The following is a 144,179-nucleotide window of genomic DNA, read 5'->3' on the forward strand; positions in this document are numbered from 1 at the left end:
CCTGGGAACCAAGAGTAGGAGTGGGCTGATAAAGTTTGCGGATGACACCAAGTTGGGAGGTATTGCCAATTCGGAAAAGGATCGGGATATCCTCCAGGGAGATTTGGATGACCTTGTAAACTGGAGTATTAGTAACAGGATGAAATTCAATAGTGAGAAGTGTAAGGTTATGCATTTAGGGATGACTAACAAGAATTTTAGTTATAAGCTAGGGATGCACCAGTTGGAAGTAACGGAGGAGGAGAAGGACCTGGGAGTCCTGGTTGATCGTAGGATGACTATGAGTAGGCAATGTGATGTGGCCGTTAAAAAAGCTAATGCGATCTTGGGTTGCATTAGGCGAGGTATTTCTAGTAGGGATAAGGAAGTGCTAGTCCCGTTATATAAGGCGTTGGTGAGACCTCATTTGGAGTATTGTGTGCAGTTTTGGCCTCCCATGTTTAAGAAGGATGAATTAAAACTGGAACGGGTACAAAGAAGGGCCACTAGAATGATCCGAGGAATGGAAGGCCTGTCGTATGAAAGGAGACTTGAGGAGCTCGGTTTGTTTTCCTTAACCAAAAGAAGGATAAGGGGAGATATGATTGCACTCTTTAAATATATCAGAGGGATAAATACCAGGGAAGGAGAGGAATTATTTCAGCTCAGTGCTAATGTAGACACGAGGACGAACGGATATAAATTGTCAGTCAGGAAATTTAGGCTTGAAATTAGACGAAGGTTTCTAACCATCAGGGGAGTGCAATACTGGAACAGCCTACCGAGGGAAACAGTAGGGGCGAAGGACCTCCATGACTTTAAGATTAAGCTAGACAAGTTTATGGAGGAGATGGTATAATAGGATAACGGGCTTAGTCAATAGGTCAATTAAGTGCCACACTGGTAAATAGTACAATGGGTCAATGATATGATATTCTTAACCTTTTTCCAGAGGGTATGGCTGGAGAGTCTTGCCCGCATGCTCGGGGTTCAGCTGACCGCCATATTTGGGGTCGGGAAGGAATTTTCCTCCAGGGCAGATTGGCAGTGGCCCTGGAGGTTTTTCGCCTTCCTCCGAAGCATGGGGCAGGGGTCGCTTGCTAAAGGAGTGGGTAGATCGGCTTATGTGGCCTGCATCTTGCAGGAGGTCTGTCAGGAGTCTACCCTCACTTGAAACTGGGCGGTTTCAAAGTGAGGACCCGCATGTCTTCCCCCACCCCAAAATCCTAGGGTAGGTCTCCCCTTCGGCTGCCACCACCCGGTCAATTCCGTGGGCCGGGACACCCCTGTTTCCCCCCTTGGGAACACAGATCAATTCACAGAGGAGGAACCTCCCCCCTCCTCCCTCTCTCCAGCCTGCTCTGGAGACAGAGTTGCCTGGATTCAAACGCCTTGAATCTCACACACACAGGGAAGCAGCCCACTTCCCCCTCCCCTTCCCCTGAATTTCCCCAAGGGAAGGAATTAACCAAGTCCAAAGAAAAGAAAAGAATTTATTAAAGAATAAAAAGAAAAATACAGAATCTCTATGAATCCAAGCTGGACACTCATAGGGTATAACCTTATCAATCTCTGGAGAGAATCCCCTCTCCCCCTTTTCTCAGTACAAGCAATATCAGCAAACAGGAATAAAGCATTTCCTTTAGCAAACACACAATTGCAAATATAGAAATCAAATCATAAGACTAATTCGCCTTTCTAATTAATACTCACTATTAATTAGTAGAAACTACTCCAGGAGAACTTGGAGACATGACTGTCTTCTGTTAAAACCAAAACCAGTTCTCACCCAGACAAAGGCTTCCCTCCACAGAGATTTGAAAAAATCTTATCTCTGATTGGTCCTCTGGTCAGGTGGTCACCAGGTACTACATGTTAACCCTTTACAGGTAAAAGAGACCTTAACCCTTAACTATCTGTTTATGACACGCCCCCCAAATCGCCAACAGTGGGAACTACTGGTGGTGATTTCCTCCTAGCACTGTAACATAAACAGATAAACAAAACACATGCACTAGTACATATACTACTAAGTATGTCCAACAAGATATTTGACATTGAAGAACACTTTGTATGTATTTGAGCGGACATACTTGGCATTGTCCTTGCCCATCCCCTCCCAGTGGAAGGAATGTTTTTAACCTGTTTTTGCTTTGTTGACCCCAGAATGCCCCCTGGGATGTCAGGGCCCAAGCTTAAGAGCTTGTCCCAGTACTTAGTTGGAACTACCAACTGTCTTTGAGGATGCTGTCCACCAAAAAGAATGTGCTTATATAAAAGTTCTTGTTTTACAACAAACTGGAATTGGGTAGAAGAGCTGAGAGGCGGTGGGTTGCTTCGTGCCGCCGCCCAAGCTTTTTTAAGGCTGTTATCGGCTTCCTGCTCTGTCTGGAACTGTTCCCTTGAGGCGGGAGACACCAGTTCCTCTGGGAGCGATGTAGGTGATGAGGTTGTTTTTATTGACTGTGGACCGCTTTCCGCTGGTGCACAAGGTGATATTTTAGGCTCTGGCTGAGCCTCTTGGGTAGAGTTGTCTGCTGCTGGTTGCTTTTCCAGTTCCGGTCCTGGGACTGGATGTACTATGGCTGCTGTAGTTGTTGGCATGGGATCCGGTTCCACCACCTCTGTCTGGGTTTCTGGTAACACAGACAGGGTCCTGGTGGATGGCTCAGGAACAGGGATGGGAGTGCCTGCTTGTTTGGCCTGGCCGCAGGTGACCACTCCCCCACTCTTGGCCAGCTGCACATGGTTGGCCAAGTCTTTCCCCAATAGCATGGGGATGGAATAATTGTTATAGACAGCAAAAGTTCACTTTTCTGACCAGTCCTTGTACTGGTCTTCAGGGATGCTGTACCCATGGCAGGTCCTTTTAACCTTTTTGAAGAAGGCCTCAGTGTCCTCACCTGCCATGTAGGTGGGAAATTTCTTGGGATGGGGAACAGTGCCTTCTGGTGTTGGCCACACCCCTCTGCAGTCAGTGAATTTTATGTGTGGCTTGCTGGTGTTGCTTTTTGGTGCTGGCCACACCCCTTTGCAGTCAGGGAATTGGTTTCCCCAATTCCTAACCCTCTCTATTCCCGAGAGACTGAATAGAAAAGAAACAAAACCTTTTCATTTGCAAATGTGTAGTTGCTGTTTGCTGATATACTGAGAAGACCCAAAAAAACTGGTTTGTCCTGTTTCTAGCACTTGCTAAGTACCTCACAGTGGGGGTCCTTTCTAACAAGCCTCCTAGAAAAACTTGCACCTCTTTCCTAGCTGTTTTTAAGCAGACAGAAAGGAAAAAAAAGAGAAAAAAGAAAAGAAGAAGGAAAAAAATCCTTTTCTAACACAGCCTGTTAGAAACCTTATGCCTCAGCTAAACCCAGCTGATCCCCGCCCCAAACCTGTTTTTCCTGTTGGATGGGAATGTACTTTGTCGAGCACTTCCCCCCACCTCAGGAATCCTGAGTGGTACCTCGTATCACAATGGACGCAAGAGGGCTTTGTAACAGAAAGCCCTGCAAAAAACTGAAAATACTTCTAACCCTGAAACTGCCTCAGAGTGCCTCTGGTAGAAAAGCCTAGCCTCTCTCTCTGGGTCCGAAACACCACTGCCACCATGTCAGGAGTCTACCCTCACTTGAAACTGGGCGGTTTCAAAGTGAGGACCCGCATGTCTTCCCCCACCCCAAAATCCTAGGGTAGGTCTCCCCTTCGGCTGCCACCACCCGGTCAATTCCGTGGGCCGGGACACCCCTGTTTCCCCCCTTGGGAACACAGATCAATTCACAGAGGAGGAACCTCCCCCCTCCTCCCTCTCTCCAGCCTGCTCTGGAGACAGAGTTGCCTGGATTCAAACGCCTTGAATCTCACACACACAGGGAAGCAGCCCACTTCCCCCTCCCCTTCCCCTGAATTTCCCCAAGGGAAGGAATTAACCAAGTCCAAAGAAAAGAAAAGAATTTATTAAAGAATAAAAAGAAAAATACAGAATCTCTATGAATCCAAGCTGGACACTCATAGGGTATAACCTTATCAATCTCTGGAGAGAATCCCCTCTCCCCCTTTTCTCAGTACAAGCAATATCAGCAAACAGGAATAAAGCATTTCCTTTAGCAAACACACAATTGCAAATATAGAAATCAAATCATAAGACTAATTCGCCTTTCTAATTAATACTCACTATTAATTAGTAGAAACTACTCCAGGAGAACTTGGAGACATGACTGTCTTCTGTTAAAACCAAAACCAGTTCTCACCCAGACAAAGGCTTCCCTCCACAGAGATTTGAAAAAATCTTATCTCTGATTGGTCCTCTGGTCAGGTGGTCACCAGGTACTACATGTTAACCCTTTACAGGTAAAAGAGACCTTAACCCTTAACTATCTGTTTATGACAAGGTCAGACTAGATGATCATAATGGTCCCTTCTGATCTTGAATTCTATGATTCTATGATTCTATGACCTTACACATTTCCTTCAGTATCCTCAAAGGACAGCTCCAAAATTTGATAATCTATGAACGCTTATCACTACACTTATGAGAAACTATACCTGTTTTGCTATTACTGCCAACATATGTTTAATCAGTAAGCAGAATGATCAGAAAGTTCAACAATGACTCGAAAAGCAGACCTAGCAAAGGTAAAATTGCCACTCTGCGTAGACTGAAATTTAGAAATGTCAAAGCTTCCAAAAATGACATTTCCAAGAAATGCTGACTGAATTGCTCTATTCTTGTGCCTATTGCAGGAACAGAGAAGAGGTGGGGAGAACAAAAGTTGCTTGCTATCTTTATTCTGAGCCCTGCCAAAAATCTCTGGGTAAGTTAGAGCAACCTCAGGACCACTGGAACCAGAGAACAGACAGACTGCAATGAACTGCAGCCACAGCTTCTCACTATCCCCTCTGATCACCCTGACTCTCCCTGTAAAAACCAAGGGTCAGGAGGGAGTCACTTAGGGTGACCAGATGTTCTGATTTTATAGGGACAGTCCTGATTTTTGGGTCTTTTTCTTATATAGACCCCTATTAGCCCCCACCCACAATCCCAATTTTTCACACTTGCTGTCTGGTCACCCTAGAGTCACTCCACAAATTTTACACCAGCAGGGGACCCCCAGCAGCAATTCTTCCCCCCCCCCACAATTTATGGCTTCTTTAAAAAATTAAGCATGCTCCACTGAGTATCAAAATGGATGTACATGATACGTATGTAGCCCCACTTGATTTATACATTAGACACATTTCATGGCTTTTCTATTTTGCAAGTATAGCATAGGAAGGTAAGTTGGTTCTTAAAAGCATCATGCTATAATGGCATATCAGAGTCTCTCTGCTTGAACCAAGCAGCATGTACATTGTTCTGTCCTTCTTCCTCCTTTTAACTCCCTAGCTAACCTATTCCAGATCACCTGGCCAAAAGTACCATAACCTGATCTGTCACCATTACTTTGCCTAGTTGGTTTGCTTCAGCTATCTGTTCTAGGGAATATACAAATAGACTAACCAATTTAAATGCCATGTTACATGCTGAACAACTGGTTCATCTCAATCCTCTTCCCTAGGTTACCCTATATCTATAGACCAAATTAAGGTCTTTGTTCATCCAAAGCTTCTAGAAGGTGTTCATTTATTAAAGATATTTTAGTCCATAGTCTGCAGATACAACAGCTGACTTTGCTTCTCCTCCCTTATGTCACAGTCATCAGTAACAAAGGCTCTCCTTCCCCTATCGAAAACTGTTTTTACCTTGCTGGGAGAAGTAATTATCTCTGCCCCTCCCAAATTACAGGTTTTCATAGTTAAATATTTTATTTCTAGAGAAAAATAGCTACATAATTGCAAACGTTTGTCAGTCACAGTGCTACAGGCAACCATGTAGTTCCAAGGAGTTTCTATTCATAACCTTTATATACATATTTTATAAGTGTCTTAGTGTATATATTGTTACAGAAGCATCATCTCAATCCTGAAATGAGCCCCATCATCATCAGTGGGGAGCTCCCTGGGTTGAGGAGTCTGCCCACACAGAATTCATTGTGATTAATAATATGAAATTAGTAGTACATTCTCCTCCAGCTGAGTCCATATAGCTCCCACTGAAGGAATACATAATACCGCCAACTGCTGTAAATAAATTCAAATATCTTTTTGTGAACATAATGGATTTTTTTAAAAGTTACAATTCAACTGACTACACCTAAAACGTCAGAAAACCAGCCTCATCCACAATACAGTCAACATACATAGTACATTGTAAAGATACCACACTATTTTGAGTGCAAACACTCCCCCCAAAATAAGACACTCATGACCATACTTTCAGTATGGAAGTAAAGTCATATGTCTAATCAGTTACCTCCTTACTAACAAACAATATTCACACTACCACCAAATATACTTGAGATTTCACTGATGATCTCTAATTAGGCATACTATAAACTGAGAACAATTATGAAATGTAATGTCATAAATTATGTATGAGTCAAAATTTGATCGGTCCCCACAATTTTATTCAGCATCCTCATGGAAGACACTCAGATAAATATTTGTGAAGAAAAAGCAATGATCTCTTGTGTCTCTTCCCAACCTGTAGGAGAAATAGCTTGACAAGCGAGCTTGGTTTGTTTGGGTGGTGTGCAGTGTCTGTAAGGAAATTATTGAAGGAAAGCTAAGTAGAACTGAATTTTGCATTTATTAGCACTGTAGGAACACTTTCTACAGCAATTTCCCTAGTTTAGGTCCATCTTCTGTGAACGTTCTGCCCCCCTCATTGTTAGTCAACAGTTTCACAGTTCTCGTAAAACATAGCTGTAGTGGGAGGCCATGGTGGTGAAGGGAGGGATAATTCCTCTCATGTTAGCTATAACCAGTTCCATAGCAGGCTTAAAATATTAGGACATAGATCTTGAACTGTGTTCTGCATTCATTGGTGAGCCAGTGCAGGGGTGCAGCATTGATATGTTCATTGGGGCCTGTGTTGCTAAATAATTTTTGTATTTTGCATGAACTGAAGCTTTTTCACGGTTTGTGGCTTCATTCCTAGTTTTGAGTATAGCTGATCAAAACTCAGAATTTCTGTTTGTAATGGAGATTGCTCTACTCACCACTTGGCAGCACCTCCTCATGGGTCCCCTGGGCAATTAGCTCGGACACCTACTCTGACACCCCTTACTGTGGTTATACAGCCCATCATTCCCTTTCCTTACTCTGTGGCATCTCATGCACTGGGAGCTGCAGCACTTTCCTCTTCATGGCTTAGCCCTCCAGCTTAGTCACATAAAAGTTCTCCACCTTCCATGGTATCCAAATCTGCTTCGGTAGTGCTTCCAGCCATCCCCAAATGGGCTATTCCTACTGTGTCATTCCAGCAGCGACTAGTAGGGGAACCTGGGCCCGTCCTCTACATCAGGTTGAAGTCCATGGACCCTCAACACAGCAGCTCAGGGCTTTTACTCTCCCTACTACTCCTACCCACTTTTCCCCCTCCCCTCTTGTATCCAGGAGTAAGGCTGCAAGGAAGAAAACTCTGCAGTCAACCAACTCCCTCCTCAGCTGGACTTAATTGGCAGGCTGGTTTCCTCCAGTTGAAGCCTAAGGTTAATTGACCTAACTTACCCTCTCAAGCCTTGTATCACGTCACCCCTTCAAACTGTTCTACAGGAAATTCCAACATTTTGAAAACTAGACTTTCCAAAATTTCCCATGTAAAGCAAACACTGAGCAGGTCTCTTAAAAAAATCATTTTTTCCCCAAAATGAAATGGGTCAGCCAGCCCCACCCCCGACTCTGGGGAAGTCCCCTAATGTAGAACAGGGATCCTAGAAGCCCTGAAAGCCTTGGCTTTACCCAAGGCTACTAGGGCTGAAAGATTCCTGACTGCACAACGGGGAGCCTGGATGGCCTGAGAGGCCCATTTTTTATTGGGGTTTTTAGAGCCTCCGGGCTCCCTACAACTTAGTGGAAAGCCTTGGCAACTTGAGAGCCCTAGCTCTAGCCAGGAACCCTGCTTGTGTTTCCATGGAAATATGTGGCTACTGCACCATTTCCATGAAATGTTTCCATTCTGATTAACTGGTATTTTCTGATAAAACCAGTTTTGGAAAATTCCTGCCTAGCTCTAGTTATGAGCTGCAAAATAAATAAATAAATAAAATAAAATAAAATAAAATAAAAAAATCAATCTTTGATATCACAAATGAGTGGCCAGGTCTGTCAGAGGATGGAGCAGTTTCCTGACCAGTCACAGATAGAAGTGGGACTTTTCTGCCATTATAACTCTATGGGTGTACAACACTGAGGAATGAAGAAGGGCCCCAGTGCTGTAAACAAACTTACCAGTCTGGGAAGAGATACCTTGGAGAGTTGGGGCTGATGCTGACATTCAAAATACTTACCTCATTATCAGTATCAACTCAATGTTGCCTGTGTCAAGTTTTTCAAGTCATAACTTTCTGTTCTTAGCATCACTTAGAGAGTGAGAGCCTGTCAGGGAATGCAAAAGTTAATGTTCCTAATGTAATGTTAACTTGATCACATAATCTGCAGTATACCTTATATTCCTGAGCAGTTAAATACTTTTATATACTACATGTATTTAAAAAAATAGATTTCAGGTTGATGCTGCAAGAAATATAACTTGTGCATTTCCCAGATTTTTTTAAACTATCCAAACTTACTCCATATTTGTTTTTAATTTAAAAAAAAATTAAAATGGCAAAAAAGTCAGCTTTGCTTATTTAACTAGTAACAAAGAGATTTTTATTCTGATCTCCTTTATTCCAGTTTTATGCCTGTGTAACTCCATTAACTTCCCAGGAGTTCCTCCCAATTACTACAAGCATCAATGAGATTAAATTCAAGCCCCAAATTTTTAAGGGGAACAGGATAACAAAAGGCTGGGTTTCTATCTTTGGTGCTGCTGTTGTTGTTTAGCCCGATAGATTCTTCTGCAAAACAAATGCCACAAGGCAATAGCACATTGACTTACACTGCAACAGCTGTATCACCACCACTTAGGAAAAATAAAAAACCTAATTCTCCTCTTCCTACACCAGTCAGTCAGGAGTAACTCCACTAGAATCAGTGGTGAAACCGTATGTGTGAACAGAATCAGGCACATGGCATCCTGAATGTGTTTCAGCTGGATTTGGGCAGTAGTAGTAGCAAGGTATGGATGAGATTAGGTTCAGATTTAGTCAGGTTTGAGGTAGAATCTATGCAAGAGACTATGGCTTGGATTCTACCTAGCTGAAATTTCATGAAGTGTTCTTTCATCATTTTAGCCAAAGTGGTGGTGATCTTAGTAAGTCAGACCATTTAATGATGTTTTGCCATCTTTCATGGTGGAAGCTTCTCAGTATCAAACTAGAATCTTACCCATTCTACCAACTTGAGCAAAAACCTGAAGTGGCAACTTTTGAGATTTCAGCTGCATCCAACCCCAAATAGGCCTCTTCTGCTTTGGGATTTAATTGCAATCAAAACCATAAGTGTGTATTTGGATTTAGGGATTCAAATCAGTACTTTTATTGAAATAAACTGGACTTTGGATTCAAAAGCGCCATTTAAGTCCATTTCTCATTTGAATGAGAGACTTAAAATCTGCCTCATGTAATTAGTGTCAGCTGGAAGGCAGAATCCCCTGAACCCATTATGCTGTTCTGAGTGAATGTGCATTCTGGACTCACCAGTGATTAGATACCAGGGTGACAGGTGCTATTAGAAAAACCTAGATAAATTGGATACAGTTATGAACTTGGGTAAAATCTTGTTATGGTTTCAGTTAAAATGCCATTGAGATTAAAAGGAGTTCACAATGATCCATTAACATAACTATAAGCATAAGCCCCCACCTAAGACAGGGTGGGTGTGAACCTGCCAGGAGCTTTTGGCAGATTATTGGGTGGGATGGGAGGGTATCACACAAACACTGAAAACAGACAAGAATGGAGTGGGGCAGAGCCAAGCAAGAGCCTATAGGCACAGTATGATCCTGGGAAAAGCCAGGAAGATTGCTTTGGGGTCTGGTGTTGGCTAGAAAGTCTTTGGGGCTGTAAATTAAGAACTTCTCCTTTTGTTCTTGGTTCCTTCTATGTTCCAGAAACACAGGATTTTGTACATTCCTTATAAATAAAAAAGATTGCATCACAGAAAATACCAGACTCCATTACTTCCTACTTCCCACTGGAACAACCCCATGACCCCAAACTTTGACCAGCTGCTTAGGTTGAAAAGGAAGCAGAACTACCATAGATTAAATTGGTAGAGGATGGGGCTTCTTTAGGCTCTGTATGTTAGCAAATGCTTATTGAGCAAGCTGCGGCATTTTTCCCTTCACTCATAATTTTAAACATTCAGCTCCCCAACCCGTAAACCTAGCTCTCCTACCCTACTATACTGAAACTTCATATATCATTAGCAACTCCAATCCAAGAATATCAAGCACTTTGCAAACATTAATTAAGCTTTGACATCTGTAAAGTAGGCAGGCATTAGGATTCCAATTATACAGATGAGAAAACTGAGTCAGAGAGAGAGAGAGAGAGAGAATGTTACTGGGCCAAGTTACAATGCTGTTTATTCAGACTGCGCACTTGCAGGTAGAATTTCACTCTAACTCAATAGAACTAGGTTGAATTATTATATGTGCTGGCACTGGGAACTTTTTACATGATTTTTTAAGGGATGTTCATAATCACTTCCATGGACCATACTGTTCTAATTATGGGCTTTCATCCAAAGACTTTTTCTAACAATGCCAAACTAGATGACACTATTGCATTATGCACAAAGGTTGAGTTAGGAATAAAGCAGACCAAATGTATTTCAATTCTTATGTATAAGATTTGAACTCAGGTCTCCACAGCTGAAGTATCAGTATACAAAGGACTGCATTATATAGCAGCCCCCCCTCCAGAAAGTCTCTTTTTCCAGGTTGGTTTGATACCCCTGAGATGAACAGTTTTACAGTGTAGTATGCTTGCTATTGCAAACTAATTGAGTTTCAGTACCTTGAAGCTGAAATGGTGTTGATCCAATGATTTATTACTCAAAATATGTAGCCCACTGAGAGAATCAACAGGGAAACTGTACTTTTTAAATTAGTTTTTTAAGCTTATATAGATTGACAGTGGCAAAATTCTTTGGCCTTATCACTGATGGCAGGCGCAGTGTATTCTATTAACAAATTGAATGTTATTTTCAGAACAGGTGCTAGAGTGGCAGGTTGAGCCTCAGGCATCCAGTCACCTTCTCTGTTGTCCTATACTCCATCCTGCACATAACTGCAGAGGATGCTCCTTCAGTGTTGGATGTAAACAATTTCCTCTATTTGCTGTATACATATACATTATGCAATACCACAAGGGAGCTTTTTGAACTGAGAGATAAGCAGGAAAACCATTACGACTTCCCCCAGTTTTTTGATGTTCATGAACTATCTGGACTCTGCCTCTAAATCTCTTCATAGTATTGAATCAGTTTTGTTGAAACCAATTTTTAAAAGTTTAGGGTGAGATTTTCAAATCTGTCTAAGGGATTTGGATGCCCAGTTCCCAATAAAATTAACAGGAATTAGGTATTCAGTTTCCCTAGAAATATTTAAGAACCCCACCCTTTGAATTTGTTGTTTCAAGAAGGGCAGTTATTGAATTACATACACCCTTCTGATCTCCACTGAACTACCTTTCCACTCTTGAATTCATGAGGACCAAAAGCTTTTTGTTAATCCCTTCTCTTAAGGTGTTTCTTGCAGGAGTACTGTAACAGGATCTGCCAAACATCTATTCTCAGGGGTGTGGGGGGGAGTGAGGTGGGGGTAAGGATTGCAGGAATAGTGCCTCTGAGTTTTAACAACAAAGGTAGATGCCAAATTACACACATTTTTTTTGGGCAGAGAGCAAAATCCTACTTACAGATCTTAAATATCTTCTAGTATCAACCCCCCTCAAATTAGGTACAATTTCGTGGGGAGGGGCGGGGAAGGGGGAGAGAGATGGACTGGGAGATAAGATGAGGAAGTCTTGTCTCCTTCAGTTTACTTTTCAGTATCCTGTTTATGTCCTTTTCAATGTAACTGTATGAATAAAAAAGTTCTCAGTCCTGGTGTCTCCAGTTATTTGTAGTAAATATTTATATTATATTAGCATCTGAAGGGTACAAGCATGATTGGGAACCCATCATCTGGGACACCATACAAGACAGACCAGACAATTCCTTGGTTAGAGTTTGTTTTCAGCCCTAGGTTTGGAGAAGGCAGTTACTCTTCCTGGACAGAGAACCCTCTGCTTCCAATTAATATTGATTGATAAATGCAGCGAGATGGGATATTGGTTGGACGGACTGACAATTATTTTAAATATAAAACACTAACATACTGTACATTAATATGAATATTACTAAATCATATACACAGATATCTACACACACAGCTCTCATCCTCCCAGTCAAGCATTAGAATCACTCAATCTCTGGACTAAGTCCTCGTCTCTTATCTGCCACCAGAGAGGACTGTTTCTTTAAAATTAAAACCATAATATAGACTGTCAAATTAGTGAAGAGATGGGCAATGCACTACTACTGAAATACTATTCCATGATCTAAATAAAGAATGTTTCTAGGCAATGTGTCAGTCTTTCCCCCCCACACACACACTTTTCTGCCATTACTTCTACTTAGATTGCCATATACTAAACCAGGGGTAGGCAACCTATGGCACAGGTGCCAAAGGCGGCATGCAAGCTGATTTTCAGTGGCACTCACACTGCCCGGGTCCTGGCCATCAGTCCGAGGAGCTCTGCATTTTAATTTAATTTTAAGTGAAGCTTCTTAAACATTTTAAAAGCCTTATTTACTTTACATACAATAACAGTTTAGTTATATATTATAGACTTATAGAAAGAGACCTTCTAAAAACGTTAAAATGTATTACTGGCATGTGAAACCTTAAATTAGAGTTAATAAATGAAGATTCGGCACACCACTTCTGGAAGGTTGCCAACCCCTGGACTAAACCATTCTTCTCTCCCTCTGCTAGGCTATTCAAGTATTTCTGGGTAGTTATATTTCTCACTTTCCTTATGGATAGATTGCTGACCCCTTCCTCACATCTGAGTACTTACTTCGGTGACTAGTCAGACTGACTTCATATTGGCCTGCTATCATTATTTAGCCAAGGTATACATACTGGTATCTAGTTCTTTAAATTTGTTCTTATAAATCAGTCCCTGAACTAGTCTCTGAATTCTCTCCAATTTGTCAGCATCTTTCTACTCTTCAAATACATATTTCATCTAATGTCCACTTGCACCAGGTGGTGTTTATAGCTCTCTCAAGTTATCATCTGCTATATACAACTTTTTTTCATGTGAGACATGGCTGGTGTGTGTAAGGCTGTTTTAACTATTTGCTGCCTTTGCAGTAGTGGTGTGCCATAGCAATTACAACTACACATGTATGCCATCTGGTCAAGGACTGTCAGCAAAAAATGCTTCACAAATTATGTGTTATTGCTTTTTAAATAGCAGTTTTCAGTCCACATTAAGGATAAGTGTCTTACTAAATTCCAAATTCATACTCATTCCTCTAGTTTGTAAAGTGGATTGATGTTTTAATACAAAAATATTAGGAGCGGAACTTGAAGAGCAGCAGAAAAATGATCTGTTGGTTAAACTCAGGCTAACGTCTATAATGGTTTATTTAAATTTAACAGAACCAAGGTTGTTCATTCTGGGGCTCAGTTTTGCTTCTTCTGCTTTTCATGCATTTTTATGAGAATCACACTGAAAATCCTATAGTCTAGTTACTCCAGTATTAGAACATATGTCATGATATACATAGACAGAAAAGATTCTACCATCTGAAATTAGTGCAGTTTAAACTAAGGGCAATGTTTATCAATACATTACATGCTCAATCACCTTCATTTGTATGAAGATTTTTGGTCTTCAAGATAAACCATTCTGTCATGATTGTATTAATGAACCAGTAAAAAGAAAATACTGCATACCCACATAGCAACTGAGCAGAGTTTGTAAGGCACAATGTTGCACCAGTATAAGAACATCTTTCATCAGGGGATTTCAAAGCAGTTCTCAAATGTTAATTAAGCCTCAGAATACCACTGGGGGTAAGCATTGCTTACAGACTTGTAATCTGAGGCACGAAGATTCAGCAGTTTGCTCAAAGTAACACAAGAAGTCAGACAGTGGCAGAACCTGGTAACTTGAGAATCTTGGCACATATTCGCCTACTCTAAACCATATTCAGCTGCCAGAAGGAGAAAGTGTTTTGATGCAGATGTTCATTACTTGCAGCTGTTTGTTTGCACCTGGCATCTGAAGGACATGTCTGGTACAAGGTCCCATGCTCCTTGATATTACACAGATGGGAACTGAAATATAAAATAAATTCTCTTGCGTAAGTGCTGGCTTAACTCTGGCTAGCTCTCAGAGTTATTGTAGCTAAGTGGAAGTTCGCAGAGTCACTGTATCTGCACAAGTGAGTGTGGTTTGAGGAGGGGATGGGGCAATACACTCATCAATCTTTACAACTGCTTCATGGAAGTGTGCTATGAACTTTCATGATCACCAGTTTCTAGTCTCCACACATGAGTGATGGAGGCCAAGCATGTCCCTTAGCCCCCTGACCACCTCTATCCATTCACTGTGGATATGGAGCACTCTTAAGCACATGTTCTTGTTTAGCACTCAAGACTAAAAGCCTCCCAAAATATCTGGCCAGACAAAGGGTGAGAGGCTGCAATATGTTCCCAGTGTCAAGAGACCTATGCAGGACAAGAGAAGGCTTTGTCCTTAATTTCCCATGTATTTATTGATAGTGTGACAAAGTTCCTCCTCTACCTTGGTGGGTCCTGTGCTTATTGGCAGATTTGCTCACCTCAGTGATCTTCCCCTCTGGTGGAACCCACAGTCTGGGTCAACTCCTCCTGTGTCTGATCAGGAGTTGGGAGGTTTGGGGGGAACCCAGGCCCACCCTCTACTCCGGGTTCCAGCTCAGGGCCCTGTGGATTGCAGCTGTCTATAGTGCCTCCTGTAACAGCTGCATGATAGCTACAACTCCCTGGGCTATTTCTCCATGGCCTCCTCCAAACACCTTCTTTATCCTCACCACAGGACCTTCCTCCTGGTGTCTCATAATACTTGTACTCCTCACTCCTCCAGCAGCACACCCTCTCAGCTCCTTGCGCCTCTTGCTCCCAGCTCCTCACACGCACACCTCACTGACTAACTGGGAGGCTTTTAACTAGTTCCAGCCAGCCCTTGATTGGCTTCAGGTGTCCCAATCAATGTAGCTATCTCCACTGCCTTCTAGAAAGATCTTAATTGGCCCCAGGTGTCTTGATTAACCTGGAGCAACTGCCATTTGGTTACCATGGTACTAGGGATTTGTTTAGCCTAGGGCTAACATACCAGTTCCTCACTACTTTACTGTAGCCATCTGGCCTTGCCCCATCACAATAGATATTAGGGAAAAAATAAAAATAATTTTTAAGGGAGTCATATTGCTTACAAACGCTTATTCTCAAAATGTTACAGTCACTGAAAGGAAACACATTTTTTGGTGATTTTTCAAACAGTTCTACTGTTCCTAACCCTCCCCCAAGGAACATAAGAACAGCCATACTGGGTCATACCAAAGGGTCATCTAGCCCAGTAGCCTGTATCCTGACAGTGGCCAGTGCCAGGTGCCCCAGAAGGAATGAACAGAACAGGTAATCATCAAGTGATCCATCTCCTGTCCCCCTTTCCCAGCTTCTGGCAAACAGAGGCTAGGGACACCGTCCCTGCCCATCCTGGCTAATAGCCATTGATGAACCTATCCTCCATGAACTTATCTAGCTCTTTTTTGAACCCTATTATAGTCTGGTCCTTCACAACATCCTCTGGCAAAGAGTTCCACAAGTCGACTGTGCGTTCTGTGAAGAAATCCTTCCTTCTGTTTGGTTTAAGCCTGCTGCCTATTAATTTCATTTGGCGACCCCTAATTCTTGGGTTATGATTAAATAACACTTCCTTATATACTTTTTCCACATCAGTCATGATTTTATAGACCTCAATCATATCTTCCCTTAAACATCTCTTTTCCAAGCTGAAAAGTCCCTGTCTTATTAATGGATGTTTCTAGTTGTTGGCTCTTTATGGACTCAGCAAATCAGACTTATCTGGCAGCTAGTTTCATTTGCGCAAGTAATGTTTACATTAAACTGCTGTACTTTGGTCAATTGAGACAAATTCTTCCTTTTTCTTCAAACCTTAGCCTTATATCTCTATGCCCAGCCATGCAACCTTCCAGCTAAATCTTCCAGTGCAAGCTGACAATTCTACTTTTGACTAATATAAGAGTGTGTAATTTACCTGAAAGCCAAGAATAAACAGGACATACTTGATCATGAATAGAGTCCTAGATGGTAGCAACACAGAGCAATTACACAGCTGCATGAGGAATCATCATGTGGATCTCACCAGATTTCCAGCTGGCTGAGAGTGGTACTATTTTCTGAGAACCTTTGAAATATTTCTACCAAAAGACCACCAATCCTGGCAAACTCTGCTCTTTCTTCAAACTACAATTTGGAAACCTGCTCAGGTCAGCTGCTACCCCTGGACCCTGTGCACATCCCATACATTCAAGCAACTGTATTCTGAACAAGATTTTCAACGATGGCTCCTGTGGCCCAATAGTCAGAAGTGCCACTGGGTAAACACTCCATGGGAGTTAGGAGGAACTCAATGTGGTCAGCACCTTTGAAAATTAGAACATTTACTTCCCTCTTCATGCTCACTATCTTCACCTTAACTAACCACTAAGCCTCATCTCTGTGGAGTTGTTGTGGGGATTCTCTCATATCTATGAGCACTGTACATGTGTCCCCACAATAATCCTTAACCTACTGCCCTGAAGTCAATACACCATTGACATCAGTGGGAGAAGGACCGGGGCCATAGTGGACACCTCTTTGCACATTGACTTTCTGTAGCACTCTGCTGTATATTGTTTCCCTTTCCACAGTTTTACTGCAGCTCATCTGCTAGAATCTCAACATGGATTAGGATTGTCAAATTTCCCCCAAAGCCACATCTCTGACACAACAGCAAATTCTAACAGCCTCCCACACTGGAATGGCATTGTCTGGAACCATCAGATAACATTATATAATGTTCCGGATGTATTGAACTTAGATAGTTAACAAATGTTGTAGCTCTTAATAAACATAAGAGATGCGGATAGGAAAAAATGAGGTAATGGTGAGAGGAAGGGGAGCATGAATAAATCAGGAGAAAATGCCTTCAGATCTCTTTGGTAGTGGAGAAGTGAGATTTTGTTCCAGAATTTTTTTTTAAGCCATTTCTTTAACCATGCCAATTAAAGACCAATATTTTGAGTGCATAGTATAACAAAAATGAAATGGTATATTTAAGTACTTTGTTAGTTTTCCTTCCCCCTGTCTCCACACTTGAACTTTATAGTTTTACTATTTCTGATGTTGAACATCAGAAAATGGCATCATTCAGCATATGGCTGCTTGGCCTTGTCTGCATTATTTGTTATAGACAGGAATTTTCTATGTAATTGTAAATCACTCCTATACACAAATGAGGTGAAGAGAAATCACAATCTTATCCTAGACTTACATCAGCTGTGATGTTGAGTGCACAATTATATTTCTTTTTTAGCTTCAACAGGCACAATCTAGGGAGACAGAAGGAATGGACTTGGACTCAAGGTATCTGGGTGCTATTCCCCATTCTGCCACTAGCTGACTTGCTCTAGACAAGTCACTTCCCTTCTCTGTGCTGCTGCTTAACATGGAAGCTCTTCACAGAAGGGACTGCCTCTTCTGTGTTTGTACAGTGCCTGGTACGAAGGGAGTCCTATCTCAGTTGAGGTCTCTATGCACTAATGAAAATCATGAATTTAGTTACCACAATTCAAGTCAACATATTCCAACATTCACCACACTATGGTATCTGAGAAAGAAGTTCTTTTTCATTCAGTGTATAGAAAAAAAAAAACACTTGGTGTCTCCGATCCCAGAGTGTGGGAGTTCTTGGTAAATGCTGGAGTTTAGCTATAACCCACATACCTGAATATGCCCTGCACTTTATATAATGCCTGATATTATGTAGGTATTTCATTTTCCAAGCAACAGCACAACATTGCCTTTGCTATTTGTCATACATTTGTTTCCTGTGTTGTACATCTTACTGAAGTCTCATCTGTATAGGCAGCTGACAAAACTATCTAGCTTATACAAAAGCTCAATGGAGTTTCAGCAATAAAGAAAAAGAGGGAAAAATCATAGAACATGATGTTAAAGGTCACTGCCACCATTGTGTGTGTGTGGGGCTGTCTCACTCCCACAGGCAGTTCAGATACCACAATATCAAAGCTCTAGCAGAGAACCCTCACATTACTGATACTTTCACTGCTGTTGCTATGACTAGTGTTGCTAGGGAAGTGTCCGGCCAAAAAAACACCTCCTAAAGGCACAGTATGTGAATTTGAGGAAAGCAGTGATATATTAATGCCACCCAGGGCAATATATTTTTCCTCTTCCTCCTCAACTGGATAGTTTAAAAAAAAAAGTAAAAAACAACCTCTAATAGGGCAATGAGAACTGAACGCCAACAAGTGACATTGCAGATTCTGAAGTGGCATAATAAGGAAGTACGTACCAGTATAAGTCCATTGCATATTTAGCTAAAATGTTCTCCTTGGTGGTGAAGCAGGTCAGATAGATAATCTGACAGCTATAGCAGACTGTGACTCTGGACAGGACTAAAAAATAACAACAGCTCCTTTTCTTCAGAAGTAAGGGAAGTGACAGTGGTTATAAACAGCACAAAGAAAGATTGAGACATGATTAATATTAGTCTCAGTCATAACAGCCCATTATATCATTCACATAATGTTTGTAAACTGCTTGATAGATGAAAAGCACTAACTAATTATAATGATCTCTACGTTTGGTTGGTAATAGCTATCTGCTGTACTAAACACAAAATGAAAGAGCTCTGGGGCAGATAGTCACAGTTGTGAAGTATAAAGGAGCTGAGTCCTATTTGCCTTAAAAATCACACAAATAATGGCATTGACTTCAATAAATCAGGAACAAGCAGGAACTGGTCAGCAGGAGGGTGGAGGATCTCTATGGAAATTCTACAGCACAATGCTTGTTCCCTTTGTTGTACTTTGTCTTGCAATACTACAGTGATCACCCTTAGATCTGCCATTTGCTTTTCATACTGAGATAACCTTGTCTTAGTTCTTGCACTATTTTGCATAATCCCAATTGCAAGTACAGGTACATTTGCAAATATTAAGGCAACTTTATCAATTTACCTCCGTCTATTTAATGATAGGTGGCAACTGAGTGTGAGAAATTCAGCTCTCCAGAGGATATGGAAAAAGAGAGAAAGATCTATTTAATGTACATAAAGCTACAATCCCAGAATCAAGACACTCTCAATGTGCTTACATATTGTATTTTTACCACATCCTGTGTGTTTTTTTGTCTGCTGTCTCAGGGAAAGGGACTTATTTCCACAGAGCTTACTTTCAAGCCAATTTATTTTCCACCAAAAAAATTCCCACCGTTGCTATCACCCTTGCACCTTCAATGGTGGGAGCTCCACTGTAGACAAGCTGCTGCCACCTGCCAACTTTTAACCCCCAGGTCTTCTCTATCTGCTCTGAGCACAATTAGATAAAATGGAATGCTTTGCAGCAACTCTGACCCCTCCCCATCTAGTGTCCCATCATCAGCCATAGCTCTAAGGTTTGCATTCAGACACCATGCCTCTATTAAAACATCACATGCAGATAAGATCAATTAGATTATAGCTGTATGGAAATTACATTGATTCATCTCAAACAGAGCTAGAAGTGCACACATAGTCAGGATGGAAACTTTAGTACAAAATTCTCTCATGAATTTGTTTACTGCAAAAGTTTATGCAACAAAACCAGAATTTATAAAAAAACATTAGGGCCTAAGCCAGAATTGCAATTTTTGAATACTTACAAAAAAGCAAGAAAAAAATTGAAACAATATTTCGCTGAAGTGGTTACAAATGTGAATGGACTTGGTTTATTAATTACTGTGTCTAGATTAGATACAGATTTTAACAGTCATCTAAAAACTTGTTGCGTGCTTTACTAAAAAGGTCCCCACACACCACTACCTGCTCCCTTTCATGGCTTCTGACTCTGACCCTCAGCTCTTGTTTCCTGGTTTCTGACTCCAGCTCAACCCACTAGGCCTGCATCTTCTGGCTGTGACATTAAATGATTTTCCTAAAATAATACTGAATTCTGAAGCAGAGCTGTGAATTGAGCCCTAATTGAGTCCTAAGTCCCATTCCATAGTTTTAATTACAAATCCAAACTATTTCTGAATTATTTTTTTAAACAAAACTCCTGTCTGAATTTTGGTTACATACATTATACACATGAAATAGTGTAATTTTATTTAAACCCCATTTATCTTAATTCAATAACCCTCTCATTTATATCAACAGGTTTCTAATTTAAGTAGCATGTAAGTTTTACCACCACCCTCCGTCTCTTCCCAGCACCAATTTTAAATTGAAATTGTGTTATGATGGAGAAAGATTGTTATATAATTGTTAATTTATTTTCTTGACTTAAAATATTTTATTCCTCCTGCTATGTGGTTCCTTTCTTTTGAGTTTAGTGGCTCATTTTACACAAAATTCATCACTCTTCAATTATTTCCATACAAGAAAGTGAGAAATTCTGTTGTCAGTTGCACTGGGGGTTCTGAAGCTTAATTAATATTTGTGAAGTATTTTGCACTTTAATGGAGCCTTCCATAGAAAGCTTTCAAAGTATTATTTTATTAATAACAGCCTCTCCCCTGGAAACTTCTATGTCGTCTCCAAAGGAGAAGGAAAAACTACAAACAAAGATAATGAGGGAAAAGGCCATCCAAATATTTTACAACCTTAAGCAAATGTTTCAGATGTGGGGCAATGCATCAGGTCGGATCATTTTATTTTCCTGGTTTTCCCATACTGATATTCTCTAAAACTGAGTTGGTTCACACATATGGCTTCTCTGCACAGTGAGGGAATGTGCTTAGTTAGGAGGATGGGCCGGGGAATGACTTTTAAAACACTTATATGCTGCACATTAATGGGTTTATGTAGACCCTGCCGGTGTGCACTAATGGTTCCCTAGTGCTCTTTAAACAATACTGCTTTAAAACCCATAGGGTGTAAAATGCTGAATAGCTTGTTCTGGCTTTTCTACACTATAAAAGACTGTGGGTTTTGATGTGGACAAAGCGGCAAAATGATGACAGACAAATGCATGGAATTAAGTAGCAGGCCACAACTTTTATGAAACCAACAGGGGGAGAGATGCTACCTGCTCATCACCCATACTCTCTTATACCAGAATTTAATTGGTTCCAGTGTGGGGGTTACTGAGCTCCTTATCATACAACCTGTAACTTGCACCAGAGTTATATGGAAAAGGAACCATGTAACCCATAACACAGGATAGGGTCTCCTCAGCTTACCCCCTAGGACTCAGCTCTCTCTGAGTCCTAGCACTTTCCCCCATGAGACAGTGCAGCAGGGCAGGGACCTCCACCCTTGAAGGCCACAAGGTCCAACCCTCTCTGGCACATGAGTCAAGGCCCAACACCAAGTTCCCACATCTTTTACCTCTGAGAAGCATTCATTTGATTCTCTTAACTGCTCTGGAATCCAGCTGCAAGTTGCAACAAACAACTCCACCTACTCAATTCATTGTGGCTTGAAGGTGCTGTGAGGAGGGCGAAAACCTCCTTGGTATACTGTCAATTGGCACATGGAAGAAATAATTCCTTCCTAACCCCCTAGACAGGCATTCAGCTAGACCCACAGCATCTGTCAGGCCAAGTTTCCATTCCAAGTTCAGGTGGGCTGCTGGAACAGAGCCAAAAGAGGCTCCAAATGATCCTTGCACTGAGTTAAATCCTTTCCCCCAGCTGGCCAGTGGGTGCCAGAGATTCTCAGGTGGAGGAGCTACCTATTGTACCTTGGTGAGTGTGTCCCCTTCTTGCTACTATAACTGTCCACCACTGGCCACATCAAGTTCCCCCACCCATAGATGTGGGTGTGTCAGGGTTCCCTCCCCACTTTGAACATTAGGGTACAGACATGGGGACCCACATGAAGACCCCCCTAAGCTTATTTCTACCAGCTTAGGTTAAAAAATCCCCAAGGCACAATTTCTCTCTGATACCTTGGATTAAGTAACACTGCCACCATCAAGTGATTTAAACAAACATTTAGGGAGTGCCACGTGGAGCCCTACCTTCCCCAAATATCCCCCCAAGCTCCTACACTCCCTTTCCTGGGGATGCTTGAAAATAATATCTTCACCAATTGGTACAGGTAAACACAGACCCAAACCCTTGGATCTTAAACCAATAAAAAAAATCAATCAGTTTCTTAAAAAAAATGTAATTAAAAAACAGTAAAAAAAAATTACCTCTGTAAAATCGGGCTGGTAAGTACTTTACAGAATAACAAAAAACTCAAAAACACAGAAAATCTCCCCTCTAGGCAAAACCTTAAAGTTACAAAACCAGGCATAAACCTCCCTCTTACACAAAGAAAAACACAAGACAAAATAAAAGTAAACTAATGCATTTCCTTGCTAAATACTTACTAACTCTATAGAAGTTGGATTGCTTGCTTCCTTGATCCGACTCTGGCAAGCACACAGAACAGACAAACAAAGCCTCCCCACTAGATTTGAAAGTATCTTGTCCCCTTATTCGTCTTTTTGGTCAGGTGCCAGCCAGGTTACTTGAGCTTCTTAACCCTTTACAGGTAAGAGGATTTTGTGCCTCTGGCCAGGAGGGACCCCATAGCACTGTATACCAGAAAGGTGGTCACCCTTCCCTTTATATTTATGACAGGGTGGGTGGCACTTATTCAAAGATGACACACAGAAAATGTCTCCTGCAGAACATTCAGGAAATAAAACAAAACCATAACTTATAGCTTTAAAGATAAGCTAGGAATTCTTCAATTTTATATGTTGAAAGTTTTTTTTTTATGGGAGTTAGCACTTAGATGTTATGCCTTGAGGAAGGGACCATCTTTTCATTGTGTGTACACAATGCCTAGCACAATGGATTACTCCCCCCGGTTGCATCCGACGAAGTGGGTATTCACCCATGAAAGCTCATGCTGCAAAACATCTGTTAGTCTATAAGGTGCCTCAGGATTCTTTGCTGCTTTTACAGATCCAGACTAACATGGCTACCCCTCTGATACTTCCCCCCGGTTGGAGCCTCTAGGCACTACTCAATACAAAAATATAAATAAGCACAAACACCATACTAGATTAGAACACAATATGGGTTTTTGGAAGAACTATTTTCAAACAATGCATTAGGCATATTTATGAAGCTTATGAAGTTGACAAGTTAAAACAGAAAGTAATCAATTTCTCACACTTATCAACTGAAATTTCCATCATCTTTCATGAATCTAAGCTAGCATTAGATAACACATATATAATTAGTATTAAATGGGCTGAAGATAAATACATTTTTCAAAGGAAAATAAAACCCACTGCATTTCCAGTTACTCAAAAAAATTGAAAAAAAAAGGAACTCTGTGAGGTGAAGCAATTCCTCCCCAAGAGAAAACGTGTTCTTCCACTGGTTTAATCAAAATGTCCTATCATTTCCCTAAAGAGCCTTCTCTTGCTTCTTCAGCTGAATTTCTACTCCTCTTCTATCCTTCTACACAATGTTGTCTTAGAAGATTGCAGCCATATCTATACTTTATCATCATTGAAATCCTAGTAAAGTAGGATTCTTGGACATTTGATGCATGTATGCATAATTAGAAAATGATTCAGCTGTGCATTCCTCAAGTGTCTTAAACTCACTGAAAGTTTAGACTCCTTTTTGAATATTCTTACTCACATGAGTAGCTTTTATTGATGTGAGAAGCCCCAGTTAATTAAACCAAACTAATCATATAATTGAGCATTTGCAGGATCAGGCACTTGGTTATCTACTAATTTGTATTTAAATTATGCTTCTTTTTTGCAAAGATATTAAAATCAGTACACTCCATTTAAGGATCCAGTGTGACCAGCACTGAAGCAAACAATAAATGTAGCAAATAGCTTTCATTTAAGTTGAGTAGAACCATTCTGACAAAATGCAAGATGACAGAAGCTCATTTAAGTTGTGACAGATGTGCTAGGATATTTATTCAAAATTATTATGTGCTGATGAATATCTGTCATATAAATATAAATTTACCAAAACCATTCATTTTCCCAATTACCAGTGGGAAATCATGTATAAACACAAAAAGTATAGTATGTAACAACTAACACCTTAGTTATTTTTCCTTTGCTCAATCATAAACCTATAACCGACATATTTTAGTGGGTATTAACATCTACGTTCAATGAAAACTGAAAGCATTCAAGATTTATGAACACGTAGTTCTCATGGGAGATAGTTTTGAACTATTGGAGGGGAATAGTTGGGAGAGGAGATTAAGAAGTGTAGAGCTGAACTGCTCATACCCTACATCACTATCTGAATAGACAGAAGTGACCAAAATGTTTTACCCTCTGACTGCTACTCGCTGGCTGATGTGAAATGGGATCTCAGCCCATCACCTTGTAGATAGATATACATATGACAAACACCATCTCTGGAACTGACACTCTAGACAAGTTTCATTCAAGAAGTCAAAAGACTGAATGGATGCAGAGAATTAATTACCTTCACAGATATGGGACCTTTCACAGAGTCTCTTGGGGATAGTAAATATGGTAGAGCACAGGCACTCTATTTCACAAGCGACTTTAGAGACATTGTGTAAATGGGTCCCTCCCTCCCTTTTTTAGTCTACCCATTAAAACATAATAGTACTGAAGTGTCACCTGTGACCATCTGGAACAGGATTGTTACAGCTTCTTTTATTCACAATTTTAATGCACTTGGGAAGGGAGCAAACACACAGTTAGGGATGTGCTTCAGTGTCTCTCTCTTCCATCTTCCCTCAAAAGAAAAAAAACCCACAAACAAAAGATGGTCCTACTGGAATGAGGGACAGTATTATACAAAGAGTAATCTCTAGAATGACTGATGGAAATCCTTACCCATTCAGATCAATTCTTCTGAATACTTCCAATGCAATTTTAGTTTCAGTGCTAGACTGAGGGCTCAATTCTACACTTTTTTTACACAAGAACGTGATCGTTTGGAATGATCGTTTAAATGCTAAAAATATACTGGTGCTAGAGGAAGAGGAACAGATCTGAGTAACCTCCATTCTCCCCTTCTAGAGGCCATCATTCCCTCCTTCCCCTCTACACAATTAATTTAAAAAAGCTGCCCATCCTGCAAGGTTAGGATCCAAGTGGGATTAATTGAAATAGAGGTGTCTTTACCCCAAATCATGCTTTTCTAAGCAAGCACCACCTGTTTTACTTGCAGTTTCTTATTGAGGTTTGATTTCCCCCCCACAACCTACTTTAAAATAACTCATACTCCAGCCCTCCCCTTCCATTCAGTGAAGGAAAGGGCTGTGAGAGGAGCACACTGCAGAACCAATCAGGGTATAATTAGTTTGCTTTGACTCCTGCACACTTGTGACCAGGGGAAGGAAAAAGCAGTGTAGGATGAGGCAAGTGCTGTAGGAATACTGGGAGGTGGAGGGATGTAATTTCTTAAAGTCCCAGAACCTGGGGTCATGTGATGAGATGCTGTCAGTTTCCATTAAAACAAGAGTGTTTAGCTCATGTTTGTAGAGAAGAGCTTGAGAATGTGGACCCAGAAAGCTCAAAAACACCCACAAGTACCCAAATGTGTGTGTGTGTGTGTATATATATATATAAAGCACTCATGGTTTTCTGCAGCCTGACTTAAGATTTTTGAGCACTGTAAAAATATGTTACAACTTAAGGGGGGATGTAGCAAAGATGTATTTATTTTTACCGGGCAGAAAGTCTGCCTCTCAGAGTCTGATCCTCTGTGACCTTCCTGCTGTCTGCCTCTAGTTCTGCAACTGTACAGCAATTCCTTCAGGACCCCACTAACTCGGCAAGGAGACACCTCCTTTGTATTATACCCAAATTAATATGTTCCTTTCATTATCTAGCCTTCCTGCACATCTGTTTTCCTACAGACAACAACACTGGCAACAAAATTGAGCATCCCCATACTGCAGAAGTAGTTTCTGGTTTCATTGTTCAGATTTTCTTGTTGCAGTCTAAAACAAGAGCACAGTGCACATTGAACCAGATGATTGAAGGGATGATTTTAGTTCAGGTGTACATGGAAGGCATTAAGTCATACAACACTTATAAAGGCAAGATTCAGGAAGTACCTGATGGCCAAAGACGACATAGAAGAACTACACCAGCATGTCATTTTTCTTGCAGTGGTAGTAAACAAGGAGGAATTTATCCTACTCATGGAACTCCTGGATCACCTGCCAGGTGTATACAGACTCGCAGAGAAAATTGCCAGCCAAAAAAGCACTGCGTCTCCTAGTGCTTCATGTTTTCTTTGAGGAAACAGAAACCAGGTGTTTCATTAGCAATAAGGAATACAAACAGAGGTGCCAGCATTAATGCAGTGGCACTACTATTTGTCTTCTAGCTTCTTCCAAGAGGCAACTCCAGACTTTGGGAGCCCCAGGTCACTCCCCAAGCTAGGCCCCTCCTGACACTTGATCCTCTTTCTCCATTTTCACTCATCATACCACATCAGAGAGAGTCCCTGGTAGAATTAAAGAAAATTAGCATCCACTTGTAATTGGGAATGACTGATGGCATAAGCAACCGGGAATCCAGAGCCAGGATGTGTGCAGCAGGCATTTGAATGGCACCTGTGGTGATGATCTATCCAGTAGTTTATCCAAGATTGATTCAGGATTAGCTCACTGAACCAGTATGCAGTACCAGGAGACTTTGAATGTACTAAGTGTACATTCCATTCCTAACTTGAGAACTGGACCTAGACCACTAACCTGCCTCATCTTTGTTTTCTGTGTATGTGTGTTTAAGTAATATTGTGCTAAGCCTTCCAAGCATATATTGGGTGCAGTTTATTATTTTAGTAGTACAATAATTAGATGCACTTAGTTTTGTAGTATTTTATGTTTGTTATATTCTGAAGAAAGGGACTAAAAACTAAAAGTCAAAGGCAGATTGTTAACACATCACTGAATAGATTTTGGTGCTAAGTACAACTTGGCTCCATGAAAGGGAGATGTTACAGTATATGTGGGCTGTAGGAGGGTTATATATGGAAAACAAATGTCAAATCTCTATTTTTTCCCCCTGAACAAAAAAAGTCTTTAAAACTAAGAAAAAATGAGAGTAAATCTCTTAAAGATAGTTCACTTCCAATGGATAAATTATGTGAGCATACCAGTACATTGGTGTTTATTTTTAAATGGTTAGGATTTCATAAATAAGATTAGAAAAATCTACACTTTGTTACTCTATGAAAAGGCAATTGTTACACTTTCAAACACTGTAGTTAACATTTCTTTTCCCAGCACTACTTATAGATATGGTAACCATATGTTTCATATTCACTCGTCAGGTTTTTGATCACTTGCATAGATGTGTTAAAACACTAAACAGCTCTAACATTTTTAATTTACAAGTTTAGAGTCCAGTCTTACAGTTCATATGCAGGTAAATGCTCATTAACTCCAATTTTGATCTGCACTGACCAGGGGAAATAGTTTAATAAGAGTACATTCTAGGTTAAAAAGCTCTTTATGGAATTTCGAAACATATTTTAGCAAATTTAATTAAAATGGCTGCAGAATCAGACCTTTGGCATCTTTATTAGATATAGATAATAAACAATAACCTATCCTGAAAGGCAGAGTGACCTATATAGTAGATCACTGGACTGGGTCTCTGGAGATCTGGTTCTATTTCCAGCTTTTCCACTGGCCTACTGCATGATTTGGGGCAAATCATATGGCCTCTGTACCTCAGTTTCCCACATCTGCAAAGTGGGGATGATTGTTAAGAGTGTGTGTGTGTGTGTGTGTGTGTGTGTGTGTGTGTGTACTCACATATTAATAGCTCTAATATAGCATTTTTCATCCGTAGATTTCAAAGCACTTTCCAAAAGACACAGATATCTTGTAGCTACTTAACCGAACTACTCTGAAACCAGCTACTTTGTCTCTTGTGCCAAATACTTGAAATGTCAAGAGAAAACCTTTGTTTCTTGTCCCATTGCTGCTTCAATTGCATTTCTGACCTGAGTCCTCCCCTATTAAGAATGATAAAAAAGGGGGTCCATCTATTGGCCTGTTTTCAGATGTGATAGCATCTGATATGCCCATGCTGTAGGAATGAGTCACTCAAAACAAGGGGATAAAGAAGCCTTTTAACATTGGGATAAGCCCTGTACCAGGAATATCTCAAGAGCCACCCTATCCGAAAAGGATACATCAGCACTAGTAGCCAGAAAACCAAAGATAGAACTATTTTTCTTAAAAACCAATAGCAAATCCCACTGACCCATGCTTCCCCCCCAATCTGAAACTTCAATATATATATAAATAATGCTTTGTCCCCACCCACACAGTTTCCTCCCTGCTCCCTCCCCCACCTGCTGATAAAAAAAATTACTGTTATTGAAGAGGAAAAGCATCCGAACATAAGTTATGGAGAGACGTGCTTCATGAAAAGAGATGATACAATGTTTGCGTGCTATAGAAGGTTGACAAAAAAAAGAAGTGATTATTCCACGGATAACTATTTTATTGGCGTCTCTGAGAACACATTTCTCTTATTGTTAATGTTCTAAAGTACCGCAGGTGCTTTCGGCTGCAGATGTTTCTCTCTAAAATGTAACAAGCCCCTAAAAATGTTTTTTATAAATAATGAGGTAAAGACCAAACATTAGAAAAAAAATGTGAAGTTGACTGTAGTGTGAAGAATCTCCACAAGAATCAACATACCCAATGTGTGGGCTAGATCACAGCTGACCTTGCACAGGGCACACAAGGGAAGGAGAGAATTCAAGGAGCTTTTTGTCATCTTTCCTCCCCTCCTCCCTACACTGTAGCAGGGCAAAACTTAGCACTGTGACTGTACCACCAATGAAAACATCCCTAAAAGGGCAGGATGTCTGGCCCCAGAAGGCACTGAGTTTCCCTCCCTGTGTCACTTCCTACCACTGCTTTTCTCTCTCAGCTTCTGCTCCAAGATAAGATGAAAAGAAACTGTCAGGGGCTGATAGTCTAATTCCCTCAGGGAGGCTTCTCTCTGTGCCTTTGACAGGAGCCTTCAGGGTATGTCTTTTCTCCTCCCCAGCCTTATCCCTTCTGTGCTGGGTTGCTCCCTTTTCATCCCTTTCTCACATGCTCTGAAGGGCTGGAGGGGCAGGGCTACCTGGGCCCAGAACTGTCTTTTACCCCCTTCTGGCCCCATGTGGGGTTAGTATATCCCATCGCATGCCCCATGGAGGAGGTACAACCTAAATTTTCCATTGAGGCACCAAGGATCTCTGGGAAGAACAATGCACTGTTGTGCAGATCCTAGGCCATTCCTGAGAAATGCCTTGCACTGTGCTACTCTCTGGGAAACCAGCTGACAGATGGATGGGTTTCCTTCAGTCCCTGATACCATTTGGTACTCTCTCTTCTTAAGTTCTCTTTCTGACTGCCATGGGCTACTCTTCCTCACAATCTGCTTTTACTCTTCAAAATGAGTAGACACTGCAGGGTGGAATTAATATTACTTCTTGCTAGGGACTTAAACCACACCTGGTCTCTAATCACTGAACATTTTAAAGATTACTATTACCTCATTCAGGATTGACAGTTAGGACCTCTGTATTCCTAGAGCTAAAACATTGTGCATTGAATACATATAAGAACTAAACTCACTATAACTGTAAAGACACCACTGACACAAGGTACATAGGTAATGCACAGTTACTACTATGTGAAAATTCCATGCTGGTATCTGACATTAAACATTGCAATATTAGTAAAAGCATAGTTTTTAGCAATTATTCAATTAAAAATCAAGTCAGGAAATGAAGATGGTCGCAATGACCGACCCTTGGCTATAGGATAAATCTAAAATCAACAGAATGTGAACCACATATTTATGGACATATTATTTCTATTCTTTGTTATATGCACAACACAGCTAAAGTAATTTTGCTGTAGAAACCACCTGCATTTCCTGGGTTTTTTTGTTTGTTTGTTTTTTTAAATATGATGTACTAACAGAGGTTTCCTGCCTATCTCCTTATACAATCTATAAAATTGCTGGGAGAGACTATATAGCAATAAGAAAATACTGATATTGACTAGTTTAGTTTTAGGGTAGCTTTGTTTCAATCAGATTTCAGATAAATTCTATAGGGGGGAAACATTCACCTCACTGCATGACAGATTAGAGGTTTCATGTTCTATATTGTTTGCAGGAGCTGTGAATCTTTACACTGTGAAATAAGCTGGAAACTCCACCTTCCATCTGCATAATTTTAGTTCCCAGAAAAGACTTGGACACACTACCATACTTTGAATAATGGTATCTTTATTTTCCCTCTGAAGTTAACTTAAAAACCTGGAGACCACATAGGAAAAGTTAAAAATGAGGCATAATTTTAACAATCTAAAATACATACGTTTTACACACAAGCCTTGTAAAAATGGTTATAGCAACTGCATTCAAAGGGGCATGAGAAAGTTCTTTTAAAAAAATATTTACCACAAAGATGCAGGTTGTATAGGATTTTGATACATTAAATCCAAAAACTACATTAAGTTTGGAATTCAAGAGTCAAGAAATTCATAAAAGCAGCAAAGACTAATACGGCTACCCCTCTGATACAAGAAATTCATAGTTAGATTTCCACTGTAACTTTAACCTTGCCTCCTTCAATCTATGAACAGTAAAGTCTGATTGCATGATTATAAAACAATTTGCAATACCATATTATGCTGTATTTGCCACATAACATAACGGAAAGGAAAGGCACTTTTATCTATATAGCTACTCCCATGAGTAAATATGTTGATTTGTGTTTAGCCTTTTTAAAAAATAAAATAAAATTGAGTTATCTGAGAAAAATCCTTAAAGCATCTTTATGCACAACGTTTGATTATATTCCCACCTGCACATGGACAAATCATAGTTTTATGAAACTTTCCAAAGAAACTTCACTTCTTAGTTGAGACCATGCATGAAAAAGACTGCAGTCCAAAAAGGAAATTGAGGAAGCTTTCAGAGACAGAAAATAAGACTTAATCCTGGTCGTTGTAGAGTCAGTAGCAAACGGAACTGACTTCACTGGTAGTAGGATTAGGCCCTTTGAATTAAAGGGCTTTTTTAGACCTTTCTTTTTTTTTTACTAAAAATCACTCCCACAAAAGGTATAACAGCTTAGAGCTACTGTATACAATGTACATGATGAAACTAGCCACCTTGATTTCAAAGACAATATTAACAATCAGTTTGTACTACTGGGTCTTCTCTGGACTCCCTATACCAATTTGGGAAGAACAATGTTGACCACACTAGCCACAGAGCGATTTGCCTTGTTATGTTGATAGAACTGCATATTGTTTCAGAGCCTGGTGCTATGCTTCCAGCTGCTCAACACAATTCTTCTCAAAATCATGGAGACCCACGCTTATGGCATAGTGTCATGCAATACAATCAATCACCAGTTACTCAAAGGCCATGTCAGAAGCATCCATTTTGAACAGATTTTGTTTCAGGATGTCTTTAGAGCATTTCATCTGCCCTCCACGCTTACTATTGCTGGAGCTCAATTCAAAATATACGCCTTGTTCTGATAAACAGGTCTCAAGCATACAAATTACATGGCCAGTCTATCTTACTGGGCACCAGATCAAATAAGCTTCAATGCTGACTGAGGAAGTTTTGTCAGGACATCAGCATTGGACTCTTAGTCTTGTCATGGGATGCCCAGCAATCGTCTTAAGTGTTGCAAATGGAAACCGTCAAGTTATCAATGGCATATTAAAAAGCAGGTCCATGTTCCGCACCCATAGAGGAGTGGTATGAGGACTTCAGACAAAAATCAAAGCTTATAATACTGTTGACAGATTCAACATTGCTTCCATATTTGGTGATGACACTGCTTTTGGTGATGACATAGTACTTTATAAACTGAATCTCATGACTTGGAAGCAATTAAAGTTTTTGGTATACTTTATTTAGATTATTCTGTATAATCACAGAAAAGAACTTTATGGACCAGAAAGATGAGCTCAAATGTGAGCACCTGATGGGTAAAACTATTGGAAAATATTAAACCAAATGTCAGTATGAACAAATAAATCTTTGTCTATCTGTAAAAGGCTAATGCAAAGAAATGAAGTCAGGGACATGTAGCTATACATGTTCTCTAGTATAGCTTGGGATGAATGTCCTCCATTTAAAAAAAAAAAGAAAAAAAAAAAGGATCGGTTACTTCCATAACAGACAGAGTCCTAATTATCTTTAAAACAAAACACAATCCTTCCCCTCATTGAACCCAAGTTATAAATTTGAGACATTGGGCAAACATTAAAATACAGTATAGTTAAAAACATTATGCAAACCAAATATTTAAAATAGATTTTAAAATTAAAAGTATCGTTAGCTAGGATTTTCTAGGGACAGAGAAATATAACTTCCATTATGGACCAGACCTATAGTTCACCTCAGCCAATATCCTATCAAACCAGGGACTAGCATCAGATGAAGATGAAAAAAACCAGTGATGGAAAATAGTGTAACAACATGTTTATGGAGTAAATTTCTTAACCAAAGAAGTGGTTGATTCTGTCCTGAGACATGGAGGGGGTTTACTATTTTTAATCTCTGATTATTCTTATTACTCAAATGTCTAATCTTTTTTATCACTTCTAAGTTTTTGGGAAGCTCAAACTAACATGTGGAACTCACTGCCATATTTTATGGCATATTTTATTGTGTAAAATAAAAAAAAAGTATTTTCTTTACCATTGCATTTCAATGTTATTGATTGAATCTTTGAATTGTTCTGGCCCGTGACTATTGCTCCTAGGCACTATGGTATTACATAAATTATATTATTTGTATGATTCCAGGATTGTCACTCTGAGCCCTAGGATGTCTGTAGAGTCAGTGTGAAGCTGTGGAAGCAGCTACTAACATGGATAATGGTCTTTAAACAAAAGAGCTATCACTGCTTCAGTCATCACTGGGTTTCGTGGTTCTTAGCCATGTGCACTTTTACAAATTACACCGATGTGGCAGCATGTGCATTCAGCTACTAGTAATTATGAGAAAAGGTAAATAAGAATCTAAAGTGGAATTCTTCAAAACATTCATTATTTTGTGCACTGCAGCTGCATCAGCTTTTTTTCATCCTATTCCTAAATTGATTCGCCTAATATTTTTAATTTCTTCTCATATGGAAATATTTCCATGTCCCTAATCATTTTTGTTGCTCTTCTCTGGACCGTTTTTCTACTTCTACTCCAGACTTCGAGATGGTGTAGCTGGTTCAGCCCTGAATTATGCCAGCTTCCCCCTAGAAAGGCTATCCAGAGTGGTTTTATAGTGGTGCTATATGAAGTGGTGCTTTATGAAGAATACCCTTTTGGTATCAATAACCTCTTGAACCTTGCCATTTAAACACTGGGTGAAATCCTGGCCCCTTTGCAGTTAATTGGAGTTTTGCCACTGACTACCCTACAGTCAGGATTTTAAGCCAGTATTTCTCTCCCCACTCGTTTTTTAAAAAGAGTATGTGCATTCATTCAGTGATTGTTATGATTTGGTTAAATATCTTTGTGAAGGGGTGGAGTCATCACTAGCACCTCCTTGCAGCCAAGAGTGGTGTAGCAGCCCTCTCCCCCATGAGGTACCTCCTGCTGAGGGTCACTCTGGGTCTGCAGTGCTCTGCCTGTTCCTGTGACTTGACCCTCCAGTCAGGTCACTTTAATGTCTCCACATTTCAGGGCTAGTCAACAAACAAAACCAAGTGAAATTAATAAAAATAAAACAAGTTTACAGGTAACAGAGGGGGAATGGTTCCCGCTCTAGGTGTGTCAGTATCTGGCCTTCCCTTTTTTCAAGAAGTGGCCACTGGGTAGCAGTCAGCTAGGGAGCTCTTGCCTTCGGTCATCCCTTTCTTCAGGACCTGAAGGTCTGCTCTTCTCTCTGGTTTGTCATCAATGGATCTGGGTCTCTTCCTCTTATGCTCCTCCCTCAAAACACTGACATTTCTCACAGATGTGACAGACTGAAGACACCTGTGCTATTAACTCTCGTATTGTCCAGTGTGGGGCTTCTATAACCAATCACAAACTTCCTTGCTGAGTTCAAAGATTTTAATTTCCTGACTTTTCCACTTTGAGGTCTTTTCAACTGGCTTCCTCATGATTACATTTAAATCACCCATTCTAAAGCTTTTAGTGTCACAGGACTCATTTTGGCACAATTCCTCTTTTGCAGCTGTTGACTAGCTGCATGGTAACTCTGTGCTACCAGTTCCCACTGCTACTAGCACAGAACTCCACACCTGCCTTGGGAACTATTCATAAAAGCAGCAGTCCTGCTGTTGCTCCTAGGACTACTCTTAATTCTCATTTTGCGTGTGTGTGTGTGTGTGTGTGTGTTTTCTAGCCTGCTAACTTCCCAACCCCAAGGCTTTCTCTGAGCTCTGTAAGAGGGAGTTAGAGGAGTTGCTACATGAAAGCCTCTCTATATACGTTAGCTATCACACATCAAGCTGTTTATATAGACAAGTGGTATAAAATTGTAAGGCAAACCACTTCTGGAAGACATTCTTCTTATATATGTAACCCCCAAGGAGATTACCTAGATTCCTGGGGCTCTGTCTGCCTACAGCTCGGAGGGAGGGAGGGAGGGGGGGGGAAGGGGAGCCAAGGCAAACTCAGAGTCTGCCCGGCAACCAACAGGGAGTGAGATGCCTCTGCCAGGGAGTTCCGGAAAGGGGAGAAGCCATTTTTTTGAGTCAGTCTGGAGCCAGCCAGGGCAAGGACTGTGTGGGGAGCTAGTAAGTCCCAGGCCTGCATGCAATGTTCCCCCTGAGAACTGGCCTCTAGGGACCTGAAAACAAGATCCCTCAGCAGGGTTTTTCCTTCTCCACTGGTGATTCCCAGTTTGTAGAGTTTTGCTAGGAAACTTCCCCAGTCAGGCTGAATTAGCCGTCCAGCTCCCTAGGTGAGACCAGTCACCACGTGGTCATCTCTGTTCTGCCTGCTGTGTGTGTGTCTGGACGCTGGGCTAGGAGACTATAGTTTGGATTTTAGTACAGATTTTAGTATACCTTAAGCCATACACCCCTTTTTGGTGAGGGGTGTATCCCTGAGACCAAAGCAGCCTGATTCCTGCCTGAAGAGGATCCCTGCCAGCAGAGATCAGCCCCTCTGCAGTGACAGGAGTCCAGAGTTATCTCTGAACCTGAGGATCATTCATGGAGTTTGTGAGTTTCCCATCTTTTAGTTAGTCAGGGAATTTGTTTTGGGGACTCTCTACTCCCTGAACTGTGTCCTCAAGCCAGGGAGTAAGGATTAGGGGGTTTTATAACCAGCTGCATATTAAACCTGTGGAGTAATTTATCACCTTCTCCCATTTGTGAGCCCTTTGGGTTGTACTGAACCCAGTCAGCCACACTACTAAATCACTGCAGAGAAGAATCTTGTGGTCAAGTTAAGTGCAGACACAAAATTATAGTATCAATTACATGCAGGAGTAAATTGTGCCCACAAAACATGAAAACCCATTAAAAAATCAGACTCTTAAAAATATCAGTTTCTGATCATCATTATTTGTATTGCAGTAGGGCCTTTGAGTTCCAGTCATAGACCAAGGCCCCCATTATACTAGGCACTGTGCAAACAGAATAAAAGCAAGAGTATCACCTTTTCTCCATCACGGTTTAATTCCACACCTCTGCTCCTATCTAGCTGGATTACTCTATCGTTCCCTCCCTTCATTTGATGTCTGCTTTTGGATATCATCACCAGTTTAAATGTAACATGGCCAAAATTGAATTCATTCTTTGTTGAGCCATATTTATGACTGTCAACACTACCACCACCACTATCCTTACCATCACTTAGGCTCATAATCTGTGTTTTGTCTTTGACTCTTCTCCTCCCCGTTTTTCCTTACATGCTGGCCTTATCCAAATCCTGTTGCTACTTCTTTCATAAGATTTTTAAGATCTATCCTTTTCTTTCTGTCCCTAAAAGCAAGTTCTTGTACAGGTCCTCCTCATTTCCCACCTTCACTATTGCAATACCATCCTCACTGGCTCTGAAAACCTCATTAATCCTCTTCAGGCCATATGCAGTGCTGCTGCCTAAATTATATTTCTTTCCCATCATTTTGACCATGTCTCTCCCCCCTTTGAATTCTTTCACTGACTTCCCCATATTCCTGCATCAAATGCAAGCTGTTTGTGCTTGTCTTCAAAGCCTGGCATGCCCACCCTTCCCATTGATCTGCCTTCTTGTTTCATTTCTTGTCAATCCCTTACCTCCTATACTCTGCAAACACCATCGTGTCTCCGTGTTTGTCAATTTGTGGTACAAGGCCTGATCCTTTGCATCTGGCAAGTCTGTAATTGGCTTGAGTGGTTCAGGATTGGAGTGATAAATATCTCTGTGCTTTCTTCCACAATGGCCTATGTTCATTGTGTGCCCTATCCACAATCATTCACCAAGTCCGTAACCCTAAAACATGGTCCAGTACCAGCCTAACCATGCCATTTATATGCTGCAGCCCTCCTACCACACACACATTGTAAGCTGTACCTTATTTTTATTTTAAGCTCCTCAAGACAGTAAATATGATTTACTGACTGCTAAGTGCCTAACCCATAAGATCACTACCAGAAACAAAACCTCTTGTTAGGGGTCTGATCCAAAACCCACTGAAGTCCATGGAAAGAGTCCCATTGATTTCTGTAGACTTTGAATCAAGCCCTAAATGCCTCTATATTATTCTGAATTGCATGTGATGAGGGCTGGTTTGTTTGGTTACTAATTTGCATAGTATAGACAGCTTGCCCTATGTATCTGCACAGGGGAATAAAATACTGTAGGATGGATGCCTTACTTGCAAATGTGGACTGCCTTCTTTGTGGGTTACAGCAGAGCAGGAAAAGGAGCCCCTGCCTCTCCCACCCTCGCACAGGAGAGTGTGGACTGGGAGTGAGCAGAACTTTGATTCTACCCATCCTCAACGCACCAGCTCTGAGCCAGCCCGGGGAGGAAGGATCCCTGCTCCAAGTAAAGGGCTATCACGCATTCCCTCTGGAAAGTTGGGGACGACACCAGGAACAGAACTGAGAATTGTATTTTGATTCTGGTCTGCCACTAGAAGTGCCACTATGCATAGCCCTGTCTCAGAGTGTCAGTAACTCCACAATTGGGATTGTATTGAGAAAGATCTTGCATACCCTTCCAATAGGGCACCAAATGGATGTGACTGTTAAAACTCAGTGTTTCATTCTGCGTGCCCTTTTTACATTTTATGTCGCTGAATTTAACAATTTATTTTAACACATTTTTCAGCAAAAAAGGCTGTGTACATAGACTATAATTCTTTGGCTTTTCCCCTTTTTCTCATAAATAGCTGCAAAGAGAGAGAAATAATGTCTTTCTTTCTTAAAATAGCTTTTTTTTGTTTGTGTGTGTGCAACAGATGTTGTTTCCATAAATTAGTTTATAATTTCTTTCATAACTCAGTCAGAACAACCCTTCCATTTATAGTCAGGAAATAAACTTAGTGCTGCATATCATTCTTGTAATTATGTAACAAAACTGCACTTCAGTAGATGAAAACCTTGGCCATCAATCATTCAGTTTAGAGTATGGGCAACTTAATCTTCTGTCGCACCAGCTGTGCACGGCTCAGCCACATACACAAAGGATTTGTTAGATTTCCACAGTATGAAGTGTAAATGATTAGGGTCATAGATAATAAATAGGGAGACAGAAAGCAAGCTAGTTAAAGAGAGTGGAACTGTAGTACATGCAGTAATTGTGAACACTGTACACAGCAAAAAAAAAATCATTTTGCAAATCTACAGCACCTACACATGTTTCTGTCAGCTGGGGAGGAAGTGTAAATAATGCATTACACATTACTCCTTCCCTTTCTTTTGATAGGGATTTTGGTGGTGGAAAATGGGAGATAATAGAATAAAACCGATCTCATTGCTCAAGTGGTCAGTTTGAAGAAGACTTAATTCTAGGCTTTGAAGTTCAATGTGACAATTGAGAGAGTAACAACATGAAAGAATTTTTTAAAAAGAGTAGGCAATATGACCAATTAATCTATTTCAGGATAGTGTTCATGTAATACTAGTCTAAGGCAGGGCCAGTCTTAAAACACTGAAAAAGAATTAACAGCAACGAGCTTTACTTTCTCAACAAGATTTACATTATATTTTTAGTATTCATAAAAGGTGTTGTTTTGACAGCCCTGAAAATGGAAGTCCCCAGTTTATTCACAGAACAGATGCAGCAGGCTTCATGACAGGGCAAGTTTCTTCCCACTGTCATGCTGATGTGCCTGGAGGAATGTGCATCTCTAAGGGTGAGTCAAGTGGCTTTTAAAAGAATTGACTAGTGAACTATGCTTCTTTTATGAAACAGGCTTACTGTATGACTGCAATAATCCATATGGAATCAATGCAGTGTGATGATATGCTCCATATACCTTCTGTAAAGAGAACGCCACAGGGCTGAATGCATCTGAAGTTTTCAGATGATAGATAGTTCCTCAAAAATGCCAAGTGTAATAGAGCTGGGTATGGAATGTTGGGATTTTGTTCCATGTAAAATTTTGACTTTTTGGAAAAACAAAACCAAAAACATTTTAGTCAAACTGAAATAGTTCAATTCAGAAGTGTCACCATGGTGCCTCACGGGAAGTGTTGTATGGCTATCTTCTGTCCCATTCTCCTCTACAGACCAGGCTCCCTGGTTTAACCTATGTCTTCCAGGCACATGAAAAAGAGCTTTGATGGAAATTTTTCAGCCGAGCCTAAAATATACATTAGGCAGGATCATCAGGGCTAGAGTTGGAGCTTAGCTCATGAGATTCTGTAAGAAAAGGTCATGTGATTTTAATGCTATTGAATCCAATTTCAATACCTAGGGCAAACTTAATCTGTTCCTAAATCCAGATCTGAATGCAGCTTCTTGAGTCCACCTCAAGGTAGTTGGATCAGCTGGTCAGTAGTACAATAAAAATCCCTTAGCAAAATCAAAAGAAACCAAATCCATTAAAAGCTATCAGAAAAGCATAGGAAGCTGTAGCAGGGTGGACCCTGCTCCTGCCCTGAAGGGGTTAAAAACAGCCCTGGGATAGGGCTGTGGCAGGAGAAAACAGCCTCTAGGCTGGGCTGATTGGGGGAAGTGGCTGCAGGTGAGGCCACGCCCCAAACTGAGCCACAGGCCTTATAAAAAGGCCAGGGAAGCCAGAAGCCAGATAGTCTCTCTCTGGCTATAGAGAAAGATGGGCCTGGCTGCTTAGGGCTTGAGAGTGGATACCTGAGTGAAGCAGGGCTGGGGAAGGCTGAGGACCCGGGGAGCTCCAGCCTAGAAAGCCCCAGGCTGCAGCCTAGCGAAGGGCCAACTGGTACTGGGGGTTGCAGAGGCAGCCCAGGGGTAGGCCAAGGCAGCAGGTCCAAACCCTCCTTGCCAGTGATGAGTAGGCTGATACTGCAGTCTGCCCCAGAGTGTGAGGCTAGACAATGACTGGCAGTAGCCAAATACTGAGGCAAGCTGGGGATAGAGGGTGAGGGTTCCCTAAGGAGGGGAGACCCAGAGAGAAAGGGGTTACTGCTAGGGGGCAGCACCCCATATAAGAGGGCACCAGGGTCCAGGGAGGGACATGGGGGCCAATAGTAAACAGTTGGATCACTGGCCTGCAGAGGGCGCTCTGAACGCTGGACTGAGCTAATTCCTGGAGTGACCAGCAGGAGGCGCCGCGGGGGTGAGTCCGACCCGTTACAGAAGCATAAGTTAAATTCAATCATTTGAATGATAGAATGCCACATGCTCAAATGTCCTCATGAGATTTCTGAAATAAGAGGACATTTTGAGAACTGTTCTGCATGATTTCAGCCATATGTGAATAAGAAAACAGGTCCCTCTTTCTTTAGGTTTGGGCTGAAATTATCAACAGCAAAAATGGGTTGAGATCCAAACCCTCGAGCCTTCTGAAGCATTTGAACTTAAGTTCCCAACTTCGTATGTAATATTTAAAAGAATGCAACAGTTTCAATTAAATGAGTTAAACTGTGTTATCAAGACAAAAATAACAAAAAAAAAATTACTAAGAGAATGTATGCAGCCACCCTACAGTTTACCATGCAGTTTCACATGTTTTTACAGTATTTTATCTGTCATTCTCAAAGTTAATAATACAACCCTAAGCATTGTTTAACACAGCATATTTTGTACTACACAGAACAAGTCAATTGAACTATAGAATCCAGAGAATTCCATGACTGGAGAAATTCTTTCCTCCTCCTCCTCTTGCGCACAAAAAGGACTGTGCCTTTTCCTGGTAAATTGCTTCTTCTAAAACACTCTTCTGACTTACAAACGTTTGTAGCTAGGTCAGGGGTTGGCAACCGGTGGCTCGCGGCTCGCCAGGGTAAGCACCCTGGGGGGCCGGCCCGGTTTGTTTATCTGCCGCGTCGGCAAGTTCGGCCGATCGCGGCTCCCACTGGCCGCGGTTCGCGGTCCCAGGCCAATGCGGGAGGCAGGAAGCCGTGGCCAGAACATCCCTCGGCTCGCGCCGCTTCCTGCCTCCCGCATTGGCCTGGGACCGCGAACCGCGGCCAGTGGGAGCCGCGATCGGCCGAACTTGCCGACGCGGCAGATAAACAAAACGGGCCGGCCCGCCAGGGTGCTTACCCTGGCGAGCCGCGAGCCACCGGTTGCCAACCTCTGAGCTAGGTTATATGTCACAGGGCTTGGTTAAATGACCGCAACTATTAGAATGGGTCCATCCAAATAAACTTTCTCTCATGGGGTTCTGCTATGGAGGGAATGTGTACTTTTCTCTCAAACACAAGCTACCCATTGATGAGTGGAGACAACTTCCTCTCTTCATAAGAGGATGGAGTTGACAATCCAGCCTTTCAGGGGGCAAACGTGAAATTTCAGTTGTCATATTTTAACAAGGTGCAAACTGTATGCTGTAGCCGCAGGCAGAATTCTGGCTTCAGAGGCCCATATTTTTGTTCTTGGAAGTTTGTCTTCATTATCATGGCATTGAATGGTAAGAGCTGAATGCTTGAAAAACTTGACAAACACTTAGGCTCTTAAATCCTTTTGTGAAGCTAGCCCTATCTGCCACTTTAGATGTTGAAATCCCAGAATCAGGCCCCACTGTGATTCTCACAACTCCTGAAAAGCTCCTGCTGAATACTGTAGGTGCCTAAACTCGCTTGGCACCGAAATTTTTACAGTAGAAGTACTCCTCTGGTTCGTGCATCAGATTGAGGCTGAGGTGTCTGGGCACCTGGCATGGGGCTGCTGCATGCTCAGAAACAGATCAGTAATGAAAGAATCATTGGGCTAGAGAGAAAGAGGGAGGAAGCGTTGAAATGCGAGAATGACTGTGTTGCCTGTTAGAGCATTTATCTGAGAGATGGGAGACCCAGGATCCAGTCCCCCTGCTGCAATGACTAATTACTTAGCCAGAGTGGAACAATAATAATAATAATACTTAATAATCTTCAGCAGGAGTAACTGAGAGACCTCCCACCCCACATCAGACTATCCCATAGGCCAGTAGTTAGGGCAATCACCTGAGAGGTGACAGATCTCTGTTCAAAACCCTTCTTCTCTGCAGAAGGAGGGGGAGCTTGAACCAGGAGTCTCCCACACCCAGGTGAGTACCCTACTGAATGTGCTTAAAGTTATGAAGGAGGGTCTCCTCTCCCCCACCACACACACCTCTAGCTTCTTAGAAAAATGGTATAGGCTTCTAACTCCAGGAGACTGCCGCTGAGAACACCAAGCAGAGGGAGGCACCTCCCTGCAGCCCAGGTTTAGGCTCCAAATTCCCTCTCCCTGGCATCTTCTACTGCCCATCTGAGGTGAGAAGCTGCCTAATGTGCTGGCTTTTGTGAATCCCAGTCTAAGGTGCCAATGTCTCCTCATTCATTGTATAGGGTGTCTAGGCACGTACGTCAGACTTCATGATTCCCAATGATTTTAAAGGCGCATAAAATTCAGGCATGGAGACACTCAGCATCTCCTTTCCTAAGTTTCTTTGTGGATCTAGCACTTATCTGACAAACAATGTACCTCCACACTCTCTCACCTCCCTCCACCCCAAAAAAAGCTGACATACACTATTAAGCCAACCCTACTGACAGACATTAGTCTGCAGAGTTATGATTTCTGAATATCTTATATCTTTAGATATGATCATTTCTTCCATCTCTCCCCATGCAAGCCCTCCCCAATATTATCTTCAAATCATAGCTGCCTAGAAAATGTTAAAAGTTATTTTCTGCTTAGTATAAATTCTAGACCTGGGCTAACAACTCAATTCATATTCCACATTCAGCCCATTTTTCAGTTTGAATTATTCACAACCAGGTTTTCATGTTTACAAATGTGTTTATCACATATAAAAGAAAATCAGAATAGTGCATTACATGAAGTACTCATGCCTGCACTTCAAGTTACAATCCCCATATTACAAGATATGAACCCATAACTTCTTTTGGGCAAAACTTCCAACCAGTATATTTTGTATCAGATAGAAACAACAATTCATCTAAAATCTTCAAATTGAAGGAAGGAACTTCCACCACCCACTGCCCCCATCTCCCCCCCCCAAAAAAAAGAAACAATGTTTTCACACTGGAAGGATTTTCAAAATAATGCCATATGAGAAGACATACAAAATCAATCACTCATTCTCTATATGAAAGTTTTGACACTAGCAGTTGTTTATCTCAAGATAGGAAAATTAACTTCTGGCTGGTGTGACCACACTTCTCTCATGCTATGGGGGAAAAGGGCACTCGATGTAATCATCAGTCATTCTCATAGACACTAGTTTGCTAAATAAATTTCCCTTGTCTGAAGAGACAAAAGAGGGTTGATGCTGTTCTGACAGAAGAGCCTGATGAAAGAATCTGTATTCTCTCCCTAGTCCTCCCCTTCCCCCACACCAGAAAGGAATCCTTTTTCTAATCTAGCAACTAGAATTGAGGAACAGTACAATTATTTAAGGCAGGGGTCAGCAACCTTTCAGAAGTGGTGTGCCGAGTCTTCATTTATTCACTCTAATTTAAGGTTTCATGTTCCAGTGATACATTTTAACTTTTTTAGAAGGTCTCTTTCTCTAAGTCTATAATATACAACTAAACTATTGTTGTCTGTAAAGTAAATAAGGCTTTTAAAATGTTTAAGAAACTTCATTTAAAATTAAATTAAAATGCAGAGCCCTCCAGAATGGTGGCCAGGAGCTGGGCAGTGAGAGTGCCACTGAAAATCAGCTTGCATGTCACCTTCGGCACCGTGCCATAGGTTGCCTACCCGATTTAAGGCATATGAAACAGCAAGACATCTTCACACAGTAGATTCTTTATTATTTGTATTTCAGTAGCTTGTCCTCCGACCCCATACACACATCAAATCCAGACTGGGTTCCCAGTGCACCCGGGCAATGTACAAATGTAGACTAAACGTATACAAACGTATATTAAAGGTACCTCTACATGGTGGGGCAGTGCACTCTACAGAGGTATGATTTCTAAAGTTAATGGGCAGCAGGTTTAAAACAAAAGGAAGTTCTTCTTCACACAGCGCACAGTCAACCTGTGGAACTCCTTGCCTGAGGAGGTTGTGAAGGCTAGGACTATAACAGGGTTTAAAAGAAAACTGGATAAATTCATGGAGGTTAAGTCCATTAATAGCTATTAGCCAGGATGGGTAAGGAATGGTGTCCCTAGCCTCTGTCTGTCAGAAGGTGGGGAGGGATAGCAGGAGAGATCATTACCTGTTAGGTTCACTCCCTCCAGGGCACCTGGCATTTGCCACTGTCGGTAAACAGGATACTAGTCTAGATGGACCATTGGTCTGACCCAGTATGGCCATTCTTATGTTCTTAAAGTGCATTAATGTGTTGAGCATTAATGATCCAGGTAGACATTGCTGGTTCGCACTAAAGGCTCCCTAGTGCACTTTAATGTATTACCATTTCAAACAGCACTATGTTAAAGCTCACCAGCAGAGTCTGTATGGACCAATTAATGCACAACACATTAGTGCTTTTAGAAATCACACTCTCTTAGAGCGCATTGCCCCACCACATAGACAATCCCATGCCAATAAGCTTGTGTAACTCACCGGTAAATGTGAATTACAGGTCCCATTTGCACTAATCCACAGAGGATGTGAGTCTGTGACAGCCCTCCCTAGTGAGCCTTGGTTCTATAGTTTAAACAGTGCCATTTAGTTCTGGAGATCCCTAGTTCAATCCTAGTTGTGTCAACCCTAGTGGCAATCCAGTAAGAAAACCACAGCAATCCAAATCCCAGTGAGCCCCTACTTATGTAACCATCAATGTCAGAAGTTCCTACTGTCACCCTGCCTACCCATTAGTGACTGTCAGTTACAGACATCGCAATAGAAGTGGGCCTTGAGGAGAGATTTGGAGAATAGTATAGTGATTTTTACAAGTTATTTTAAGGAGGATATTCTAGATGAAATTAACTATTAGTAAATTGTTTGCACGAGGTCTATGTACTACTTGAGTTATTAAAAGTGTATTTAAGTGGTATTTCACCTCTGGACAGGCTTCATGCAGGCCCTCTACACAGGGGTATCCCCCCCTCTTTTTTTTATAAGGGGAAGCTTGGAAAGCATCATGCATGTGCTCCCAGGAGGAGCAGAGAACTGGGCAATGGAGACTGCCACCATTGGCAAAGAGGAGGTGGTGAGGATGACAAGACACGGTACAAGAGAGGATAAACAGGGAGAGGCTTGACTAGGAAGGGCCTTAAATGGCAAGGAAAGAAGCTTGTATTTCATGTGGTGGTAATTGAAAATCTGACAGAGGGAGTCAAGAATGGGGTGGCATGGCTAAGGAATGGGATTTGAGCAGCTATGGTTTGTATGCACCTGAACGGGCAAGAGAAGGTGTTAGGAAGGCCAGAAAGAAGGAGGTTGCAATAGTCAAGATGGGAAATAAGGGCCTGAGAGAGTTTTAACTATGTACACAAACAAATATATGTGTGTTTATCAGATAAATTCTCTACTGATGCTTTTGCTGAGAGTTTTTGCTCTTCCAAAGAACGGAGGGGTAGTGAACCACCTGCAATGCTGAGAACCTGCTGAGATTGAGGAACAAGATTCCAGATACAAAAGTGCCAGGTTGCTGACCCAGAGCAAGCAAGCCCTATCTAGAGTCCTCTCCACAGCAGTCTTCTGTATCATGGACGTGGGAGGAAGAGCAATGGGTAGTAACAGGAAGAGAGGTTGCTCCAACACAAGACAAGCTGCCAGATGCTTTCAGAGTTAGAGGGAGCAGGAAAAAGCAGAATTTCATAACAGGAATGGAACAGGCTTGTGCATTGCTAGGACCCTTCTCCTGCTTTTACTCCATTTGCTGAAACAGCCGTACCAAACTTCTTACTTGTGAGCTCCCTGCTTATGGCAGTGGTGTGGAACATGCTCCAATCACTCTAATACCTGTGCCAATCACATATGTAAACTGTAGAAGTGTCCTGGGTGAAGGGGGCATGTAGCTGTTAGTACAGGAAAGTAGCTGCCAGTGCGAGGGATATGCTTTGATTAAAAAAGAAATGGCAGATAAGCTGCAAACTATTCAGCTCTTCTTTGATCAGAGTTTTCCAGAATATGAAGCTCTCATTTATTAAAAAACACTCATTGGTCCAGATCGAACTTGGTGTAATTCTACTTCAATGGATGTACACCAGGGCTGAATTTGTCCTATTGTTTTATTGACTGTGAATGCTGTTAAAGATTACATGGACTTCTGTTATGGAAAGTCTAACATCTAGGATACTTGCAGTCTAATTTCAGAAGATCAGTTTACTGAATACAACATGCACACACTACATTTTGTGTAACATTAAAAAATATAAATACAGTATCATCTTGTTTTCACTCCAGGCTTTAAAGAACATAGAGGAAATGCTATTATGTTTTCTGCCTGTGATGGCAACATAATAAAAACAAATCCTTTTATGTGCCAGCAGTTGACTACTAAATGGTCTCTTGAAAACTAGAGTGTTATGAATAGCTGTGGCTATTTCAGCCCCTCTTTATGAAAGAATGTAATTTTCTTGATTAGACCACGAAAATAAATGAGAATACAACCCAAGGGAAGAAGGATGGGGCAGTGAAAGGGAAAGAAATCAAAGCTTCAGAACTCTGAATAAAAGTAATTTGTAAAACTTCTGAGATGGAAGTAAAGGAGTATTGTCTTATTCTCCTCTGCTATGCAACTAGATTACATGTTTAGTAGAAGACAGAAAGTGCCATACAGGAGTAGACCAGTGATCCATCTAATCCAGAATCTTATCACTGAAGGTAGCCAGAACGTCAGAACAAAATACAAAATCGCCATAGTGAGTGAACATATGATTAGTCTGTGACAGATATTGCAACTGTGTGCAATATTTTGGGGGACTATATTGTGTTCAGTGTATGAATGGTTTATGTATGCAACGCCAGGGAGGGAGGATTGCCACAGCTCCACCAGGAACTAAGAACACAGGGGAGAGGTGCGATTAAGGTGAATCACTCAAATTGCAACCTCCTAATCCCTGAGAGGTACCACCCCTGTACCACCCACTGGGGAGGTCTACATATACGGGTTCAAACTATAGTTTGAACTTCTTTCTGACTCAAAGGGAGATGTGTAAACTTAAAACACCTGAGTCAGAAAGAAGTGGGACAAGTGTCCCTGCCCAGAGACAGGTGACAGCTGGAGACTGGACTAGATACTCCAGGAGTGGACTCTGGGGAGGAAGGTACAGATACAGTTCCCTGAAACTGATATATCTGGCCCTAGGCAAAGTTATTTTCCTAATTCTTGCCACTTATATGTTGATTTATACCGTGGAGCATGAAAGTTTATATACCTTCTAAAATTGTTTGCTTTATCTAATGTATCTGTGAATGTTCTCATCCTCCATATAACACAAGAATAAGAAGGTAAATAAAGGTACTTCTTGTGTATACACAAATACACACACACACGCAACATTGCTTGGGTGTAATTCATAAAGTCATGTGTGTAAAAGGCCAAAATTGCCCGAGAACTTAAAAACTGGATGTGGTAACAGATTGCAATTCCCAATGATGTTTTAGCTTGGTGATATTCCAAACAAAAAGAGCTCTCAGCCATGCTTGTAATTGTTTCTATTGCATCACACTGACTCAACAGACAGTCTAGGCTTCAGAGTGATGTTTCTGATGATTGTGTGCGTACTGATTGTGGTGTAGTGTTTTTTTGTTTTAGTCAAAATTTTCCACCGGAAAAAAGCCATTTTCAGACCAATCTCATCTTTTTTTTAATTTACTTTTTTGACTGGTACAGCATATTGAGCAAACATTTTCATTAAATTATCCACAGTGATACCTAGTTTTTTTTTCCTGTGTGATTACAGTCCCTTTAGAAATCAGCAATGAGTACGAGTAGTTGAAATTATTCTTCTCAGCATGCATTATCTTCCATTTGTCATAAAATTTCATTTCTCATTACACTGCATGTTTACCTACTTTTGGTAGGTCCCTCAGAAGTTCCATATGGTATTTTCTAGCCTTTAAAACCCTAACTAACTTGCCCACCTTGCTGCACGCCCCTTTTTACAGTAAATATATTAGTAAATATAATTAGATAGTAAATACTAGTGTTAGTATGGAGACTTGGAACACCCCACAATTAACATTTTTGCCTTGTAAAAAGTTAAACATTTATTCTTACTCTGTTTTCTATCTGAGTTTCCATATCTTTGAGTATTTTACCTTTCATCCAGTGACTGCTTAAGTTTCTTTAATGGCCTCGGTTGGGACTCTGTCAAATTTCAGTTCTTTGTTCATATAAAAGGTGGGTGACTCTCTATCAATATACATTTTATTTTTATTTTAAAAAATTATACATTTAGATTTAGGAAAAAAATATGTAAACCAGCACCTGTACAAGACAGAATAAAATTCCACCCAAGTTAAGTTCAGTTTGCATGTGAGTTTTATTCAGGCTCATCTCAACTGGCCAGAAATGCAATGGGGCATTGAGCATTTCATTGAATAAAAATAATGGAAAAGCCTGATTGTTTGGAGTTAATTTTACTTGAATCAAAACCTCTTTGCTCTATATTGCTCTACCAAAATTTTGATTAAATAAAATAGGTTGAATGCAAAATGTGTAAACTTTGAACAATAATAAAAGATCACCACAGAGACAAGTTTTTATCTGCCTGCTCAGTTTACACTGTACTTACATCCAATCGTACAGCATACATGATTAGCCTTAAAAGGTCTCTGTGGTGATTTTCTCTTTTAATGAGCAGGTTGGAATTCATTATACAATAATTGTATGGTGGTTTCGCAGATAAGCCTCTGTCTTTAGGGTGCATGGTACTGACAGACTGCAATTTTGTATTAAGAAAGAAAATCTGCACACTTTCTTCCCTGATAAATGAACCATAGATATTAATCTGAAACTTTACATGTGCGAGGAAAAAAACTGAGCAGTAGAAATGCAACTAATGGACAAGTAGGATAAGACCTGGGGTTGGCAACCTTTGAGAAGTGGTGTGCCAAGTCTTCATTTATTTACTGTAATGTAAGGTTTCACATGACAGTAATACATTTTACATTTACAGGGGTTGGTGGACGGAACCCCAGAGTGGCCCCGCTCACCCTCTGCCGGCCTGGGGTTCTGTTCATCCAGGCAGGCAGTGGGCTGAGTGAAGCCAGCAGCCGGGACCTGCTCGGAGGAAGTTGGTGCCTGTGCTTCCTGTCACAAAGCAAAGAGATTCTGGAGAGGGCTTCCAGGGACTTCAGCTCTGGGGCAAGCCCACCATAAAGAGGACTCCAGGACTGAGGACCCCAGGGCTTCCAGATTCCCCGGACAGCTGGCTCCCTGAGCTGCTTATAGCATCAGTGAAAATGACAAGAACATACATTTCAGTCAGCAACTGCTGGTACTGGGGAGTATATTTCATGTGTCAGTATTTCCAAAGCAACCATTGAGGGGCATTTCCGATTCATGAGAAATAATTAAAAAATAAAAAGTGTTTTCTTCTAAAGTAGAAGGAAATAAAGTTTTGAAATACTGAAACTCTTACCTCACCCCCAAGGCCTTGGCAGGTGGCAAATGAATTGTGCCCCAACATTTCAAATGCAGATCTAATCTTGCTGATTCATGCTCTTGTTACATGGGACAAACCATGAAAGCTGTACGGATGATCTGGCTAGTACGAAATGCAGCTGTCTACTTTCTGAGAGGAGTATCATAGAATCTCAGGGTTGGAAGGGACCTCAGGAGGTCATCTAGTCCAACCCCCTGCTCAAAGCAGGATCAAACCCAACTAAATCATCCCAGCCAGGGCTTTGTCAAGCCTGACCTTAAAAACCTCTAAGGAAGGAGATTCCACCACCTCCCTAGGTAACCCATTCCAGTTCTTCACCACCCTACTAGTGAAAAAGTTTTTCCTAATGTCCAACCTAAACCTCCCCCTCTGCAACTTGAGACCATTACTCCTTGTTCTGTCATCTTCTACCACTGAGAACAGTCTAGATCCATCCTCTTTGGAACCCCCTTTCAGGTAGTTGAAAGCAGCTATCAAATCCCCCCTCATTCTTCTCTTCTGCAGGCTAACCAATCCCAGTTCCCTCAGCCTCTCCTCATAAGTCATGTGCTCCAGCCCCCTAATCATTTTTGTTGCCCTCCACTGGACTCTCTCCAATTTATCCACATCCTTCTTGTAGTGTGGGGCCCAAAACTGGACACAGTACTCCAAATGAGGCCTCACCAGTGCTGAATAGAGGGGAATGATCACATCCCTCGATCTGCTGGAAATGCCCCTACTTATACAACCCAAAATGCCATTAGCCTTCCTGGCAACAAGGGCACACTCTTGACTCATATTCAGCTTTTTGTCCACCGTAACCTCTAGGTCCTTTTCTGCAGAACTGCTGCCCAGCCATTTGGTCCCTAGTCTGTAGCAGTGCATGGGATTCTTCCGTCCTAAGTGCAGGATTCTGCACTTGTCCTTGTTGAACCTCATCATATTTATTTTGGCCCAATCCTCTAATTTGTCTAGGTCCGTCTGTATCCTATCCCTACCCTCCAGAGTATCAACCACTCCTCCCAGTTTAGTGTCATCTGCAAACTTGCTAAGGGTGCAGTCCACACCATCCTCCAGATCGTTAATGAAGATATTGAACAAAACCGGCCCCAGCACCGACCCTTGGGGCACTCCACTTGATACCGGCTGCCAACTAGACATGGAACCATTGATCACTACCCGTTGAGCCCGACCATCTAGCCAGTTTTCTATCCACCTTACCGTCCATTCATCCAGCCCATACTTCTTTAACTTGCTGGCAAGAATACTGTGGGAGACTGTATCAAAAGCTTTGCTAAAGTCCAGTAATAGCACATCCACTGCTTTCCCCTCATCCACAGAGCCGGTTATCTCATCATAGAAGGCAATTAGGTTAGTCAGGCATGATTTGCCCTTGGTGAATCCATGCTGACTGTTCCTGATCACTTTCCCCTCCTTTAAGTGGTTCAGAATTGATTCCTTGAGGACCTTTTCCATGATTTTTCCAGGGACCGAGGTGAGACTGACTGGCCTGTAGTTCCCTGGCTCTTCTTTCTTCCCTTTTTTAAAGATGGGCACTACATTAGCTTTTTGCCAGTCATCCGGGACCTCCCCCGATCGCTATGATTTTTCAAAGATAATGGCCAATGGCTCTGCAATCTCATCGGCCAACTCCTTTGGCACCCTCGGATGCAGTGCATCCGGCCCCATGGACTTGTGCTCATCCAGCTTTTCTAAATAGTCCCGAACTACTTCTTTCTCCACAGAGAGCTGGTCACCTCCTCCCCATACCATGCTGCAGAGTGCAGCTGTCTGGGAGCTGACGTTGTCTGTGAAGACAGAGGCAAAAAAAGCATTGAGTACACTAGCTTTCTCCACATCCTCTGTCACTAGGTTCCCTCCCTCATTCAGCAAGGGGCCCACACTTTCCTTGACTTTCTTCTTGTTGCTAACATACCTGAAAAAGCCCTTCTTGTTACTCTTAACATCTCCGGCTAGCTGCAACTCCAAGTGTGATTTGGCCTTCCTAATTTCACTCCTGCATGCCTGAGCAATATTTTTATACTCCTCCCTGGTTATTTGTCCAATCTTCCACTTCTTGTAAGCTGTTTTTTTGTTTTTAAGACGAGCAAGGATTTCACTGTTAAGCCAAGCTGGTCGCCTGCCATATTTACTTTTCTTCCTACACATCGGGATGGTTTGTTCCTGCAACCTCAATAAGGATTCTTTAAAATACAGCCAGCTTTCCTCGACTCCTTTCCCCGTCATGTTATTCTCCCAGGGGACCTTGCCCATCAGTTCCCTGAGGGAGTCGAAGTCTACTTTTCTGAAGTCCAGGGTCTCTGTTCTACTGCTCTCCTTTCTTCCTTGTGTCAGGATCCTGAACTCGACCATCTCATGGTCACTGCCTCCCAGGTTCCCATCCACTATTGCTTCCTCTACTATTTCTTCCCTGTTTGTGAGAAGTAGGTCAAGAAGAGCTTTTCCCCTAGTTGGTTCCTCCAGCACTTGCACCAGGAAATTGTCCCCTACACTTTCCAGAAACTTCCTGGATTGTCTGTGCACTGCTGTATTGCTCTCCCAGCAGATATCAGGGTGATTAAAGTCACCCATGAGAACCAGGGCCTGTGATCTAGCAACTTCTGTTAGTTGCCGGAAGAAAGCCTCGTCCACCTCATCCCCCTGGTCTGGTGGTCTGTAGCAGACTCCCACCACAACATTACCCTTGTTGTTCATACTTCTAAATTTAATCCAGAGACTCTCAGTTTTTTCTGCAGTTTCATACTGGAGCTCTGAGCAGTCATACTGCTCTCTTACATACAACGCAACTCCCCCACCTTTTCTGCCCTGCCTATCCTTCCTGAACAGTTTATATCCATCCATGACAGTACTCCAATCATGTGAGTTATCCCACCAAGTCTCTGTTATTCCAATTACATCATAATTCCTTGACTGTGCCAGGACTTCTAGTTCTCCCTGCTTGTTCCCCAGGCTTCTTGCATTTGTGTATAGGCATGTAAGATAACTCCCTGATCGTCCTGCTGTCCCAGTATGGGGCTGGAGCCCTCCCCTCTTGCACTCACCTACTTGTGCTTTTTTCCGATATCCCACTTCCCCACTTACCTTGGTCTCCTTCCCCCGGTGAACCTAGTTTAAAGCCCTCCTCACTAGGTTAGCCAGCCTGCTTGCAAAGATGCTCTTCCCTCTCTTCGTGAGGTGGAGCCTGTCTCTACCTAGCAATCCTTCTTCTTGGAAAACCATCCCGTGGTCAAAGAATCCAAACCCTTCTCTCCGACACCATCTGTGGAGAATGCATTTCACATCTCTGCTCTGCTCCCTACTCTGGTTGCCAATCAACTCCAAGTAAAATTCAAGGTGATAGTTTCTATATGCAATGCTTACATGGCCTAGGCCCAAGTTACATTACAGTCAGAGTTCCTCTTACCTTCTATATAACCTATACTCATTTGTAACTTACTGCTTCCAAGAATGAAGTTCACAGAGACACTTTCGACAGCGAGTCAACACCACTGGAATTTGCTCTCACTGGAAACACAATGAAGCATAAATCTGGCCATGTTCAAAAAGCTGTATGACACCTCTTTGCTCAGGCTTGTAATTGACTCTGAGCTATGAAACCATGGGCTGCTGTCCAACAGGCCAGAGCTTTCTCGTCTTTCTAAGTTATGTGTTACAGGGGAGCACATTGTGTTGGCTCTTCTTATTTGGAATTAATGACTTAATTTAAACCACACAATGTTCCCAGATGTCACAGTTATGGGTCACTTATAAATGTACATAATAATAATAAAAAACAATAGCTTCCTATTAAAATTGCAGATTTAGTTGTGTGTTCTTCCCCATTAGAAAAGAAATGTAGAATAAGAGAGTCCAAAGAATTGTCCCTCTTTTTAACATGCACTACGTTCTGATCACAAATGTGACAGATATCAGTTCTTGGCCCAATTAGCAAGATCATGCACCCCTTTACTCAAGCACAACTTCTATTTTGTATAGGTTCTTATGCTCTCATCATGAATATCTGAGCGCTTTCCAGTAGTTCATTAAAGAAAGTAAATAACATCTGTCACACATTATCTCTCTCTCCTCCTCTCTGTTGAATAATTATGTACAATGTAGCTTTTTGGAGCGTTTTGTTGTTGTTATTGAATGTACATGTTGCTATGTGTTTATATCAGAGAGGGCAAAATCAGAGAAGTACACCTGATACGTGGAGTAGAAGGAGGTGATCTGTAGAGTCAGTCATGGTCTTCATCCTGGAACTTTAGGCAACCGTTTAGATATACTGGGCCCAGGCCACCGAGACTTTGAAGATAAGGGCAGAGATCTTGAACTTGACTCAATAGTGTATGGAAAGCCAGTGTAGAGACCAAAGGGCAGGTCTGATATGATGATGGTATTCCATGTTGCGGAGGAGATGCGCCGCAGCATTTTGTACTGGTCAGAGTTTCCTAAGGGATGGTGGTTTCATGCCAAGAGATGCAGTATTGAATGTAGGCTAGATAGGATATGACAAAGTTGTGCAAAACTGAGGCCAGGTAATTATCCACCAGGATGAGCTAGAGACTCCTAGCCAACTGCATATGATAGAAAGTGTTATTCACAGATGCTATTATGAGAGATCTTAGTGTCAGCAAGGAATCCAGGAGGTCATCTAAACCATGCACTGAGTTAACCAGCTGTGGGTGGACACCTTCAACCAAAGGAGACTGCACCATGGCTGCAAACTCTTCAAAAATGTGGATTCCATTTATGTCAGTGGAAGTTTTGCCTGAGTAAAAAAGGAGTGGATGCTGAGGGCACAAATCAGAAAAAAAAAATCACAAGTAAAAGATTCCAAGCATATAACCTAAAAGGTAAAAAAAAAAAATGAAAACAAAAACAAAAAAACCTACGGAGTAATTTTGCACCACTTTAAAAAAAATTCTAATAAAATATTTTAAAAGCTGATAGCTTCAAGATGTTACTCTGGCTTGTGGCAGACATAAATTGGTCTGTTTCAATCTCTTCAGGGGGAAAAGTTGATATAATAGTTGTGAAAGTTGTAGCTAGCCATATGACAGATTTCATTTACAAAATCAGTTTCATTTAATTTTCCCCACCTAAGAGCTAAAATTTCATTAACTAGTACAAAACCTGCGGGGGGTGGGGGGGAAAGGGGGAATTGGCAGCCAATTTCAAGTCAGACAACTGAAGATTCCTTGAGTGGTGTTTTTTTCCCCCAAATATTCTCTGTCAGAATGAAATTTGGGACTATATGACCAGTGTTTGTCCTGAGAAAGGCAGAGTCTGGTTTGCAAAAGGATGTTGTTGTTGCCTCCTCACCCTCAGTCCCCTCCATATTTTTTGAAATGATGCCAAATAATTCTATAAATGAGGGTGTTAACTAGCAGGTTTATCAGTTTATTTACTGTTTGAATTCAGTTTCTGTGGCTGTTGTTCCCATTAGTATCATCTACATTCCTTCAGACAGGGCCCAATTAAAAGCCCATTGAAGTCCATAAGAGGCTTTCAAGCCAGAGATTCATTGATTTTAAAGGCCAGAAGGGATCTAATCTGACCTCTTGTATAACAGAGGCCATAGAACCTCATCCAGTACTTCCTGCAGTAAGTGCAATAACTTGTGGTTAAACTGAGGTATCTTTTATAATTACATCCAATCTTAATTTAGGTATCAAGTGATGGAGAATTTGCCACGTCCCTATCTAAGCAGTTCTACTATTCAAAATTTACACCTTAATTTCACTTGGAGTTTGTTTAGTTTCAATTTCCAGCTTTTGGATCTTAACATCTTTGCCTGCTAGATTAAAAGAGCCTTCTTGTATCAGAAATCTTCTCCCTGTGTAGGTCATTATAGGCCATGACCAAGTCTGTTAAAAAGTAAATAGACTGAGTGTTGTCTTTCTGTAAAGCAGGTTTTCCAGACCTTGAATCATTCTTGTGGCTCTTCTCTGAACCCTCTCAAATTTTTCAACATCCTTTTTGAAGAGCAGGTAATAGAACTGGACCCAGTATTCCAGTAATGGTCTAACTAACACTGTAGATGTAGGTAATTATGATGGATTTGGAAATGCTCTGTAATGATTTATGAATACTGTATGTTGACCTGGTTATTTGGATATTTACCATATGAATATACTCGGTTAACTCAATAGAGGGTTGTCCAGGAAATATGGTTAGAGGGGAAAAGAAGGCTCAAGATAGCCACCTCTCAGAAGACATGTGAGAGCTGTTAAGAGACAGTGCCAGAATGATTAGCTTTGATAATTTTACCTCCTGTCCAGTCAACTTACAAAACTCTTTTTGACCAGGCTAGGGACAGCTCTCAAACACTGAACTCTAGCAGTGTTGAAAGAAGGATGGTTTTCAGGAGAGGCTGCAGTTGTTCAGGGGAACCCGAATGAGATATCTGGAGAAGCTAGGCTGGCTTAGGTCACCATCACAGGATGGTGGGGCTTTAGAGATGTGTGTAGACAGTTGGTTATTTGAAATCCCTCTCTAAAAGCTGTTTGGTCACTGTATTCACCAACGATCACAGACTCGTGAAGGGAAGAACCATAGGTTCCTAAACCAAATTGGACATGCTCGATAAGTTTAGTCAATACACAGGGTGCTACAGCGCAGGGCCTGTTCTAAGCGTGGGAAAATGATTGAGCTCCGCCCTAGGAGAATAAAGTCATGAGGCCTGACATCTGAGGGACAGCACTCAGAATCCACAGAGGAGTAAGAGGTGCAGCTAGTCTTGCAACCGTGACAGTAGTGCAATACAACTAGACTCAGTTGATGTTCGTAAGAGAAATAATGAAAATATGAAACCAAATATTTGCTTTACAATTTTTTTTATGAGCAGATCTACCATTTCTGCAAATAAGCAGTTTTTAATTACAATAGCAGCATGATTTCACCACAGCACAGTCGCAACTCTTCACACCTTTGCTCCAGGCAAAATATTCACAATTTTATGCTGGTAAAACAGGTTTGTTGGTTTTTTCATAGGTGGAAAATGTCACCTTTCCTTCGAGGGAAAGCACTGAAAAGTTTAAGTGGAAATGGCCAAATATTTTTCCAACAAAGTGGGATTAATGGTGGCATGAGTGTAGGTAAAGCTCTGGTGCAGACTGTTTTCCCCACCACAGCAGTTCAGCTTTGCTAACCAGTGTGAGAGAAGGCAGAGCATTCCAGCCTAATCTGTGCAGAAGGGTAGAGTAGCAGCGTCATAGAGGAACCCTTTCTCCCTTTCCCTCCATGCCCAATACCACTACATGTGCGAGTGCATTGCTGGGGTCATAATCTGGCCCTTTGCATTTTATCAAGGAGAGCTGAAAGCAGTTCACATTTCTAATTGTACCCCAATTATTCTTTAACTGGAAGTACACTTCATGAATGTAATTTAAACTGGTTTGATTAGCTTTGTCCCTCTGGCCACATTCAGCCTTTCCACTGTAGCCATAAAAAGAAATACACTGCATAAATATTGCTCTGGTTCCAGTCAAATTCTTTGTTGAAAGCCACCCAACCTGCCCTAAGACTCACTAATAGAAAATTATCCAACTACTCACCTTAAATAAGAGGGTAAAGGGGCAGGCCTACATTCCTACCATTTCTTTTTCCGGCTATATACTATGAACCTTAATAATTCTTCTTACATTCATTATAGATACATTCTTCCATGGGATATTTTAACCTTTTAGCAGAACACATCTCTTGCATTAATATGTTTCCATGCAGCAGCATTTTAGACATGCTAATATCATTTAAAAAAATTTAAAAAAAAGATTTTCCATTCTATTTTATAACCACACAATGGAAACTAATTTCATTTCCCCAGCTTCATGGACAGATTGAGTTTCTTTTGCTATCTACTTTCCTTCCACTTTCCTCCTTCAGTCTTTTCTTTTATGAAATCAGTCATCTAGTCAACAGATTTACACATTCATTAGGTTTGAATCTGTCATTCCTGCAGTTTTATGCTTATGTTTGTTCTTGAACACTTGGTAGATTTATAGCCATCTTGATTCCAGGTTGTCTGGAAAATCTTGGGGAAATATATTATAAAATCATGTTTTTCCATTTTTGCACCACGTTGCAAACATGTCTCTTTTTCATCTTCATATAGTACATTTTCTCTGTCCTCCTGAGCAGCTAAGATTTCAGATTCTGAAAAAACCTTGCTGTGTTGTGAAATACTGGGCATTGAAAAGAGATGAGGTAAAACGAGAAAATGTACCTACCATTCATCTCTCTTCCTTTTAATCTAAATTAATTCTCATTTAGTATCCCTTCAAGCACAGAATACACACACGGACACAAGAGTCACAGAAGACCAACTATGTTGTTGACTCTGAAAAGACAAACCCTCATTCCATCATCAAACCTTCAATCTCCTCTCTAAGGACTTGCAAAACTCCCAGGGACAGAAGAGTCCCACATTCTCTCTCCTCACATCTGCTCAAGATCTGTCCTGGTGAGCAGATACAGGTGAGCAACCGTTTTTATGTTCTCTCCACAGGTATTAATGCGGAGAGCGGACTAGATGATACATCTGAGGGAAGGGAGCAGAAGCAGACTCCACCGATTGGAAGACATCAGATGCTCTGTCCTAGGGATGGGAGTTCCATGACCACCTCTCCCAAGAAAAGGAGGTAGGTGGAGGTGGTCGGGGACTCCCTCCTCGGGGGACTGAGTCATCTATCTGCCTCCTCGACCGAGAAAACCGAGAAGCGTGCTGCTTGCCAGGAGCTAGGATTCACGATGTGACGGAGAGACTGCCAAGACTCATCAAGCCCTTGGATAGCTACCCCTTCCTGCTTCTCCATGTGGGCACCAATGATACTGCCAAGAATGACATTGAGCGGATCACTGCAGACTATGTGGCTCTGGGAAGAAGGATAAAGGAGTTTGAGGCACAAGTGGTGTACTCGTCAGTCCTCCCTGTGCAAGGAAAAGGCCCGGGTAGAGACTGTTGAATCCTGGAAGTCAATGAATGGCTACACAGGTGGTGTTGGAGAGAAGGCTTTGTATTCTTTGACCATGGGATGGTGTTCCAAGAAGGAGGAGTGCTAGGAAGAGACGGGCTCCACCTAATGAAGAGAGGGAAGAGCATCTTCACAAGCAGGCTGGCTAACCTAGTGAGAAGGGCTTTAAACTAGGTTCACCGGGGGAAGGAGACCAAAGCCCTGAGGTAAGCAGGGAAATGGGATACCAGGAGGAAGCATGAGCAGGAGAGCGCAACAAGGGAGGACTCCTGTCTCATACTGAGTAAGCGGGACGATCAGTAAGTTATCTTAAGTGCCAATACACAAATGCAAGAAGCCTGGGAAACAAGCAGGGAGAACTGGAAGTGCTGGCACAGCCAAGAAACTATGATGTGATTGGAATAACAGAGACTTGGTGGGATAACTCACATGACTGAAGTACTGTCATGGATGTATATAAACAGTTCAGAAAGGACAGGCAGGGCAGAGAAGGTGGGGGAATTGCACTGTAAGTAAGAGAGCAGTATGACTCCTCAGAGCTCCAGTATGAAACTGCAGAAGAACCTGAGTCTCTGGATTAAGTTTAGAAGTGTGAGCAACAAGGGTGATGTCATGGCGGGAGTCTGCTATAGACCACCAGACCAGGGGGATGAGTGGGACGAGGCTTTCTTCCGGCAACTAACAGAAGTTACTAGATCACAGGCCCTGGTTTTCATGGGAGATGTCAATCACCCTGATATCTGCTGGGAGAGCAATATAGTGATGCACAGACAATCCAGGAAGTTTTTGGAAAGTGTAGAGGACAATTTCCTGGTGCAAGTACTGGAGGAACCAACTAGGGGCAGAGCTCTTCTTGACCTGCTGCCCAGAAACTGTGAAGAATTAGTAGGGGAAGCAAAAGTGGATGGGAACCTAAGAGGCAGTGATCATGAGATGGTAGAGTTCAGGATCCTGACACAAGGAAGAAAGGAGAGCAGTAGAATTCAGACCCTGGACTTCAGAAATCAGTCTTTGACTCCCTCAGGAAACTGACGGGCAAGGTCCCCTGGGAGAATTACATGACGGGGAAAGGAATCCAGGAGAGCTGGCTGTATTTTAAAGAATCCTTATTGAGGTTGCAGGAACAAACCATCCTGATGTGTAGAAAGAATAGTAAATATGGCAGGCGACCAGCTTGGCTTACCAGTGAAATCCTTGCTGATCTTAAACACAAAAAAGAAGCTTACAAGAAGTGGAAGATTGGATAAATGACCAGGGAGGAGTATAAAAATTGCTCAGGTATGCAGGAGTGAAATCAAGAAGGCCAAATCACATTTGGAGTTGCAGCTAGCAAGAGATATTAAGAGTAACAAGAAGGGTTTCTTCAGGTACATTAGCAACAAGAAGAAAGTCAAGGAAAGTGTGGGCCCCTTACTGAATGAAGGAGGCAACCTAGTGACAGAAGATGCAGAAAAAGCTAATGTACTCAATGCTTTTTTTGCCTCTGTCTTCACGAACAAGGTCAGCTCCCAGACAGCTGCACTGCAGCCATGGCATGGGGAGGAGGTGACCAGCCCTCTGTGGAGAAAGAAGTGGTTCGGGACTATTTAGGAAATCTGGACGAGCACAAGTCCATGGGGCCAGATGCGCTGCATCCGAGGGTGCTAAAGGAGTTGGCCGATGAGATTGCAGAGCCATTGGCCATTATCTTTGAAAAATCATGGCGATCGGGGGAGGTCCCGGATGACAGGAAAAAAGCTAATGTAGTGTCTATCTTTAAAAAAGGGAAGAAAGAAGATCCAGGGAACTACAGGCCAGTCAGCCTCACCTCAGTCACTGGAAAAATAATGGAGCAGGACCTCAAGGAATCAATTCTGAAGCACTTAGAGGAGAGGAAAGTGATTAGCAACATTCAGCATGTTTTCACCAAGTGCAAGTCATGCCTGACTAACCTAATTGCTTTCTATGATGAGATAACTGGCTCTGTGGATGAGGGGAAAGCAGTGGATATGTTATTCCTTGACTGTAGCAAAGCTTTTGATACGGTCTCCCACCGTATACTTGCCAGCAAGTTACAGAAGTATGGGCTGGATGACTATAAGGTGGATAGAAAGCTGGCTAGATCATCGGGCTTAATGGGTAGTGATCAATGGCTCCATGTCTAGTTGGCAGCTGGTATCAAGCAGAGTGCCCCATGGGTCAGTCCTGGGGCTGGTTTTGTTCAATATTTTCATTAATGATCTGGAGCATGGTGTGGACTGCACTTTCAGCAAGTTTGCAGATGACATTAAACTGGGAGGAGTGGTAGATACGCTGGAGGGTAGGGATAGGATACAGAGGGACCTAGACATATTAGAGGATTGGGCCAAAAGAAATCTGATGAGGTACAACAAGGACTGTACTTAGGATGGAAGAATCCCATGCACTGCTACAGACTAGGGACCAAGTGGCTAGGCAGCAGTTCTGCAGAAAAGGACCTAGGGGTTAAGGTGGATGAGAAGCTGGATATGAGTCAACAGTGTGCCCTTGTTGACAAGAAGGCTAACAGCATTTTGGGCTGTATAAGCAGGGGCACTGCCAGTAGATTGAGGGACATGATCATTCCCCTCTGTTCAACATTGGTGAGGCCTCATCTGGAGTACTGTGTCCATATTTGGGCCCCACACTACAAGAAGGATGTGGAGAAATTGGAAAGAGTCCAGTGGAGGGCAACAAAAATGATTAGGGGGCTGGAGCACATGACTTATGAGGAGAGGCTGAGGGAACTGGGATTGTTTAGTCTGCAGAAGAGAAGAATGAGGGGGGATTTGATAGCTGCTTTCAACTACCTGAAAGGGGGTTCCAAAGAGGATGGATCTAGACTGTTCTCAGTGGTACCGGATGACAGAACAAGGATTAATGGTCTCAAGTTGCAGTGGGGGAGGTTTAGGTTGAATATTCAGAAAAAACTTTTTCACTAGTAGGGTGGTGAAGCCCTGAAATGGGTTACCTAGGGAGGTGGTGGAATCTCCTTCCTTAGAGGTTTTTAAGGCCCAGCTTGACAGAGCCCTGGCTGGGTTGATTTAGTTGGGGATTGATCCTGCTTTGAGCAGGAGGTTGGACTAGATGACCTCCTGAGGACCCTTCCAACCCTGTTATTCTATGATTCTATGATGATTCTATGGTCTTGTCTGGTCTGCTTTCTGCTTGAAACATTCAGCTCTGTGAGCTCAGACAGGAAATAGACTTACTCCCATCTTCATTTGGAAAAATGACAAGAGCAGGTCAAAAGTTTTTCAGTCAAACAGTTTTTAGTAAAAAAAAAAATGCAAATCATAATGTTATAATCAAAATGTTTTGTGGGGTAGTGTTTATTATGATGACATTTTGATTGTAATAAGTCAAAACTTTTCGTTTTGATAATGACTAAACATTTTGTTTTGATAGTGTCATTTTGAATTTTATGTTAAACTGTAATATATATATATAATATATTACAACCAGTATTTTAAGTTTGGAGAGCTGCTGAAGGTGGGTGGTGGTGTTAGCACTGGTGATTAGAAGTCTGATTTGAGCCCCTTCATCCCCAGTTACTGGTGGTTGATGGGTGAACAATCTTTGTGAACACAAAGCCTCTTTTCATCTCCCTGGATGACAGCTCCATTAACAATTTCATCTCAGGACACCCCATTTTGTACTTTGTTCCCTTTACATTTCCTCCCAGTTGAATGACTGACTATGAGACAGCCAGGTAAAGTATCCGTGTATTAGGGCTTCTGCTCAATGAATATGCTTGGTAAAACAACATACTGTAATTCCCATGAACCTGATTGTTCCATATGGCAACCCAGAGAACAGAACAGTGATATGATCAGGAAATGCCTGAACTGGCATTTCATGGTTGCTCTGAGGGAACGACCCATCTTGAACTCAAAATAAGCCACCAGGACTGCCTGACCATGAAAGCTCATAGGAGACCGTGAGCTATGGACTGCAATAGAAAAGATGAGGGTTCATAGGATTTATATAGGACAGAAAAGACTTACAATTTCTTTATTTTGAGAAACAATATAATGCCCTTCAACAGATGCTGAAGTGTTTAGCTGGGTCAGGGTCTTTACTATTATACAGTAGAAAAGTTAAGATGAACTAGAGCTGCTAAATTGAGGATCAGACCCAAACTTGACCGAGTTCAGGGATTTTCTGATCTAAGGATTTTAGGGGGCCTATTTCAGCTTGCAAATTCACAACAATGGGGGGGGGGGAGGTTCCCATATACTTTCAAGTTTCTTCATAAATGAAGATCTGCTTTATGATAACTGAAAACTACAAATTTCCACTACTTGCATCCGAAGAAGTGGGTATTCACCCACGAAAGCTCATGCTGCAAAACGTCTGTTAGTCTATAAGGTGCCACAGGATTCTTTGCTGCTGAAAACTACATATTGCCATAGTGATCAGAGAAAAAGTATCCAGAGTTCAAGTTAATTTGTAGACTGAATATGTAACATCTTAATTAACAAGCTCTGGTAAAATAAGGTTTATTCGTCTATTAAAGGAAGATGCTTAAACCCCCCTGCAGATTCTCAACTAAAATAACGTGGAGAAATTTTCACTTGTCACACATCTTTAAAATTTTAATCAAAGCATGTCAATGCTGGTGTAATGAGAGATTTCCCCCCATGGTGTAATTGTCAAAATGAAAGGTGCAGGAATATCAGATTTTAGGATGAACTGGAAACCACCTCATGTCTCATCAGTTGTACTTCACACTATTTTTCCCCCTTCAGTGCAAATACTTGTCTAACTGCTTTCTAAACTATGCATACCGATACTTCTATTCTTGATATGTTTACTCTATAATCTTTGAGTAAAGTTACTATGCATAGATCTTTCAACTTCCAGCCTTTTCTTTGCTTAAATTAGGGCTTCTCTCTTTAATGTGCCAAACCAGAAACCAAAGTCTGAACACTGAAAATCCAAACCCAGACTCAAACAAAACTCCAAAATTTGGGTGCTTAAGCATATTTCTAGCTCCTTAGGCCCATCTCTAACTCTTTATGAAGTTTAAGATTGTGAACTATATTCCACTCTCATTTACATTAAGTAACGAGTCCTTATCACTATGAAAAGTTGTGATGTGCTTTAGAATCTGATTTTGTTACATTGTGAGAGTGACAGAGTTAATGCATACAAAAGCTCTCTCACAGAGCTGGTTGAGCTCCTCCTGTTGGACACTCATCCTGATATGAGGGGGTCCAAATGCAGAATCCCACATGCCCTCAGCTTGCTGTATATAAGCAAAATGTAGGCACTATCCCTGGCTTTGGGCCTCTAGGCATGCACTCCAGGTACAGACCTCCTGTCTGACACCGCTGAAATTAGTGCCATCTTCCCCAAGCCTTCCCAGCGGTTTTTGCACATTCCCCAGAGTCCCAGCGACAGTGTGAGCCTTCTGGTTTACAATTTACCTCTTCAGAGGTATATAACAGTGAAAGCCAAAAGACACACAGAGACTTTGCACAGCATTATAAACCACTATTAACTCTTATGCTGTTAAGTAAAGAAATACACATATCAAGACAAAATTATAAAACACACCTAGAAGCATTTTCCTTCCTACAGGGTACGTCTACACTACGGGACTATTCCGAATTTGCATAAACCGGTTTTGTAAAACAGATTTTATAAAATCGAGTGCGCGCGGCCACACTAAACACATTAAATCGGTGGTGTGCGTCCACGGTTCGAGGCTAGTGTCGATTTCTGGAGCGTTGCACTGTGGGTAGCTATTCCGTAGCTATCCCATAGTTCCCGCAGCCTCCCCCGCCCCTTGGAACTTCCGGGTTGAGATCCCAGTGCCTGATGGGGCAAAAATTGCCGAGCTATGCCCTGACCCACCGCGGACACGGTGTTTGACCCTAGAAGCATTTGGATCTCTGTCTGGAGATTTAAAAAAAATGATTTTGAATTTCGTCTTCTGTAACGGAGCGCTGATAGAACAGATTTGCCTGCCCTTACAGCGATCACGTCCGCATGGTCCATGCGGGAGCTCTTTCTTTATTTTGATTTTTAACTGCATCGCCACACGTGCTGATCGGAGCTCCATGCTGGGCAAACAGGAAATATTCAAAAGTTCGCGGGGCTTTTCCTGTCTACCTGGCCACTGCATCCGAGTTCAGATTGCTGTCCAGAGTGGTCAGTGGTGCACTGTGGGATACCGCCCGGAGGCCAATACCGTCGATCAGCGGCCACACTAACCCTAATCCGATATGGTAATACCGATACTAGCGCTACTCCTCTCGTTAGGGAGGAGTACAGAAACCGGTTTAAAGAGCCATTAAAATCAATATAAGGTGCCTCCTAGTGTGGACGGTTGTGGCGTTAAATCGGTTTTACGCTCCTAAAACCGATTTAAACGCCTAGTGTAGACCAGGCTTCAGTTTCCACACCTCTCAGAAGAGTTCTTTGGGTATAGGTTAGAGTTCTCTAAGGAATCCAGGATTCTTTTTCTTCTCCATACCCATCTTTGCCTATTCTGGATGAGATCTCCAGTCTCTTCTTGCCTACCTTGCTCTAAAATGGCTGCTGACTTTCCCCTGGTAAACCAGTTCTCCTGGATAAACCCAGCCTTTTGTATTAGATGCATTGGAACAGAGGATGGGACAGATTTAATTAGCTTCGGTAGTTACCCCTCAGCCCCTACCACTTGGAATTCCAATCTAACATGCAGGGGAGCTGGAACAACCTGTATAGTGAGGGATGCTGAGAGCCATTGAACCAAGTGGTAAATACTGCATATAATGGAAACCATTTCAAGCCAGGGGATCCGACAGCACCCCTAGTTTCAGCACCTATGCACAGGGAAGAAAAAGGACAACAGATAAGGCAAACTAGCTGCAGCACGTCAGCAACTGGTGGATTCCACATCCACAGAGACAATCTCTGATACAACAATTTTATGATAAACTTCATATCATCATCCCGAATTCATAAGGTGTATAGATTCTCCAAACTGTCACAGGCTCCGCAAGCAACATCATGTGCTTCTGTCCTCTTGAAGAGTAAGCTCTCCTGGAAGGAAACATCCCACATCTGCTGTGTGCGTCACTCAGAACTATGACCCACACCATGAAATTTGTGGTCAGTGCAAAAGGGGGCAAAAAGTACGATGAAAGCAATAAAATGATGCAGAGGATGCTTGATCAACATCCGAATGACAGACTGCACATCACTATGCAAGGAGGCTACAGTGCTTTGGCATTTGCCTTGATGATGATGATGATCATCATTTCTTAAGAAATCATGTGTTACATTTATTGGTGACTAACAGCACCCAAGTCTTTGCACTGAAGAAGAATGAAGAATTCTTCCTGCTTTGCACAATTATCATCCAACTACATTGTTACTGTTCACAGAAATTTGTTTATTTGCAATATTCTGTTCCAATAACTCAGCTGAATTCCTAAATTGACTCACACATACTTCTTGTTGTCACTTTGTATGGATATTCATTTAAAGGAGTTTTACTGGTGTGAATGCTCAAGAAAGCAAAATTTTACAGCTGTATGCACAAATATTTGTGGAATCCAAATTTTAAATTTGTGCATGCAGGCATTTTGTGGAAGTGCTTGAGTGCACGTACAATTGGGTCAAAGAAACAATGTCAGGTGATTTATCTGACTAGCTAGTTACAACCAACCCCAAACTTTGAACAAGTAGCAGATACTTGCAGACAAAATTCTTACAAATTGCAATCAAACCACACTGCTTAAAAAAATTAGCAACAAATTTTTGAACAAATCCATTCAATTAAATAGTTATCTGCTAATATCTAACAGATAAAGCAGAAAAAACAGTTAAATTCATAACAATTTTTTTAAATACATTTTGCATTGAGCCCCATTTTTTGATGCATTGCCACTGATGTGCATGGAACAACACCTGCTTTTGTGCAGTCAATAGGATTAGTTATCAGTAATATCAGTATCATTATACATCCACAGGTGCTCCACCACCAGGGAAGAATTTACCTAGGGAATGGGAAAAAGAAACTTAAAAAAAAACAAAAAAAAACACACACGGTTTTTTTAAAGGCGAAATGGTAAAAAATAATTAATCCAAACTTTCAAACAGAAACAGCAGAGGTCTGTGCCCTCATTTTGCAGCTGTATTCCATTCTATAGAATAATACTTTCCAGATTCTCTTAGAGCACATTGAACAATGGACAGTAAAAATGCAGTGAACAAGGGTAAAATACGGCTTCAAAATCAGCACACACTTTCTGCCATGAGAACATCTCTATGCGGGTACCTTAAAGCATGACCTATTACAAAACACTTAAAAGAATTATGAGGTAATTTTAAAAAAGTTTTGAGACCAACATCACATTTCAAGAGAGAGCTGGTTTGTAGTTTAAGTGTTTGAATAAGCCCTCTATCTTATTACTCTTTGTATAGACTTGAAAGGCACTTGGAGGAAATTAATCTGTCTAAAATGAAAGCTAATGATCAGTATAAAATGCTTAATTAGTCTACATTAATACTACCAGTTGTAGCAGAACAAAAAGGTCTGAAAGAAAAAAGTATAACTTTTAAAAAGACATTGTCTACGCAATGAAGAGGACTAGGGAGGTGGCCATGCCTAATTCCCGGGCATTATGTTTAAATTATACCATAACCACTGCAGCTTTGCTCCCTTTTATGCATTGTACCTTTTATCCAAGAACAGAGTTTGTTCTGAAACCATATTCAAATACATACTTTGTATATTCATGAAAACCATTGATAGCTCCTGGAGTGAAAGGTGCACATTTCTTAGTAGGGGTGAAACATATGCAATATTTATATCACAAGCAAGACCAGTCCTTGGCACACCTTAAAGCAGGAGTTCTCAACCTCTCTAGACTACTGTACCCCTTTCACGACTCTGATTTTTCTTGAGTACCCCAAGTTTTACCTCACTTAAAAGCTACTTGGTTATAAAATCGTACATAAAAATACAAAAAAGTGTCATAACACTTTTACTGAAAAATTGCTTACTTTTTCATTTTCACCATATGATTAAAAATAAATAAATTGGAATATAAATATTGTACTTACATTTCAGTGGGATACCTGAGCCTGTTTTTTCACTTATGAGCCCTGTCTGAACCTGGAGCCCCATCACCCAGAGCTGAAGCATGGAATTTAGCTTTGTGCGGCCCCCTGCAGCATGGCACCTGGGGCAACTGCTCTGCTTGCCACCCCCAATGCCAACCCTACACTTGCAACCCCCCTAAATCCATCCCACAATCCCCCTGGGGTCTGCAACCCCCAAGCTGAGAAACACTGATCTAGATGACAGGTTTCAAAGTGGTAGCCATGTTAGTCTGTATCAGCAAAAACAATGAGGAGTCCTTGTGGCACCTTAGAGACTAACAAATTTATTTGGGCATAAGCTTTTATGGGCTAAAACCCACTTCATCAGATGCATGGAGTGAAAAATACAGTAAGCAGTATAAATGTTGCAGCACATGAAAAGATGGGAGTTGCCTTACCAAGTGCGGGGGTCAGTTTTAACAAGACAATTCAATTAAAGTGGGCTATTATCAACAGGAGGAAAAATCACTTTTGTAGTGGTAATCAGGATGGCCCATTTCAAACAGTTAACAAGAGGGTGTGAGTAACAGTAGGGGGAAATTAGCATGGGGAAATTAGTTTTTAGTTTTTGTAGTGTCCCATCCACTCCCAAATTTCCCCATTCTAATTCTCCACCCCCACCACCATATTATTTTCAACATATGAAAATAATCTACAAGTAATTAAAAAGTTGTTAAAAATAAATTGTTTTAGACAATTTAAAAAAGGAGATCAAAATATTTGTGAGAGATTTTCTTTGGATGCCAAACCTCCTGAACACAAGACTAATAACCAAATCCTGATATGTTCCTACCTATAAACTGAATTCACAGTTATAACCAACATAAATCTTATCCACATTACTTCTTATAGTAAATAAATCTCGTAAATTGCATAAAAAACCCTTGTTATAAGAAACTGAAGCTCTGATACTAGTGATACAGGATATCCCCAGAAATAATCCATACAGTGAGGTTATTTAGCATTAGTTCTTTCTGATTTTATCTACTAACTTCCTTTCAATAAACACCTGACTGCACACAGCAAGTTTTACATAAACTGTGCTTCTGAGTATGAAATGTCATCTGTCAGTTTGCTTTCAGTTGCTAACATCTCATCATGTACTCTGTACGTTAAATTATGTTCAGTCACGTTAGACAAGAGACCATCTCTCACTCAAATACTTGCACTTACTGGATAATTGAGAGCTGATCCACTAAATGAGCATTTCTAATTACACAGTCTCTAGGTGGTGGTAGTGGTGGTGGGAGGGGAGGGAGAGTTTGCTATCTCCACAGCTCTAATTTTCTGTATGTCATATTTTGTCCCTCATAAATTGAACTGATGAACAAATATTATAATTTTTTTCTTGCAAATTAATCTAGTTGGGGATGAAAATCCAGTTTGCCAGATAATAGCTAAAAATAGAAAATCATGCACCTACAAATTTGCCATTGTTTTATTTATAAGCAGAAATCGTCTTCCATTTTGAAAAAAAAGTGTATCTAGTGCTGGCCAAAAGGTGATAGACTGACAGACTTGATGACTGAAGTCCTTTATATGGAACAGACACATGAATACTCTGACACAGACAAATGCCCAACCAAAATGCACTAAAAAACCTTTGTGCCTCCCCAATTTAGAGGCCACCAGGCACCTGACCAGTTCCCTACTGTCATTTAGAGGAATTTTCTGTCTGCTCTCATCTGAATCAGCTGCCAATGCCCCCTGGGATTAGACAGATATATGGAAATCCAGACCACATCCCCTTCTCTCTCTCTCTGGCCATGTGCCCTATACCAACCATCTGGTAGGGGTACAGGAGAAATAATTCAGGGTACGTCTACACTACGGGATTATTCTGAATTTACATAAACCGGTTTAGCAAAACAGATTGTATAAAATCGAGTGTGCGCGGCCACACTAAACACATTAAATCGGTGGTGTGCGTCCACGGTCCGAGGCTAGCGTCGATTTCTGGATCGTTGCACTGTGGGTAGCTATTCCGTAGCTATCCCATAGTTCCCGCAGCCTCCCCCGCCCCTTGGAATTTCCGGGTTGAGATCCCAGTGCCTGATGAGGCAAAAATCATTGTCGCGGGTGATTCTGGGTAAATGTCGTCAGTCACTCCTTCCTCTGGGAAAGCAACGGCAGACAAGCATTTCGCGCCTTTTTTCCCTGGATTGCCCTGGCAGATGCCATAGCATGGCAATCATGGAGCCTGTTTTGCCTTTTGTTACTATCACCGTATGTGTACTAGATGCCGCTCACAGAGGCGATTCAGCAGCACTACACAGAAGAATGCTTTTGCTTTTGCATGACAGCAGAGATGGTTACTAGCCATACTGTACCATCTACCATACCATAAATTGGTAATAAGATGATCATGGTTACCAATCCTTTTGCACTGTACCTTTTGCTGCTGTCATAAGTGCCCCTGGCTGATCAGCCAGGGGTGCAAAAGTCAAAATTGGGAATGACTCCCTGAATCAATCCCTCCTTTTTGGTATCTAAAAATAGAATCAGTCCTGCCTAGAATATGGGCAAGTGTACTAGAGAACCACTGTATCATAGAACCAGAGAGCACAGCTGCTCTGTGTCAGATCCTGCAGAAATTATGAGCTGTATGCTATTCACAGGGGGTGCTCCTGCAACAACCCCACCTGTTGATTCCGTTCTTCCCCCAGCCTTCCTGGGCTACCATAGCATTGTACCCCGACTTGTGTGATGAAGTAATAAAGAATGCAGGAATAAGACACAGTGACTTGTTAGTGAGAAATGAGTGGAAGGCAGCCTCCAGCTGCTATGATAGTCCAGACAGGACAGTAAGGAGTGTGGAGGAGAGGAGCCCAGCATCCCTCTGCTAGTCCAGGGGCAATTGAATCTTTTCTTTACACATGAAGGGTGGGGGCTGATGGAGCTCAGCCCCCTGTTGCTATGATGATGATGGTTACCAGCCATACTGCACCATCTGCCAGGAAAAACTAGGACCAGGCACCCTTGATTGACCTAACTGATGCTAGTCAGCAGGGTTACCAGTCCTTTTGCACTGCCCCATGTGCCAATAGGCTGATGATGAGGACGGGTACCAGGCATATTGTACCATCAGCCACCCATGGCGGGGCGGGGAGCAAGGATGTTGGTGTTGAGTGCTGCAGCATCGCGTCTATCTGCAGCATTCAGTAAAGATAGGGTGACATGTTAAAGAGTCAAGAGAGGATTGTTTTCCCTTTCTCTTCTGGGGGTGGGTGGGGGGGGTGCGTAAATTGCCGAGCTATGCCCTGACCCACCGCGGACACTGTGTTTGACCCTACAAGCATTTGGAGCTCAGCCAAGAATGCAAATACTTTTCGGAGACTGCAGGAACTGTGGGATAGCTTGAGTCCTCCAGTCCATGAGCGTCCATTTGATTCTTTGGCTTTCCGTTACGCTTGTCACGCAGTAGTGCGCTGAGCCCCTGCTATGGCGTCTGTCTGGAGATTTTTTAAAAATGATTTTGAATTTTGTCTTCTGTAACGGCGCGCTGATAGAACAGATTTGCCTGCCCTTACAGCGATCACATCCGCATGGTCCATGCGGGAGCTCTTTCTTTACTTTGATTTTTAACTGCATCGCCACACGTGCTGATCGGAGCTCCACGCTGGGCAAACAGGAAATATTCAAAAGTTCGCGGGGCTTTTCCTGTCTACCTGGCCACTGCATCCGAGTTCAGATTGCTGTCCAGAGTGGTCAGTGGTGCACTGTGGGATATCGCCCGGAGGCCAATACCGTCGATCTGCAGCCACACTAACCCTAATCCGATATGGTAATACCGATATTAGCGCTACTCCTCTCGTTAGGGAGGAGTACAGAAACCGGTTTAAAGAGCCCTTTATACCGATATAAAGGGCCTCTCAGTGTGGACGGGTGTGGCGTTAAATCGGTTTTACGCTCCTAAAACCGGTTTAAACGCCTAGTGTAGACCAGGCCTCCGTGGTCAGAACTATCACTTGCAGGGCTGCTTTGGAGTGGCACATAAGCCACAGCACACTGAGAAATATCAGCAGTAAAGTCTTTGAGAAGGGTTTGTTAACCAATATTACTTCAATTTCTCAGATGTGTTTCTTTTGTTTTGATTGTTTTTCTGCTTTCATATTATCTTGCTGTAACATCACAGCATACCAGTATAGTAGCTTACATGGATCACACATATTGGAAGCATGTCGTTGATATTCTTGGTGTGCACTATGGACTAAAGTATGGATGATGGTAATATCTCCCTTTTCCTTCCATTCTGAAGGAAGAAAAGATTTCCAGTTGCGGAACCCTGATACTAATCCAGAATTCTTCTTTAGCTCAAAGGTGGCAAGTCACTATATCTCCTTTCCTCGGGCATTATCTGACTTCTAAAATTAATCCTCTTATTTGGCACACAATCATTTTTTGAATTAGTAAAAACCCTATCTGGACCCCCAAGATTTAATTTTGCATGTGTTTTCCTGGGGAAGCTATTTCATTTCATTGAGATAATGCATCACCGAATTATAAGCTCTGTGCAGCTGTCAGTCTTTGCCAAACATTCAGAAACATAAATGAACTCTGACAAGTCATTTATCTGGTAATTCAGTGTCAAAATATAATAATATTTTGCTGGGCTTTGTACATTATCAATTTCAGAGCAGAACTGGAATTAAAATGCAAACTAAAAGCACTTTTTGTGTATCAGAATAAAAATTACTATGGCTAGTGCCCTTCTTACTAATCCTTTAGGTTCACAGTTAGGTAAGAATAAAACTGAGTCGATGAAAACAAATGTTATGTTCATGAAAATAGATATGAAATCCTTGGGAAGGTACAAGAATCTATGGTTATTTAATGGGCTTTGCACCTGTGAAGACCACAAGTATCTCAAGTTTGCCAAGTTCTCTTAAATTCCTGATGAGCATTTATTCACATCAGAAAAAAGCATCACAGAAGAAAATACAATGCACAGCACAACACACAGACAGCTACTGCTTAACAAAGGCCAACCACTGAAACTGCTGCTCCACCCTGAGGGGTTCCTATTTTATCAGCCAAGGTCCCAATCCTGCAAGTTGTGCTAAGACTACAGTGAGGCTCCACAGTGGCATAGATTGCAGAAGGTGGTCCAGAGCACACCTTGAATTTTACTTTTTGTCTTCTATTAATTTATCTAGCCCAGGTTTCTTCAAGTCTTTTACTTATTTCTTAGCCTAATAAACCACACATTCTCCCCTAAGTTAATGCACATTTAAGAAACTTCCATGAGATTTGAGGCTCTTCAAAATTGACAAAGAACATTTATTTAAAATGACAACTGAAGAGTGAGGAATTAGTCTAGCAAATGACAAATCTTACTCATGAATCATACTCTTGCCTTGCTTTCTGTACAGTTTGTGGTAGAATAAATAGCATGGACACAGATTGGTAGAAGTTTTGGTAAATACATTTTTGAAACCAAAACCAAAAAAAAAAATACTGTGACAAAATTCCTCCAGAAGGTTAAATTCGTTCCAACCATGTCTTTTTATTAAAAACAATTAAATGCTCCTAATGTCCTCTCCATCCACTGCTGGGCTGGTCTATTAACTATTCCACTGCTTTGATGTGGTCAAGGCATAACCGTAATCATGACACTTAAGTCTGTTTTAGGTCCTTGTGACAATTTTGAATAGTTGTTCCATAGTATCATATGGCAATGATGTGGAAAAGAGACAGTAAGCTATCTAATCATTTCCTTGCCAGACCATATGTCCCACAGGTTGACTGTGCTTTGTGTGAAGTAGTACTTCCTTTTGTTTATTTTAAACCTGCTCCCTAAACGAATGCTGTTGTTTTTAGAACTAAACCAGAATTCTATGATTTTATGATTCAGAAATACTACCTTCTAGGACAGACTGGCTGTATGGTGTTTGATTCTTTCGTACAACTGTGTAAAGTATAAAGCTCAGCATTTCTCAGCCTAGAGGCAGGTGACATGGATGGATGTGGGATAACAGGCTAGTTCAGTGAAATCACAGGGAAGTGTGGTGGAGAAAATTGCAAGGCCACAGAGCCACATATTACAGTCATGTCACTTAGTCTGCCAGCAAAGACAAGTGTCTCTCTGAAGACCACCCATACTTTCCCTCTTCTGGATTACGCCTATTTGCTAAGTATCCCCCAAAGTGAGTCCAGCTCAGCCTGTGAAATAAAATTGTCCCCATGGCAGAAGATTACCCCTGGGGTGCCTTAAGGTTCCATACTAGGTGCTGTGTTTAATAATCTGGAAAGTGAGGGCATGTGTGTGGAGGGGTGAGTATTGAAGTAACGAAGTTTGCAGATGACAAAAAGGTCTTTAGGTTGGCCAGGAGCAGCAAGGATTGTGATGAATTTCAGAAAGACCTAAACAAGCTAAAACTATATAATGTCAAATGAAGTTCAATGTCAATGCAAAGTAATACATACATTGGAGGAGAGGGAAATGAACTACTTATATATCTTACAGGGTTATCAAATCAGGAAAGGACCTCGGTGTTGACGTGGGTAGTTCAAAAAGGACCTCTACTCAATGTGCAGTTACAGTCAAACAAAAAAGGGAAAATAAGCTGTTAGAATGCATAAGGAAGGGGTTGGTGAATATTAGAATAGGTTGTGGAATCTACATCATTGGAGATTTTTAAAACCAGTTTAGACAAACACCTGTCAGGGATGATCCAGTTAATACTTAGACCTGTCATGAGTGCAGGGGACTGGACTAGAGTACCTCATGAGGTCCATTCCAGTCGTATGATTATAACATCTTACATAAAAATCAATGGTTCTGCCTCATCTGGAAAGCTGTGTGCAGCACTGGGCACTCCATCTCAAAGAAGATACTGCAGAATTTGATGGGATTTGAAGAAGGGTGACCCTGGGCTGAGTACAAACCTTCCCATACATCCTGGATACATATCCAGGCAGTTAGCTCAATCCACCACTGATGCTACCCCTGGCTACACTTATTTCTAGCATGCTAGTTCAAGCCCAGCTCTGTAGTGCAGACATACCCTTTGTGTTAGTTTGTCTTAAAGGGAACAGGATCAGACTTCAACAATGGGAACTACTCACAACCACCTACAATAACTCTTTCCATTTTTGCCTCCACAAGAGCATTTAAAAACTGTCAATAAAGGAATTTTCCCGCATAAAAGTCCATGCAACTAAAGAAAATGGAAGAAGAGAAATTGTTAACATGAAAATTCAACTTAATTATTCCAGTTTCAACTTCTTTTACTTCTTTAGTCCTTTTGTGTGTTTAATAAAAGGTCCAAAAAATTGTTTGTTTGCTTTCTTTAAATGGCAGTTATTACAATGGAAGTAGTCAAAGATGGGTTTATGCATAAGCCCAAGCCCCAACTAATTATGTAATGCTGTAGCACTTAAACAAGGGTAACAGGTACCTTAAACCTGGTTGGAAGTCTAATACCCTTAAATCCAACTGCTCCCAGTGTGGCCTCTGATGTAGCTGGCTACAAAGAAAAGCAGCTCACATGTCTAGGTATATTCTTTGTTTTGCTTCTAAAGCACTCAATTCAACCTTGGGTGACACAAATCAATGTATTTTTCCTCCCTTCCACTTCCCTCCCTTCCACCCAGAAGCATGTACTCGTTCAGTGAGTGGGGCTGGGGTCGGAGGTACAACAAGGGGAGGGGGAGTTGAAGGGAGAGGGAGCAAGGGGGTCAAACCATCAGGATAAAAAAGGCTATAAGTAAAAGAACAAAGAAAGTAAGGAAGAAGATGGAGAGGGGGTTGAAAAGGAGAAACAAGAGAGAGTAGATTGACAGATAGAGAGGAGATGATGACACAGTTGTATCAGGATTTGATGCAGGGCACCATGGGGAAGGGCAGACAATCTAGCCAAATCTATTCCAAAGGGAGACCTCAAACAAAAAATAGTTTAGTGGCTCTGGAGTACATGCACTGTTTAATGGATGGAATGTCAGACACAGGTTATAAGCTTTAATTAAGCTACAGCAACATTAGACACTTCTCAGCACTTCTGACATTCCAACCACAGCTTCTTCGTCATTCTTCACTTGTTCCCATTAGTGCCCTAGGGGCCACATAATTTTGCTGCCTTTTTCCTGGTTTCTCAACACAGTTTACAACATCTCAAAACCCACCTGAGGGTCATCTCACACAATTTAAAAAGTCTCTCCAGTAGCAGACAGTAACACACACAGTACCAGCCAGTACATTGAAATCTTACTATTCTCAGGCATAATCCTCTGTATACTTGAATGGAATAGTTATCTTAGGACATCTCAAAAATAATCAAAACTTTATTGAGACTCATACTGGATCTGCACCAAAGTCAGCATACTAGTCTCACTAGGTCTGCTTTTGAACTTGAAGAGCAGAGGTAATTTAGACACACCGAATGTGGTGAGGAAAATCTTGGAACCCCAAGAGAGAAACTACATTTATCATGCACCTTTGACCACTTCTCCCATACTCTTATCTGCTAATACATCCCCACAGGGGCTAAATTCTATCATTGTTCCAAGCTTATAAATAACTTATAGATACATGCCAACAACAGCCTACCTCAAAAAAATGTTTGTTTCTCTAAAATGTGGAAAATCCCTCCAAAATTACAACTGCTAAATATGAGCAGTGCAAAGTTGCAGTTCTTTGACAGCTTTAAGGACTAATAATTTGCACAGCTTTTCTGTCAGAAATAGAGTATTTTATTTTATAGGAAGGCTATCAATTTTCCCGTTGTAAAGGGATACAGTACATTGGGACCAATCCTCTGAACTTTTTTTTTTCTTGTGGCAATACTCATGTAATAACTATGCACACAAGTAAAGATTTGAACGATCAGTGCTTCATTTCTAACTCTGGTAGATGGTGAGAAACTTAAACCTTAAAATTCTTCTTTCCCTCTGAGTTGTGTATATTTAGACCAATGGCAACAAAGGCACCTGAATTTACAGTACAGACCACTGAGCTTTCCACTATCCGATGGATATTTGGCACATATCCACAGAAATGACAGTGATATGGTGCTATGGGCATCCACTAGATATGCACATTGCACCGCAGCAGCAGCTTTGCTCAAGACTGTATCCCTTGATCTGAAGAGAGACTACTACCAGTTTAGTGGTGTGTTAAGGGTTAAAAGCAGACCAGTCAAATTGGGGAGAGAATAGAAGAGAACAACAAAGAATGAAAACTTCGGAGAACAAAACAGAAATGGTTAAGTGAACTGGACAAACAGAGGCTGATTTTAATCTCCCTTAAAGTCCAAAGCCATGGTAAGCAAGATCAGAATCAGAACTGTAGAAGTGGGACTACAGAAAACTGAGGGGAGATGTAGATAATTATCTACAGATAAGCAATTAAAGAGTAAAATCAAAGAAGACAGAACAAGAAATAATGTTTTTCAGTTGTAGAAGTGAAAATTTATGTTGATTAGTAAAACCTTTAGAACTGGCAAGAATGGTTACACAAAGGAGCAACCTGCCCTGTGAGGTTGTAGGTCTGCAGATTTGGAGATATTTAAAGCTAAACTTGACACTGATCCATCATGGCTAATTAAATGAATTCTGGTGTGGAGATAGACTATATTATCCAATACAAACCACCTTCATGCCCAAATGATTCTCCGATTCTAACTCCTGAAGTGTCACAAGTACAGAATATAATAATTTTGTGATACCTGAATAGATAACTTATGTCCCTCTCTACGTATTCAGACACTATACTGTAGAATATTAGCATATTCTATGTTTAACAGAAAGTCAATCTGAAATAAGAACAGAGTTTAAATTTTACTGTGAAAAATCTTTCTTCACTTCTTTGGTGCTGACGTAAAGGGGTTCAATACCATTTCTCTTGTGTATATCAGGCAAGTACAGTATAAAAGCAATCTATAATTTATGTAAAGTAAAATGGTAAAAGATACTGACAGTTCTAGTGTGTTCTTTGTAATATTCTTTTTGATTTCTCTTCCACTCTGAACTTTTCTCTCTCTCTCTCTCTCTCTCTCTCTCTCTCTCTCTCTCTCTCTCTCACACACACACACACACGCACACACTTTTCATTTACTACTCATACTTAGTCCTCACTACTCAACACAGGTATGACAGAAAATGTATCCAAAAGTTATCCTTAATGCTCTTTCTGTGGGATGATGAAGAAGAATATATGAAGAAAAAAAACCCCATTTACTTACTGTTCTTCAAAAACTGGCATTGCCATATATATACACATTGTGATACAGCATGGCCAGAAAGCAGCAGGAGAGGGTTAGAAGGGAGCCTTATTCCCTGTAGAGGGAAGAAAGTTTGCTATAGATTAATTAGAGCACCTGAAACCAGTCACCTGATTAAAAAAAAAAAACAACAACCCTGCTTCAATCAGACAGGGGATGGAGTTGAAGCAGAGTGGATTGGTGTTGGAGCAGAGGGCAGTTTGGAGAGAAACAGAGGAAAGTTTAGAGAAGTGCTGCAGTGGGCTAAGAAGACCAAGACCCTAGGTAAAGGGACACCTGGCTTGTGCAGAGGGAGGGTAGGAAGCCCCCACAAGCTGAAGAGCAGGAGAGGGAAGTAGCCCAGGGAAGGAACTGCTAGTTCAAGTGGTTTACCGCTATCCCTAGGGCCCTTGGGCTGGGACCCAGAGTAGAGGGCAAGCCTGGGTCCCTCCCTCTCCACTCAACTACCCCACTAGTGTCCTAAAGGAGGAAATATCCCAGTTCAGGGGCAAGAAATGGCACCCTGACCCCCCCCCACACACCTCCTCCCAAGAAAAGAAGGCGTGAGACCCATCATAGTAGTGCTGGCAAGTTGCCACAATATCTATGCGCGCACACACACACACACACACACACACAACTGTAACTTTGCTTTAATTCTCAAACCATGGTAATATTTTTCATTTCAGGCCTCAGGGGTACATTTCCAATTATAGTTATTCTCAAACCATGCTACTGCCTCTCTCCTTTTAAGTCTGAAGGGTACATTTTCAAAGCAGTAAGTAGGAGACATGCTCATAAATCCCATTATTTGTTATCCTGACTGATATACATACACAATGGTGATGCACATTATATACTAGGCCAACCAAAGAAAACTTGGGAGGTTGCATGCTACTGACCTGCAGCTGCCAGAAGGAATTGTTTTCATAGGAATATAAGGAAGCAGTAAATAGTATCTGCCCTTTCAGAATTTCTCTCAGGGACCATAACTTTGAAGCTGCCCCTTTGAACTCTGGGCTGTATTCAATTCACACATACACACAGACACAAAAAAAATGGGTAGGGGGAGGGAGGAAGGAGGCCACAAGAGAAATTACTTGAAAGGTTATGGATTGCCTGAGTGTAAGTGTCATGATGCAAAGCTAAGTGGACCTCTGCCCCCTTCCTGATCTCGGAGTGTACCCCTCATCCCAAGGTCTTAGGTTTCCTGCCATTACCTATCTCAGGGTATAATTTCATGGTTTCTCACTCCTAGACCAGGCCTTGAGCTGCAGTACATTGTGTCTCAACTGTGGTCACTTAGCAAGGCAGACTGAGTTCCCTCCAGTAGTCTGTGACCTGTGGTATACAGTGATCAGAGAGACTTCTTAAACCACAAGTACTCCCTGTATGCACTAGGAACAAAATATAAGAGAAGAAAAGGATTGAAAAACAAACAACCAGGCTACACACGTTTCTTGCGTAAAGGTTTACCAATCCATAATGGTAATCTAGATAGGCTTAACTTCTTCAGACACCCCAGGCCTGCCTCTCAGGCCTGGAGTTCACTTAAAAGTTAAGCTTACATAGCAATGGAGCTCAGGGATGTGAAAAAATCATATCCCTGAGTTCCATAGCTATGCCAACCTAACCTCTGAAGTAGATGCAGTTAGGTCAATGGAATCATTCTTCCATTGACCTAGCCAATGTTGCTCAGGAAAGTGGAATTCCTACAGCAATGGAAGAACCTATTCTTTTGCTGTAGGAATGGTCTATACTATGGCAGTACAAGGGCATAGCAATGGCACTATAGCGTAGACATGCTTTAGTCTAGTTCACCCATACAACTACTGCCCCTCTCTTGAGAGCAGTGGCGGATTAGCCACTGGGCCAAGGGGGCCTGTGCCCGGGGGCCCCCACCAATTAGGCAACCAGTAATTTTTTATTTCTAGTTTGCCGTCACTACTGCATGAAGCTGCAGCCATTAACATCTCCAAAGAAACCCATGTCAATATGGGAATAGGGAATTGTGGTAACATACCTTAGCCATGCCACCGTGTATTATACCACAACTAACAATTCACTATCCTAAAAAGGCTTTTTACAGACTCAGTGTGCAGTTAACTCTTAATTCTGCTTCTTAATTTAGGATCAGATTTTGCCCAGCCTTAGCCAAAGGGGGGCTGCCCACAATAGGAGGGACCTGCAAAGGCAGATCCTGCTAACCATCCCAAAGTGGAGAAGAAAGTAGTTCAGTGCCACTCTCCGTTGCACTGACCAGCAGAGCTCGCAAGCTGCAGAGGGGAGCGTACACTTCATTCAGTGAATATGCTGCATCTGCTTTCCATATAATGCTTTTCTATAAAGCTTCCTTTAGCTTATACTGTAGCCATGCAGCTTCCCACTATCCCCAAAACAGGGCATACCAAGGCACACACCTGCTCATACTAGAGCCAGGCAGAAAGTGGTAAGATTTTTCAATGAATACATTTTTGCTGGAAAGATGTCCATTTTCACAAAATAATTGAAAGCCAAAAATTCTTAGTTTTCAAATAGCACATATTTCTCAGGTTTTGGTCATTTTAGGTTTTTGAACACCACAAAAACTGATTAGCTTTTCATAAAAAATTAAAAATAAATGAAAATTCAGGGAAAAATGAACATTTCCCGAAAAAGGCTATTTTCCATCAAGAATCTTTTTTGCCTATACACAGTTAACTCACTGTAACACTATTATTTTATTATTTAACTAGTATTGTAGTTGCATCTAGAGGCCCTATTAATTCTATTATTAATGAGAATAGCACCGGGAAGTGCTATCAGGGTCCCATTGTGCTAGATGCTGTTGTGATATATGTGGCACTAATATATAATAATGTTCTGAACACTATTTGTGATCTGGGCAGTGAGGTAAAGTTATTGTATACTAGGTTATAAGATTTTCCTGCATGATTATATTGATCTAGCTTAATAGGATGTTGTGAGGAAAACAGACAATAGCCATAGCTAAGCAAACACCCAGCATATGAATATAAATCAACATAGGTTTATGGAAAACAGTTTCAAACTAATTTGATTTTTTTATGAGATTACGTGTTTTGGTGGATAAAAATAATAGTGCTGACACAATAAACATGAACTTCTGTAAAGCGTTTGATTTTGTACCACATTTTGATTAAAAAAACTAGAACAATATAAAAATAATGGCACATACTACATATTAAATGGATTAAAAACAGAAAGTGATAGGTCTCAAAATGTAACTGGGGGATCATCGTTGAGTGTGTGTGCTTCTAGTGGAGTCCCACAGGTCTCAGTCCCCTGCCCTACGCTATTTAACATCTTTACCAATGGAAGAAAACAAAAATCATCACTGATAAAGTTCCCAAATAACACACAAATTGGGGGAGTGTAAAATAATGAAGAGGATAGATTCCGAGTTGATCGCTTGGTAAAATGGGCACACACAAACAATATGTGTTTTAATAGAGCTAAGCGTACATATATACATCTCGGAACAAAGAATGTAGGCCATACTTACAGAATGGAGGACTCTGTCCTGGCAATAAATGACTTTCAAAACATATTTGGGGGTCATGGTGGCCAACTAGCTGAACGTGAGCTCCCACTGCAATGCTGTAGCCAAAAGAGATAAGGCGATCATTGGATGCAAAGATGGGGGAAATCTTGAATAGGAGTAGAGAGATTATTTTACCTTGGTATTTGGCACTGGAGTGATTGCTGCTGGAATACTGTGTCCAGGTATGGTGCCCACAATTCAAGAAGAAGATTGATAACTTGGAGAAGGTTCAGCAAAGATCCATAGGAAGAATTAAAGGATTGGAAGACATGCCATATAGTGGTAAGCCCAAAGAGTTCAATCTATTTAGTTTACCAAAGAGGAGGTTAAGGGGTGACTTGATTACAGTTTATAACTATCTACAGGGAGCAGATATTTAATAATGGGCTCTTAAGTCTAGTGGAGAAAGGCATAACAGTATTCAATGGTTGGAAGTCAAAATGAGATGAATTCAGATTGCAAATAAGGCATAATTTTTTAATGGTGAGAGTAATTAGTCAGTGGGACACTTTACTTGAGTCATGATGGATTCTCCACCACTGACAATTTTTAAATCAAGATTGGATGTTTCTAACAGACCTGCTCTAGGTATTATTTGGGGAAGTTCTGTGGCCTGAGGTCAGACTAGATGATCACAATGGTGCCTTCTGGCCTTGGAATCTATGAATCACTGGGAGGCAGTGATAAGAAAATGGGAGAAGCTATTCACTTAGAGCAGTCTATATCTTGTCTCCAACAAAGACACAAGCCTTCTTTTGCCAGAGAGCAAGAGGACACTAAACAGCCCTTATCAGTATAGGAAAGGGGATGAGGTGGGGGAGTCTTTTTCAAAAGGAACACTTTTGGACAGAGATAAATTCTGCTCATGGTGTCTAAAAAGTTGGGCTTTCCCCATATCCAGGGAATAGGGAGAAGCAGTCTTGCATGTTGGCTGGTTTATTGTTTTAAGATCTCTTTTATCAAACATTTTTTGTTCTGAATCCTACTTTGATGCAAGAAAGCTGTTTGGTTACTGGGTACCACTCCCATTGCTCCCAGAAGGAACAGAACTGAGGTACTGAAGTTTACTTCCACAGTCCTGCATTATCATTGCTGATCACAAGGGACCTCAAGTCAAGGCCCGGTCTGAGCAAGTGGAGGTGTAATTTCTGGCTCAGGTAGCTGTACACATTCTAGCTTTAATTCAGCTAAGACACTAAAAATAGCAGTATAGCTATGGTGGCTCTAATTAGCTGACTAAGTATACTTGTATCTCAGACAGGATTTTACGCTGGTGGCTAGCCTGCCCCATAGCCGCTGATGCTACATCTAGCAATACTTATTTTTAGCATGCTGGCTTAATCAGTGCTAGTGTGTTACACCTTGAGCTGTACCGTAGATGGACCTGGTGAGTTGAAGACTTGTGCTTCCACCCCAAGACACAGATGATGGCTTGACACCTGAGAAGGGTGAACTTGAAGCGATCAGGAGGGGGTCAGAAGTACATTTATGCCAGCAGCAGAGACAGCTAAAATCCACCACTTCACTGCTGCACTGCAGAATTGAGAAGTGATAATTCTCTGTAATATTCTTATGAAGCCTATGTGTGTCTCAGTTTCCTCTGTACTTTGCATTGCAGTGGAGGGGAAAGGGCTAAGTCTGCTCTTGGGGAGCAGCACAGGACAAGAGGTGTGGGTGTTGTTTTGCTGGCTGGACCACAATGAATAGACCACCCGTGTCCTGGTCAACTGACAGTCGAAGCTGTGAAGTAATCAAAACAAATAGTTCAAGCTTTCAATGCTGAGATTTGTGTGTGGAAATAATGGATTGAAAAGATTGAAAATTAAGACCTCCCCAAACAGATAAGCTCTTTGCAAAAATAAAGTTATAAATGTGTTGCTTGGAGAAACATGATTCAAAGAACTCAGTATATATATATAAAAAACATCACAGGCATTACTCATGCCGGCAGTCCATTACCAAGAAAGAAAGACACAGTCATCCACTTTAGGAAGCTAATACAACTTTGTTTCTAATGGATGAAAACCCCTATGAACTTTGTCCTAGTATATCATTCTCTTCAGAGAAATCTTTCCAGCTTAATATAGAAGTTGTCCCTTTGGGTTTACATGAAAGCTGATGGTGCAGAAGACAAATCTTATATTGTTCCTCTCTGCATTCCATTTTGTTGGTAGAAAAAAATGGATTGAAAACAGTGGGGTATTCTATCTTCCTTCCTGCTACTCAAATTAATCAATCTGAATAAAATACAAAATTGTGTAGAAAGAGCCTAAGTTACAAGAGTTCTGATAATAAACCTGAAGATCAATAGCTGCTCACAGTTAAACTATTAAGTAGGGCACAGAAAATATTAACAATGGGTGTAGCTTTTATTTATTTAATAAACTCTCTCAGCGATGCTGAAAAGATTCAGCAGGCAGGTGTTTGATACTTCCACCTCTCAGAATGGAAAGGAAAAATATTTGGCATAGAACTTCCTTTCTCCAGGTAAAGAACAAGTTTAGGAATAAACGTGGAAAGCTTAACATTAGTGCACAAGAGTAAACTATTTCTGTATCTATACTTTCCATTCATCTGCCTTAGGTACTTATACCTTAACATAGCACCTGAATGCCTCACACTCTTTAATGTAATGTGATGGGGAAACTAAGGTGTAAAGAGGCTTTAGGGTAACTGAGAATCAGGCCCACTCCAATTAAAATAGCATATGAGAAGTTCAGTGCTAGGCAGAAGTTCCTCCTCTCCACCCCCACCAGAGTCCTTCCCCTTTTCCCACTAAGCTCATCCAAAGCAGAACTACTAAAACAGCTTCTACACTGAACTAGGTTTTACAGTGTCCGCTGTTCTTTTCATCTTGGTATATGTCTACACTAGGAACAAATGTCACCTTTACTATGTAATTGTTAATATATTGAAAAATTCTATGGTAGACAGGGCACAGTGTAGTTTTATCTTAATTTAGCTCATCCCTTTTTAACCCCTAGTACAGACAAGTCATTAGAGGGAGGCTGCCTGGGAACAATTAGAAAAAATGACCCCACTACTGCTACAGAATGAAGAGAGTTTCATCTCATCCTAATCCTGGAACATAGGCCTCTAGCTGTAAACCCGGATGCAGGAGGATGGATTTATTGACAAGCACCATGCAGATTTCTTTAGCCCAGTGGTTCTCAACCTGTAGCCCACAGGCGGCTCAATAAGCACAGAGGTATGGCCCATGTGACATCCTCAGGGCCATACAGCTAGTATCGGATGCAGCACACAATGGTAAATAGGTTGAGAAGCACTGCCTTGGACCACTTCCTTTCTCTCCCCCCCACCCCTGCACCAGAGAACTACTTGCAAATTCGCTACAGCAATTAAAAATAACTTTTTTTTTAAAGAAGAGTTCCCTTTAAAAAAAAGTTTAAAATATGAAGTGTAATATTTTTAAAGAACTTCCTTAAAATACTGCACTTTGAAGGACATGAAAAAGGTACTTCAAACTTTAACTGTTTTTCTAACCTTGCCCTTGTGAATCTCAGCACAAGGCCAGCAGCTGAAATGTACAGTGAGGGTTCTCGGTCTCAGAGACCAGCTGCTGCCAGTGACATTTCTGACTATTGCCCCAGAAACAGAGGGCATGGGCTGATAAAGAAAATGGACACGAAAAAAATGTTTTGTTGGTTTAAGAAAAACTCTTGATTTTACACCTCTGCAACATCTCTATCCAGGAAAAATCAATTTAACAGTCAGCTTTCAACTGCAGGATTCTGGTTTTCACTTTACTTCTATTTCTGCTAGCCTGGAAGGTCATTCTTCCACCCTTAACCACCTACATTAGAGAGAGGACAAATTGGCTAACTAATTATCACCTCTTCAACCTATGCCAGACAACCACACTGTAGGCATCTATATCATTCACCCTGCAACCTTCTTCTAGATCATTTAATGTTTATTCAATGTTCCTATAGAAAAAAGAATCAGATGAAGAACAATACTGAAGAAAAGCCAAATGATGATCATCTATAAACTGCACATATTTGTGAAATATTTTATTACATTTTTATACCCAGAAGTATACTATGCACTGGACAATGGGCCAAGAGGACTCAATTAGGAGAATTGTTGCAGACTGTACTGGAAGAATCAGACTCCTTGACAGACCCAATGTGCATTAAACACACGGTGGACCACAACTGAGCATAACACTATACTTAATTAAACAAACAAGTGTTCTGACAAAGTGTTAAAAGCAAGTTGGATTCTTTTCATCAAAAGCATAGTGTAGGTACAATGTAGATAATTTTGTCCATCTTCCAGATGGTGTTCTGTGCAGAGATTCACTCACCTCACAGGCGGCTCCTTGTAGCTACATCTGGGAATTAACTCTTGCCCTGTCTGGCACCCCCTTCCATTGGTTGATTGAACTGTGGCCCCACCACTCCCTGTTACTCAGGGTGCTCCCCATTCATGACTTGGACCTCTGGCCAGGTCACTATATAGTTCCCATTCCTTCTGGCATAACAAGGTTCCACCACTCATCAAGCCCTCAGATCGCTACCCCTTCCTGCTTCTCCACGTGGGCACCAATGATACTGCCAAGAATGACCTTGAGCGGATCACTGCAGACTACGTGGCTCTGGGAAGAAGGATAAAGGAGTTTGAGGCGCAAGTGGTGTTCTCGTCTATCCTCCCTGTGGCAGGAAAAGGCCAGGGTAGAGACCGTCGAATCGTGGAAATCAACGAATGGCTACACAGATGGTGTCGGAGGGAAGGGTTTGGATTCTTTGACCATGGGATTGTCTTCCAAGAAGAAGGATTGCTAGGCAGAGACGGGCTCCACCTCACGAAGAGAGGGAAGAGCATCTTTGCAAGCAGGCTGGCTAACCTAGTGAGGAGGGCTTTAAAGTAGGTTCACCAGGAGAAGGAGACCAAAGCCCCGAGGTAAGTGGGGAAGTGGGATATCGGGAAAAAGCACAAGTAGGTGAGTGCAAGAGGGGAGGGCTCCAGCCCCATACTGGGACACCAGGACGATCAGTGAGTTATCTTACATGCCTATACACAAATGCAAGAAGCCCGGGGAACAAGCAGGGAGAACTAGAAGTCCTGGCACAGTCAAGGAATTATGATGTAATTGGAATAACAGAGACTTGGTGGGATAACTCACATGATTGGAGTACTGTCATGGATGGATATAAACTGTTCAGGAAGGATAGGCAGGGCAGAAAGGTGGGGGAGTTGTGTTGTATGTAAGAGAGCAGTATGACTGCTCAGAGCTCCAGTATGAAACTGCAGAAAAAACTGAGAGTCTCTGGATTAAATTTAGAAGTATGAACAACAAGGGTGATGTCGTGGTGGGAGTCTGCTACAGACCACCAGACCAGGGGGATGAGGTGGACGAGGCTTTCTTCCAGCAACTAACAGAAGTTGCTAGATCACAGGCCCTGGTTCTCATGGGTGACTTTAATCACCCCGATATCTGCTGGGAGAGCAATACAGCAGTGCACAGACAATCCAGGAAGTTTCTGCAAAGTGTAGGGGACAATTTCCTGGTGCAAGTGCTGGAGGAACCAACTAGGGGAAAAGCTTTTCTTAACCTGCTGCTCACAAACAGGGAAGAAATAGTAGAGGAAGCAATAGTGGATGGGAACCTGGGAGGCAGTGACCATGAGATGGTTGAGTTCAGGATCCTGATACAAGGAAGAAAGGAGAGCAGTAGAACAGAGACCCTGGACTTCAGAAAAGCAGACTTCGACTCCCTCAGGGAACTGACGGGCAAGGTCCCCTGGGAGAATAACATGACGGGGAAAGGAGTCAAGGAAAGCTGGCTGTATTTTAAAGAATCCTTATTGAGGTTGCAGGAACAAACCATCCCGATGTGTAGGAAGAAAAGTAAATATGGCAGGCGACCAGCTTGGCTTAACAGTGAAATCCTTGCTCGTCTTAAACACAAAAAAACAGTTTACAAGAAGTGGAAATTGGACAAATAACCAGGGAGGAGTATAAAAGTATTGCTCAGGCATGCAGGAGTGAAATTAGGAAGGCCAAATCACACTTGGAGTTGCAGCTAGCCGGAGATGTTAGGAGTAACAAGAAGGGTTTCTTCACGTATGTTAGCAACAAGAAGAAAGTCAAGGAAAGTGTGGGCCCCTTGCTGAATGAGGGAGGGAGGGAACCTAGTGACAGAGGATGTGGAGAAAGCTAGTGTACTCAATGCTTTTTTTGCCTCTGTCTTCACAGAGAAGGTCAGCTCCCAGACAGCTGCACTCTGCAGCATGGTATGGGGAGGAGGTGACCAGCTCTCTGTGGAGAAAGAAGTAGTTTGGGACTATTTAGAAAAGCTGGACGAGCACAAATCCATGGGACCGGATGCACTGCATCCAAGGGTACTAAAGGAGTTGGCCGATGAGATTGCAGAGCCATTGGCCATTATCTTTGAAAAATCATGGCGATCGGGGGAGGTCCCGAATGACTGGAAAAAAGCTAATGTAGTGCCCATCTTTAAAAAAGGGAAGAAGGAAGATCCAGGGAACTACAGGCCAGTCAGTCTCACCTCGGTCCCTGGAAAAATCATGGAACAGGTCCTCAAGGAATCAATTCTGAACCACTTAAAGGAGGGGTGTAGTGAGGCGGCCTGGCTCCCGGCCGCACCCGAGAGGGAGGAGCCAGAACAGCCGCCACAGTGGGCGGAGCCACTGCCGCCTGTCCCCCGCCCCCCAGAAGTCAAGGGGCGGGACAGGAAGTATAAAAGCCCCGGCCCAGCGCTCAGTTGCAGCCCGGCGGCCGGAGAGGACAGACGCTCCTGACCGAGCTCCTGCTGAACCAAGCCTGCCCCAAGCCTGGTACCCTGAAGAAGACTGGCTGAGCCTTCCCCGAGCCCGGTACCCTGAGGAGGACTGGCCGAGACTTCCCTGAGCCCGGTACCCTGAGGAGAACTGGCCGAGCCTGCCCCGAGCCTGGTATCCAGAGGAGCTGCCCGAGCGTCCCCCCGACCCGTGTCCTGAGGAGCAGCCCGACCTAGCCAGCCCTCAGCACGACGAGGAGCCCATGGTATGGGACCCCGCTGCGGACACCAGCGATGAGCAGGTGCCCATGGAGGGGGAGATGGGAAGTCTGGCTACTGCAGATTTTGAGCCGATGTCAGTGTGTTGCGGTCAGGACCCCACCGACACAGCAGCAGACTAACTGCTGCTGTTAGGGCCCCGGGGTGGAACACAGTGGAGTGGGTGGGCCTGTGTCCCCCCCTGCCACCCCCTCACGGGTGGCAGTCTCCCTCTCACATCAGAGCTCAGACCCAGAAGTCTGGACTCACCTATTGTTGCTGCTCAGCTCCTGCTTCAAGGACCTGGGCCCTGAACTACCGTATTATTGCTGCTCAGCTCCTGCTTAAGGATCTGAGCCCCTTGAACTATTGTTGTTTGCTCAGCTCCTGCTTAAGGATCTGAGCCCCTTGAACTATTGTTGTTTGCTCAGCTCCTGCTTAAGGATCTGAGCCCCTTGAACTATTGTTGTTTGCTCAGCTCCTGCTTAAGGATCTGAGCCCCTTGAACTACTGCTTATTGCCCCACCCTGACTAGGGCTAGGGCTTTACTGACTCTGTGTGCTCAGCCCCTGCCTGAGGGTCTGAGCCTAGAACTGCTGTTTGCTACCCCGCCCTGACTGAGGGATTGGGTTTCGTTGACTGTTTATTTCTGCTCAGTCCTGCCTGAGGGTCTGAGCCCTTGGACCTTTGGAGACTGAACTGCTGATTTAGGCCGTGTAGTGACGCGGCCTGGCTCCCGGCCGCACCCGAGAGGGCCGAGCCCCCACACCGGACTCTTACAAGGGGAAAGTGATCACGAACAGTCAGCATGGATTCACCAAGGGCAAATCATGCCTGACTAACCTAATTGCCTTCTATGATGAGATAACCAGCTCTGTGGATGAGGGGAAAGCAGTGGATGTGCTATTACTGGACTTTAGCAAAGCTTTTGATACAGTCTCCCACAGTATTCTTGCCAGCAAGTTAAAGAAGTATGGGCTGGATGAATGGACGGTAAGGTTGATAGAAAACTGGCTAGATGGTCGGGCTCAACGGGTAGTGATCAATGGTTCCATGTCTAGTTGGCAGCCAGTATCAAGTGGAGTGCCCCAAGGGTTGGTGCTGGGGCTGGTTTTGTTCAATATCTTCATTAACAATCTGGAGGATGGTGTGGACTGCACCCTTAGCAAGTTTGCAGATGACACTAAACTAGGAGGAGTGGTTGATACGCTGGAGGGTAGGGATAGGATACAGAGGGACCTAGACAAATTAGAGGACTGGGCCAAAATAAATATGATGAGGTTCAACAAGGACAAGTGCAGAGTCCTGCATTTAGGACGGAAGAATCCCATGCACTGCTATAGACTAGGGACCGAATGGCTTGGCAGCAGTTCTGCAGAAAGGGACCTAGGGGTTACAGTGGACGAAAAGTTGAATATGAGTCAACAGTGTGCCCTTGTTGCCAAGAAGGCTAATGACATTTTGGGTTATATAAGTAGGGGCATTTCCAGCAGATCGAGGGATGTGATCATTCCCCTCTATTCAGCACTGGTGAGGCCTCATTTGGAGTACTGTGTCCAGTTTTGGGCCCCACACTACAAGAAGGATGTGGATAAATTGGAGAGAGTCCAGCGGAGGGCAACAAAAATGATTAGGGGGCTGGAGCACATGACTTACGAGGAGAGGCTGAGGGAACTGAGATTGTTTAGCCTGCAGAAGAGAAGAATGAGGGGGGATTTGATAGCTGCTTTCAACTACCTGAAAGGGGGTTCCAAAGAGGATGGATCTAGACTGTTCTCAGTGGTAGAAGATGACAGAACAAGGAGTAATGGTCTCAAGTTGCAGAGGGGGAAGTTTAGGTTAGACATTAGGAAAAACTTTTTCACTAGTAGGGTGGTAAAGCCCTGGAATGGGTTACCTAGGGAGGTGGTGGAATCTCCTTCCTTAGAGGTTTTTAAGGTCAGGCTTGACAAAGCCCTGGCTGGGATGATTTACTTGGGTTTGATCCTGCTTTGAGCAGGGAGTTGGACTATATGACCTCCTGAGGTCCCTTCCAACCCTGAGATTCTATGATTCTATGATTCACTGTCTCAGAAAGTCTTCTGTTCCAATTCTCCAGGTCCTGTGCCATTTTCCCAATGGCTAGTAGGAAAAACGGAGCCCACCCACTATTCTGGGTACCAGCCCAGGAACCCTAAGACTAGCAACCTAGGTCTGCTTAGTCCCAGATCGTGTTGTTGTCTCCTTGAGCTCCTTCCTACCCCACCTCTCCATTGCCTTGCCTCTCTCTGGGTTTACCCCCAGAGCTTGCACTGCTCCCCATAGCTACTTCACCTCTCTAGGCCTCTTATTAGACTGCCTAGTCCAGAGCAGGATTCCAGGGTTTACTCTCCCCTTGGATCTCCTCTTTGTTCCTGATCAACTCCCTTGCCTTCTAGGGAATGACTGCAGACCTCCTCCCTGCAATCTCTTCATGATCTCGCTTCCTGGCATGTAATCCTGTCCCAGCTCTGCCCCCAGATGGCCTTCATCTGCCATTAGGCCTTATTAAGCCCTGCTTGCCCTCAAAGTGCAGTATCTAAGGTTAATTGGCCCCTGGTAGCCCACATTAATCTGTTCAGGGCTTGTGTGGGAGTGACACTAAAGTAGTGGGAATTCTGTAAATATTTAGTATGAATACTGTGTGTGTGTACCTCAGTTTACTTTATATCCTGCATGGATAACTAGGTGGTGAGGAAAGGCTGTTTATTCTTGGGCAGACTATGACAAAAGTGTGAATGGTACATAGATGTTTCAGGTTTGGGCCCAGGTCAATGGTCGGGTCTACAGAGACAAGGCAAATCCAATCGTGGAATGTTTGCTACTTAGGAACTAACAATGATGGAGTGTCCACCCTTCCTCCACAGCAAGTCAGCCATGCTGGACCAACTGGAAACAAAGTACTGAGGAGGGTCCAGGTGGGATGGGCCCAGAAATTTGGACAGAGCGACTCGGGCGGGGGGGAGACAAAGCTGGAGCCAAGGAGGAACATTGCTTGAATGGGAATGACTGAAAAGGGCCATGCTGAAGCTCTTTTCTCGATGCTAGTCAAGGACTTTCTATACTGTGTTCCAGCCGACTAATAAACCCTTCTGTTTTGACTTTGCTGTGTGACGGTTCTTGTAGATGCTGTTGAAGATGCATTGCTCCCTAAAATTGTACAAGTCTCCCTCAGGGATATGCCTCAGTGTAACTCACTGAACTGAGATCATGGTGTGAAGCAGGAATGCTGAAGGACCAGAAGTCCAGCCTAAGGAGACAGTGAAGCCCTGGAACTTACTGCCAAGAAAGATAAACCACTCGGGGGTCTGACTCACTGAAGAGGTCCCCCCAGAGGCTGTTTCAAAGCTGGGCTCAGAGCAACAATCCTGTGGCTCTGTGAGACACCCCAGCACATGTCTACACTAGACATGCCAAACCCATGAAAAAATGCAGAAATTGGGCTTCTTTTTGGCTTAATTGGCTTGTGAGTTGCTTGTTGGCAAGCTTTTGGCTTGTAGCTTGTTTGGCTTTTAGCTTGTTGCTGCTTTTTTTTAATTGGGTTCCAGCAAGGGTGGGAGAGAGTCAGGGGTGCACAGTGGGCCCACCACAGTTCCAGACTGCAGACCGGGGGAATCTAGTCACAGAGAGTGTAGGGGTTCTTAGGGATTGGTTTGTTTTGGCCTTGTTTTGAAATGGGATTTGGCTTATTGTGAAAGTCAGCGTGCTTATTTACCACATGAAAGTTGGCAACTGTGGTCCACACACCCTTTTAAGTTAAAGCAGCTTGCTAGACAGAAGATGACAACTCCTCTGATTCTTTGCAGGTCAACACCCTCAAACTACTTCAGACCAGGGTGTGGGGGAGCAGAGTGCATTCAAGGAATTTTCCAGGGCAGGGGAACTGAGAAAGAACAACCACAGACTGGCCAACGTATTCCTTGCAAGTCCTGGCACAGGAGATATGCCAGGGAGGAACAGGTATGTCATGGGTGGGGCTATGGCATGGAGCACTACAGCATTGCTGTGTGGCACGGACACTCATAGGAAGCAGCAGAGAGGTTTCCATAATTAAGTTTATGGAAGTTACTTTACATAACTCTGGCCCCATGGAGCAGCCAAGGAACTGGAGGGCACAAAAGTGGCTTAAAGCCCCGTAAGCCTCCTCTCTCTTTAGACGGCAAGTTCTAAACTTTGCCTCCCAGAGGCACAGCATAGATACTTGGCCTACAGTCTTTGCTGTTCATGTCACCTTATTGATTAAAGAGGCACTGCTGAAGGTAAGTATCCCTACTTTGAAGACAGCACTTGTAAAAATTTGCTTCAGTGAGTGTGGAATAGGTGTCAGTTCTCTACAGTAAGCATGATACAGTTTTAGCGAACCTGCAGGGGAGCTTTTCAGCAATAAACATATTGTTTGGGTTTTTCATCACGATGATGGGGTCATGCATGCATTTCACTCACTGATTCTGCCACCTGGCTCTTACAAGGAATCTGCAATATTAAAATATACAGAAATCTGCCACTCTGACTCACGTCCATCTCAATTCACTCTCAATTACAAAGGAGACTAGTACCATTATAATAATACCTGTAGCAGTAAAGTGCTTTGAGATCTGCTGAAAAGTGCTAGGGATATTGAAACTGACATGAGTATAATAATTTCAATTTAACAAAATAAAAACTCATTCATAGTAACCACCCCTTGAAGCTTGCTCCAAACACTGCAATCTCTGAAGGAGTGGCTGGAGGTAGATATTGTAGGTTACCACCACACATTCAGATCCAAAATATATGGCCACACATACACAATGGCCTGCAACATACCTTCAAGACAGTTCAATACAAATCTAAATTACTGTATTTTGGGAAAGGACCCACACATTACAGAGCAAGAAAGAATTATTCCTATTCCAAATCTTAACAGTAGTTGCTACAATTTATATTATCACAATGTGCCTTTAAAAAATAATTCTTCAATTAAGATGTGGCTAGCCAACATACTAATAAGATACAGAACAAATTATAGCCCAGATCAAAGACAGCCTCAATTTGAGGAAGAGATGAGCCTTAGCAGGTAGTATTTGTCCAAACAAAACTTTTAACAGATTTTAGCTTTTTGTGTGTGTCTGTGTGTGCATGCTACTTACTGACACCTTAAGGCACAAAACAGTCCTAGTTGTAAGACGGTACAATCAGCTGCAGTGATTCCTTAACGTTGGTCAAAATACATAAGCCACTTTCATAAAGCAAGATGCTTAAAAGCTGTGGTCTTAGAAATGCCACACCAGAGAATATTTCCTTCTTTCAGCATGTTTAATTCCCATTAACAGTAATAGGAGCTAAGCATGCATCAAAGGATAATATGCATTGAGGAGTTAATATCTTTTTGCCATTATGGCTAGAGATCCCCAGAAGGATTGTACAATGTGACTGTCAGTTGCTAGATTTGTTCCAGAGTTTAAATAATTTCTATGGCTGGATAAGGCATAGCTAAACGTGGTTACTTAAGAGAAAAGATGACATCTAATCAGAGAAACAATGATCAGTTTTCCAACTACTGTGCATGACAAATACTTTATTTCTGTTCCTTTTCCCATCTTAGCCTCATCCTAACAGTAGTAACACAAGCCTCAAATGTAATAATAAAAGAAAAGTAACTAGGTAACAACTAAACAAGACTAGACAGCTTCATTCAAGAGAGCATGTGTATGGTATCAGTTTCTTTTCCATGAGCTTAAAATTTCAGTGACAGGTTTTTGTTTTATTATCAGAGGAAAGGGTCAGAACTTACCAGCACAGAAGAGAAAGGTGTCATTAAATCTCCTAAAAGTTTAGGATTTATTTTATTTAGAAAAAAAAAGTTGAGGATGTTTCTTCATGACTGAAAAGGACACAGGAACTGGAACAGACAGTCAGGGTACATCTATACCACTATTAAGGATCCATGACACTGAGTCTCATAGCCTGGGTCAATCAATTCAGGCTCAGAATGTGGCGCTAAAATAGCAGTGTAGATGTTTGGGCTCAGGTTGGAACCCCAGTTCTGAGACCCAGCCCAAGTGGGAATGTCTACATGGCTATTTTTAGCCCTGGAGCCTGGGTCCTGCAAGCCCAACTCAATTGACCCAGGCTCTGAGAGTTGGTGCTTTGGGTTTTTCTTTGTAGTGTAGACATGCCTTTAAGCTGGGAGTTTCAGTGGGAGTTAAGTGGCTAAATCCCATAGAAAGTAGATGTGGTTTCGGTAGAAAAGTCCAAATAAATGATTCTTCAGTTCTTTGGCTGACATGAAAAAAACATTTCAATTTTTGTTGTTTGTTTGTTTTGCATCAATCCAAAGTGAAAATATTTTGATTTCCTTGGTGAAACAAAAAAAAACCCCACAACATTGGTTTGGGTTGAAATAAACCTTTAGTTTATTTTCTGGGTAAATTGTGCTTTTATTAAAAGCAAATGAAATCTGGAAACACCATTCACAAAATCAAAGGCAGCAGCCCCCTGTTAGCCAACAGCACAGGGGATAGGACACTCACCTAGGATGTGGGAGACCTAGATTCAAGTTGCCCGATATGTAGCGGGAACTTGAATGTGAGTCTTCCAACTCTCTGGGGAGTTCCCTGTGTGACAGGATCCCCCCGGGGTGCAGTCTGGGACTGTGGGACCACTGTGCCCCTGAACTCTCTCCAGCCTGGGCTGTATCTCACAATGCCTGCTAGTGACCAGCAGCAAACACCTCCAGGTGCTGTTATCACTCAGCACAACCGCATCTGGAGCCTCACACTCAACTATATTGCATGAATGCTCCCACTCATAAATCACACAGAGAACGGCACCAGAGCCAAATTCCCTCCCCTCCCTGCTCCCAGACCTATACCTCAGGAATATACCATCTTGCACTGGTCAAGATAAGCAATGCAGATTTATTAATTTGTTCACCACTTCATCATTGGAAAGTGGATATATACCACCTTTTGCAAAACCTGAGCAGATTTAACCACACACTTCAGGCAAACTTACTGGTAAAGATAAACAATTAAAGAAGTTTATTGATTACAAAAGATAGATTTTAAGTTCTATTAAGTGATAGGCAAAAAGTCAGAGTTAGTTACCAAAAGAAATAAAAATGTAAGCAGGCAGTCTAAACTCTCAACCCTATTAGACTGGGCAACATCTAGATTAAGCAGTTTTTTCTCGCCCCACTGATTATTGCAATTGTTAATATACAGATTTGTCCCTTAAATCTGGGCCAGTCTCCTCTGTTGGAGTCTTCAGTCTTCTTCTCAATGTCTTTGTTGCTTGCAGCATAGGTGGGTGCAGGAGAAAGGTCCCAGATGTGGCCACTGTGTCTCTTTTATACCCTCAGGCCATGTGCTTGGAAAACACTGTTACCTGGGGTTCCTTCAACCCAAAGCTCTTGGTAACTTTTACTCTGTGCGAGGTAGTGTTAGGAAACAAATCAAAGGAGACACGGCTGTCTGACCGATAGATGGCTGGCACAAATAGGACAAAACAAGAGTGCTTTCACTTAAAGCTAAACTTTACTTAGTCTCAAGCACTTACACACAGGGCCGGCTCCAGACCCCAGCGCGCCAAGCGCGTGCTTGGGGCGGTATGCCGCAGGGGGCACTCTGCCTGTCGCTGGGAGGGCGGCAGGCGGCTCCGGTGGACCTCCCGCAGGCGTCCCTGCAGATGCTGCACTGGAGCCGTGGGACCAGCGGACCCTCCACAGGCACGTCTGCAGGAGGTCCACCGGAGCCACGGGACCGGCGACCACCAGAGCGCCCCCTGCGGCATGCCGCCGTGCTTGAGGCGGCAAAATTCCTAGAGCCGCCCCTGCTTACACATGTCCACAACAGGTTAGTAAAACAACCCCAATCCTCCATAATTACCGAAGCTGAGCATGGCTTTCGAGTGGCACCGTAACAGGCTTCTGCTGGCCAGGCTTCCATCTGCCAGTGGGGACCCGAAGATGCGTCCAGAGGTAGCATCCCAACAGAGCACCTTCTGAGAAGTTCAGTTACTTCAAACTTTTTCCCCTTATTTATACATTAGTAACATAATTACATATCTGTAGCAGGGTGCTGCTGCAGAAGCACCTAACCAGCCCCTGCTCAGCCAGCCTCAATCAGAGGAAATGGATTGGGGCTGGGGAGAAGGCTGGTGCCTGGCCCCAGAAACTGGCTGCACCTGTGGGCCTGCTCAGGAAGGAGCTATAAAGCCTGGCTGGCAGCCAGTGCAGGGGGGGGAATGGCCAGAGAAGGGTTAGTATCCAGACAGAAGGGAGAAACCCTGTAAAGAGGAGAAAAGCCTGTAAAGTTTGTATATAGTATTGCTGGTGGTGGGAACTATTCTGGGAATAAACCACGGGTGCTGCAAAGGAGAAGCCTGACAGAGCTTTATTAAAGGAGCCCAGAGCACCAGGGGGGCAGGCCAGGAAAGGACCCGGTTACAATATCCCTTAAAGAAAACTTGCTAAGCAAGTAGTTTTTAAAGATCAAGCCAGAGATTTCCTTATGGTCATCAATTTACCATAATTTTTTTTTTCAGAATGTCCATGCCGTGGGTCCCTGACAAACATCCCCGGGGGCACATATAGACAGACTTCCTATTATTCTAAAATACATGGATCAGCAATTTCAACATTCTTAGCAGGAAGGATGCAGGGTCAAGCTGCCCTGTCTGTGGCGTCCAAAACCCCCTCCCCTCCTGCCTTGGTTACACTGAGGTTGCTGCATGACCAATTTACGACCTGCTGACTTGGCTACTGTTAGCAATAAGCAAGAATGGCTCAGTACGGCCTGATAACTTGACTACTGTCAGCAACACACAATAGTGGTTCAGTACGGCCTGCTAACTTGGCTACTGTTAGCAACAAGCAATAGTGGTTTAGGCACTTTACTGGTTTAGCCAAAATCTCCCCGAACAACACAAGTCCAGGCATGTCTGGGTGGGCATTGCTGCGTCTCCAGGCAAGGTTGAGCAATTCCCCTGGTGTGGCCTCATGCAGGTGAGACATTGAATTATAGTTCCCTTGCTGGATAATGACTGATGATGGGTTGTTTCACACCCCGCCCGGGCACTGATTATTTTCCTTGCTGTTACCTCTGAGGAGCTAATATCTGGCTGAATCCCCGACTTATAGTATATTTTAGTGACCACCATACAACACAATTCTCATAACTTAATATGCATTAATGATATACATATATGGATAGAAAAATGACTTTCAGCAGATCATAACATTTCCCCAATACCTTATAAGGTATGCTTTATATTTAAGATCATGATTGTATAAAAATGAGGAATATGGGGGTTACAGGGTGCTCCCCCAAGGCATAGAATGTCATAGCCTGATCACTGGGCTATGGGGTATTCTGGGATGGTGTCATGGGGCAAATACATCCCATCGCCCTTTGGGGTGGGGAGAAGGGCATTCTAGCCTCATGGCTGAGTCTGATTGGCCACCCCTAGCCTCAGGTCAGTATTGCCCAGTGGTCAGAGTTGATATTGCTGCCGTTCCTGGCGGGGCTGCACAGCCCAGTGGCCACAGGGGAAGTAGGTCTCTACGCAGAGGTGGGTGGCTGTCTGGGTAGGGGGATCTGGGACCTCTCTGCTCCACCGGGTCCCAACCCAGAACCCTGATGGGGTGATAGTGACTAGTTCAGCAGGGATCAGTCCAAAACACACTGCCTCCTGGTTCCACAACCAGACCAATGTCTAATTCCCCTGGGTTACTTCCTACCCTGCCTTCCAGTGTGGTTGTCTGCAGGTCTCCTGGGCCTCTTGGATCATCTGCTTGCAGACTCCTGGACACTCCATCCCCTCTTGGGCCTCCACAAGCAGCTGGGTGTCCGCCTGGGCCTTGGCATGCTTGGTCTCCATGATATGGGGCTCCCCTAGGAGCAAGTCCAGGAGGGAGCTTGCAATCTGCATCCTCTCTCCTTGGCGGTCAGCCCTGACTGATCTGCTCCAGTCCAGTCATGCCTAGCAGAGGCAAGAGGTGTCGCTTCCTCTACCCAACATGTGGGGTTACCTCCTTCTCCATTGCAGGGCAAGTACAGTCCACCACAGATGGGTCTCTCTTATTCTCTCTTGTGTAAGCTGTTCCACTTTGTATGAAATACTTAAATATTCACTGGGTGAGAGAGAGAGAGGCTGAATGAGTGACTCTATAGTCTGGTGATTAGGGGATTCACCTGGACGAGGGGAATCTGGGTTTCAGTCACTGCTTCAATAAATATTAAAAGAATTTTATACAGAGTGGAAGACGTTCAACAGGAAAGACTGAGAAAACCCCATCCCAGAACAGTATGTAGACTGGGAGGTTACTGCACTGACATGGGAGGTGGGAGACCCAATTTGGAGCCCTTGCTCCACATCAGGCAGAGTTGGGATTTGAATCCTTGTCTTCCTGAATGTTCTAGCTACAGCATATAAGGCAGGATTTCTCATACAGGGGTCACCGCTTGCGTAGGGAAAGACCCGGGCGGGCCAGGCCGGCTTGTTTACCTGCCCCATCTGCAGGTCCGGGGGATCGCAGCTCCCACTGTCCTAGTTCTGTGAATATAGCCCAAAATATTCTATTTATTTAGTTTCAGTTGACTCAAAACTGCATTTTCTGTTGCATAAAGTATTAATCAAAAAAATTTGCCCAGTACTAGTTTGAGGCACCTACTTCCTCTTAAGGTCCTTTGATACTTGCAGCCTGAATGCCCATGAGTAAAATAAAAAGGAGATAAGGGGAAAATTGCCAGGGGTAACCGAGGGATTTAATGTTGATTTTTCAATGGGACCTGTATTCCAAAATCCCTTAGATGTTTTCAAATCCTTTCCCCAACTCAAATTATGATTTATTTAAATGTATGCAGTTTGAGGTGTAACATACTCAGATGGTGCCATCTTGCTTATGGGCAATTTGAGTACCTCCTTGCCCAGACACTAGTATTAAGTGGGATGGCGTAGTTCAACAATACTTTAGGTCTCTAATTTTAATATATTCAATATCACTATTCAGGAGGCGAAGTATGAACTGACAATTGCCAGAAGAAGCATCATTAAGAAGCTGGATAAAACTTGAAAACCCATGGACTTGAGTCACTGAGGTGAGATGAATTGGGAAATAGCAAAATTTAAAGTTTTATAAAATTATTTAAATTTAGGCTAGAAATTATAATTAAACACAGAAGGATTAAAATCCTGAAAAAGTAACAAGACAGCCAAGACATCAGGTTGCTGATAACCCAGCTGGAAATTGCAGCTCTAAAGCTCATCAGCTCTGTTACCAAGTGTTGGAGATTCATTTTGAAAGAGGCCTTGCTAACTCCCAGGACTTGCTTCAAATCCCAGTGATTGATCCCTCCCCACTGTACCCTAGTCTCACCAAACTGTACATTTCATCTCTCTCATATTGCCTCCCTTTCCCTCACTCTAGTCCTTTCTCCCCAACCCCATCCATCCTCCCTTATTCCAGTCTCTCACCTCTGATTCTCCACCCCCTCCAGACAACAGTCTTTCCCCCTCCATTTTGAAAAGCCACAGGTCTGTTCACCCCTGCCCTTCTCTTCTCAGTGTGATGGGTAATCAGTTTAGCTTTCCATTTCTGGGGCTGGTGCAGGAGGCAAAGGCTCATCAGTGAAAACAGCAAGAGGAAAATCCTACTGGCTTTGTGTCTGTGCTGAGGAGGGTAGAGCACTTCTTCTCCTGCTAAGCTGCTAATAGATGGTTTCACCAGAATGGTAAGACTGAATGCTGGAGAACTTGAAGAATTACTGGACAATTTCTCCCCACCCCCTCAATTGTTCATTGTTCCCCATGCACAGAGGGCTGTCCACACACTTGCTGAAATATGGGGAGACATCTCCTTCTACCCCACTCCACCTTAAAATTATACCCATGCACGACAAACACCTGCTATATTGACTTTCAACTAAGAACTATTGAAACATATGTAATACGCTTCTTTAGAAAGAAAAGAGATAACATATATCTGACTACATTAATCTCTGTCATACTCAGAGAAGCCAGGAAAGCAAGAGTTAAGGTCTTTTACACTCATCCTGTAACTCAAGTCACCCCACCACAGGTTATAATTTATGGGCCATGTTTCAGGCCAATGCAAACTGAAATGCCTGTAAAATAAAGCTGAGGTGTATAATGGAAATACCAATTCATCTTTTAGTTTAACCTTGTGGGAAATGTATGTTTTGGCTGAAATGCAGACCCTGTTTTCCATATCTAGATCTTCTGTCCACATCAAGGAGACTATCTAGCTTACACAAACGAAGACACCATGTCTCCCCCAACCCCTTTTTCCTGAGAACTCCATGTTATTTCTACACTAACTCCAATATTATGCGACAAAGAGTCCTGTGGCACCTTATAGACTAATAGAAGTATTGGAGCATAGCTTTCATGGTTGAATACCCACTTCGTCAGACTCATGTGTCTGATGAAGTGGGTATTCACCCACGAAAGCTTATGCTCCAATACTTCTATTAGTCTATAAGGTGCCACAGGACTCTTTGTCACTTTTTACAGATCCAGACTAACATGGCTACCCCTCTGATGCAATACTATGGTATTCGATTACTCTTTTAATATAGCACATATAGCCAACATGGGTATCACAATGGCACTGTATAACTTTATCTGGGTTCTTATGTGAAGTTTCTTAAATTTTCCAGATATTTGCCAGTCTCAAAAAAGTTCCACTTGCCTCCAGTTCTTGCTTCTAGCTCCTTATGATGTTGGCCAACAATCCTAATAGTGCGTTCAAGATATACAAATTTGTTAACCATGTCATACTCTCCGCTATCAAGCACATATGCACCATCCTTACTGACTCTTCTTTCCACAATCATGACTTTCATTTTCTTTTGGCAAATTCTTGATCCTACTGTGGTGGCCTCACATTTGATGCTGGCACTGGTCTTTTTCATAGCAGCATCGGTGTCCAACAGAACAACATCATCTGCAAGTCTTGTATCTTTCTTTGATGTTGCTTTCCACATCACATAATCTATCACAGTACAGAAGAGAAATAAGATGTACCTGTGTCACATCCCAGTGATATGAAATGAGTCGTCTTTCCACATTGTCCTTGTGCAGTATTTTGAACCTTCATATAGCATCTTGGCCAGTGACACTGTCTTTCTAGGAAGCCCATATTGTCACAAGATCTTCCATTGTGATTATCTATGAATGCAGTAGAAAGCTTTGGTGAAATCTATAAATGTTAAGACTAATCTTCCCTGGTAAGTAAACACTTTCTCAATCAATCATTGCAAGGAAAAGTTGTGATGTATACACAATCATTTTGGTCTAAAGCCTGCTTTCTCAGTATGGGGTTTTTCCATTGATGCAGCAGTTTGATTCTGTTAATAGTATGCTACAGAACACTTTTCCTGGTACTGAAAGCAGTGTTATACCTTGCCAATTGTCACACACCAGTTGGTTTCCTTTCTATGGTAATTTACAGATCACACCTTTCGTCTACTCCTCTGGGCAGAATTCTCTCCCCGAAACTACACAAACATCGTAATATTTCATGTGCTTCGATCTTCTCCCCAGCTTTGAGCATTTCACCAGTGACCTTATCTAGACCAGGTGCTTTGCCATTTTTTAGCTGTTAATTACTTCTCTTTCTGCTTCTGAAATATCTAGCAGTGAAATATATAATTCTTCACATCTATCAACTGGAATGGTTGAGTACTTCATTAAAATGTTCTTGCCATTGTTCCTTTTGTTCTGCTTCCATCTTCCATTTTGATGATATCACTAAACACTCTGGAATCATGATAATTGCTCATGTAGCTGGAACATTTTCTTGGAATCATCTCTCACTGATGACTCTTTGGCTTTTATCACTTTTTTATCAAGCCATTCTCTTATCTTTCTGACACAACTTCTTTACTTCCTTATCTTTCTCTACATAATCCCATTGCATCACACATTGTTCTTCTTGTCATGTCTCCTGTACTTTTTAAGACTTTACTTTTTCAATCAATTGCCATGAGCACAGCTGTAGCCACTCTTCTTTCTTTGATCCTCTTGGTACAAGTGAAGTTGTGGCAGCTTCCCAGTGGACATCTCTAAAGCAACCCCATTGTCCCTCTATATCATTCATTACCTGCTAATCTTGGAATGCATTTGAGAGCTGGATTTCCAAATTCCTCCTGATTCCTGGGTAAGACAGTTTTTTCCCCCACATCAAATACAGTCTTTCTTTTCTTATTTGCTTGTCTTTTTAGTTTTATTCTACATATTCAGATGACAAGATAGTGCTCGCTTCCTACATCAGCACTTGTAAGAGATCATGAATCCAGCAGCGATCATCTCCATCATCTGCTGATAGCACTCCTCCACTTCCTGCAAAACACAAGGTTATATATCAATGGTGGACAACCTGCGGCCCACGGGCCGCACGTGGCCCATCAGGGTAATCCGCTGGCGGACCGCAAGACAGTTTGTTTACATTGATCGTCTGCAGTCTCCTGCAACCACAGCCACTGGGAGCTGCGGGTGGCTGTGCCTGCGGACAGTCAGTGTAAACAAACTGTCTCGCATCCCACCAGCAGATTACCCTGATGGGTCACACACAGCCTGCAGGTCACAGGTTGCCCACCACTATTATACGTTCTGTGCAGCTTAGTAAATCTTTCACGATTGTCTGTCCACCTCTTAATTCTGGAGAGCTTGGATTATGAAATTGGCCACTTTGATTATTTGTTTTGTTGAGCATACTTATTTTCTTTCTTAATTGCTCCCTCCCATATTAGTTTCCATTGAGGAATAGAACTGGTGAACTATGTCTGATGTTTGGAACTTGGAGGATTCCATATTTGGAGTACAGATACATTTCCTTATAATGTTTGCTGAAGTAGTTCATCGTATGTCACTGATGACATTTCAAAATAGAGTGAACAAAAAAAATATGAATTCATAAAATGTTCTAACCTTACTCATCTCATCTGTTCCAGGACTGAGCCTTTTTACTCTCCACTGAGTTATTAAGATGGCATGAAAGGATGATAATAGAAACCTTAAAACCTTTATCTTTCAGCTCTTGGAGGAAAGGGATCTTCGTGACAACTTAAGAACTCAATAGGAAGTTCAATTACCAAGTTTCTCTTTTATTTTAAGAATAAGAAGTTGTGTTCCTAGAAGCAAATTTAAATCACATGATATGAAGAACATCTAAAACTAGGAAAATAATTTTGGAAGGCAAATAACTAATAGCATAAATCAGTTCTCTATTGTAAAAGTGCTTCTTTTAGTGGTGGCAATATTATTTTGCTTGCTATGTAGCTAAAAAGTTGAATAATAAAAGAGATCCAACAACGAAGGCTGCCTTCTCATTACAACTGTATCTAATGATCTGGAATGGAGAGTTTGCTGTGCTGTAGGAAATAAAGAGGATAGTTACTAGACACAAATAAAATGCAGAAATGGAAGTGAGAATGATCAGAAGAACAAGCAAAGACTGGGATCAAATAAGAATATGGGGCCATGTCATGTTATGCATCTCATGCTTTCTAACATGGTCAGGCAGCTAAGAATGTCTTCCTTGTGAGTATGTTAAAGCCACAAGACTACAGGAAACCAGCATGAGCCCAGAGACAGAAAATTTAAATCACAACCCTCTATTGGTTACATGACAAGATGACTCCTAGGGTACAACTACACCACACAAAAAAAGCCTGCAGCAGTGAGTTCCAGAGCCTATGTCAACTGATTCAAGCTCACAGGGCTCATGCTGTGGGGCTATCAATAGCAGCACAGCTGTTCAGCTTGGGCTGGAGCCTGGGCTCTGAAACTCTGTGATGGGGGTGGGATCTCAGAGACGACTCCAAAGACTACTACAGTGTGAGCCCGAGCCAGTTGTTGACCTGGGCTCTGAAACTCTCTGCCTTTGTGTGTGTGTTTGGGGGTGGGGGGACAGAAGGGGGTTAGTTGTTTGGCTTTGCCTTTTTTTTTTTTGGCTGTGTTGCTGTACTTCTACAGACTGTGCACATGCAAATCCTGTGTGTATCTGCATCATGTGAGAAACCCCTTTCAAGGGGAGGCCCTCTGGTGATTATACATAACTAATTTTAAAAAGACAGTACCACAATATACAATGGTAACCAGTCCCACAGAATTATAGTTCAAAATCTGCTATATGTGACATTTTATGCCTGCTAGTCTTAACCAAATGATTGAATGGATTATTTCACTTGTTAGAGACATCAGAAAGTGAGATGAAGAGTCAGACTTAAGTATGGTCCTGTCCAACCCTGACAATTCCTCAAAAATACCTTAAAATCTAAAATCCTTTAAATTTAGATATCAGGCAATTTAGCTGGTAAAATATGATCCATTTAACAAGCAAATAGCCTCATGTTTAATTGTCTTTAACTAAAAGAAAAGCCAGTAACTTTTCCTAATTCATTATTTAATGAGGCTCATTCTCTTAAATAAATCATCTGGATACTAACTTTTTATCATCATTGGCTGTATAATGACATCATCCTGACTGACACCTGTCCAGCGTGAGTGAGCTTTACACCTTTCAGATCAGAAAAATGCAGAGATGCAACTACTTTCAATAGCTTTGCAAGCCCTGACCATATCCGCTCTCAACACAACAGATTTACATCAAAGCTAGGCATTTCAAATGTTTTCAGTACTCATTCATGACCCTCTGCAATCTGCAAACAATTTGAAATCACTTCACTCAGCTGTACTCTAGAAATAGAGCAGATTCTAATTTCAAAAGTACATTTCCCATTCAAAGACAGGCCTGAAGTAAAACTGCAAATCTGAATAGCAAATCCCCCTTCCCCAACACTTTGGGGAAATGTGGATTTCAATCTGGTTTTGCATTTTTCAGCAAAATATTAGGATTAAGGCTGTAAATTAAAACACCCTCAAACTACAGCTACTAACACCATGGTTGCCTAGAGAACAAAAAACATGGTGATTAGCTTTGTTTTATCTAAGTGCTCAATGGGTACTAATATTCTGGTAACATTTTGAAAGACTGACTATAAGTGCTACAGTAAAAGCTACAGGCTCCAGCATGAGTACCAACAACATGGAATTCAGGCTGTCAGTGCCAAACACTCTAACAGAAGTATGAGCAGTGCCCAACTGGTATATACCAAGAAGTGGAAAGGCGTAGTCTGCTGCAGGAGAAAAATCAAGAAGGCTCAAACTCTCTGAACTCAGAAGTTAATGCACACTTTTCCATTGGCTTCAACTGGAAAAGTCTCAGGCCCAGAATTCAGATGATTTTTCTTTTATTTCAAAGAAGTTTGCTCTCACTCTTTAATATAATGTTTCACACAATTAGATTTCACTTTTTATCCTACAGATAGGAAAGTGAATTAAAATGAAACTATGGACAAAATATAGATGGTGCAGAGATCTATTTGCCTGAAATTGATTTCTGCCCCTTCCTCCCCAACCTACAAAGTAATTACCTAGAGCAGAAACAAGTTAATTTTACTTAAAATAAAATACTCATGTGCGAACACACGTGCACACACACACAGATTTAGCGAAAGACTGTGCTCTGCTCCTTCATATCTGCAGAAGCAATAAGAGGAAGTAAGGCCCTCTTCCACTCTCTGTGCAGTCATATAGGACCTTTTTCAAGTGTAGCTGAAGTGCTGTGGAGTAGAGAAGGAGCTGCATGCCCCAATCCTTACCCCATGAGCAAGTGGGCAGGGAGGGATCAGAGAGAAGGTGGCTTTCTGGCCTGTAATTGCCAGGGACACCTCTGGAGCCCTTTTAAAAACTGATGTTACATTAGCTATCCTCCAGTCATTTGGTAAAGAAGCTGATTTAAATGATAGGTTACAACCACAGTTAATAGTTCTGTAATTTCACAGTTGAGTTCCTTCAGAACTCTTGGGTGAATACCATCTGGTCCTGGTGACTTATTACTGTTTAATTTATCAATTGTTTCCAAAGCCTCCTCTTATGACACCCCAATCTGTGACAGTTCCTCAGATTTGTCACCTAAAAAGAATGGCTCAGGTTTGGAAATCTCCCTCACATCCTCAGACCAATGTAAAGAATTCATTTAGTTTCTCCACAATGGCCTTATTGTCCTTGAGTACTTCATTAGCATCTCAATCGTCCACAAGCCCCACTGGTTGTTTAGCATTTTTCCTACTTCTGATGCATTTAATTTTTTTTCTTGCTATATCTGATCAATTCCAAAATTGCAGAGAATGTTCTAGCCATCAATGATAAGAGGTGAAGACCCACTAAATTGATGGCAGAGCACACTCTGATTCACTCCACCTCTCCGAGAAGAGTAAAGTAAGCTAACCAGAGAGCGTCTCCCATCGGCGCAGTGCAGTAAAGACAATGGGATAAGTCAACCTAAGCTACGCAGGGTTCAGCTATGTTATTTATGTAGCAGGAGTAGCGTAACTTAGATCGACTTATCCTGGTAGTGAAGACAAGTCCTAAGATGGTGCAGTCTACATACAAAACTTTGATAGCCTCACAATGGCCATTTCTGTTTGCTATGCCGATGGAAACAGCCTATAGAATAATGCAAAGATGAAACCAATAGGGCTCTAGTGACATTTAACAAGGTTTTTATGTCATATAGAAATTAAAACCTATGGGATTTAATAGAAAGGAGAGCATTCTCTATAGGTTTTCTATTCAACTGTCTCTACATCAGAAATACTATTTTCTATTAATCAAAAGCCCCCACTTAGAGATAAATTTCTATTCAATTCTAAAGGAATTTTCTATAAGAAACTTCCATAGAGCATTATGCTACCAAAAAAAAGTTACATTGTAATTAAGAATCAACAACCAAACCAAAAACAATACAAAGAATTATAGCAGTAATTAACATGAGTATCTCTAAGCTGAAAAAGCAATTTGTTAATGAAAATCATTGCTGCATAACACTAGCTGTTAACAGAAAAAATTAGTTACAATAAATTATTACTTATAAACAATTACTTAATACCAGAAATCCTCCTAATGTCCACATCTATAACATTTCATATGGGAATATGAATATTAAACAACTAAATTAAGAAATCAGTAGTTTTGTTTGTCATACATAAATCATGACTAGGAATACCACAAATATATACTATAAAACACCTCTCTGTGCAAATAACAATACTGGGAGGTCCACAAATATTAAATATAATATTAGCATTGCATGGCTAGAGGTGCGGTCTTTCAAATTCAGTACAGATCTTAGGTCCTAAATGCTTGTTGTCATTACATCACTTTTTGTAAAGATATGGGTGTTTACCTGGAAATTTAGCCAAGACACTGAGGTTATTGTGAGTTCAATCCTTGAGGGGGCCACTTAGGGATCTGGGGCAAAAATTGGCCCTGCTAGTGAAGGCAGGGGGCTGGACTCGATGACTTTTCGAGGTCCCTTCCAGTTCTAGGAGATTGGAATATCTCCAATTATTACCTTTTTTATTACCTATTATATTATTCTACCTAAATTTTCCCTGCAGGATGATACTGTCTTAATTTCCTGTCCTAAACAGCGCAAAGTACTATTGAACAATTGTTACCTTCCAGTCCAGGAATAGCAGCAGCTCAACAATGGGACAAGTGAGGTGATCGCTATACACACACTTTGGAAGGTGATTATGAATTTTGTTCAAAGTGCTAAAATGAATAATAAATGTTAACACTGGAATTTCTTGGCTGCTTGGATCACAATTAAGCCTTTCATGATAGCATCTGTGGTCTCAACAGGTTTCTGTATTGGCCATACTCAGGTTGATCCACACCTCCATTTGAAAATTTTTAAGGCTCCGCAAATGAAAAAGGTTGAAACCTACTGCTCTGATACAGGTAGGTATCATGAGGAGAATGGTGGTGGCCCTCACAGTTGATATTTTACTACTGATGTTGGCATTGTTTTAACAACATGTACTGGATCAAGTGACAGCCAGTCAGGATATCTATTTAGGATTTTCTTCAACAAAAATGAATTACACAGGATAGTACTGGAGCTCTATCTAGAAGTGTTAGTGAACACACTAGAACACTGCTTTATGCTACTTATTACAATACTTCAGAACAATATGAAAAATGCTGAAGTGTGGGGGAGGGAAGGGGAGGCAGGAGTTAAACCTAGCATGTGTGCCATTGCCTAAAGCAACACACAGCTGACTGGTAATGTGGCAGATGAATCATTTCTTTATTTCCATTCTACACTCTGCTTTTTATGTTAGCAATATCAGCAGTCACTCACTATCATCACTATAGCCTTCAGTGGCGCAGTCAACTTAACTGCTCTGTTGAGTTTGCTTTTCACAGATCACATGTCTACTCAGCGTGAGAGCCCTGTTTGACTATGACAAGGTAATTAAAGGATGGATATGGCTTATGATTCCTGGTCTGAGTGACTTCTACTGACTAGCTTGCACACAAGCAAAGAAAGTGATTTTCAAAAGGTGTGTACCAGGCTGAATATTCTAGGGAAAAGGATGAACTCATTATTTAGAGCTGTGCATAATTATTAATGTTGATGTCATTGTGACTTTAACAGGGCATGAAGATCTCTGTAGAAATCTCACACTTATGAGTCTTCAGCTACACAAAACAGATCATGCTCCTCAGCTAAATTGCACAAAGATGGCATCAGTGATAGAACACAGGATTTTCAGCTCTCAAACAAACAGCGCCACCCCCTCCAAAAAGCTATTTTTTGCTCAAAGAGACTCTCTTCACTCATATTTATAGTAGTAGTATTGTTTATTTCTTCTAGAGGTTAGCCATAAGACAGATCAACACACAAAACCAGTCTGATATTCCAATAAGTAGAAAGCATTAGTGCACCAGTCAGTACATTATGAAAACATCCAGAATCAAATGTTAGATTTTGCTCAAACTGAGAAACCTGCAATAAATTCTGAACATTTTAAAAAGAAAAATAAATTGACTCAGAGAAGTAAAAGACAGCACCATTAGCTTTTGGGTGATATACTTAATTGACTACAAATCCATGTGAAGCAGACCAGCAACCACCTCACTAGCCCAACAGAAAAAACAGAAACAAAAAAACACAGGCCTCCAAAAGGGTATGATACATGTTTTACTGTCAGATTGTCACACTGGCATTTTAATGGAACAGGCTACAGAGATGTGACTTTCTGTTCCTCCAGACCTATGTAGGTACGACACCACCCCCAGCTGGTAGGACAAGGGGCTTTGGCTAATAGGCTTTTCACAGAGGGGGAAAAATGGGAAGAAAATATTTTATTCAGTTTATTACAATGAAAAAGTATGAACACATTAACCATTTGAAGTAGGAATAGGCTCCTATTACGAACTTTCTGAAGGTTGCAGGCATGGAGATCCAAGGTTTTGGTTCAGGCCCATCTCTTATTAAAGTCTGGTCAGCTCCGATTGCATTCATTTTTAATATTCATTTGTATTCCCTTTGTTTATATCACAGGAGTCTCTGTTTTGGTTTCTATTTCGAGAATAAATAGACTGAACACTCAAAGTTCAACATGCATTTTAGCTTTTTTTACACTTTATGTACATTCAAACATTTATAGAATGACAGGAATTACTCTTCAAACAGGGCATTAAGTGTATAACAGTGAATCCAGGTACACTTGTTATACAGTTACAAAAATAAGAATAATCTTTGAGGATTATCAATATTTAGATTAGTAACATATTTCAATCAATATTTAAATACACACCCAAAGGCATCTTCAATGGTTTTCAACTGTCAGGTTTATTCCTTCAAAAACATATGCTGTAGATTGCAGAAACAAGATTCATCATAGGCATTAGAACATATTGTTGACAGTCCATAAACACATTTTTATGAAGGTTTCATCATAAAGCAATTCCATTCTATGAAAATGATTAACATAATTACTTGGGCTCATTAATCTTTATTTATTCATTCAACTCATATGAGCCGTATCCATTAAAAAAAGATGCAAACTTTAATTTAAAGCACAGTTTTACTAATTGATTGTGTTGAATTGTAGGAAATCCTAATGTGCAAGACTGAAAGTGTTTTATTTAATTTTGCTTTCTTTATATTTACATAAATTAGCATATTAAAAGTCCCTTCAATATAAAACAGCCTCCTGAAGTATATGCCCCACTTCCCTTATTTTGGGGCAATATGCACAAACAAATTTATGAGTTAATACAGGTTTCTCTTTCTTCATAGAAAGAAGTTTTCTTTAAATGAAAGAATTATACCACTCTCCAGAGGAGCATTAGAATTTATTACTTGTGTTATGATAGCACTTTGGGGTCCCTCTGAGGGCTCAGCCCCCATTGTGCTAGGCACTGTACAAACACTGAACAAAAGGATGGTCCCTGCCTCAGAGAGTTGACAAACTAAGTATCAAAAAAAGCCAAAACAAAATAAACCGCACACAGGTTCATACAGGCAAGAGGAGCACAAAGAAAAAGTGAGACAATGCTAGTCAGCGTGCTAAGCAGCAGACACTGCAACTTAAATGCCTAACCATTGTCAATGTTTTGTATACATCATGGCAGAGGAAAGTCTTAAGGGGAGATAAGAAAGTGCTGATAATTATACAGTCAATTGCTTGCCTCACACATAGGTTAATTATAAAATATACCCAAGAGACCAAATAACCAACGTCAGTCAGACTTATTGCCACAAACCAATACTAATATCATACAGGGAAAAGGTTCTACATGACATCAGTCCCCAGGTAGCTGTCTTGTGCAGCGACATCACATCCATCTTATGCAGAATATGTGCTTCCAAAGTTACACCCCCCAAAAAATCATCTTTTTATCCCCTACATGTTCAAAAGTAAAAGGTACCATGTATGTCATAGATTTAATCAATCAGGTTTTTATCATTTTTATCCTGGTACCATGGTGTATCCTTTAGCTCTTTGTTCTGAACACATGCATTTCAGGTACCAAAAGGTGTGAAGGCACCTCTAAGAGCATTACTAAGGTAGAACAATCATATGTCTTGTCCTCTTCTTTTGCGACATTCCAGTACAGGCCTGTGAGAGTATCTGCCTCTCTGTTGCTATAACGAAACACTCATCTGTCCTGATCTTGACAGCTTCCCTATTTGCTCATGCCAAAAACTTACTTTAGTGAATGCAAGGGGTTATGGAATATTTGGCATAGGTGAGCAAGGTTATATAAAAGTCACAGGCCAATTTAGGCTATATAACTACTATAACGTGTACTTAATGCTATTGGTGCTAAATGCATACATTTTATGCACTCATGCACACACACACAGAGCAGCAAATACGTTAAGTGTATAATTACATGTATTATTAACATGACATGTATATGTGCTAGCCAGCACATATTAGTCAACAAAAGACAGTGAGCATAGAAGTTATTTAAGGTCACTTAGCCAACTGGCAAAGCAGACCTGTTTAAAGTATCTCAAGTTGTGCACCCAGGATGGATCCCCAAAACCCTAGTCACATTTGAAAGTGTAGAGCACTGCTTAACCCCATCTTTCCTAGAGACAGGGGGAGGAACTCAGATATTTTTGTATGTCTGAGGTCCAAATAATTACTCATATATAGTGTCATTTCTAATTTGAAAAGGGAAAAGGGAAAAACTAAAAGAGTGTCCCTAGTTGCCCTAGGCCTGTTTATCTCTTATAAACTTGCTTACTCTCGCCTTAAAATATTTTCTCCCTAATATCATCAAAGCCTCAGTGTTTCTTCTCGGGCACTTCTGTCCATGTAGGTTAGGTCAGGAAAGAGAAACAATACCATGGGACTTGTGACAAGTCTCACAACACAGATAGTGAGCCACAGGTAGCAAATAGTCAGAGATCAATACAAAAGATCTTTGAGCCACTGTTTCCTAAAGTGTGGGGTGATGTCCCTTTAGAGATGTGAAAGAATAGCCAGGAGAGGCATTGACAGGCCTCAATTATTCTCCCATTTCAGTTTTCATTTTAAAGAAAAGTATCTTTGTTATGGCTGCAAATAAATCAATCAATCAATAAATAAATAAATAAAATCACAACCCAGGTGTAAGAGATGCTGTGACGGCTGCCTGAATTTGCAGACAGCCTCAACAATAGTGGTGAAGTGCCCCACTTATTTCAGTAAGAACTAACTCAGAAGTCAATGATAATACTTCAAATCTCACAGATAAGAAAGGAGAAGCACATTATATTACTATGAGGTATACAATCTGTTCTGAATGACTGCTCTTTAGGGGTAGGTTTTTAACACTATGTGGAAGGACGGAAAGGGCTGTGTGACTGATTTAATTTTAATCAAATTTCAGCTATCAAAAGTTTAAGGAATTCTGCTATAGGCTAAAAGGCTAAAAGTTATTTCTGCAAGCTATTTCAATAGCTGTGAATATTAAGTATATCTGTAAGAGTCAGAACCTCTTTACAGATAATTAGTGAACAGGAAAAAAGGCTAAAGGAATCAGATAAATTTGCAAAAACATAATTCAAACCTCTATTATTAAATGTTTCTGGGTTAACAACAAGTAGGTCCAAGCAAAATATACAGGGCAAGTTTTCATTCAATATCTATATTAGCCACTGCCAAAAATGGAATAATATCCAAATAAAGACTGTAATTAACTGCTTGCCTGTTGACTATTGCAGCCTCACTGCAATTGCAAGATTCTTTTAAATGCTAATTCCGCAGAATACCAGCACATAAAATAAGATATATTGAATATGAGGTTAATTACAGTGAGTACATAAATCAGTGGGCCTTTTTTACCCATGCACAGTAAGTACTGCCAAGAAAGAGAAAGTTACTGAATAATATCAATGAAGTGTCAAAGTTCCTCTTGCTCACAAGAGAAAATATTGGCGTGCGACCACAGGTTCAAAGACCTCTTCATTGAGAGAGAGAGAGATTTAGTACCACGCAGTTTACAGTGTGGTGCTTTTCCACATGAGAAGCAAGCAAGGTCCTGTCTGCTGTGTGGATATTAAAGATCCCAAGTTATCTTTAATAAGAGTAGGGATTGGCCTAGGTGTCCTTAGCTCAGATATATTCCTCTCTACTTCTGTTATGCACAGAGGCAGAGCCATAGCAGATCAGTGAATCCAAACCTATTTGAACTCAGGTGCAAAGTTCAGATCTGAATCCTGAGTCTTATCTAATGAAGTGGATGTAATATCTGAAGTGCTATGAGAAATTCAGAATGGAAATTTTCTATTATACTATCCAAACTTGTTATTGTCTACATTATGAATGCAAACAATTTCCCTCCCAGATATCCCTATCCAGGACCTAAGAACTACTAAGAATGTGGAAACCTATTATGATTTATGTTGCTGTGTATGTCACTCCACATTTTCAGGGATTAAAAGATGTTTTGTTATCTGTTCCTACACTCTCCAGCAGTGCTGAAAACACACTTTGAACATACATTGTGATATGCATTTTGCCTAGTTGTAGGTGCACATTCTGTAGCTCCTAAATAACTGAGTCACTTTTATTTGAATTCTCTCTTCAAGTTCACTATGGCACATAAAGGTAGCATCATGACGGACATATATTTGGAGTAAAGGGGTCTGATTCCCAGTTTGAGCAGATATCCTTGTGCTGATCTCTTTGAGCTAGTGCACTAAAAATAGTAGCCCTTTTTACCACAGCTAGACTGCCCTGAGTACAAGCCCACCTGAATCCCATGGATATATATTTGGAGCAGCTAGCCTGTGCTGCTGCTCGCACAGCCCATGCTACCACAGCTATACTACTATTTTTAGCATGCTGGCTCAAAGAGAGCTAGTGCAAGTATGTCTACTTGAGTTGGGACTTACCCCCATCCCCAGTTCTATGTGCAGATGTAAGAGTGAGATGCCAGATCAGCACTACCAAGAAGTACCTGGTCAGCAGATAAGAAGGGCATTTTGTGAGAGGTTGTCTGCAGATTTACACCAGAATCAGACTGAAGTATTACTGAAACCTGGAAATATGGGACGAAAAAAAGATGCTCATTTGATTCAACTCATGTAATAGTAGAAAGCTGTAAATTTCCAAATAATGGTCCAGGTGGGTTTAAGCTATGCAGTGCTAGATTGCTGCTTCCTATTTGATTTAACATTTTCTGAATGGTTCCTTCATTATGTTACCACAGAAAGTTATTCACCAGAGGAATTTTTTTTTAGGAATGTAAACACATCTGTGAACAATCTAGAAGGGCAGGCAAAATTGATTGGGAGGAGAAAATTTATAACATTCTGATTAGAAGGAGAAAACTTTTAACGATTTTATTTTAGAGCGACAAAACTCCAAGCTGTGAGGTTTTGAGAGACTCCTGCAGAATGCCAACTGCTATCAACGTTTAATGAAATTAATGGGAGTTGAGGACACTCAGCCCCTGACAGGAGGTATTCAGCACTTCTCATTATCAAGCCATATAGAAGGAGAAAAGGCTTTTAGGCATTAAAAGAAAAAAAATATGTAGATGTGGGGCCTGGGGTCAGAAAGAAGAAAAACAAATATCAGTGGAATAAATGTTACAACAACCTAAATGTATATAAAAATATTAGCATGCAAATGATTAGGGAGGCAGTCAGGTATTCAGTGAGCTTTGTAACGAGTCCAAGTTTTACTGAAGCACATAGTCCAGTCAGAGGGACATGGAGAGGGCAGCAATCTGGCACTGCGGAGTGGGGCTATGATCACTCCATAAGGACACTGCTACAGGATATCATATTAAGATTCCCACTTCTATCCAAATAATTATGTTTCAAAATGCTTAGATGGTGTTTGAAGAACCTGGTAAGTCTCCAAAGATGAATAGATATCTCACAGCGGGTAACACTATTAGAAGAGTTGACTTTGCTACCACTATTCTAATTAGAGCTGGGTGGGAAGTGGATTTGCCATCCTGTGAAACTCTGAGATTTCAAGAAAGTTCCCCATTCCGCAGTGAGACAAAACAAATGAGAAAGAGAGAGAGACCTCACCACTCAGAATAACCAATAGCTTGGTGATTAGGATACTCACCTGAGATGTGGAAGGTGAGAGTTCAAGTTGTCGCTCCAAACAAGCAGAGCAGGGACTTGAATGCAAGTCTCCCGTATCTCAGATGAGTGCCCCAGCTGCCAGACTATTGTGGCTTAGTTGCTGTAACTGGCTGGCATTCTGACCACCCCCACCCACCTGACCACCTTCCACCCTTCATCCTGGACCCCCAAAAATCTTCCCAACAAAAGTTTAATCAAAACAGATATAAAGTTTCAGTTTTGATTAATCATTTTCTAACTAACTAACTAAATAAATAAAAATCTTGACCAGCTCCAATTCTAATGACATTAAAGGCAAGTCTACCCTATCGCACTACATCAGTGCCACCGTACCAATGTGTTTGCGTCGCTGTAGTGCGTCTGGTGAAGACATGCTATGCTGACAGGAGAGTTCTCTCTCATCATCATAATTACTCCGTGAGAGGTGGAAGCTATGTCAGTGGGAGAGCATCTCCCTCCAACATAGCAGGTGTGGACAGCGCTTAAGTCAATATAACTTGCGTCGCTCAGGGGAGTGTCTTTTCAGACCCGAGTAATGTATGTTACATCAATTTAAGCAGTAGTGTAGATCAGCCCTTAGAGAGTAAAAATATGTTAGTATCACCATGGAGAGAAAAAATTAAACATGAAGATGATATATTGGTCAACAAGACATAATGGCAAAGTTAATACTAAACTGTATATTCTATTAATGTTTTGGAGTGGCAGTGTTGTAATGTAGAGTGAGACACAGCTGTGGAACTATAAACTCTATGCACACTGATGGTACTTTAAAGGAGGGTGTTTTTCCCATATTTTTCTCATCTGCTATTCTTATTATTATTACGGCTACTTATTTTAAACAGAACACTTTACTTAAATTAACTCAACAAGAAAAATATTCTATAAATGTGACAATGAACAAATGTCTCTAAAAACAAGAGAACAAAACATTGTACATTGTCACAGAGAAAGCTAGACAATAAGAATTGTTCATTATTATGCTTCATAGACTATAAGCAACATTAGCTTGTATTTATCATTACCATGCTATTATTTCTCTAAAAGTTTATTTCCCTCATTTTTCCAGTGAGTTCACTTTCTGTACAAACACTGTTTTTTTAGAACTTTGCAGTCATCAGAACCCAAATTTCTTTGAGTTTCTTCATGCAGATTTTGGACATAGATTAAAATACCATCCTGAAGACATGTCATAATTGAAAGGGAAGTCACAAATGCATAAACAGGAGAGAATGAAGCTCAACCACGCAAGTTGCTTTAACTTATGCAGTTTGCCTAGATGTGCAGATAGCCCTAGATCTCACTGATCACAGCATTGCAAGTCAATCTTTAATAAGACAAACTGTTTAATAACTTCTCCAGTACATTAAGCAAAATCATCATCTTTTTGGCTAAAAGAATGAAATTTGGCATTTCCTATTTACTTTTTTTTGTTGAACAAGCAATTTGTCTGAATATCACAAAGATAATCTTAGGATGAAATTCACCACTGGCATAAACTGATTCAATTTTGTTGGTTTCAATAGAGTAGAACAAGCACTGCACAAGCACTGAAGTTAGTCTAAATTCTAAATTTATTTTTTGGTAACAAAATAGCAAATAAAAGCTGTAGTAAAAAAAACATAGTAAAAAAAGAGATGGTGCCCCTCTAAAGCAACAGCAGGGGTAAGGCACACAGAACAAAAATAATAAAAAAGTAATGTTAAAAACACTGAGCCTTCAGATGGCTCTGTGTAATCAGACTGTCACATTAATAAGAGTACATAAAAACTCTGTAAGCACAAAAGAAACAGTTACACCTTATGTAAAAATTAATATGTTTAATATAATGTTATAAAAGTTAAACTATAAAAAAAGATGTGCATTTTCCCCAGAACATGTGCAGTGTACATTGTAGAAGGGGTAAAGGAAATGCAAACAATCCTATTAGGACTCGAAAAGGAGCCACAATAGGTTGTGTTTTCTTTTTCAAATCGATGTGTGTTTTGGAAGCAGGAGTTAAAAGTTAAAAGTAATCATAACTCTGTGAAAGTTGATTGTGTCCCTTTTAAGACAGAATCTCTGAGCTGATAATGGCTTTGAATCCAAAACCAAGCCAGAAAACATCTGCATTGATGCAAATTACCTCACTAATAAAAAAGGGAGAGAACTGCCCATAAATGGCAGCACAAAGGAGCTGCGGATAAAAGGACATACCTGGTCTACTGTATAAAAAGGAAAACTGAGGTACACCACCTTATGAATTTAATAACTGAACAGTAAAATAATTTCCTCTAAACCCTTAAAAGGTAAAAGGCATTAAAACCTGGCCTGCCTATAAAAAAACAGGCAAGTATGGGGGTAATTCCTCTGTTTGCCTGCAATCAGCAAAAAATATTCGTAAAAGGAAGGGATATTTTAAGCAATAATCTGCCACCCCAAAAGGAGTAGAAACATGTTGTTTTTGTCTTTCAGAAAATAAAATAAAATATAATAAATAAAAAACTGGTACCAGATGAAGAGCAACCCAAAATACCATGGATCTACTGTCGAAACAAAAATTGTGTTTTGTGTTTTTATGTTTTGTCTTCTGTTGTTTGTCTTGTTGCTAACATTATTGTGTATTAAAAACTACTGCATTAGGCAAAAAAAATTAATAAGAATTTTAATAATATTTACAAAAACCAATGTTGCAGATGGATAAAGGTCAAGAAATGGTAGTCTGCTAACAGAAAAAAATCCTCAGGTAGCAAAAACCATATTAAAAGAAATTAGTTTTGAAGGAAGAATCAAAATAGTCTCATTCACAAGCAGGCAATTTGAGATTTAAAAAGACCACGGACAGTTAAGGAAGTCTGGAAAGTGCTGGGGCTCCTTAATTACTGTAGGACATATATACCGGAGTACTCAGAGAAGGTGGAACCGATGGAAAAACTTACCAGAGGGAGGAAAACCTGCGTATGAGACAGTAATAAGGGGCACAGAACAAGAGGAGGTATTCATAAAAATAAAGCAAGCTCTAGCCTCTGCCCCCAGCTTGGGCTTACCAGATATGGGAAAGCCGTTCCACCTTTACTATAATGACAGCAAGACTCAATATGCCACAGTGCTAACACAGCTCCATGGCAACCGACAGTGCCCGGTGGCATACATGTCCACCTTAAGTCCCCCTGTATCACAAGGGCTACCAGAGTGTGTGGCTACTTTGGATTGTGCAACCTGGGCTGTAAAAGCCTGCGAGCCATACACGCTCATGGGTACGCTGGTATTGCATACCCCACACACATGGGATCCAGAATGGTACTATGGCAGTAAGCATCTAGAGGAGGATCTTCTGGCCCTGCAGGCGAAGATCGAGGAGTTGGTGGCCGAGGCCCAGAGACACATTGTGGAAGGCCATCTGAGGTACACTCGGATAGGGGAGACCGTGGATCAGGATGGTGTTAAGTACTCTGAGGCTCAAAATCAGGCAGTGAAGGTTAAATCCCCTGGGGATGGATCTGGGTGCTGTTCTGCCAAATTATGTGGGAAGTGTCCATCCTGACATTCCTAATGTTGTTAATACTTTACCGGCAACTCCAAAGTAAGCTGAAAATGTTAAAATTGTTATATTTGACCTGGCGGGTTAGGGAACCCTAGGGTCAAGAGGAGGGACTGAAGGGCCATAATCCATTTAATGTGGCTGTAAAATCTTAACTACAGTTTCTGTTAAGAACTTTTCATATAGGCCCGGATGAGGGCTAGCTGACAAAGAATAATACATGGCTAAGAGAAAGCTGGGTAAACAAACAACCTTGTGTGTTTTAAGTCGCTGAGTGGAGTCAGCATGGCTCCAGATGGGGATCTGTAACAGGGTGTCTTTATTGCAAGTTATAGACACATGAAGCGCTGAGAAGGGCCTCAAAGTTAACTCCCTAGAACAGATGCCAGAACAGAGTTCAGGGAGAGGCCCAACATAATTGATGTGAGTAATGACACCTTCCTCTCTCATATGTATGCCAATCCCAGTTCACAAAAACACAAGGGTAAAACTATAAACAGTTGTTATTGTTAAATACTAATTACTGCTTTTTTGCTTTAAATCTCCAGGAATGTACCTGTTGGTCAACCAAGAGAGCTGCTACCTCATTCCCCTGGACCCCAAAATCAGGATTTAACCTACAATTGCAATAGGAGTAGTTTAAGGAAAATTATCTGTGTATTAGCAACATGTTAACCTAATCCATGGGCAGAGCCATTATGTAATCTTTTAGACCATTGGCTTATTGTGCTTATCTTGTCTTGCTGCTAGAACCTATTCAGGGGCTTGGGAAATCCCATCCCCATCACTTCTCTACGCCCAATGAGCACCCTATATAATCTATTTTAATCAATTGTTCTGCAGTGTCTCTGAGCCTGATAAGAAAAGTGACACTCCACCAACAATGTGCATAATAAACTCCTGTGCTTGATTCTACACGGTGTCCACTTCTGATCCTTCACTTATTGATGTCCAAATTCCCCTATAATCCTCCTAAAGTATTGTGGGATAATCAAAATCTTCCAAATCTACAATTCATATAATTTTATACACAAAACATAAAACATTGTTAACGCTGAAGTATTAAGCACTCAAAAACTAGGAAATACTGGAATTAAAGTTGCACATGTAACCTTGATTTGCCCGTCTTCTGTGTATGAATTAAGATTACAGTCTTTAGTTACAGGATCACATACTTTTTCCCCCCACAGAAGTCCTCCTCATTCAGTGTACATGATGGACAGTGCTTTTTGAATAAGCAGCTAGCCAATATTTTATTTTCTTCTCATTGTTCAGAGTATGGCCTCCAGCCTTCTTTACTACACGCTATTCAAACCCAGATCTGAAGAAAGAATTACTAATTTTCATGTGGTCTTTTTATTATTCTCATGACTATAATATCCAAGTGCTTCACAAAGAACCCTGTGAGCTGAGGAGGTGATATTGTCCGCATTTTACAGAGAGGGAGCAGAGGCAGAGAGAGATTAGGGTTGAAATGATCTATTGACTTTGGGTGCCCAATTTGAGATGCTTAGGACCTGATTTTCAAAATACTTATCATTATATAGCACTCGGTATGTTCAAAGCACAGCTCCCATTATCTTCAGCTGCAGGTGTGATTATTAAGCACTTATGAAAATCAGACCCCAGGGTGTCCATTGGGCACGCAGAAAATGAGGCATACGCAATTAGTGACTACTTCTGAAAACTCTGGTTTAAGTAACTTGCCAAGCATTCTATAGGATGTGGCTGAGGCAGGGATAGAAGCCAGTTTTCTAAGGCAGCATTCCACTGCCTTAACCATGAGACACTCAAGTATCAGAGGGGTAGCCGTGTTAGTCTGGATCTGTAAAAAGCGACAAAGAGTCCTGTGGCACTTTATAGACTAACAGACTTATTGGAGCATAAGCTTTCATGGGTGAATACCCACTTCAGACACATGTGGTGGAAATTTCCAGAGGCAGGTATAAATATGCAGGCAAGAATCAGTCTAGAGATAACAAGGTTAGTTCTATCAGGGAGGATGAGGCCCTCTTCTAGCAGTTGAGGTATGAACACCAAGGGAGGAGAAACTGCTTTTGTACTTGCAGGGGAGGCTCTAGCTTTTTTGCCGCCCCAAGCACAGAAGGCAGGCTGCCTTTGGCGGCTTGCCTGGGGGAGGTCCCCGGTCCTGTGGATTCGGCGGCTTGCCTGTGGGAGGTCCACCGGTCCCGCAGCTTCAGTGTACCTGCCGCCGAATTGCCGCCGAAGCCGCGGGACCGGCAGATGTCCTGCAGGCAAGCCGCCGAAGGCGGCCTGACTGCCAGGGGCAGCTCTAGGCACCAGCAAAGCAAGCAGCTGCTTGGGGCAGCCCATTTCAGGGGCGGCAGCTGGCAGGGATCCAGCTGGGGAGCTGAGAACCAAGAGGGGGCCCTGGGAGCTGTAGTTCCTTGGTTAGCTCCCTGCCTATAGAGCCAGCCCTGGAGCAGGGAAAAAACTACATTTCCCAGCATTCTCTTGGTCTCTATCAACAGGAAATGAAGGGGGAGGGAGTATGTTAGCTAAAACCTCATGCTTCAGCTTGCTGTGAATGGAGAGCTCACTGCTAGAGTGGGGTGGCACTGTGAATGGGGAACAAGTATGCCCAAGGAGTAGAAAGCTTTGGCCCAGATATCCTCTGCAGAAGACATCCCCAGACTGGATTAGGGATACTGGTGTGACCTCACCTTGTAGCCCCCAAAGAAAGAATTGGGTGGACTAGATGGACAGTGCCCCTTTCTATCTGAAGCCTAGCAAAGGAGGTACATGGATCCCACTAGAATTTAAAATTAAAAGTAGGGGAGGGGAGGCTCTACTGGACCTGGGCAGCTTTAGACACAGTCCCAGGCACGTAGGAGGATTTCCACTTCTGAGCCATGAAAGCAGAAATTGACTTTTCCTTTCCAGATTTAGCTAATATTCAGAAAGGGAATCTAGCACCTGCCTTCTAGATTTGAACCCCTCAAAATTCAGGAGTGCTCAAGCTCAATTTGGGCAGCTACCACCTCATTTCTCTCAAATCAAATACACTGATCCACTGTAACTTGCTGTAGAAAAAGTAGGATAAAATTGAGCAAGAAATGCTTCCCAGTGGTTTTTAGGACTGGAATTGCTATTTTCAACAGCCATTGCTTTTTTTTTGTTAGTTTTATTTTTTTAAAAGGAAGACAGTGATATTGTATTGGCAAATTCCCCATAGAAACAAAGAGTGAAACAAAAGAATAATAAAGACACCTCAACTTTTCCTCATTTATGTAGGATAGTCTTATAATATGCATCCAGATATCCTCCAATCACACAAGCTGAAAATTGTTCCACTTCACTGCAGTTCTGTAATCATATGGGAACCAATCCTGTCTGTGTTCTGTGCACATCCAAAATTCCTGCTGAATGACCCGCCCTGGGAGCGAGTTACCAGTGACCCAGGGCTGGGGCAGAAGGAGGGTGCAGGTGGAGAGCCCAGGGCTGGGGTGGCAGGGTGTGTGTGGGGGGGCAATTTGGGGGGGAAGAGAGGAGCCCAGAGCTGGGGCAGCTCAGGGTATGTGTGGGGGGAGAGCCCAGGGCTGGGGTGGCAGGGGGTGTGGGTGGGGGGGGAGCCTAGGGCTAGGGCGGCAGGGGGTGCGGGTGGGGAGGGAGAGCCCAGGGCTGGGACAGCATGGGGGTGCTGGGGGGGGGGGACAGCCCAGGGCTGGGGCAAGGGGTGTGTAGGTGGGGGGGAACTAGTGGGGGGCGAAGGGGGGAGCCCAGAGCTGGGGCAGCACGGGGTGTGGGGAGGGGAGAGCCCAGGGCTGGAACGGCAGGGGGGTGCAGGTCGGGGGGGGGGAGCCCAGGGCTGGGGCAGCAGGGGGGTGTGGGTGGGGGAGCCCAGGGCTGGGGTGGGGGCAGCCAAAAATTTTTTTGCTTGGGGCAGCAAAAAACCTAGAGCCGGCCCTGCTGACTGCCGCCCTCACAGGGACTGGCAGGGCGCCCCCTGCAGCTTGTCACCCCAGGCACGTGCTTGGAGCGCTGGTGACTGGAGCTGCCATTGTGTACTTGGCTAGCCATTCATAGTCTTGAGACACTCCTTTCTTTTTTTTACAATCCTCTGACTCATTCACTATACACCTTCCAACTTCTGCAATAAATGAAGCAGGTGTCCTCTAGATACCAGCTCCCTTCCACAAGCCTTCTTCATCCCCAGAGAGGGTATGTTTTGTGTAATGAATAAGGGTCCTGTGGAAAAAACCCAGTATGGGTTCAGGTATTGAACAATTAATTTGTAAGCATCTAGAGGATAATAGGATTATAAGGGCTAGCCAGCATGGATTTAACAAGAACAAATCATGCCAAACCAACTTAATTTCCTTTTTGACAGACTTATTGACCTAGTGGATGGGGGGAGGGTGAGAGGAAGCAGTAGAAAGACAGATCTTGATTTTATTGAGGCTTTTGACATAGTCCCACATGCCATTCTCAAAAGCACACTAGGGAAATATCATCTAGATTAAATTACTATAAGGTGGGTGCATAAGTGTTTAAAAAAAACCTCTCTCAAAGAGTAGTTATCAATAGTTCACGGCAAACTGTGAGGGCATATCTAGTGGGGTTATATAGGGTTCAATCCTGGGTCTAAATTTTTCAATATTTTCATTAAAGTCTTGGATAATGGGGTGGAGAGTATGTTTATAAAATTTTCAGATGACACCAGTTTTGGAGGGGTTGCAAGCACTTTGGAGAACAGGATCAGAATTCAGAACAACCTTGACAAATTGGAATATTGTTCTGGATTGAATTGAAGATGAAATTCAGTGAAGATAAATACAAAGGACTTAACTTAGGAAGGAAAAAAAATCAAATGCACAACTACAAAATGGAGAATAAATTCCTAGGTGTTAGTACCACTGAAAAGGATCTGGGGGCTATAGTGGATCACAGATTGAATATGATTCAAAATGTGATGCAGTTGTAAAAAAGGCTAATATCATTCTGGGGTGTATTAACTGGAGTGTTGTATGTAAGACAAGGGAGGTAACTGTCCAGCTGTTAGACCTGGTGAGGCCTCAGGTGGAGTACAGCGACCAGTTTTGGACGACACACTTAGGAAAGCTGTGGACAAATTGGAAAGAGTCCAGAGGAAAGAAACAAAAATGGTAAAAGGTTGAGAAAGCCTGACCCATGGAGGAAAGTTTTTTTTAAAAACTGGGTCTGTTTAGGGAGGACCTGTTAGCAGTCTTCAGATATGTTAAGGGCTGTTATAAAAAGTACAGTATCAATTGTAATCCATGTCCACTGAAGGTAGAAGTAGTAGTAATGGGCTTAATCTGCAACCAGGGAGATTTAGGTTAGATATTAGGAAAAACTTTTAAACTACAAGTGTAGGTAAGCTCTGGAATAGATTTCCAAGGGAGGTTGTGGAACCCCATCATAGGAGGTTGGACACACCTTTGCTAGGGATTGTCTAGGTTTACTTGGTCTTGCCTCAGGTGGAATTGACATCTCGAGGTTCTTTCCAGCCCTATGTTTCTATGAAATTAAAGATGGTATCTCAATGCATATGTGGAAGGACACCAAATTAAATTTGCACATGCAACCTTAAGTCTCTGCATTTCCTAGTTTTTGAGTGATTGACTTTTCATCCTTAATTATGTTGATTAAATGTAGGTTGTGTGTAATTTTGGAGGCCTTTTAAAAAACAAGCTAACCCCCTCCTGAAATTCCTTCAGGTGGCATGTTGAGACTCACATGGTTCATTAGGAAAGTTGGAGCCTTTAGAACCACCATGCTGACCTGTTCTATTTCAGCTAATGGAGTAACTGATAGCAGTTTATCCTCCTCTGTATAGACCAAGAGTAGAGGGAGGTAAGAGACACACTTTGCCAATGGATTTCCCAGATATTTGTTGGCAGCAGATGAATAATGAGACTCCAGAATATTAAATTATATTCCATGCTCTGGTGGGGAAGTGGGTTGTAATGGCACAGACACTTCTGTACATTTCTCCCAAGCTTGACCCCTTCTGCCTTGTCTCCCTCCCATCTATCGCAGTCCCATCTCTTCACTCCTTGTCCCACTACCACTCCTTGTCTATCTAGTCCCAGTCTCCATTCCTCAACTTTCTCATCCCAATCTACTTGTCCAATCACTCCTAGTTTAGTCCTAGTCTAGGCTCCTCATCTAATTTTTCTCTCCTTTCCCCACACTGGCTCCCAGTCCCCCCTGTTCTCCTTTTCCACTACTGACTTTCAGTCTCAGACTCCTTGACCAACAAGTCCTAGTTTCACATATACTCCCAGGGAATTTTCTGTCTTGCCCTCCCAATTCAGTCCCTTTATCAGACTCCTTGTCTCAATCGTAGGGCGATCATACATCCTGTTCTGGCCGGGATAGTCCCTTTTTTAAGCCCTGTCCCAAACATCTCGACTTTCTTGGCAAAAGTGGGCATTTGTCCTGTTTGTTCTTGTTAACTTGATCAGTTGGCAAGAGCAATGGGACAAATGCCCACTTTTATGAAAAAGTGGGATACAGAGGAACATGGGGGTGTGAGCGGTGTTGCCAGCCCTATGCGGGGAGGGAAGGCAGGGATCGGGTGAATAGCTGGTTTAACCCCTGTAGCCTTGGGCTGGAGGAAGCATGCCCAGTTGTTCTATGGGGTTGATGAATGCACAGTCTGGTCATCTCTAAGAGCTGTAAGAGGCCTGAGCATGCTCAGCAAAGATGGACTCTTCACATACATTAGTTGTTAAACTCATGTCTGAGTATGCATAAACTACAATTTTTCAAAAGATTGTAATTTGGTCAATTTTTAAGCAGGGATGGTAAGAGACATTTACGTGACTCTAAGCCCCCCCCGCCCCCGGCCAAATTTCAAATTCTTGCTCCAAAACATGGGGGTGCACCTTTTCAAAGAAGAGAACACTAGATTTTTAACACTGGCAAAACAATTTATTTCCCCCAGTCTTGTTCTTGGAAGCTGCTAAACCACTTTGGCTGAAATTTTCCCAGAGGATCAGCCTGAGGCAGACACTCAAAATTTCAACCCAAATAGTTAAAGTTTGGCAAAGGTATAAGGAACTGAAAATAGATTCTTAGGGTACGTCTACACTACGGGACTATTCCGAATTTGCATAAACCGGTTTTGTAAAACAGATTTTATAAAATCGAGTGCGCGCGGCCACACTAAACACATTAAATCGGTAGTGTGCGTCCATGGTCCGAGGCTAGCGTCGATTTCTGGAGCGTTGCACTGTGGGTAGCTATCCCGTAGCTATCCCATAGTTCCCGCAGCCTCCCCCGCCCCTTGGCATTTCCGGGTTGAGATCCCAGTGCCTGATGGGGCAAAAATCATTGTTGCGTGTGGCTCTGGGTACAGCCTCACCCCTCCCTCCCTGAGCAGCAGACAACCGTTTCGCACCTTTTTTTGCTTGGTGAACTGTGCAGACGCCATAGCACAGCAAGCATGGACCCTACTCAGCTCCATACCGCAATCGTGAATGTTTTAAACACCTCGCGCACTCTCGTGCAGTCTATGGTGAACCAGGACCTTCAATCCGAGGCGAGGAGGAGGCGGATACGGCAGCGCGGCGATGACAGTGATGAGGACGTAGACACAGAATTCTCTCAAACCGCGGGCCCCTGCGCTTTGGAGATCCTGATGGTAATGGGGCAGATTCTATCCATTGAACGCCGATTTTGGGCCCAGGAAACAAGCACTGACTGGTGGGACCGCATTGTGTTGCAGGTGTGGGACGATTCCCAGTGGCTGCGAAACTTTCGCATGCGTAAGGGAACTTTCATGGAACTTTGTGACTTGCTTGCCCCTGCCCTGACACGCCATAATACCAAGATGAGAGCAGCCCTCACAGTAGAGAAGCGAGTGGCGATAGCCCTGTGGAAGCTTGCAACGCCAGACAGCTACCGGTCAGTCGGGAATCAATTTGGAGTTGGAAAATCTACTGTGGGGGCTGCTGTGATGCAAGTAGCCAAAGCAATCACTAAGCTGCTGCTACGAAAGGTTGTGACTCTGGGAAACGTGCAGTCCATAGTGGATGGCTTTGCTGCAATGGGATTCCCTAACTGTGGTGGGGCGATAGATGGAACCCATATCCCTATCTTGGCACCGCAGCGCCAGGGCACCCAGTACGTAAACCGGAAGGGGTACTTTTCAATGGTGCTGCAAGCACTGGTAGATCACAAGGGACGTTTCACAAACATCCACGTGGGATGGCCAGGGAGGGTTCATGACGCTCGCGTCTTCAGAAGCACTACTCTGTTTAAACGGCTGCAGCAAGGGAATTACTTCCCAGACCAGAAAATAACAGTTGGGGATGTTGAAATGCCTGTCGTTATCCTGGGGGACCCAGCCTACCCCTTGATGCCATGGCTCATGAAGCCATACACAGGCAGCCTGGACAGTGGTCAGGATCTGTTCAATTACAGGCTGAGCAAGTGCAGAATGGTGGTGGAATGTGCATTTGGCCGTTTAAAGGCGCGCTGGCGGACATTACTGACTCGCTCAGACCTCAGCCAAACCAATGTCCCCTATGTTATTACTGCTTGCTGTATTCTCCACAATCTCTGTGAGAGTAAGGGGGAGACCTTTATGGCGGGGTGGGAGGCTGAGGCAAATCACCTGGCCGCTGATTATGCGCAGCCAGACACCAGGGAGATTAGAAGAGCACACCAGGAAGCAGTGCGCATCAGAGAAGCTTTGAAAACGAGCTTCATCAATGGCCAGGGTACAGTGTGACTGCTGTGTTTGTTGATGAACACCCAACCCCCTTGATTGACTCAGTCCCTGTAAGCAACTCCCCCACCCCCTTCGAGTACAGCTTACTTATGCAAATAAAGTCACTCTCATTTAAAAAGCATGAATTCTTTATTGATTCATTATTAAAAGAGGGAGAGAAGTAAGGGTGTGGTTTGGGAGGAGGATAGGAGGGATGGAGAAGGCCATTAAAAAAAAAATTCACAGTAACGACATCCTTCTGGTTGGGCTGTCCACGGGGGTGGAGTGGGCGGGTGCACGGAGCCTCCCCCCACGCGTTCTTACACGTCTGGGTGAGGAGGATGTGGAACATGGTGAGGGTTGAGGGTGGTTATACAGGGGCTGCAGCGGCACTCTGTGATCCTGCTGCCGTTCCTGAAGCTCCACAAGACGCCGGAGCATGTCAGTTTGATCACGCAGCAGCCCCAGAGTTGCATCCCGCCACCGCTGATCTTCCTGCCGCCACCGCTGATTTTCCTGCCGGTCTTCCTGCCGCCACCTCTCATCTCGGTTGTCCCTCCTGTCCTCACGTTCATCCCTCCTGTCCTCACGTTCACTGGCCTCTTTCCTGTAATTTGAAACCACGTCCTTCCACTCATTCAGATGAGCTCTTTCATTGCGTGTAACTTCCATAATATCCGAGAACATCTCATCTCGCGTCTTCTTTTTCCTCCGCCTTATCTGTGCTAGCCTTTGGGATGGAGGAAGGATGGTTGAAAAATTTGCAGCTGCATGAGGGAGATAAATATTTAGAAAGATACATTTTACAGAACAATGGTTATACTCTTTCACAGTGAAAAGCAGTATTCACCTAGCACATGTGATTTCCCTACAAGGTCGCATTTTTCATCTTAATAGTGAGTGCCTGCAGCTCTGCAGTTACACATCTCTCAGACACAGGTCCAGGCATCAGAATTCAGCTTGCATGCGGCCATGGTAAGCCACTGTCTTTCGGCTTCTGCAGTGATTTACCCCTCCCCCCAACGCATGGCTAATACTACGCTAGCTCCCTGCTAATCAACACCCTTCCCACCCCCCACCCCCTGCGTGTCTGGTACCTTGGGGAAGATCGCCGGTGACCAAACACAGAAAAGATCATCGGCATTTCACTCCTCCCCTCCCCCCACTTCGCTACGTGCAGGAAAGTTTTTTTTTTAAGCTGATGCATTCCATGAACCCAGTAGAAAAATGGCCACCCCCCTTACTTAAATTCCTGATTTTTAAACAGGTTATCCTGAACGATATCACTTTGCTGAGGATAACAGAACAAGATAAAGAACGGATGCTTCTTGAATGCCAGCAGTCACCGGGACCATACGCTGCTATGCTTTGCCACGCAATGATACCTGATTACTTGCTACATGCATGGCGTGGTAAAGTGTCCTACCACGGTGGGCGGAACAAGGCTGCCTTGCCCAGAAACCTTCTGCAAAGGCTTCTGGAGTACCTACAGGAGCGCTTCATCGAGATGTCCCTGGAGGATTTCCTCTCAATCCCCGGACATGTTAACAAACTTTTCTAAGTAACTATACTGTCTGCGAATGCATCCCAAGTCCTCAGGGCAAATCAATCATTAAAAAAGGCTTGCTTAAAAAACAATGTTTGCTATTTGCAAAGGTACACTCACCAGAGCTCCCTTCCATGGCGTCATTGTCTGGGATAGTGGCTTGTGAGGGCTGGGAGGACGGTAATTCCGCTTGTGAGGGCTGGGAGGACGGTAATTCCGTCAGGGTGATAAAAAGCTCCTGGCTGCTGGGGCTCACGGAGTGCTGTGTGCTCTCTGCTAGGTCTTCCTCCTCTTCTTCATCTTCATCTTCCCCGTCTGCATAATCCTCAGCCATGGAAGAGATTACAACCCCCACCTCGGAATCCACGATCAGGGGTGGGGTACTTGTGGCGCAGCCCCCTAAAATTGCATGCAGCTCAGCATAGAAGCGGCATGTTTTTCGACCTGCCCCGGACCTTCCGTTTGCTTCTTTGGTTTTCTGGTAGCCTTGTCTGAGCTCCTTAACTTTCACTCTGCACTGCACTGAGTCCCGGCTGTGGCCTTTATCCGTCATAGCCTTAGAAATTCTTTCAAATACTTTTTCATTTCGTCTTTTGGAACGCAGTTCTGTTAGCACTGAATCCTCTCCCCAGATAGCGATCAGATCCAGTACCTCCCGTGCAGTCCATGCTGGGGCTCTTTTACGATTCTCAGGAGACTGCATTGTTAACTGTGCTGATGAGCTGTGCGTGGTCACCTGTGCTGATGAGATGAGATCTCCACGCTGGGGAAGCAGGAAATGAATTTCAAAAGTTCGCGGGGCTTTTCCTGTCTACCTGGCCAGTGCATCCGAGTTCAGAATGCTGTCCAGAGCGGTCACTGGTGCACTGTGGGATAGCTCCCGGAGGCCAATGCCGTCGATCAGCGTCCACACTAACCCTAATCCGATATTTTAATACCGATACTAGCGTTACTCCTCTCGTTAGGGAGGAGTACAGAAACCGGTTTAAAGAGCCATTAAAATCGATATATGGTGCCTCCTAGTGTGGACGGTTGTGGCGTTAAATCGGTTTTGCGCTCCTAAAACCGGTTTAAACGCCTAGTGTAGACCAGGCTTTACAGTGGCAACCTTAATTATAGATGCCAGCAGGCCGGCCTTCAGGGTTTTTTTTGTTTTTTTTTAATAATTCAAGACAACTGAGCCAAAGAACAACTGGTAGTATTTATTACTTTGGCTCAGTATGAAGCCACAAAAAAAATACCATTTCTGCACATGCAAAAGAAACGTATGCACTTATTACTTCTGAACTCTTACCACACCACGCTGCACATGTTTCCAGGCCCTACCGAGATTCATGCATGATTTTCAAAACAAAATGAACTTATTGGTCCCTAGTGGAGACCAGCAAACTAGATCCTCCTCTTTCTCCTCTTGGGCGTTGGACTAGATGACCTCCTGAGGTCCCTTCCAACCCTGAGATTCTACGATTCTATAATAGGCTGCTGATAATATTAATCACTGTCAGTCTGCCTGCCTTTAACTGTGGGGTTGTGTACCCCAATGCTTAGTTTGCATAATCTAACACACTAGTTTACCACTCATTAACAGTTCCTGCGGTTCCTGCTGCCTCCCATTAAGAGTTGTATAATGTACTTTGATCTTTCTGCTTTCAAAGGGGAGTATGCAGCGGCACAGGAGCCAGCAAACAGAGCTGTAAACAGGGGAGTTTCAGTGGGAGTTCTGTTGGAGGAGTATCAGAGGGGTAGCCGTGTTAGTCTGGTTCTGTAGAAGCAGCAAAGAATCCTGTGGCACCTTATAGACTAACAGACGTTTTGCAGCATGAGCTTTCGTGGGTGAATACCCACTTCTTCAGATGCAAGTGGTGGAAATTTCCTGGGGCAGGTATATATAAGCAAGCAAGAAGCAAGCTAGAGATAACGAGGTTAAATCAATCAGGGTGGATGAGGCCCTGTTCTAGCAGTTGAGGTGTGAAAACCAAGGGAGGAGAAACTGGTTCTGTAATTGGCAAGCCATTCACAGTCTTTGTTTAGTCCTGAGCTGATGGTGTCAAATTTGCAGATGAACTGGAGCTCAGCAGTTTTTCTTTGAAGTCTGGTCCTAAAGTTTTTTTGCTGTAGGATGGCCACCTTAAGATCTGCTATAGTGTGGCCAGGGAGGTTGAAGTGTTCTCCTACAGGTTTCTGTAGAAACAGAACCAGTTTCTCCTCCCTTGGTTTTCACACCTCAACTGCTAGAACAGGGCCTCATCCACCCTGATTGATTTAACCTCGTTATCTCTAGCTTGCTTCTTGCTTGCTTATATATACCTGCCCCAGGAAATTTCCACCACTTGCATCTGAAGAAGTGGGTATTCACCCACGAAAGCTCATGCTGCAAAACGTCTGTTAGTCTATAAGGTGCCACAGGATTCTTTGCTGTTGGAGGAGAAGGTTTTTGTATTTTGTGTATTGTATTTTGTAGTTATATGTGTGGAGGCTGGTGGGGGCAGTGTGCTGGGAGAGAAGCTGAGCCCTGATTAGGGGGCGGGGCTTCTCTGCTTAGGGGTCCTATAAAGGTAGCCAGCCAGTCAGACAGTGGCATAGGAGCCAGCAAACAGAGCTGTAAACAGGGGAGTTTCAGTGGGAGTTTACAGGGGGAGTTTGCGGGGGAGACTAAGAAACCTAGGCAGAGGAATAGACAGGCTAGTGAAGGGAGGGTGTGGTGTTCTGCCGGTGTTCTGGTGCCTGTTGGGGGTTTGTTTTGCTGTAGGTGGTGGTGGTTTGCTTTGGTTTGTGTTTCCTGGACTAACAGGTTTTAGGTGGGAAGGCTATGGCCGATACAGAGGCAGCAGTGAAAGACACAACGAGGATGACTGGATGTGGAAGCTGCAGCATGTACATGATCCTGGAGGGGGTACCTGAAAAGAGTTTTATCTGCATGAAGTGCCGTCTGATAGAGCTGATAGAAGAAAAAATCCAAGGACTGGAGATGCAGGTGGAAACTTTGGTCGAGTTTAGAAAGAGGTTCGAGTGGATGATAGAGGAAAGACATGATGAGGCCAAAGGGAAAAGCTCAGACTTGCAGATGGAAGCAGAACCAAAGAATTCTGAGGGGAGACTGCTGGGTGAGGAAAGTGGACAGTGGAAGCATGTGACTAAGAGAACCAGGCAGAGGAAAAGACGGCCCAGTGAAGGAGAAATAGAGCTCAAGAACAGGTTTGCAGAGGTGGAAAATGAAGGGGCACAGCAGATGGTCGCTGAAGGTGAGAGGGCAAGGAAGAAGAGAAGAGCAGCTAGTCCTATAGGAAGAGGCGAAGAGTCAATGGAAACAACACCAAATATGAGCCCCAGAAGGATACAGGATGGGTTGTGGAGGATTGCAAGGGACAACAGAAATCGAGAGGACTTGCAGCCAGAGAGAACAGGGGATAGACTGGAGAATCACACTGTCACCAGGAAAAGGCAGGTCTACGTGATTGGGGACTCCTTACTGAGAAGAATAGACAGGCCTGTAACTAGAGATGATCCGGAGAACAGAAGGGTGTGCTGTCTGCCGGGTGCTAAGATACGGGGTGTGGACCAGAGGCTGAAAAGGATCCTAAGGGGAGCGGAAAAGAATCCGCTTATTGTCCTTCATGTGGGAACGAATGATACAGCTAGATTCTCGCTGGAACGTATCAAGGGAGACTATGCCAGACTCGGGAAGATGCTTAAGGAAATCAAGGCTCAGATGATCTTCAGACAGATTCTGCCTGTTCCTAGAGAAGGGCAACAAAGGTGTACCAAGATTATGGTGATGAACAGATGGCTCAGACAGTGGTGCTATAAAGGAGGGCTTTGGGATGTACGGCCACTGGGAAGCATTCATGGACAGAGGACTGTTCTCTCGGGATGGACTTCACCTGAGTAAGGAGGGAAATAGACTTCTAGGATGGAGGCTGGCACAACTGATTAAGAGAGCTTTAAACTAGGAATTTGAGGGAGATGATTGGGAGATGTCCAGGTAATCTCCACGCCAGAATTTAACATTGAGAGGGAAGGAAATAAAGTAAGAAAGGATACAGCCGTGGGTAGGAGAATGGACATAAGGAGGAAGGGTAGTGTAGATACCAGTCTAATAGGTGATACTGGTGGTAGAATGTCTGAGCCTAATCAGGTAAAGAATGTCAGTGAAGCCAAAGAGCAAGAATTAAGATGTTTGTACACTAATGCGAGGAGCCTAGGTAACAAAATGGAGGAACTAGAGCTACTGGTACAGGAAGTGAAACCGGATATTATAGGGATAACAGAAACATGGTGGAATAGTAGTCGTGACTGGAGTACAGATATTGAAGGCTATGTGCTATTTAGGAAAGACAGAAATAAAGGCAAAGGTGGTGGAGTGGATAAGACAGACTCTGTCTGGGCAAAAATCACATTGGGAAAGAAAGCTACTAGAGCCTCCCCTGAGATAGTGCTTGGGGTGTGCTACAGACCACCGGGATCTGATTTGGATATGGGTAGAGATCTCTTTAATGTGTTTAATAAAGTAAATACTAATGGGAATTGTGTGATTATGGGCGACTTTAACTTCCCAGATATAGACTGGAGAACAAGCTAGTAATAATAATAGGGCTCAGATTTTTCTGGATGTGATAGCTGATGGATTCCTTCACCAACTAGTTGAAGAACCAACAAGAGGGGATGCCATTTTAGATTTGGTTTTGGTGAGTAGTGAGGACCTCATAGAAGAAATGGTTGTAGGGGACAACCTTGGTTCGAGTGATCATGAGCTAATTCAGTTCAAACTAGATGGAAGGATAAACAAAAATAGAACTGGGACTAGGGTTTTTTATTTCAAAAGGGCTAACTTTAAAGAATTAAGGAAATTAGTTAGGGAAGTGGATTGGACTGAAGAACTTGTGGATCTAAAGGCGGAGGAGGCCTGGAATTACTTCAAGTGAAAGTTGCAGAAACTATCAGAAGCCTGCATCAAAAGAAAGGGGGAAAAATCATAGGCAGACATTGTAGACCAAGCTGGATGAGCAAGCATCTCAGAGAGATGATTAAGAAAAAGCAGAAAGCCTACAAGGAATGGAAGATGGGAGTGATCAGCAAGGAAAGCTACCTTATTTAGGTCAGAACATGTAGGGATAAAGTGAGAAAGGCCAAAAGCCATGTAGAGTTGGATCTTGCAAAGGGAATTAAAACCAATAGTAAAAGGTTCTATAGCCATATAAATAAGAAGAAAACAAAGAAAGAAGAAGTGGGATCGCTAAACACTGAGGATGGAGTGGAGGTTAAGGATAATCTAGGCATGGCCCAATATCTAAACAAATACTTTGCCTCAGTCTTTAATAAGGCTAATGAGGAGCTTAGGGATAATGGTAGGTTGACAAATGGGAATGAGGATAGGGAGGTAGATATTACCACATCCCAGGTAGAAGCCAAACTCGAACAGCTTAATGGGACTAAATCAGGGGGCCCAGATAATCTTCATCCAAGAATATTAAAGGAACTGGCACATGAAATTGCAAGCCCATTAGCAAGAATTTTTAAATGAATCAGTAAATTCAGGGGTTGTACTGTGCGACTGGAGAATTGCTAACATAGTTCCTATTTTTAAGAAAGGGAAAAAATGTGATCCGGGCAATTACAGGCATATTAGTTTGACATCTGTAGAATGCAAGGTCTTGGAAAAAATTTTGAAGGAGAAAGTAGTTAAGGACATTGAGGTCAATGGTAACTGGGACAAAATACAACATGGTTTTACAAAAGGTAGATCGTGCCAAACCAACCTGATCTCCTTCTTTGAGAAGGAAACAGATTTTTTAGACAAAGGAAACACAGTGGATCTAATTTACCTCGATTTCAGTAAGGCATTTGACACAGTTCCACATGAGGAATTATTAGTTAAATTGGAAAAGATGGGGATCAATATGAAAATTGAAAGGTGGATAAGGAACTGGTTAAAGGGGAGACTACAACGGGTCATACTGAAAGGTGAACTGTCAGGCTGGAAGAAAGTTACTAGTGAAGTTCCTCAGGGATCGGTTTGGGGAACTTCACTAGTTATTTAATCTTTTTATTACTGACCTTGGCACAAAAAGTGGGAATGTGCTAATAAAGTTTGTGGATGACACAAAGCTGGGAGGTATTGATAACACAGAGAAGGACTGGGATATCATACAAGAAGACCTGGATGACCTTGTAAACTTGAATAATAGTAATAGGATGAAATTTAATTGTGAAAAGTGCAAGGTCACGCATTTAGGGATTAATAACAAGAATTTTTGTTATAAATTGGGGACACATCAGTTGGAAGTAACAGAGGAGGAGAAGGACCTCGGAGTATTGGTTGATCACAGAATGACTATGAGCCGCTAATGTGATATGGCTGTTAAAAAAGCTAATGCGGTTTTAGGATGCATCAGATGAGGTATTTCCAGTAAAAATAAGGAGGTGTTAGTACCATTATACAAGGCACTGGTGAGACCTCATCTGGACTACTGTGTGCAGTTCTGGTCTCCCATGTTTAAGAAGGATGAATTCAAACTGGAACAGGTTCAGAGAAGGGCTACTAGGATGATCCGAGGAATGGAAAACCTGTCTTATGAAAGGAGACTGAAAGAGCTTGGCTTGTTTAGCTTAACCAAAAGAAGGGTGAGGGGAGATATGATTGCTCTTTATAAATATATCAGAGGGATAAATATTAGAGAGGGAGAGGAATTATTTAAGCTTAGTACCAATGTGGACACAAGAACAAATGGATATAAACTGGACACTAGGAAGTTTAGACTTGAAATTAGATGAAGGCTTCTAACCATTAGAGGAGTGAAGTTCTGGAACAGCCTTCCAAGGGGAGTAGTGGGGACAAAAGACATATCTGGCTTCACGACTAAGCTTGATAAGCTTTTGGAGGGGATGGTATGATGGGATAGCCTAATTTTGGCAATTAATTCATCTTTGATTATTAGCAGGTAAATATGCCCAATGGTCTGTGATGGGATGTTAGATGGGGTGGGATCTGAGTTACTACAGAGAATTCTTTCCTGGGTGCTGGCTGGTGAATCTTGCCCACATGCTCAGGGTTTAACTGATCACCATATTTGGGATGGAGAAGGAATTTTCCTCCAGGGAAGATTGGCAGAGGCCCTGGAGGTTTTTCACCTTCCTCTGCAGCATGGGGCACAGGTCACTTGCTGGAGGATTCTCTGCACCTTAAGGTCTTTAAACCACGATTTGAGGACTTCAGTAACTCAGACATAGGTTAGCGGTTTGTTCCAGGAGTGGGTGGGTGAGATTCTGTGGCCTACGATGTGCAGGAGGTCAGACTAGATGACCATAATGGTCCCTTCTGACCTTAAGCCTATGAATCTCTGTCAGTGTGTACTAGGGAACTTTTAGTGTATGGCAGAATGGTCCATATAGAGAGAGTTAGTGTGTGTCTGTGTGAAGTATATTTACATCCTGGCTTGCCGAGATCTCAGTCTTTGTATAGACAAGACCTGTGCATGCATAATAATAATAATAATAGAACTCTCATGTAATAAATCCCTGCCAATAATATCACTATTCTCCCTTTATTCTTTCTATATAGCTTGCACTAGTTAAAGGAACAAAACCATGAAGTGTTCAAAGACCCAGCTCCCTTAAAAAAATGTGTTCAAATTAATTTTATAAATTGAGAAAAGAACAATTGAACTTCAAAATCATAAGGTTACTGCTTATATTAAGTAATTATTAGCAAGAAAACTACACAAGACTCTCAGCTAATAGACAAGAGACTCAGATCAGATCTTCAGTTGGTTCAAGTCAGCAAAACTCCATTGTTGTCAGAGGAACTAGGACAATTTACATTAGCTGAGTTGTGGCATTATATTAGAATTGGCGAGAAGGAAACGCACATGCGCTGACAAAATCTGATTGTCTCTTTCATTGTTCTGAATAGGTATAACTAAGTTATATAGAAATGTACCTCATTGTTTTCCATGAGAATTCATCAGACTAAAATTGTTCAGTTCCTTTCATTACAAGTCTGAAAACAAAGCTATTATGGTTTCTGTCTTCTGTAATACAAAAAACTACCAAACCAAAGAAAACCAAAAAGCAAAAAAAAAAAAAAACACTCCACCTCATACCTCTATAATTACAACTGTTTTAACAATGTATTTTAATTCTGTCTCAGATTGCTCATAGTAAGCCAAAAATCAGAATCCGTGTGATGGTACTGCTGCTCATAGCTCAAGTTTATTAGCATAATCTTTTGAAAACTGTAAAGCTGTGAGCAATTCCTGAACATAATCATTACTATTTCTATTGCAGTAGTATCCAGAGACCCCAATTGTTTACCAGGACCTCATTGTGCTAGGCTCTGTACAGACACAGAACAAAAAGTCAGTCCATATCACAAGGAACTTACACTCTAAATACTGATGTACTTTAAATTCAAATATAAAAAGTCACTTATTGATTCTTCTGCTTCCCTCTGTTCATAGTTTGAGTCTTACTTTTTGAACTGTTCTCTCCATCCCAAGTGATTACTTCACCACTTTAAAGTCCCTTCTGCTCTACAGAATTCTACAGGTTTGATACTCAGTCTAACTCTTTTCCATTAACTATTTTTCTTAATATTAGCTACTACTTTTACACTAATGCCTAATTGTGCACATACTTCAACACCTTTAATTATCCTCCTCTACCTAGTCTCTCTCTCCATCTTAACCAATTCAACTCATGGTTTCCTCTTGCTTTCCTTCACCGAAATCTCTCGAACACAGTAGAACTTCTCTTGGAGGACAGGCATATCTGCAAACAAGACACACACCCTCTTTCACCTCACGTCACACCTAATTATCTCCATTGGCAAACATTTTGGGACCATCTTAGATCCCAACATCTTTCACCTCACACATTTCCTAGGTCTGCAAGTATGTTGAGGCACTCTATTGTCTCAACTCCACCACAGTACTTATATCTCTGTGCACCTTAATTATTTTAATTCTTTTTTGTATGGTCTTCCCCATTATCCAGCTTCATCACAGGCAGCAAGAAATGAGACAGCTCCACACTAGCTCCCCCTTTTGCTTCAAGACCTTTTGGGACAGATTCATTCCTGCCATTTTCATCTCACTAGTTCCCACTTTGGTTAACACTGTTGTAGGAGAATTTTTATTCTCCACCAAGGAATCCATAGGAACTCATTGGTGAAGATTGCCTAGGGAGTGTTTTAATCAGTGTATACTCAGCCACTCTGACTATATCTCTCCCAAGCCCATGCTGCCCACTTCTGGGGCTGAGTTGGCTGGTTGTAGACCCTGCCCACTTTGCTTATCTTTACTAACCATACCATCACATTGTATCCAGCCTCCTGTGAGCACAGTATTAATTAAAATAAGCATCTTCAAATTCAGAAGCAAATGTGTGTCTTACAGAAAGTTAAATTCTATGCTAATGAATTCTGTTTCCTCTCTCCCATTTCATTTTAATCAGTTTTTAATTCACTAGTTACAATTATAAGGATTATATTTATCTTGGGGGGGAGGGAAAAAATCATCAGAAATACCCATGATGGTTGCACTGTACTGGTCAGTGACTTCACAGAATGAAATGAGATAGGCGCCTGGCTATTATTTTGAAAAGAATTAATATTTTCATAGTAAAATTAACCTCAAAGATATTTCTGTGGAGAGAATATTGCAATACACATTAAAATATTTAGATTTATCTTCTTGCAGCTAAACCAGCTCACATTGAAGTTTCCCGGTGTCATGACTGGGATATGGGCAGTCTGACCTAGTAGTCAGAGCAGGAGTCAAGGCTGGTCAGGTACCAGGAGGTCAGAGTCCAAAGAAAGCCAGAGGGCAAACCTGAAGTCAGGTTACCAGAAGATCAAGAGCAGGTATTACAGGGGAAGCACACCTAAACAGGGAGATCCCAGCTGCACGGACAACGTCCTGTGCCTGTGCTGGGTTTATATAGAAGCTGTGAACCAATCAGGAACTCCAGTGTTCTGCCAACTGGATTCCAGGACTGGAGTCCCCTGTATGGGTTCAGCTTCTGTTCTGGCAACTACTAGCCACGTCACTGGGTGGCAGATTGGCACTTATTGACTCTAAAAGCCCTGTGGATCAGGGTTCAAGACCCATAGTCCCTGATTGTGGGCTATAGGCTTTCAGTGGCAGCCTATAACTACAAGTCTTCTAGCTGCTACTACAGGGGTCTCTGGCTAGTAAGCCCTTATTCAGCAAATCATTAAAACATGCTTATGCATGTGATTAATACTGTCTTTATTCAGCAAAACACTTACAGATATGCTTAAATCCTACTGAGTTCAATAGGGCATGTGATGGAGTATTTTGCTTAATTAGTGATAGGGCCAGTGGCTGAGACCCCTCTTTTCCATGCTAGCCAATCAGCACCCTCTCAGCTCCTTCTCTGTCCTCCAGTGGGGCCCCCCAGAGGGCAAGAGCAAAGGAGCCAAAGGCAAGGATCACCAAAAAACATACAGGAGAAATATAGAGGTATCCATTGGCCCAGAAGCAATGAATGACCATACAGCTTCAACCATTCTGCATGTGACATAGCAGGCAGGAGGGAATTAAGGGTTGGGGTTGAGGACCTGGGAGAAATAGAAGAAGGAGAACAGAAAGAGCACTGGGCATGGAACTCAAGGAGAAGGTCTGTGGGTCTGGAGGGAAGAGTTGAAATGCACATGCCTTGTCTACACTGATAGTGGCATGTAGGGTACAGTGTAGTGCCTGTACCTTGGTGAAAAACAGGCTGCATGCACACTGCCATGTGTAGATACACATGGTAGTGAAACGCTCTTGCAAGGGGAAGGCAGCGGGACACTACACTGTTAAAAATAGCAGTGTAGATGTGGGAGGAGCTGTACAGTCATGTAGAGAACCATGTAGAGTATATACCCTAGGGCTCTGGCATGTCTTTATTCTGCTTGCCTAAGTAGTGCCTCGCTGTCTACACTGCAATTTATACCCATACTAGGTGTTGTGTATGTACTCTACAAGCCACCATATGGAGTATGCTGTGTAGACACACCCTAATGCTTCTTCAATTTCCCAGTGTAGAGAAGGTATGGGAGAAGAAATTTAATGCACTGAAAGCAAGGGTGAAAGCTGATGGCAGGAAGTGAGGAATGATGCAAGTGTGTTTGGGGGATGTACTCACTTTGGAGTTTTAAGATGTGCACATGATGTTAGCAAATATTAAACACCCAATGTTTTGCATATAAAGTTCTCAGAATCCTCTTTCTATGAACTAAAGTGCTAACGGTCTGTACCATAAACCTAAAAAGGGCTTTGTACTTAGGTTGAAACTTAATGGGTGACCAAATGATGGAACGTATGTAATCAAAGATGGAATATATGTAATCTTACTCTTGTCCCATTGACCTATGGAGAATGTGGCCAGATGTTTAGGCAGGGGCCATTTGTGATTGAGGAGAGTACTTTTTATTGCAAATATGAACCACTGAGATACATTTTTAACCCATCATGAATTCCTTTTGTCACACAGGTTCTGTAATAATGACTTGGTTAGGAAATTTCAGTTTATATGACTGATAAACTAAAGGGATCATAAAGGAAATTTCACAACTGATTATGTTGTGGGGAAAGGAATTTCTTTGTTTGTAATCACATACAATGTATAAGGAATTGTGGTTTTGAGAGTTACAGTAAATTGTGCAACAGAAACACTTCTCCAGAGTCAGTTTGGTAACATATAGCCTTCCTTTCTGAATAGTGCTGTATTAATCCTTGACTAATAATCTTTGATTAATAAATTCCAATTGAGCTTGGTTATCTGACGTCTTATTAAGAAACAGAATTGTACCCTAACAATGTATATATATGTAAGCAATACATATTTTTTTCCTCAGGCTTTTGATTGAGATGTAGGAAGAACTGCTGTAGTCGTGTTATGAGGAAGCAAGAAGAAAACAAGTTGAAATGATTGAATGAAATGGATCAACTTTAATAACGCTATTTTGCCCTTAAAAGTAGGCTCAGTTTAGACATGAGCTAAATTTTCCAAAGGGCTATGACAGAGTCAGACCAGACAGCAATAAGAGAGTGGTGGAAGGCAAGACTATCAGCCCTAGAATCAGGGGTGAAAGTAAAATTGAGCTCTTACTGGTACGGAGCCAGCTCTGGCTCCCGCAGGAAGGGGAGGGACCTTGGGCAGAAGGGCGAGGGGTAGGGTCATCATCCCCCACTCAGCCCATCTGCGCTGCCTGGCCCATGCCGCCCAGGGCTCCAGCAGTGATTTAAAGGGCCAGGGCTCTGGCCACCATTGCTGGCAGTGCTTTAATGCTGGCACCATTGCGGCAGGGTTCTTTGCCGCAGCAGCACTTTAACATCACTGCACCTTTTGCGTCCCCCATCGGCGGCCCTGCCGGATCTTCGCTGCCCCTTTAGGGACCCGGCAGGGCCACCGACAGGGGTGCAAAAAGGGAAGTGATGTTAAAGCACTGCCGGGGGAGTGCTTTAAGCAGTTTCCTTAAAGTCAGCGGTACAGACCGCTTTTTACAAGTATGCCATTCCGTCCCATACTGCCTTACTTTCACCCCTGCCTAGAATGACAAAGACCCTTTTCCCCCTGAGCTGAAAAGAGTTTACCTCAGGCCAATTAGGGACATCTGAGTCCAATTAAGGGCTCCTTGTGACCTTTAAAAGCTCCTTTGAGAGAGAGAGAGAGAAAAGACTTCTCCTGGGTAAAAAGCCACTCTCCTCCCTATGGGGGAAGCAACCATGCTAACGCTAATTGACAGTTTGGGCCGGTATATTGATGCTAATTGACCCAGAGGCCAGCATAACAAGGCCACACCTTGGGGAGAGGGAGAGCAGGGTGAGATATTTGCTTTCTGTGTTCTGAACTTGTTACTTTTTATTTGGCTGAAGAGTACTCTTTGGGCCTACCCTGAGACCTACTTTGTAAATACTGAAGAATACAAAAACCCGAGTGAGGAGTAAACACTCTGCAAAGTGGGACTGATTTACTCCAGGCCCCCACGGCCAGAGGAGGAAATGCTGAGCCTGGCGAGGTGAAGGAGGTGCCTTGCCACAGGACCTTAACCCCACCTCCACTTGTACATATGAAAGTTGCTGTGTGCATGTTTTATGCTCTCAAGAGTTTTTCACATGCAAATGTTATCACATGCCCACACAAGTAGTAAGCAAAACTGTTAGGATGAAATCAGCACATGTAAGATTGCACACTCACAACAAAGGCCACATAATAATATATAGAGCTAAGAGTTCAACAGTAATTAGAGATACTTTGTACAGGTGCACATTGCAGCACATCTTCCTAAAACCCAGTATTGCATATGCAAGCACAGTAACATACATTTCAAGACATAAGAAGAGTCATACCTACGGTATTACCTTAGTATCATGGTTGGCCACTCCACCCAGTTTCTTCTTGTATATACAGCTACCTTAACTGGGCACTAAGCAGACAAAAGAAGAATGTAAGAAAGGGAAATGATTCCAAGTAGTCACTTGTGTGTTTCTAGAAGAGACTTTCCATAGTGATTTCTACAAAAGTAGGGATAATTCCTTTTAGATTTAAATCGGGTTTCAGTCTCTCATTTTCTGTTTGCAGTATGACCCGGCTCTCTGCACTTCTATTTATTATTTAATTTGCTATATAATCAGTAACAAAAGGTTCTTTTTCTACTGCTCTGAATAATTTTTTTGTGCAGCACTACAGCAGGTAATAGTTTTTCTTGTAATCTGATTTCATTCATTCTAATTTGAAAATTTAAAAAGAAAAGCTGCCTTGGAAGATCATAAGTTGGCATGTCATTTTATTTCTTTTCTTTACATACATCTTTAATAGTCAATTTCCTTTTTTCTATACATATTTTAGTGTGCAAATGTTTGCCATCTATATTAAAATATGAATTATCCCCATAGTAGTGTACATAGCTTACTGAATGACATCAAATCCAATCCATTATACAGATCTTTAATAACCAAGATAACTTTTTCATCCAGGTGGTGGTTCATTATTTTTAGGATTGAATTTAGAAATGCTATCTGTCGAAAATACTAAGTTTTTAAATTAAACTTTTCTCTAATACAGAAGAAACTTCCTAACTGATACCAGTGACAAGACCACTCATGGTGAAACTGACAAACATGACAAAAATCAGTGACACCACCTTGCAAAATGCATTTGCTTATTAATTTTGTCAATCGTCGTTTGTGATCATATTTTGTACCATACCAGCTTAGTGGGTGTAATCATGACTCTCTCTAGTGGCTGATCCAGATAATGTAAATCCTATGACCTCTCAGAGTTTAGGGAGTTCTCCTTTAGATCAAGTTGCAAAGGCCTGTGCTTTTAGTGGTGAACATCCCATGCTTAATTCCTGCTAATGACCACAGCATGTGTTTGTCTCTGGGTTATGATTCACAGTGACTATGGTGTGTGTCAATATGGGGCCATAGTGAATGTGAAAGAAAATGTATTATAGAATATTTTGTAATATAAATGAAGCCTCTAGTAATGATGGCTACAATATTAAACCTTAGTAGCAAAGCAGCTAAAAGAGTAGAGATGGTTTGCAGTAGATACATCCTTTTGCAGTGGGGTTTTAAGGCAGTAGGATAGACACATTTATGGTATTTTTCCTGGCACAGATATTTTTACCTTAAGGAATAATGATATTTCACTGCTGGCTATCAGTTCACACCATCAAGAACACTAGATGCGGTAGCAGCTCTCCTAACTTTCTACAAGCCAGGAGAGTAAAGCAGCAAGATGGAATCTTTCTAAAAACTATTCTCTGGTATAAAAACTGCTTCTCTGGTAGCCTCTCACGGTGGTCCCCTTTACTGAGATAATTAGCCCTGCTCTAGTAGCAGTGCATCAGTGGCTACAATACAGCTGTGAGAGTGAACTTGCTCGATCTATAACAGCAGCCCAGACATTGAGCACAGACACCTCCTCCCCCTGCAGTTGCATCAGGTGACTCTCCCTTTCCTCCCCTGCAAGTTAGCCTCAGATTTATAATAGCAATAATGCCCTCATTGCTGGTCCTTTTCCTCCACTGCTCCTTATTTGGATCAATAAAGGCCTTATCTGATCTAGAGCACATTTGGCTCTAGATTGTAACATTGCAATCTGCTTAAAGTAAGGAAGCAATGCATAGGTACACTGCCCGAGGAATAGGCCAGGGACTGGACTTGTCACTGA

At 42.1% G+C, this 144,179-nt stretch overlaps 1 long non-coding RNA gene across 1 annotated transcript; it reads left to right on the top strand.

Annotated features, from left to right (window-relative positions):
• The first annotated feature begins 38,521 nt into the window (after positions 1–38,521).
• On the top strand, positions 38,522–108,070 carry LOC123351283. The gene is made up of 4 exons (XR_006573986.1): positions 38,522–38,610; positions 92,062–92,215; positions 107,758–107,856; positions 107,972–108,070. It is a non-coding gene; the product is annotated as an uncharacterized LOC123351283 (long non-coding RNA).
• The last annotated feature ends 36,109 nt before the right edge of the window (positions 108,071–144,179 follow it).

The sequence above is a fragment of the Mauremys mutica genome, chromosome 1, assembly GCF_020497125.1.
Source record: "Mauremys mutica isolate MM-2020 ecotype Southern chromosome 1, ASM2049712v1, whole genome shotgun sequence".
Taxonomy (NCBI): domain Eukaryota; kingdom Metazoa; phylum Chordata; order Testudines; family Geoemydidae; genus Mauremys; species Mauremys mutica.